Source organism: Nelumbo lutea, chromosome 1 (assembly GCF_056320005.1).
Source record: "Nelumbo lutea isolate HS-2025 chromosome 1, American lotus-T2T, whole genome shotgun sequence".
Taxonomy (NCBI): Eukaryota; Viridiplantae; Streptophyta; class Magnoliopsida; order Proteales; family Nelumbonaceae; genus Nelumbo; species Nelumbo lutea.
The window spans coordinates 98,255,683-98,399,861 of record NC_142684.1 but is presented as its reverse complement, the minus strand read 5'-3'; the positions used below and the strand labels follow the sequence as shown (position 1 = coordinate 98,399,861).

Sequence of the window (144,179 nt, the reverse complement as noted above, 5' to 3'; positions counted from 1 at the left end):
TCTTTTCTATATCTGATTTACATGGGGATTTGCTTTTACCATCTTAAATCCAAAGCATTTTTATAGTGCGAACTTATTATCTTATAGTGGTCTCATTCATGAACGTAACTCTAGATATCTAATTTAGAAAGTCAGGATTAGATCAAAAAATTGAGACGTAATAGCAATATCTCAAAAAAAACAAACAAGCAAAAAAGTTATATGGAATATCAATATTTTTCTTAAACTAATATACCACATAAACACACTTTATTCCCATAAATTCTTCTCATCAAATTCTAAGGAATGTAGAAGTTGAAACTTAGCGGGAAATCATGGCATGAGAAATTGAAATTTGGAAATTGAAGATTAGAAATATTAAACCCTAAACATGAAATCCAAAAAGAAATGAGCATTGGAGGTGGATTGTACCTGAACACAATGGTCATCGGTGAGTATTCCAAGCTTCCTATGAAAAAATAGCTCAGTTAGTAATTGTAAAGTTAAGAAGAAGAAGAAGAAGAAGAAGAAGAAGAAGAAGAAGAAGAAGAAGAAGAAGAAGAAGAAGAGGAATAAAGCATTGGAGACGGATTGTACTTGAACAAACCAGTTAATGGCAAGCATTCGCACTAAAAAACCCTCATCTAGTAATTGTACAATGAAGAAGAAGAAGAAGAAGAAGAAGGATGAGGAAGAGAAGGAAAGAATGAGAACACACCTCTCTAGCTTGACCTTGGGCTTGAGCCTTAGAATTAATCCATAGGGTTTGGCCTAGGTTGAGCACAAACTCAGCCCAACCTGCACAACTTACACCCTAACGACCCACTCATTTGGGTAAATTAGGTAAACCAATGATGTCATAATTAAATAATAAGAATAACATATAGATAGAATTACAAAAACAAAATTATATAATTTTATAAAAAAATTTGTCATATTTCAAGTACTATAAATTTGTCATGTTAAACAAAGATAAGTGCGATAAACAAGATTTGTTTTTATAATTAACTATGGAAATGTAACTAAAATTTTAAAAATTCCCAAAAATGAGATTGTTTTCTCTTTCAAGTCAAATAGGTCAATACATGGTGTCATAATTATATAATGAAATCAAAAATAGATAATAGTAAAAAAATACAAGAAATACATAAGTTTGTCAAAAAAATGTACACATCTCTAATATTATATGTTTATCATATTAAACATATGATAAATAAGTACTTTAATTAACATTGGAAATAAGATAAAAATTTTAAATCTACCATCATGTCATGCTTTAATTACTTATCTTTTTAATGGTTTCTAATAAGGATATTAAAATTATTTATTGTTGTTTGAAATTATTACATGCAACATACATGCACAATTTTGTTTTGGGTCTCATAAAGCAAAAGAAACATAGGAGATATATTTTTTATAATGGAAATTTTAATTTAATCTATTTATATGTACATCCTTTTTTAATACGATGGTGCTATAGAACAAGAAGTAGCCCATCCTCCAAACCCATGGCCTCTCAACCCTGGTGTCGGAAGATATAAGTCTTTGGTATCTACTTCAACCAGCCAAAGACCTCAACCTTGGTTAAACAGTTATAAAGGGGGCAACGAAGATCCATACCATGTCAAGGAACCAATTAACATAAAAGCTTAAGCTTTTTATATATCTTGTTGTAATGATGATGACTTTGATCTTCCAATCCATTGTGATGATGAAGTGTCCAAATCTCCCCACTTGTTGTAATGATGATGTCGCATACTGATGAGGATGGCATGATAATGTGGTAGTCAATCCTGTTATCTTGATGCTTCTTTAGGAAGTGAAATCCTTTGTAGGTAGATTCAAAAAACATGGCTAACATGGGCCAAATTTCAACACAAGGTATGGGTGATGAGGTTGTGCTTGTCCATGCTTCAAGCCCAATGGGCTTTGGCGTGAGGGGGCATGTTAGTTAGAGAATAAAAACTTGGCCAGGGACCTCATCTAACAGCTCAAGTTTTAAGGTTGATCAATTCCTTGATATGGTATTAGAACTTGTTTGACTGAGTGATTTAGTGTTCAATCCTTGTTCCCACTGCCTGTTATAATTAATTAAATCAGCACAAGGTCAAGGTATATGGGTGGGTCTATTCTTGTCCATGCTTCAAGCCTGATGGACTTTGAATGATTTTTTGAGAAAACACTCATATAATTGAGAGAAGGCTTAGATGTGGATGATAATGATCACCCATGTTCTACATCTAAAACAAGATTTATTTTCTTTATAAATACTATTAGCGTTGATTGCCTAAGTGCATGTACTTTTGCCATCCAAATCACAATAGAGTAACTCAAGAACTCATCCACTCGAAAAGGCCAAGTAAATATAAAATTATTTTTTATTGAAAGCAACATCATTTTTGTGATTGGCTTAATTTTCTTGATTCTAATTAAACCAACGGAATTCGTGGAACAGGGATCCTTATGCATATTTAAAAGTTTTAAGAAAAACTGGAATGTCTGGAATTGTGTGCCTTCATAATGGGTGAAAAACAAATTTCAACATCATAAATAAATAAACTCTTTTTACTACTTATAGCAAAGTGATGGATAGAGGACACCTTCACCTAAATACCATATCTCCAAGATAAATTATAAAAATATTAAAAAAGAAATAGCACTTTTATGGTTGTCTTGAATGAAAAGTGAAATTGTAACACCTAATATACATGATAGAAACATGGTTTTCAAAACCGAACTGGACAGAAAAAACTGGGAATCAGTCACCTGACGGGTTCCATTTGTTCCCAAAACCTTTGATTTTGGTAAGCAAACCACTGAACCGGCCAATTAACTGTTCTAATCATTCAAACGGTTTTGACCGTTTTTCAATTTTTTTAATTTTTTAATTTTTTTTGTCAGAATGGGTCGGCTGTTCGGGTCAAACAATCGGACCGTTCAAACCGATCACTGGACTCCTGACCAGTTTGTTCACCGGTTTGATTTTAAAAACCATAGATAGAAACATGGTAGGTTCAAACTTGATGACATGACCAAACGATTATGTAAAATTTTTCAATTTTTTTTCCAAACGATTCAGTAGAACTGACTCTCTATCATAGAATAAGAATACAAGGGATGAAACTATTGTTTCATGTGTGTGAGAGAGAGAATTCAAGGTTCATTTGTTGCTTCAAAAAATGATGAAATATTATTTTAATTTTTATTGATCTTATTTATTAATAATTTTTATTTTACTATTTCTTAATATTTTATTTTGTTATTATCTTAATAATAGGGCAAATTTCTTAAAGTATCTCTAAGTTTTTTGACAATTGACAAAGTCCTCTCTTGGTGTTTACATTCATTAGTGTTGATCACAATCTGTTCACATGTAACACCATGTGACGTATATAATTTTTTAAAACCCAATATTATCCTTTTGTGGTCAATTTTGCTCTCTATTCTTTAAATTTTCAAAATAAATCATTGGTCAATGAGTTCTCGATTGAACATTTTGCTTCAACTAAGATCATTGATCAATGGTTTCGTGTTTCAACAATTTACCAATATTAAGGAGATCTTTTTAGGTTCACCATATACATTTGCAAAAATTATGGTTGAATAGCTAAAACAGTAAACACCAAATCCAGATCTGAGCAAAAGCAAAGATCTCAATATTTGCATAGAATCGATGCATTCGATTGTGGAAAATTCAGTTTCATTAATAGATTATTATATTGGCAACAACTAGAATGCAACACACAGATCTCACATGGTGAAAGATAAAGCTCAGAGCTTTTCAAAAAAGAGAAATGAGAGAAGAAAACTCACCAAATGTGTCAATGTTGTTCACCTACTTTTATTTCTTTTTTTAGTGGAGCTTTTCAATTAGTTGTTAACGATTAGAAAGAAGAAATTGTGAGAGATTACATATTTCCTTGTTTGAGTTGGAGCAATTTATGAAAGAAAATATTACTCAGGTAAGCTCTTTATGCATGCTTCCATTTTCTGTTTCCTTGAGCAAGTAAACTTCTTTAATTTCATGTGCCTGAATCCTATCATATTTTTTCATAATCTCTAAATTGTTGGAATCTTGTTAGTTGCTTTTATATAAATGAAAATTTGCATCAATTGCTTTATGAGCATAGCATTTTTTTATATCAGCAGTGGGGGGCCTTCTGGAATTTTCAATAGGGCTGGATGAAGTGGCTAAGTGGAGTTACAATGCTCTCTGTTTCTACAGTCTCAAATCAGCTATGCCGGTGTTAGGTGGTGGTTGGCCTATTCACCCCTTATGAGAAATGGGATCAAAGAGGGATTATACCATGTCATTGTTTGTTGTTGGAAGTGGGAAGGTTGTTCTTGTTTTTTGGGTTCTCTTTTGAAAAGATGGAAAAGAGCATCAAGATGTTATTTAAATGTTTCATTTTGAAAATTTAAAGAAGTGTAAGAACGTTTTTATTTTTGGGGTTTTATCCTTTGAAAGTATGGAAAAGAACATCAAAGTGTTATTCAAATGTTTCATTTTGAAAATTTAAAGAAGAATGATAGGTAAAATAGTCTTCTCCATCTTTCTATTAACGAACGTTAATAACAGGGGAGGATTTAATCAATTGTCAAAAAACTTGAGGGTATTTTAAGCCAATAAGTAAACTATAGGGGTTGAGTTAGTCAATTTCCTAAAACTCAGGGATACTTTAAAAAATTTACCCTTTTATAATATTTTTCTATAATATCATAATATTTTAATCTCATCAGAGATTAAATCCAATGGGGTTTGATTGATCAATTACATGAAAAACATACATGCACACGTGTCTTAGAAAATAACTTTTTCTCTTACTAAAACCAATTTTCAACTTGTCCCACATTGGAAAATTACAAAACTTATTTACACTCCTTAAGAATAAAGAGGAGAGTATGGAGGCTTACTACAACTTGATGTTTCAATGGCCATGATTCAATCAGGTGTGATCAAGAGGCACTATTCAAAGTTAATAGTCATTAACTATTAACTACATTTTTAATAGTTACAATGTTTAAAACTGTGACTATTCAATTAGTCTTTTCTGAACTACCACCTTCCTCTCTCTCAATTCAGTCTGCTACTATCTGACATAAGGTTTTTTGGGAGACTTTTCAACTTTGCTGGTTGCAGATTCTTTGTTCAATGCCCTGTTGTATCCTGAGAATGGATTTGCTTGTAACCCAACAGCAAACTCAGGGGAACTGAATAAGGGAAAATAATGTTTTAAAGACTGTATTCAAACATGCCTATGAGCTTTTCCTCCAAGTTTCAATAACCTCAATTTTCCAACAACAATAATTATACCCTAAGTTTTTATAAATTGACTTAAATCTGCCCTATGTTTTTTAAAGTAAACTTAAAAAATACCTTAGAACCTGACCATTTGCACATAACCTCATATGATTTATTTAAAATTTTAAAAATCCCACTATGTCCTTCATGAAATGGATCATCCATAATTTACAAGAGATGCACCAAAATGCTGGAGACGTTGGTATGTTTCTGCCTCTACCATTTGTGCACCTGATTTCCTTTTCCAAATCCATCCCATCGGGCTGATGATTATTCTAACAAATATTGCCAGCAACCAGACATGTTCACAAGCTAGGCTTCAAGCTCAATTTTATACCATGTTAGCTCGAGTTTTAGGTCAAAACCGTTCAAATTTTGACAAAAGCCAAACTAGAGCCTAGCCAATGAACAAGTTTACCGGTGAGTTAGCTTCAACTATTCATGGTTTGCAAGTGTCTTCATTGTGTGTGGGTTGTCTCTCCCTATCCATGTGAGTTCAGGGTAATGATAGCTTTTGTGAATGGAGCCTCTAATCCCCACCAAGACACTGAAGGTAGTAGCACCAAAGGCCCTTCTCACCAAGCCTCCACTAAACGTTCAAATGTCGATGCATCTTATTTAATACAGGAAGAAACCTATTACCAAGAAGATTATCCTCTCTAAACGAAAGCCGCCTCCATGGAAAGGCGTTGCTAGGAGTGATCGTCCAGGTCCCAAAACTTTTGTCAAGCCCAATTCCGGTCCTGGGGTTCTTGAAAAGGATAGTGAGAAGGTTCATGCATAGCAGTCCTCTCTAATTTACGTTGGGCTACGGGAGAAATGTTTTCCATTGCAATTCTTCAAATTCTTTGTATGCTGATTTCTTTACTCTCTCATTTTGTTCTATGGGAAATAATCCATTTGCTATAGCAAAGAGAAAATACCAAAATTTTTGCTATTAAGGAGTTTGGAATCTCCTAAACTCAGCTTCATGTATGTTGGGGTGCACTTCCAATCAAAATGTTGTATGTTATACTTCATATGGCACCGCGACTCACTTGTATGAACTTTATTAAATAACTTGTTCCTTTCATTGTTTCCTCTTACCATCTTTTATAAATTTAAAATATAAAAAAGGATATTACTTGTATTGGTGCTTTTTTATGTTTTATTTATTTTTTTCAAAACCGGTTCAGAAGGGTCGGTTTAAGTTTTGGCTACCTCTGAACCATGGCCTGACCTGACTCCCATAGGGGCATATTGAGAAGACTTTGATACGATACGTATCGGTCGATACTTAATGATATTTTGAACATTGTTTTTACCATTTTAGTTCCAAAACAAAAACATGATTGAGAAAAATCTTGAAACAAAACAGCTCAATAGTTGTAGACTAAACCCTAGACGCCATTAAAAAACGATTTATAACAGAGACTAACAGAAGTCATCGTTCATCATTTCATTTGCAAATCATTTTTTTTTCTTCTTCTTCTTGAGGACCCTACAACTAGGGGTGTCAATCGACTGGTTTTGGTTTGGATCCAATCCGATCTGAACCTTATCAAATCAGATTTGGACGGTCCATTATAATTTTGGATTGGGTCAATCCAAAATAAATTGGTTCATATTCTTATTGGTTTGAATTAGATCTAAATCAAAATTTCAATAATTTGATCATGAGGCCAAACCCTTGTCCAATTTGAAATCAATCAAAACTGAAAACAGCATAAAATCACTTTTATGAAAATACTTTTACGAAAGCACTTTTACGAAAACATTTTTACAAAAGCACTTTTATAAAAGTATTTTTATGAAAAGTATTTTTATGAAAAGTATTTTTACGAAAACACTTTTATAAAAATAGTTTTATAAAAGCACTTTTACGAAAGCAATTTTACAAAAGTACTTCTATGAAAAAACTTTTATGAAATTACTTTTACAAAAAAAACTTTTACGAGAAGTACTTTTGTGAAAGCACTTTTATAGAAGTACTTTTATAAAAGCACTTTTAGAAAAGCACTATGAAAGTGCTTTTATGAAAGTACTTTTACAAAAGCACTTCTATAAAAGTCTATGAAAGTGCTTTTTGAAAAGTTCTTTTGTAAAAGCACTTTTATGAAAATATTTTTATCAAAGTACTTTTGCAAAAATGTTTTTATATAATTTTTTATATTTCATTCGGTTTGGATTGGATCCAATCCATTTACACTTTAATGGATTGGGTTGGATTTGGTTTGTATTGGGTCCAATCGATTTATAAGTGGACTCACATTGGACTGGATAGGGTTGGATCAAATCCGTGCACTTGACACCCCTAGGCTACAACAAAGAGTTGTTACGTGCACAATAGCCAAAGTCCAAAGTTAGCAAAATTTACCATTCATATGATTGGGGCCTTGAGAGTTGTCAAGAATTTCAGACTCCTAGAAGTTAGGCACAAGTACATTGAAGCCAACGATTTGACAATGAAGTGAGGAACTGCCCTCCAAGAAAGCTCTGCATCCATAACAAAAATTTTGAGTAGCATGCACTTTTCCTCTTGATCTAGTGGGATAGAAGTAGATTTTAGCTATCTTACAATAACTTAGAATCGGAGAAGACACCTGAAACGTTTGGGCTTTTGCTATTATGCGTGAGCATGGCTGCACTACTAACCAATATCGTTGTTTACACTAAACCACAATTACTTCACCTAAGAACCAACCGTAAACCTGTTTGCTGAAACAAAGAGCCCTGATGAAGTTGTAGTTATAGTATCTAGGTCAATGGAAGCTTTGCTAGAAGGTGTGAATCCTCGAGCACCAGTGAATGAAACAAATATGGTCTACAATCCTTGGTCCCCCTATCTTACAATTAGTTTTTTTTTTTTTTCTTACAATCTTATTTCCATCTTTGTTCTCCAATCATTCATTTATTAATGACTTGTTTTGCAACTATAAACTGTTGTTTCATCTATCCTATTCCTACCCGCCAGATGGTTAAAATATCATTTTTTTTTTCTTAACAAACTAAACCAGTCGTTTAACAAGGCTCACATATGAGCTGCAGTGCCAGGTGAAGCATGATGTACAACATTCTGATTGGAAATGCACCGTCTGCAGTCATGTAGTAACTGAGTCTGGCTTCAGTCAATGCAAGGGTGCACCATGCATCCTTCCGCGCATGCAATGTCTAAAGTCTAAACCCATGCGAGAGGAGAGTAAATGACGTCTAGCTCTCACAACCGCTGTTCATTATTTCCCTCTTACTGGCAGCGATGAAGAGCATCATCGGTGATTGTTATTGATTCTTTCCTTTTTATTTTCTTTCACAAATCAAATTAAAACCCATGTTCGTTCTCTCCCTCTCCTAGCGGCGGCGGTGGCAAAGCGCATCACCAGTGATCGTTAACACCGGCCAACGGGGATATCTGCTGATGAAGCTACACGAGTCCTGTCTACTAACACATTTAATTTTGATGTTTAACGGTGCCACTAATACTTAAACCGAAATCAACTGCACTTTCTCCATGCTGAAATGGTACATCGTCAAATTGCTCAAATACTTGGCTCAAAGTAAAACTTTACAGGGATGATTGTGACAAATAGCACAATAAAAGAGAGAAGAAAATGAAGAATGAGAGAGAGAGCGCTCAACCGCGGCAGCTCGATTCGGGAGAAAAAACGGTGAACAATGTTTTTAGATACCTTTTGATTTCGCATATGCATATCAATTAAGGGTAAAAATACTTTGAACCATAGGCACAGCAGCGGTTCAGTGATCTCTGCCTATTTCCACAGATGAACTCCAATACGAAAGATAAAACCAGAAGGGCTTTGACCAAGTAAAAAACTCCTGATCATGAATTTGGATAAATACCACTTGATTGATTAACACTCATGAAGTCATGATACCGGTTCATTGATCACATATAATTTACAGAAACACAAAGGGCAATGTATCAACACAAGAAAGAAAGAAGTGAAGAAAATCAGCACATAATAAAGAATGGAATGACTACTCCGTGAACCATTTAAAAATTTCATGTCGAATCCCTAATGTCGACAATCCTTGTTGTCGAATACGAAGACTCTGAACAATTGAAAACGAACCAACTAAGGTTGTTGTTTCTACGAGGGTTCCTTGGGCAGAACAAGGATGAGTAGATATACCGACCGGAGATCGCCTTTCATTCACGTACCCACGTTGGGAACAGATTCGAGGCAAAGAACCGACAACTCACAACCACAAAAGCTTTTGCTTGCAGGAACCTTCCCTCTTTTGTTCTGATTATTTTTTCGCTCACTTTCGGTTTCAGCACATTGCCTTGGATGTTTTCTTTTAGCAACGACCCACAAAGGCCATCAGGCCAAAAGGCCAGGAGCAGGACGGCCCAAAGGCCAAAAGGCCATAGGTTCCTGTCCCATGTACCCTACCATAAAAACCAAAAGGAGAAGATTCCTCATCAACGAGGCTATGGGCTAAAAGTCAGCGTTCAGTAATATTTACATTCATGGATATACGGGTTCGGCTTCCGGGAGTGCAACGCCCGTTCGAATAGCCTTTACAGCCTCCGTACAAACATGTTTTATTTCATGAGGAGATATTCCCAGCAATAGGCTGTTCGAAAATCGAAAGGTATGAAAATGGGCTTGCAGTGATCGAAGCCAAATTTGTATGCAACTCTCTTGGATGGATAGGGAACTGCTACCAACAAAATGCTTACAATACTGTTCCAACAGGCCATTATAGTATGAACATATCTTTTGTCATTCATGGGAGATGTTGTTAAATGTGCCACTGTTATGGATTGTTGGGACAGTGTTGGGAGTGTTTGTTGGGGGCAGATCTGAACTCTGGATGGATGTCTTTCCCTAGAGACATGGTGGACATATTTGTCTATAGGCTGTAGCTGTAGGGCAAGGCATCTAAGAGTTGTATAACCTTATAAGAATTATTGTCTCAATATCTATATCTATATTTATATTTATATCTATGCTTATAATTTATAATCTATAATGATATTAAAAGTATGAATAAACTTGTTTCAATTTTTTTTTTTACTAAAGTATCTCTACTTTTGAATTTTAACTATTATATAACTCTCGTCAAGTCATACATTTAAGATATTAACTCCAATTCTCTATCATATTGGTTGCAATAATGGTTGAGGAGAGATACAACCCACGATAATTCTCCATCTCTATCTTTGATAGTGGCATCATTCTCATGTGGTTTATTTGGAAAACGAGGAATAGAGCTATATTTGATGGCATCGCCTTCTCACCATATGGAGTTATTACTGGTTTTTGTCCACACATTGATGATATCTTGAGATTTAATAGCTTAAATGAAGCTATGGAGAAGCCTCACCTCCTTCATATCCCTCCTCAAGTAACTAGAGATAGATGAAACTGCAAACAAACTTTGTAAAGATTAATACAAATGGAGCTTGGACTAGGGGTACAATCGAATTGAGCTCTAATTGAATAATTCAAGCTTGATTCGAGTTTGACTCTAAATGAGTTTGAATCTTAGGGTAAGCTCAATTGGTTACCCTAGCTTGAGATTGGCCAATAAAAAGTTCAGTTTCAAAGTTCGCAAGACTCAAGCTCATTGAATATTTAATCGAAATTGAGCATTGATGTAGTAATATTTTAGTTCAGTAAAGCTAAGACATGCCAAAGTTAGAATCTGCTAGACTCAATTACACCCCTACTGGGGGGCATTATCTCGTGTCGCTATTGGTGCTGTTGCATACTTGCATATGATAAAATCGGTACCTTCATTGTGGGTTGGGCTATGGTAGTACAGAACTATTCATATCCTGAGGTAGTGGAAGTTCTTGCAATTTGGGAAAGCTTAAAGCTAGCCAAGGCATTGTCACTGAATCATATTTAGTATTTACCTAGAAAGTGATGCTAAGTCGAGATTTAAGCTCTTTCTTCTGCTTCAAATCCTATATGGCATATTCACACTTTAGTTCTTGAATGTCAGAAGTTAATTTCTAGGTTGTTATCTCCCATTCACAATTGAGTACTACTTTTCAATTCATTCTATTCCCTTTCATTAAGTCTCATGTTAAAGTAATTAACTTCCATTCTCTCTCAATGTTGAATATATATATATATAATTTTTAATTTCTTATCATTAAATCCCATATTTTTTATCATTAATTAAATCTGATGGAGGACGATTTGGCTCAACCCCATGAACCCAGGACACATGCGCATGACCTGGCTTGGTGAACAGTCCAGCCTAGCAGCACGATCCCGACTCGGCACGGAGAAAACGCCAAGTCAAAGACAGTCAACTCGCCGAGGGCAAATACCTCGGTGAGTCAGTCCCCCGCCTAGCTCGGAGAGCCCGGACTCTTCTCTAAGGGATGCCAAGCTTTTACCCACCTGGGAAGGAGCACCTTGGTGCTTCGAGGCAGGGACCCATCTGCCCTGAAGCACCCCAGTTTGTGACATCTCGGCGAGTCGCATGAGGGAAAGCAGGAAGATCTCCTGCCCGACTGCCGTACCAAACAAATCTGGTGACAGCAGCCATGTCCCTCGTCAGACAGTGTCATGCCTGCCACCTTTAGAAGGTGTCCTACACTTGACATACACGTACCCATCGGTGACGGCCCCGCGCGTGCCACCTCAGCCCTGCCAATAACGGCTGCGGCAGGTTGGCAGTGACGGTTATACCCGCCATGTCAGAGGCCGACGGGGAGAGGTAACATATTTCTGCTATAAGGAGTTTAGCATCAAGGCGAGAGGGGAATTCATATACGGTACCGCGCTATCTCCATTCTTAGTCTTCATCTTCCTCCTTGCTTCTCCTACCAAGTACTAACTTAATCATCGGAGTGTTCCCACCAGGTAACTCCCTCCGGGAATTTTCTTCTTCTCAGGTATCTTCCAAGAGCCACGTGAGCGCCAGCTAGGAGTGACCGGATTGCGCTACATCATTTGGCGTTGTTTGTGGGAAACGCTTTGGAAAGCCTTTCTCTAAACTTTCACATCTTTTTACTCTCCAAAAACTCAACGCTCATGGCGTCCTCAAGCAATATCGGACGAAGCATGGAGATGAATAACTCCAAGGAACAGCCCCAGATTCCTACTGTCTGCATCAGACAGTTCACCGTCCCCCTCTCAGCAGACGAGATCCCTAGTTTCAACGTGCCTCTTGCAGGGGCACCCGTCGTTGCTCCGCTCCCTACCACAGTTGGAACAACCTTCATTGAACCCTCGATTGTGCCCCCAGCGGCCAGCCCGAACCAGCTGGAAGATTTGGTGCAGTGCATGCGGACCATGTAGGCTCAAATGCAGCAGTTTCAACAGTTTCAGATCTATCAATAGCACGTGCTACACTAGGTCTCCCACTACCAATATCAGCAGCAATTCCCTCAGCTGCCCCAACCTCAGCATCAGCAACTGCAGCTCCCTCCTCGGCACCCGGCCTCACAGCAAGCCAAGTCTCGCCACCAGGAGGATCACCTTTCTCACCAAGGAGAGGCCCCTCAAAACCCTCCTAGGAGCCATGCCTCCTCCCACAGCAGACGCGGAAGAACAGCCACTCCGGCCTCACCGCGGGCAATCAGGTCGAGAGGACCTCAACTCGCCAGGTCCATGTCTCCTCAGCCCTCGAAGTCCGATACCCCGTTCCTAGAGAACCGGTTCGAGATCCTGTCCGCAGGCTCCAAGCAGGATCCCTCTGTCCATAGCCAGCACCAGCGGCCTGAGCTACTTCCGGCACACACCATTCCTGACAGCACGGAGGTGAGCAGCACCAACACCGAGCCCGCCAAGAAGCAGAGACGCCACCGCCGAGCTTGTCGATCTGCCACCCACGACCTGCCCGAGCTCGGGGGCAAAGAAGAGGTAAGCTCGGGCGAAGCTAAGGCACCCCTCCTTTCAGTCCAGTCTCCCCTATCTCCCGAGCTCCTGGTAGTCCCAATGCCTAAAGACTTCAAGCTCCCCCCTCTTGACAAGTACGACAGGTTGTTCGACCCAAACGATCACGTGAACGTTTTTTAGTCGCAGATGCACTTGGCGAGAGCTAGTGAGTCATGCATGTGCGTGGCCTTCTCCACCACTTTTAGAGGAGCAGCCCGTACATGGTAACAGAACTTGGCACCTGGATCGATAGGAAGTTGGGAGTAGTTTGCGCAAGCCTTCGCGTCCCACTTCGTTACTAGCAAGCGGTGACCGCGAACTGAAGAAAGTCTCCTCAGCATAGTGTAGAGAGAGGGAGAATCCATCCGAAGTTACATCAAGCGGTTTAATGATAGCTGTATGCAGATACCGCGCTTGGACCCTGTCGTGTGGCTTGCAGCAGCTAAGAAGGGCGTGACACACAAAGAATTTAAGTCGCACATGGTCGTCAACCAACCAGCGACCATAACCGAGTTCCTAAAGCTTGTAGACAGGTTCATAGCCACCGAAGAGGAAATCAACCAAAAGGGCGAGGGCGTGCCCGAAAAAAGAAAGAGGGAAGGAGAGCTTTTCAACCAAGGGGACAGCCGAAAGAAAAAGGACATAGCTCGGGGGGCAAAGCCGGGTCAATTTTTTTGACCTTCTGTAGCGGACCGAACTGATTACACCCCACTGAACGTGAAGCGGGCTGAAATTCTGATGGCGATCAAGGATGCCCCGTACGTGAAGTGGCCACCCCATCTGAGGGGTCATCCCACTGAAAGAAATAAGAATTTGTATTGCAGTTTTCACAAAGATCATGGTCGCAGCACCGAGAGTTGTAAAAACCTCCGCGACGAGATAGAGGAGCTCATCCGTTGCAGATATCTAAGAAACTTTGTACAGAATAATAATAATAGTAATAAAACAGGTCAGCAAGGGGAGCACGGAAAGGATGCCCTCGAGCCCAATAGCCGGCCGAGCAACCGCAGAGGCAGCCTCCGGAGGAGAGGCCAGTTTGGGGAACCATCCACATGATAGTGGGAGGTTCGATCATTGCGGGTTGCACTTCAGCGGCAGCTCGGACGTCAGTTCGTGAGGCCACCCGGGAGGAGCGGAACCCTCCAAAGCAGCTGAGAACAAAAGAGTCAATTTTCTTCACAGAAGATGATGCACGAGGAGTCCACTACCCCCACGATGACACGCTCGTAATAAAGCTAAGAATCAACGACTTCGAGGTCAGGCGCGTACTCGTCGAGTCAGGTAGCTCAGCCGACATCCTCTTCAAAGCCGCGTTTGACCAGCTCCAGTTGCAGAGAGGCGACCTGAAGCCCGCAGACACTCCTTTGGTAGGCTTTAGCGGAGAAGAAGTCCAGCCCCTTGGGAAAATAACAGTACCTGTGGAAGTCGGCACGTGGCTTTGTGTGGTCAGATTCAAGCATGACTTCCTGGTGGTCGCGACCACCTCCCCCTACAATGCCATAATAGGTCGACCAATCACCCATGTCCTACGGGCGGTAGTCTCCACTTACCATTTGGCTATGAAGTTTCCAACAGACTTCGGTGTGGGGGTAGCCCGGGGCGACCAGCTCGAATCCCGTAAGTGCTACGTCGCTGCCCTGAAAGGAAAAACCAAGGTAGCCGATGACCTCAAGCTGGAGCGACCAATGGAGCAAGAAGAAGAACGAGCCGCACCCACAGAAGAAACAGTCACAGTTCCGACCTCAGCAGGAAACCCAGCTCGGACGCTTCAAATCGGCGCTTCCAACTAGGAACCTCTACGATCTGAACTGGTAAGTTTCTTACTTCAAAATTTAGATATTTTTGCATGGTCCGCGGCAGAGATGCTCGGTATAGACCCCAAACTCATAACTCACAAGCTGAATATTGATCCTGTAGTTAGGCCCATTAGACAGAAGAAACGCAACCTAGCCCCGAAGTAATGGAAAGCGGTCGACGAGGAGGTCGAAAAGCTCATCGCAACTGACTTTATAAGAGAAGTCCACTACCCGAGTAGGGTAGCCAACCCCGTCCTGGTAAAGAAGGCTAATGGCAAGTGGCGCATGTGCGTCGACTACACTGACCTGAACCGGTCTTGCCCAAAAGACTGCTTCCTGCTCCCCAGAATCGACCGCTTGGTGGACGCAACCTCAGGGCACGAGTTGCTAAGTTTCTTGGACGCCTATTCAGGATTTAACCAAATCAAGATGGACCCGGCAGACGAAGAAAAGACTGCCTTCATCACGGAATTCGGCATATACTGTTACAAGGTTATGCCCTTCGGGTTGAAAAACGTAGGGGCAACCTTTCAAAGGCTTGTAAATAAGTTGTTTGCACCGTTAATCAGCAGAAAAGTAGAATGCTATGTAGACGACATGGTCGTCAAAACTCAACTCTCACAAGAATTAATACAAGATTTGCACTCTGTTTTTGAAATTCTATGTAAGTTTAATATTAGACTGAACCCAAACAAGTGTGTGTTTGGTGTGACCTCGGGCAAGTTCCTAGGATACATCGTTAACCGGCGCAGCATCGAAGCCAACACAGATAAGATTAAGTCCATTTTATATATGAAACCACCCCGAAAGCTGAAGGAGGTTCAGAGGTTGAATGGCCGCATAGCCGCCCTAAGCCGCTTCATGTCTAAATCAGCGGACCGCTGTCTGCCGTTCTTTAAGGCAATTAAGAGCAAAGGGTTCGAATGGACCCAAGACTGCCAGCTCGCATTTGACGAGCTCAAGAAATACCTCGTTACTGTGCCGACCTTAACCCGGCCCGAGGAGGGCGATGTTTTAGAACTATACCTCTTGACGAGCGATGAAGTGGTCAGTTCGGTACTAATAAAGGAAGTAAATCGGGTCAAATGACCCATCTATTATGTTAGTAAAGTATTGTAGGGAGCAGAAACGATATACCCGGAGATGGAAAAACAAACATACGCACTGATAATCGCAGCTCGGAAGCTCCGCCCGTACTTCCAAGCTCATACTGTTATCATCCTCACCGACAAACCTCTGAGGCAAGTATTGCTTAAGCTCGAGGTCTCTTGTCGGTTGACGAAGTGGGCCATTGAGCTCAGTGAGTATGACCTCCAGTATAAGTCGCGAACTGCCATTAAGGCCCAAGCCTTAGCAGATTTCATAGCCGAATGCACATTCAGCTCCAGAGTCCCCAGGCCGGTTGAGCACAAGGCTCCCAGCTCGGGTGAGCCTGAAGCTCCCAGGTCGGTCGAGTCCGAACCCCGTAAGGTAGCAGCCAGTGTGGCATCTCTCCTACCTCGGCCAACCACGAGCTGGGATGAGGAGCCCTGGATCCTTCACGTAGATGGCTCCTTGAACCATCAGGGCAGCGGAGCCGGAATAGTTCTACACGGCCCAAGCGACATGTGACAATGAAGCAGAGTACGAGGCGTTGATAGTTGGACTAGCCCTAGCCAGAGAAGTAAAAGCAAAGCACATTGTTATCTACAGCGACTCCCAGCTCATGGTTAACCAGGTCACCGGCGAGTATGAAGCTCGCGAGCCAACCATGATTGCCTACTTGACCAAAGTTAGAGAGGCCTTGCTTGACTTCCAGTCACACTTCATCAGACAGATCCCTAGGTCGGAGAATGCTGAGGCCGACGCCCTGTCCAAGTTAGCCAGCACTAGTGACATCACTGTGAGAACCATGTACATAGAGGACCTGTCTCGGCCTAGCATTCTTAGGGGGGCAGAGGAGGTCGCTCCCGTCGTTCAAGTAGAGCCGAACTGGATTGACCCGCTCGCGAGCTTCTTGCTACACGGGACCCTCCTTGTAGATCGCAATGCAGCCAGAAAGGTGCAGCGCCAGGCAACCAAATAGGTCATGATAGACGAGCAGCAGTACAGGAGATCCTACACACTCCCCTATCTGCGTTGCTTGTGGCCTACCGAAGCTAAACTCGTACTCCACGACACTCATGAGGGGTTGTGCGGCGGGCACTTGGGGGGCAGGGCCCTTGCCCAGAAAGCGCTTCGACAAGGGTATTATTGGCCAACAATGAAGGCAGATGCCATTCAACTCGTTAGAAAATGTGACAAATGCCAGAGACATGACAATATTCACCACCAACCTGCTATCGACCTCAAGTATCTCACCAGTCCGTGGCCCTTTGCACAGTGGGGCATCAATCTATTCGGGCTATTCCCACCAACAACGGGTAGAAGGAAGTTCTTAGTGGTAGCAGTGGACTATTTTACCAAGTGGGTAGAAGCCGAACCCCTTGTAACGATCACAACCTGAAATGTCCAAAACTTCTTTTGGAAAAACATCGTATGCTGCTTCGGATTACCTCGGGTATTGATTTCCAACAATGGCAAACAGTTCGAAGACATCAAATTCCAAGACTGGTGCCAAGACATGGGAATCCGACAGAACTTTACTTCAGTCGCACACCCTCAAGCAAACGGTTAGGTAGAAGTAACGAACAAAGCCATCCTCCGTGGAAAAGCACGGTTGGACCGAGCTAAAGGATTGTGGGCAGATGAACTACCCAGTGTTCAATGGGCATACCGGACCATGGAGAAGACCGCTACAGGAGAAACACCCTTCAATCTCACCTACGGCACCAAAGCAGTAATCCCTGCAGAGATCGAAGTGCCTACGCTGCGACTAGAAGCATATAGTGATCAAACGAATGAAGATGAGCTATGCACCAACATCGATCTACTCGACGAAGTAAGGGACCTCGCGTACATCAGGACCGCAACCTACCAACAGAGAGTAGCTCGGTACTATAATGCCAGGGTCAAGAGGTAGAACCTCCGCATTGGTGACCTGGTCCTTCGTAAAGTTATGGTACCTGAGCCTGGCGTTGGCAAGCTCGGGTCCAACTGGAAAGGTCCCTACTGAGTGAAGCAAGTGCTCGGGGAAGGAATGTACGAGCTCGAGACCCTTGAAGGTAAACAAGTACCTCGGGCATGGAATATTGTCAACTTAAGACAATACTATCTATAGCAACCGAGTAGGCCACGAGCCGCTCCCAAAGCCTAAGGGCAAAAATGTCGAGCTAACATGACCTTGGCATAATAAGACCCGGTCGCCTTTGAGTTATGGGCAAACCTCATAAATAGACTATAAGTCACCCCTAGAGCCTAAGGGCAAAGAACGCTGAGCTGACATGACCTCGGCACAATAGGACCCAACCGCCTCTATGGCATGGGTAGACTCCGAGAGTGGGCCACGATCCACTCCTCCAGCCTAAGGGCTAGAACGCCGAGATAATGAAAAGACCTCGGCAGCATACAATATCTAGTTGTCTCATCGGCATAGGCTAAATGCTTGCAATACCTAAGGCACAGGCACTTCGGCCAGGAACCCTGTGATGGATAGCCCGCCCTGGCATGCAACAAGTTAAACCCGTAAGAGACAACCAATGCCAACTTAACCCGGGTGCGGACAAGTCGAGCATGTACCCTACTATGTCACTCACCTCGGTGTACACAAGGCTACCCCTACTAAGTGTTGGAATACAGTTCGGGACCACGATGGTTGAGGAACCCACACTCCGGGTAATCAACCTAGTAGCCTAACAATTCAGAGTAAGATAACCATTTCAGAAAGTAAAAGAAAAATGCGCAAGTATTTGGCGAAAAATGTTCTTCATTATATAGGCTCCACTACACTACATAAATACATTCAATACAAAAGAGAGGGAAATCGAGCTTGCAGGCCCAGAATACAAGGAGCACCTGACTACTTGGGAGGCTCATCGACCTTACTCGGGGTTTCTTTAGGGGTTTCCTCAGAAGAATCAATTAGATCGGTGGCGTCAGCCTCCTCGTTGCCGCCATCGTCTTTAGAGTCTGGGTCATCCGCGGCCTGGCGTGCCATGTCATCTGTGATGTTGAAAGAAGTGAATTCACTTATATTCAGATCGGGGTAGGTATGCCTTATCCACCATCGGCCGAGCTTGAACCCCCTGCAGTAGGCCTTTGATATTATGTTGTCGAATCTCGAGGACTTGACGTAGTCGATGACGGACTGAACCTTGGTCTGTTCCAGACCATCGTGAAAGATTTTCATCTTCTCCTCGATATCGGCCTTGAGAGACTCCACCTCGCACTCTAGGGCCTCCTTGGTTCCCTTGAGGGCCTGCATCTCAAGCTGCGAAGCCTTCTGGGCCATTTTGAGGCTTTCCACCTCGAGCTTTAGGGCTTCTTGACCAACTCGGCGCCCATTCACCTCTGCCTTCAGTCTGTCTTGTTCCCGGGCCAGCTCCTCCCTCTCTAGTGCCAGGGTGTCGTTCAGATTTTATGGGAGGCAGCAACACTCTCCAATTGATGGACCTTGTCCTATGTTGCCTTCAGCTCGGCATGGGCCACATGGGATGACTCCTCGGTATCCAAAGCGCGCCTCAGGTGTTTATCAAATTGGAAATTTAAGGTGTGCACGACGGTGTTCGCCTAATAGAAGGTAACTAGTCAGCAAAAAAAAAAAAAAAGAAGAAGAAGAATGCAGAGAAGTGAGAAAAAGTGTTTGCTCACAAAAAACGAACTTACCACCATGATGTGGGTTGTCGCGCAACCTCCGAGCTGACCTGGGGAGAGTTTGGCCCAGCTCATGACTTCTGCATTGATGACGCCTCTCTTGCTTTGGTCGAGGCTGACCTCGGGATCCAAGATGGACTCCTCCTCTTCGGTCCCCTAGCTGGACACTACCGCGTCTGCAGTATGCTGAGCCGACCCCTCTGTAGCCTCAGCAGCCGCCCCAGCTGAGCTCGGGGCCTCAGCTGTAACCCCGGCTGGCTCATTCTCCAACCCCCTCACAGCCTCAGGTCTTTGGGGTGGAAAGTCACCCTCCAGATCTATCACCGGAGGGACACTGTTGAGTCCGGTCTTAGGGGCAAGAGCCCGGGAATGATCGGGTTTGGGGGAGGGAGCCCTCGGTGACTCTACACGAGCCCTTTTGGCGACCTTCTTTGTGGTCTGCTTCTTCCTCCTCTTCATTTGGTTAAAGAGTCAGGTAGCATGGTCCCGACTTCTCTTCGGTGATGTATTCCCGATGATCAAGCTCAGCCTGAGCACATGAGTGGAAGGCCTCCCACGTCTGCTGGTTGAGGGCGATGTTGGTTGCCTGGGTAGCCACCCTCCAGTTAGTAAGGAAGGGCCATCTTGTGTTGGCCCAGACCACAAAGTAGTCCCGCTTCCAAGTCGGGACCATGCTCAGGAACTTATGCAGTAGCTTAAAGCCTAGGCGAAGAGATAAGTAGTAGACCTGCCCGTGCTCAGGGGGAGTGCTAGAGGCACTCTTTTTTATCAGCAGTATGGAGCAAAGTATGTCCGTGTCCAAAGAGAACCGCTTTTCATGGCAGAGGGAAATGGTCCCCACTAAATTCCGAATGGAGTTGGGGTGGAGCTGATTCAGCATGATATTGAAACTATTATGAGCACCCGCACCACACGACAGCAGCAGAGGTAGCACCGCGCACACGACCGGCACCACACGACAGCGGCACCATGAGCCGCGTGCATGCACCGCACAGGGCCCACACAACAGCTCATAGGGGTGGGCCCACCCTTATCTAGACACGTCAAGAGAACTCGCCTCCAGCCTTCCTTATCTCTTATCCCTTATCTTATCTTATCCTTATCCCTATCTTAAGTAAGAATTGTGTTACCATTAGGAGTAGGTAATTAGTAGTTTGAGTTCAAGTTGGAGTTTGAGTTTAATTAGGAATTTCCTTCTGAAATCTCCTATTTAAGGAGCCGCGAATTAAAATAAAGGATTTAGTTTTCTAGTCAAGAAAAGAGTGAGGAGAGTTCGGATGGTCTCTTGAACAAATCACCCCCTCAGTTTGCCACCATAGGGTCAATTCGCAAAGGGAAGGGCAAGGGAAGCCAAGGAGTTTCCCCCACAAACCGCCCTGTGACAAGATCCTACGCCCGGGCCCATAACAGAAACGCCTTAACACCTCGGGGATAAGGGGGTGAAGAGGGGGACGAAGCCCGCCGACGAGCTATTCCCTAAAAATCACAACCTCATTCAGACCATGCTCCCAGGGGAAATTACCGGTGGGAAGGTTGTAGTCGTACTCAGAAGGAAGGTTGAACTGCTGGATGAGGTCTCAAAGCCTCTTCGGTGTCAGAGTAGAGGGACCGAACTTGTCCGGCACCCGACCTCGATTGGAGGTGGACGCCAACTTACCCGAAGCTGCCCATGCTTCGCGGGCAGGTCGGGCCGGGGAAGGGTCACCATGACCCAAAGTGCCCACCCCGGGCTCATCCGAGAAGCTACTCTCGCTAGACATATGGAGGACGGGCTAAGAAAAGAAGAAAGAAAAGGAAAGGAAAGACTCAGAGACTCACCTAAAATAGGCAAAAACGAGCTGAAAAGACCCGAGCTAGAGACTTCAGATGCGAGCTCAAAGCGAAAGCTACTTAGCAGCGAAAAGAATGCCAGAACCCCACTATTTATAGACGCGGGGCTTGGTGACCAATGATCAGGATTGGATCAATCCAACGGACCTCAAAGAAACCGGCTGCGGGGCTCCCGACGCGAATTTAATTTAGTGCATTTTTTGGCATCCGCGCAGCATAAAGTGCCTGACGTCCGCGCGTGAGTTGCACGAGACGTGGGTTTTTTCTCGTAAAGAACCAAATGCCCGGCCGGTCCAGCCATTGAACCGCCTAGCATGGCAGTGTGAGTAACCGAGCCAAATCTGTCGGCGAACCATGAACTCCCCGCATTGGGGCCCCCCGTCCCCAGCACGGGGAGTGGGGGGCAATTGATGGAGGACGATTTGGCTCAACCCCATGATCCCAAGACACGTGCACATGACCTGGCTTGGTGAACAGTCCAGCCTAGCAGCATGATCCCGACTCGGAACGAAGGAAACGCCAAGTCAAAGACAGTCAACTCACCGAGGGCCAATACCTCGGTGAGTCAGCCCCCCACCTAGCTCGGAGAGCCCGAACTCTCCTCTAAGGGATGCCAAGCTTTTACCCACCTAGGAAGGAGCACCTCGGTGCTTTGAGGTAGGGACCCATCTGCCCTGAAGCACCCCGGTTTGTGGCAGCTCGGCGAGCCGCATGAGGGAAGGCAGGAAGATCTCCTGCCCGACCGCCGTACCAGACAAATCTGGTGACAGCAGTCGTGTCCCTCGTCAAGCAGCGTCGTGCCTGCCACCCTTAGAAGGTGTCCTACACCTAACAGACACGTACCCTAGCGGTGATGGCCCCGTGCATGCCACCTTAGCTCTGCCAATAACGGTTGTGGCAGGTTGGCAGTGACGGTTATACCCGCCCTGTCAGAGGCTGACGGGGAGAGGTAACAGATTTTTGTTATAAGGAGTTTAGCATCAAGGCAAGAGGGGGATTCATCTACGGTACGCGTGCTATCTCCACTCTTAGTCTTCATCTTCCTGCATGCTTCTCCTACCAAGTACTAACTTAATCATCGGAGTGTTTCCGTCGGGTAACTCCCTCCGGGAATTTTCTTCTTCTCATGTATCTTCCAGGAGCCACATGAGCGTCAGTTAGGAGTGACCAGATCGCACTACATCAAAATCCATGAACATATTTTTAGGGTAAACTACAAAACCCCACTCTATACTTAGGGGTGTTAACACTTAGCCCCTCAAACTATGTTTTGCAAAAAAGACCCCCTTGAAACTTCTAGAGCCTTGCCCCTAACCTATTAAGAAGGGTTGATAGTGAAATAAAATTACTAAATTGCCCATTTGAGATTTTAAGGGTTGATAGTTGACACAAACAAATATCAAAATGATGAAAATGTTAATTTCAAGCACAAACTATTCTAAAGGTATCGATGAACCCATCATTCTCAAGGCATTTTCAAGATGAAATTTGTTGAAAGAATGTTGAGAGAAACAAGTGACAGATTGGATTTTAGAAAAACTAAGTCAAGAAGGGCGAAGTGATCTCATAAAATAATTAACATGAGGGTAGTTTGGGTTTTAGACATATTTAATGGATTATTTTTGAGATTATATGATAGAATTAATGTCATTACCCCTCAATATAGGGTGGTTGTTTGTAATTTACCATTAATTTTAATAGTATAGAAACCTATAATTTAAAAAGTGACCCATAAATAAAAGGGAGAATGACGGTTTAGCCCAGGGTTAGAATTTGTAGGCCAAAGTAATGCTGGAGTGTTGGGGTAGGTGCTAGCTCGGAATTGATGCCAATTCACGAGCAGGCATTGGTGCATAGAGTGTGGGTTGTTGACATTTTGAATGTTTATAGCTCTGTAGTGAAAATCAGAAATCTGCATTGGGTTTGTCTGTACTTTTCCATAAAACCAATTTATTTAAAATGGCAAGTAAGCAGTTCAATCATTTGGGTCAAACAAGTCAATCCATTATGTCATAATTAAACACTAAAAACTAAAACAGATAAATATATAAAAAGTAGAGAAATTTTGTAGAAAATTTTGGGAACATCTCTAATATTATTATTTTTCACATTAATAAAAAAATAAGTATAATATAAAAGAAGTATTTTTATTAATTAGGGGGAAATGGAATGTTAAGTTAAATTAGCACCAATATGGAAGTGAAATCATTTTCATGTTTGAATGGTCAGTGGCTCAACCATTCAGGTGATAAATACAAAAATACAAAAAAAATATAAAAATAGAGAACACATCTCTAATCTTATATATTAATCACATTAAATAAAAATAAGTGTGATAAATAAGAATTATTTTTAGTAATGATGTAAATGAAATACAAAACTTAAAAGCAATCTGAAAGTGAAATCATTTTCCTATATATCTAGCTGGAAGACCAATGATCCAATCCCATTGGTCAAATGGGCCAACCCATGATATCATAATTAAGTAATAAAGATTAAAAAAATAGACAAAAACATAATTTATTGCAAAAAAGATAGAAAGTTTGTAGAAAATTATTGACATATTTGTAATATTATAGTCTTCTTGTTAAAAAACTAAATGTGAAAATTAAAAATTATTTCATTGACGACAGAAATGAAAAACAAAAAATTATGAACAAAGGATAATGTCTAATATGTGACCCCACTAACTAAGTGGTTTGGTTGATTAAATCACCATGTTGTTGATCGAGTCGATGTTTTTTTATAACAAATAGTTTAGTGATAAATAAACCCAAAATCTTAGTTGTGTGACAAATTAGTCCAACTAGACATCATTTTGACTATGGGATAAAAAACACTAATAAAAAAATGATGCTCTAAAAATTGATCTACTACCATGGTTTTTGAACCGCCATTGACCCGGACGGTTGAAATATTCAGCCTGGGAACCATCTAGGCAACCGGTTTCATTTTACCCCAAACCCGGTCCTTAGCCAAAAACCGTTGAATCAGTCAATGACCTATTGACCTAGGCGGTCGAACCGTCGACCCGTTCAATGGTTTTTTGCCATTTTTTATTTTAATTATTTTTTAATTTTTTGTCAGAATGGGTCATTTGTTTGGACCGGACAGTCGAATTGTCAACCCGAAAAGGCGAAAACCGGTGGCCAGAACAGTTCCGATTTTGGATCATTTTTTAAAACATTATCTACCACATTTCCCTCTCAATGAAATAAGTTAACTTGTTATTCATAAATTAAATAATAAAATAAAATGTAAATAATATTATAAAATTTATAAAAAAATTGAGTATGCCATTAATATTTTAAGTTTCTCATATTAATCAAAATATATGTGAAAAAATGAGAATTACTATTATTAATTATGGAAATGGTTAAAATAAAAAGAAATAATGTCTTATCTATGCGCAAGTAGGTCAACGGTACAATTAATTAGATCATTTAATTATTGATTAAGTTGTTTTTTATTTTTTATTTTTTGCAACAAAGTAGTTTTAGTTGAAACATACACAAAAAATTGTGCAAGTAGTAAGTCAATATATCAAACTATCTAGTTCAATTGCAAATTTGATGACATTGATATAAATTACAAGCAAGAAAAATTAAAGGTTAAAAGACAATAAATCCATGAGTAAACCATTTCAATTACTTATCTTTATTATATGGATTTTTACAAAAACACTGGAATTATTATTATTATTATTATTATTTAATTTTTGCACATATATTATCATCATTTAAAATTGGTAAATGCAAATCACATGCCGCATGCAAATTTGCTAATAAAACAAGGTAGATAGGAGACTGATGCTAGGGATACAGTCTTGCAGTACAGGTTACGGGTTCCAGGTGTATGCCACATTCCCTATGGATGGTAGGTGAGAGTTAAAATGGTAGATAGGAGACTGATGCTAGGGATACAGTCTTGCGGTACAGGTTACGGGTTCCAGGTGTATGCCACATTCCCTATGGATGGCAGGTGAGAGTTAGAATGGTAGATAGGAGACTGATGCTAGGGATACAGTCTTGCGGTACAGGTTACGGGTTCCAGGTGTATGCCACATTCCCTATGGATGGTAGCTCGAAGCCCGTGTGACTAGCCCATGTTCCAGCTTCCAACCTTCTAGTCCAAGGATTACCAAAAATAACTTCCAGTCCAACCATTCCGGAAAATACTGTACACTCAGAGTTCCGATTAGCTCCCTACCTATCGCGCCCAACATACATTCCAACCGTTCGTTGGGAACATCTCTCCCATGATAAGTGCATCAATGCTGTTGCAGCGTTTCCAAGCTCCCTAAACCAACAGGGAACAGGACACCGCCTTACTTGCAAGAAAAACAAAGGAATAAAACGCATCCACGTTTCTATCTATTATTGGCTAAGCCTCGCGTATACACATTTCTTCTAAGCAATATATCTCGGAGAGCCCGACGACTGGTGGAGGCCAGAGTGGAGAGAAAAGTCCTTTTGCAGCCCCACCTGACCACCTCTTCCTCCTATCAATGGATCGTCGCTTCCTCTCCGTTCTCCTTCTCCTCCTCTCCTCTCTGATTCTTGCTTCAGCAACTGATTCTACTGTTTCTTCCAATGAACCGGAAGATCTCTTAATCCGCCAGGTCGTCGCTCATGACGACGATCTTCTCATGAACGCCGAGCACCATTTTACCAACTTCAAGAGTAAGTTTGGGAAGAGTTACGCTACTCGCGAGGAGCACGCTTACCGTTTGGGTGTCTTCAAGGCTAACTTACGCCGTGCAAGGCGTCACCAGAAACTTGATCCCTCTGCCGTTCACGGTATCACTCAGTTCTCCGATTTGACGCCGGCGGAGTTCCGCCGGACTTACCTCGGCTTGAAGCGTCTTAGGATCCCTGCCGATGCTCACAAGGCTCCGATACTCCCCACCAACGATCTTCCAACAGATTTTGACTGGAGAGATCATGGCGCCGTCACTGCGGTTAAGAACCAGGTACAGTTACTGCTATGTTCTTCCGTTAGTTTTATCGATGCCCTTGATCATCGATCGTGATAGTTTTATCGCTGGTTTGGAGTGAAGTTGTTTGGTAAAAATCTGATTTTGATGATACCAATAAAAAAATCCGACCTTGACATTGTTGTTGTTGTTGTTATTTTGAAAATTAGGGTTCTTGCGGATCCTGTTGGTCATTCAGCACTACTGGAGCCTTGGAAGGAGCTAATTTCCTGGCTACTGGAAAGCTAGTTAGCCTTAGCGAGCAACAACTCGTGGATTGTGATCACGAGGTTTGTATATCCCTTATTTTCTTGAATTTGGTTGGAGTATTTTCTTGTCGGCACGTCTGTTTTGTCGAATGTGGTGGATAGGATGATTATTTAGTTTGTTCCTTTCTTTTTTATCAACATCTGAATTCAGATAGTCTTCCTAAGAGCTTTTTGATTTAGATTGTATGTAGCGATAAGTTTTGCTAAGCATACGACGTATTAGAAGTATGTGTCATCCTCAACTAACATTTCATTCGAATAGTCCATGGTTTATAGTTGGATCATGTTCTGCATATTAACTGTATGATGATTTAGGTTGCTGATATTTTCCAGTAACCTATCAACAGATTTTTAGCATGTTTTCACAGCAATCGGATTATTTCATTTTCTTTATATCCAATGAATATCTACATCTAATAAGTTGCCAGAAATTTATTTCTATACTATCACTGCACGTCCCAATTTGCTTGATTTTTCCTTGTAATTCGGACGACAATGTTTGGCACACAAGGAATTATTCTTTCTGGCCTTGTGTTAAGTGATCCAGGTTATATACTGCATCTTGTACCTCCTCCATATACATCCCTCCTCGTTTTTAACTTCTTATTAATATAACCAGATTCCTTCTGAAAAACAAAAATAAAATAATTAATAGTGGAAATTAGAATTTAGCAGATATGCAAAGGTATTCCAAGGACCATGAATTTTTCCATACCATTTCCCTTTAAGACGAGCTTTACCAAATTTTGTCCGATTTCACTCTGCTGGAAGTGGTTGATATTTTAGTTCAACGATTTTGAGTTTTATAATGGCAGGAACTATCGCATCAAACTCCATCCTAATACCTTTTGGACCATAAATAGACTAGAGATGTTAAAGTTTAATGCCACTTAAGCTGCTATTTGTTGATACAAGCATTACTTGAAGCTGGTCTTCTGCTCTAGTTTACTGAGAAAGATCGTAATTTGAGATCTAATTTAATGGGGATTTTGACATGAGTTGTTGTTGGAGCAGAAATTATGAATTCATGACTTACCCAAAACCTTTGATGCCTCTGAGGTTTACGCCTCATGCATCTGAAGGTCTTAGCACTTTCAACAACTCACACCTCACTTTTAGGCTTTGGCAGTAGACCACAAGTTATAGGAGTTAAGGCTTCATTTAGTTGAATTGAGTTAATGCCAAACCTGGGTTATCTCTTTCTTTTGCCTTCTAGACTTGGTTCAAAAGAAGAAACATATAGGTGCACTTTATGGTATTACCTGTAACTCCTTTGTTAAAGATCACTTCTAAGTAACCTATGATGTTTTAACAGATTGTTGTTGAGAAATCGAAGCTGTGTTGCCAAGATTTCCTGTTAGGTGTGAAATGTGGATGAGAACCTCAACTGGTTTCTCTTGTATTGTTTTTTAACACCAGTTTGTGACATTCTTTTTATCTTGAACTTTTATAATGATATTGTCTCACCTTTTTTTGCTTCATGGCTACACAACAGGGGTAGCCCATCCCCCATCCCCTTAACCCCCCAAACCCTAGTGGCAGTGGGATTTGATCCCAGATGTCCACTACGAGTCAGATGTTGTCTCACCTTATGACTTCGTAATTGTTGATTTGGGACCTTTTTCTTTCAGTGTGATCCAGATGAACCAGGCTCATGTGACTCAGGATGCAATGGTGGGCTAATGACTAGTGCCTTCGAATACACTTTGAAAACTGGTGGACTTATGCAGGAGGAAGATTACCCTTATACTGGAACTGACCATGGTACCTGTAAATTTGACAAGTCCAAGATTGTTGCATCAGTTGCTAACTTCAGCGTTGTCTCTCTTGATGAAGATCAAATTGCTGCAAATTTAGTGAAAAATGGTCCTCTTGCAGGTTGGTTCTAATTGAAGATGCATCACTTGGGCATGACTGCACATATAAACATTGGATTCTGGATTTTTGATAATGCCAATGCAATGATAATGGTTATAGATGGCTGACTATAGATCATACTAACTTTTGCTTTTCATGGTTGCAGTGGGTATCAATGCAGTTTTCATGCAGACATACATAGGTGGAGTTTCATGCCCATACATTTGCTCAAGGCGATTGAATCATGGAGTACTTCTGGTGGGATATGGTTCTGAAGGTTATTCTCCCATCCGCATGAAGGACAAGCCATATTGGATCATAAAGAATTCCTGGGGGGAAAGCTGGGGAGAGAATGGGTACTACAAGATATGCAGGGGCCGTGATGTTTGTGGGGTGGATTCCATGGTCTCAACTGTGGCGGCCATTCACACCACCCCTAAGTAGATTATGGAGTTACTAAGATTCATCACACTGGCTCCGGTGTACATAAGTGTGATATGTATATTGCGACTATCTTGTACTTGGTCTCATGAATCCTTAGAACCTCGTTGATCATGAATTATGAATCCTGATTACATTCTTAAGCAGGAATTTATGTTTTTAGACGGCCTCAGATGCAATGCATGATATCATCTACTATCCCATGTTGATGTGAATGTTTTGGTACTTACATGAAATAAGACTGTCCGTGGAGGCACCTAAGAGAACTGAAATTTAGCTATTATATGATATGCTAAGAAGCTTCTCTGAATCGAATTGCTTTTTTACTTCCCTTCTTTTTACTCCTTTGAAGTAGCTGACGATTCTCCTTTGCATGCCCCAAAAAGACATTTAACGGATTTGAGGGAAGTCTCGTAGCCTTGGCAAATGTTTTTGCCCACAAATCCGATGTTAAAACACATTCAGAGTGTTTAAGAAATTAGGACTGGGAGTCTGGGACAGAAGTTCCAGGACTGACCTCTGAACAATCCTTGTTGATTAGTGGTTGAATATAAATAGAAGACCAGATATCGTGAACATTTAACAGGTTAGTGGGTTATCGCTTTTCTCTAGGCTGAGGCCAAGATTTTGCAATATAATGCTAGCTGATCTTATTATTGCCAGAGAATTCAACTCAACTCAGCTAAGGCTGCATTTGGCATTCGTTATTTTAAGGACTTATCTCATTTTTGTAGTTTTAACAGCAAAATGGAGACAAGTCCTTGAAATAAAGAATGTCAAATGCAGCCTAAGCCTTGTCCCAACATGGGTCGACAATTCGAATAGTAACCTTTGAACAAAAACATTTTGCTGTCCTGGGCTCCCAGCCCCATACCTAGTCACATGGTAAAAGCTGTGGCTGTTGGGAGCCAACAGACTTTCTTGTTGACAGAGTTTCTAGGTTGGGCACATACCATGAGAGTGTGCAAATTAGTAATTGCATTCTGATTTATTTTGAATAAAAATGAAAGCATACCTGTAAATTGGTGAACTGCCGTGAACATGCCCAATTCAGAAACTCTCTTAACAAGAAAGGCTGTTGTTCCCCAACAGCCAAAGTTAACCCAGTCACATGGTTGCCATGTTGAAATCATTTTGACTTACAGAATCGTTGGCGGGGCTGCACTCGGCAGCATCAAGTAGTTCCCTGCAACACAGAGGATAAAGAAAATCGTCAATACCGGTTAAGCAAATATAAAACTTGTGGAGTATTAGGAAACTGGCCAAGTACTATTGCTTCTGACTCTTATTGCAACCACCGTAGCAACAAATTCCAATTCTCTTTTGGCAAATTCATTAGGACTAGTGTTTGAGATCAATTATTTGGAGGCCCATACAACAATTTTTGTTGAATTAAAAGTACTCTCTCCTATTGTTAAACCATAATGGTTCAAAATATCAGTATTCCACCCCTGGAAAATGAGGACATCGATGATTAGTGGAGAAGAATTAAAAGAAAAAAATAAACAAATAATTACTCACTACCTGGAAAAAATCAGTACAATTTTGTGGTATATATGAAAAAATAGAAATATAGAATTTTTGAAAATAAATTCTACCCCTAAATAGTAAAGAAGATAATTAGAAGTTTGCCTAAAAAATATCTACAAGTGTACCACCAAAAAGAAGATTCCTGCGATAAACATGAGGATCTTCAATACACAAGATGAAAATCCCCACAAAAGGGGCTATTAAGATAAACTTTGATGCATGGAGAAAATATGATTTTCTTTTTTTGGGTAATAGGAGAAAAGATGATGAAAGGTGTGCATTTGGAGTAATTGCAATAAATACCTTGGGAGGGCTTTAACAAGGCAGAGAGGCCTTGGCAGCTTTGGAAGCTCACTTGGTTGCGGGGCAGTTCCAAAAACCAACCCAAAATCGCAACCATTCTGGCCATGTCAATGGTTCGATTAACCGGTTTAAATGAATTATCTTTTTTAATTTAAAAAATTAAAAATAATTAAAAATAAAAAAATGACCAAAACCGTTAAATTGATTGAATGGGTCAACAATTCAATTGTCTAAATCAATAAATCACTGATCAAATCAACGGTTTTTAATTAAAAACCAGGTTAAGGATGAAACGAAACTGATTGCCTAAATGATTTTTGGACCAAACGGTTCGACCGTCTAAATCAATGCCAGTTCATCGCCGAAAGAGATTCAAAGCTAGTTATGATAATTCAAGGTATCCTAGATCCCCCTTGGAACGTTGCACCCATTGTGTCAAAGAATGCTATCAAAACATGCAACAATTTCGAATTGATTAATACCTACAACTTTGGTCTCCTTGTTTCATATGTAATTCTTGAAGCTTACATTTGTTTTAGTGATGCGTGGGGTCAAGCTACCCCCAGGTGGTTTATAATCTTTTTCCTACCTATCAAATAAAGCTCAACAAACTGAAAGAAGAAAGATAGGATTCCAATGGAAATAAAAGATCACTAGGTCATCTGAGTTCACACTAATGTTGAATTGCGTACCCATTACGAGATCATAACGTAAGGATAGTTCAATGTACGAACCACTGAATTGATCTAACATGTTATCACATTGTGCAATTTGCAACAACACGAATGTTGACCGGAACATTGTCAACATACTAAGCAAGTTACATAGATCAAAGTTAATAAGATTGTTCGGTGAAGATCAAGGTAAATTGAGTTGACAATACTTATCTAAACCAAATTACTTATGCCGCTTCAGAGATAATTAAATATGTGAAACACAGAATTTATAGAACGCAAGGGTTTTGTAGCAGCGAAATACTGGGGAAAGTGAAAAGAAAGGAAGAATAATTACATCTTTGAAGTAAGAAATGATTAGATGGTCTTATTCTATAGGGATGATGAGCTGCACCAGTTGCATTTGCTCCAAGCGGAATATCTCCTTGGATGGACAGACAACACACGCCCTCCCCCATTCTGCTTCCAAGTTCCTACCCCTTTCCCACTTCTTCACACGTGATACTTCTCTTTTCTAAAACTAACAAACTAGATTTCTTCTTTGCTTTGGCCCCACACCATTTCCTGGTCCTCATTAATTTTAGAGGATCAGGGTTGTTTGGTTCGTAGGAATAGGGGTTTAGAATCAGAATGGTTTCAACCATTCGTTTGGGTAGAATCAGAATTCAATTCCTATTCCTACTGGAATGACATTATTTCATTTGAGGGAATGGCCATTTCTTCCTCTTCTCTTGGGAATGAGAATCTATTCCAGCCAATTCTAATTGTAATTTTGATTATAATCTGAACCAAATAAGTGAGAGAGTAGGCCATTCTGATTTCGAAAGATTATGATTCTAATTCCAACTACAAAGCAAACTGGCACTAAATCCAAACAAAAAAAAAACACCAAAACTACAAAACCAAAGCAACCAACCACACAAAAAACATGGATCTACTGCAACTACAAATGTGTGAACAAGGCTACGTAACTAATCACATATATATGGAACATTGTTATGTTACATAACCTAATTCATGAGTCCAAAATTTTTACCTACAAAAATCCATCACAACACACCAACATGATCTGCATGTTCATATTGTCGGATCCACCATAAAATTGGGATCCATCATGCATGTGATGTGTGGACATTGATCTTGTTAAGATGTGTAGGAAGGGGCTTTTGTCGGTAAAAGACCCTGCTTTCTAAATCCCTGATTCACACATCACATGCCAATGTTCATAGTTGATGCTGATTTCTTTTGGTGCTAGAGGATTAAACTGATTCATTAGATTGGGTTGGGGTTGAGAGTAATGCTTTTGGGGGATGGACTACTCCCGTTGTGTAGACCATTCCAATCATAGCCACGGGAATTAGAGAAAATCCACTCATCTCTCAAATAGGCCCATTGGGCCACAGCATGGGCCACCTAGTTTACCAACCTAGGCACATACTGAAAAATTGAACCACATCTGGAATTGGGGTTGTAGCCCCATGGACCATGGTTCCTCTTTGACCCGTTTGAGGAATGATCAGACTCGTCCACAGGCATGATGGAGAAAGTATGGACCCAACATATCCGGCTACAAATCCATATGATCCCGCGAGGCATGATAGAGGAGAGTCAAATATTCTATTTAGTCCAATATGTTGGGGAGCTAGTACCTAACCAAGAGAAGATGAAAATCAGTCATCTCCAATGTTGTCTCTTAGCAAAGAAGAAGATATCGTCAACCTCCAACAACCTTTGCTTCTTGGATGACTCATCTTCTAAGACTCCACAAAACCTTCCCTTGAAGATAAACTGATTATCTTTCCAGGTGAATGGTTATGAGCTGATCATCTCACAATGGATGATGGCCAAATAGTCAGCTATTTTCTTGAACTGGTCAATGATCTTCGCCCTTCTATTGTGCACTAGAATATACATGTAAACATTATTGACTGGCCAGGCTTTACATAATCAAGCATTTGGAGCACCCACTCAAAACAATATCACAGAATAATCATCATTGGATATGGCAAATCAGACCTGATCCAATACAACAAACTCTAGTTAGCCTTCCAATATTGACACCTTCATCTCTCCACCCAGGTACACCTTGTTCAATTAACCCTTGCTATACTGAATAATTTATATTTTCTCTTGTTGGATTATTTGCAATCTCTTCTCGTTCTGATATTACACTCCATGATTATTCTCTCATGGAATGCAAGAGGGGTGAACTAGGGGTGAGTATTATTTGGTTAAAATCGAAAAACCGAATTGAAAATTTTGATTTCGGTTTTTTTGGTTTTTGATTATTTTAATTTATAAAATTTCAGTTTCGATTTTATTTTTTATCAGGTTTAGAAATTCGGTTAATCAAAATAACGAAAAATCAAACTGAAATTTTCAGTTTTTCATTTAAAGCTTTGATTTTAAAAATTTCGATTTATTGAATTCAATTTTTAATCAAATAAACCGTTTATTCACCCCTAATATAAAGAACCTTAAGACGATGCCACATGTACTTAATTTATGTAGGACTGAAAAACTAGAACTCCTTTTTCTTTGTGAAATCCACCTAACCGAGGTTATATGTCAAGTGCTAGATAAGAAGATCAAATATCAACACTTCCACTTGCAAAGCCATGAGGAATTCAGGTGGCTGAAGTCTCTTCTACTACTAGAGTAGTAGTATCTCCGCTACAGTATGTCATGTACATCCCCATTTCTTCATGTAGACATAGAAGAAAAAGAACTTTGGACCTTATTACTCAAATATCAACTGACCCCAATCCAAACACTTTGGTTATTAATGGGTGACATGAACGATGTTCTTTTTCTACATGAACATAGGAATTATCGTATCATCACCCCAAAATTCTCAAATCGCATGAAGAATTTTATAATTTTTTGGGAAAAGTACAGAAATACATGATGCAGAATTCTGAATTCCAGCCCCCCCCCACCCCCCACAATTAGCCCTCTCCCCCTATAAACCACATTCTGCCCGTGAATTTAGCATCAATTCACGGTCAGGATGCATTCCCCCTGTACTTTGGGCCTAATAAATTTTGATCTGGGCTGATTGGTACTTCTCCCTAATTTTTTTTTTCAACTTGGGGATATTAACCATGTGGGGCCCTTATACAGGGACTAATGGGCAACATGGACCTTCTAGAGTGCTAGAAAGGTTAAATTGGTGGGTATTAGTATTGGCTCCACTTATATCCTCTGTCCACCATCTTTAACATGCGCACCCATTATTTCTTTAGATTTTGGACCAATTAAACTACTTACAAATCCAAGCACTCAGTGAAGGAAATCCTATTTCCATTTCCTCCCATTCTAGTCAGAGAATTTAGACTATGGAAGGATCATTGCTGGCTCTTGGCAATCATCACATCATTCTTACTGGTAGTTAGCAAGCTAAAGCAGTGTAAGGCACTACTATTAGCTTGGAATTGATAAAATTTTGGTTACATTCAAGACCATATTAGAACTATATCTGCTAGAATCTCAACTTTGCAAATGAACTCCCACACATTTATAGATACTCAGCTCCTCAAAACTTTACAAAATCAGTATTATTACTGGCCTAGAAAAGGGGAGCAACTATATAGGCTCCAATTGCAAGAATTATGGCTTCATGAAAGTGATAAAAATACATTTTTTCATCACATGACCAATTATAAAAAATGTTAGCCTCAGTTTGGTAGGAGTACAAATACAAATATGTACTGTGTAAATATATACAAAATAATACAAAATACAAGGTTTTGCACTCTATAAATTTGTATTTGTATTCCTTCCAAACTGAGCCTGAACAATGATATACCATGGATGAGAAAGTTATTTGGTGATTGGACCTTAAATAAGCAAAAGATGGTAGATATTTTCATATATAGGGGTATAGTGAAGCATTTGATCCAAATGTTATCTACCATTTTAACCCACCCCGAATAAATCAGCAACAATCCCAATCTCTACTACTTTCACCTATATTCAAAGAAATCACTGCAGTTGTATATAGTAAATGCACATCCCCATAAGGCACTGAGCTCTGATGGGTTTACTGCTTATTTTTTTTCAGCATTATTGGGATATTGTAAGAAATTATGTATTTGAGATGGTTCTGCATTTTTACCATTGATGCTTCCACAAGGTATAAATAATACCAACTTAGTATTTATACCAAAAACCCACTTCGCAATTGATGCTTCTATCTTTAGACCCATCAATTTATGTAATGTCATATATATATATATAATTATCTTGAAGAGGTTAATCTACAAAATCAGCCACTTTTTCAAGATACATTCTCCCCCTTCTAGTAAAGTTTCTTAAAAAACCATCAGATCACTGATAATATCTTATTGGTAAAAGATTCTTCATCATATGAAGAGTTAGAATAAAGGCAAGGGGTATCTGGCTCTGAAATTGGACATGCCCAAAGCATTTGACCGAATTGGTTGGAACTTTTCTAATTGCTACGCTCTCTGAAATGAACTTCCTTTCTAAATGATGCAACTTGATATATCAATGTATCTCCTTAGCATCATACTCAATCAAGTTGTGTGAAGAAGTACATGGGTATTTTCAATTCTACAGAGGACTATGGTAGGGTGATCCTCTCTCACCCTACCTCTTCATTATAGACATGGAAGTCTTCACTCAAATGCTTCTAACATTCTCCTCAAATATGATATAAGGTATACATCTCAACAGGGATGGCACTTTGATCACTAATCATGCTTTGATGATGATTGTATTTTCTCTATGTAGTTTTCTTTACTGATGAAGAAATTGCCAAGGTGTGTGAGTCTTTCAAATTTTCTCATTTCCAAGTGCTCGTACGGGAAACCCTTCATCCCTGAATTAAAGTCTTTACTCCTGGATCACTTCAAGTTACTCAAGGAGGTGGTTATCTCAGTTATTGATTTCACACACTTGCTCTTACGTTTCCAATGTGAGGAAGACTTTCTGAAAGTGTGGCTCAAAGAAGTGGATTTTCTCTTCAGATTCTTTAAATGGTCTCCTTTATTCAACCCAGATGAGCACCTAGTCATACTCCCGTTGTGGATTAATCTTCACAAGTTAATAGTGTATTTATTCGGTGAGGATTTCATTAGATCAATTGTTGGGTAGGTGGGGTGGGTCCTGAAAGTTCATATTGGATCAGCACTTACTAGCTCGTCGTCTTACGGGCCAAAAGAAGATATCTACTCCCTTCGCTGAGTTACTCTCAGCTCAGGAGTGGGGGGCAATTAATGGGGGCGGATTTGGCCCTCCAGTGAAATTGTGACACATGGCACCTCATGCAAACCAAGTGCAGCCTCTTAACAACTGGGCAGCTCGACACAGCTCAGGCAGCTCGGCATAGATCGGGGAGCTCAGTATAGTTAGGGGCAGCTCGGCATAGGCAGCTGGTCACAGGCAGCTGGCCACTCCGTAGGTAGCCTGGCGTCTTATGTAGACCTCGCCACTTAGGGGCAACTCGACACTTACAGGTAGCTCGGCATAGGCAGCTAACCACTCCGCAGGCAGCTTGGCATCTTAGGAAGAGCTCGCCAGTTAGGGGCAGCTCGGCACTTACAGGCAGCTGGCCACAGGCAGCTGGCCACTTCGCAGGCAGCCTGACGTCTTACGAAGAGCTCGCCACTTAGGGGCAGCTCGGAACTTACAGGCAACTCGGCATAGGCAGCTCGCCACAGGCAGCTGGCCACTCCGCAGGCATCCTGACGTCTTACGAAGAGCTCACCACTTAGGGGCAGCTCGGCATTCAGGCAGCTCGGCATAGGCAGCTGACCACTCCGCAGGCAGCCTGGCGTCTTATGAAGAGCTCACCACTTAGGGGCAGCCTGGCATCTTATGAAGAGCTTGCCACTTAGGGGCAGCTCGGCATAGGCAGTTGGCCACTCCACAGGCAGCCTGGCGTCTTACGAAGAGCTTGACACTTAGGGGCAGCTTGACACTTACAAGCAGCTCGGCATAGGCAGCTCACCACAGGCAACTGGCCACTCCACAAGCAGCCTGGCATCTTATGAAGAACTCGCCACTTAGGGGCAGCTCGGCACTTACAGGTAGCTCGGCATAGGCAGCACGCCACAGGCAGCTGGCCAATCCGTAGGCAGCCTGGTGTCTTACAAAGAGCTCGCCATTTAGGGGTAGCTCAGCACTTACAGGTAGCTTGGCATAGGTAGTTCGACACTTAGGGGCAGCTCGGCGTATCGTAGGGGGATCTCTTGCCTGACATCCGTACTTGACAGATCTGGAGGCCTGCGCCCACGTCTCTCGCTAGGCGGCACCGTGCCTGCCAGTCTTGAGAGCTATCCCTTGACTGGTAGAGCCATACTCTGCAGTAGTCGCCTGCACCCGCCACCTCAGCTCTGGCAATAATGGTTGCGGCAAAGAGACAAAGGCAGTTATGCCTGACTTGATAAAGGTTGTTACGTCTGATTTGACAGGACACCACTATATAAGGACTCCGACCCCCAAAGACAAGGGGGAGAGAATGGAAAAATGGAAGTAATCCCTGCTCTCTATCTCTCTCATTTCTCTCCAAGCTCTCAGCAATCAAAATGCTAACTTAGGCATCGGAGAGTCCCCACCGGGTAAATACCCCTGGGTCCTCTGATTCAGTTCTCATAGGTTCCTCAGCTCCCGCCGCCTACAAAGAGGAGGAAAAGATGGAGTTCTCGCAGGCTCTTCAGTTCCCGCTGCCTACAAAGGAGAGGAGATCACCTCATGCAGAGGGCAGTCGGGTTGCGCTACACCAGGAAGCTCGTCACCAGGTAGCTCACCACCAGGGAGCTCGTCACCAGGTATCTCACCACTAGGGAGCTTGTCACCAAGTAGCTCACCACCTGGGAGCTCGCCACCAGGGAGCTCATCACCAGGTAGCTCACCACCAGGGAGCTCATTACCAAGTAGCTCATTACCAAGTAGCTCACCACCAGGTAGCTCGCCACCAGGGAGCTCATCATCAGGTAGCTCACCACCAGGGAGCTCGTTACCAAGTAGCTCACCACCAGGGAGCTCGTTACCAAGTAGCTCACCACCAAGGAGCTCATTACCAGGGAGCTCACCACCAGGGAGCTCACCACCAGGTAGCTCACCACCAGGGAGCTCTCCACCAAGTAGCTCACCACCAGGGAGCTCGTCACCAAGTAGTTCACCACTAGGGAGCTCGTCACCAAGTAGCTCACAACCAGGGAGCTCGTCACCAAGTAGCTCACCACCAGGGAGCTCGTCACCAAGTAGCTCACCACCAGGGAGTTAGTCACCAGGGGGCTCCACCATCCTCTCCTGGGAGTAGGTCAAATGACGAGATACTTAGCCAAAAAAATTGATACGTCACAAAAAAATGGTACGTGACCAGAACCAGTTACATCAATGGTCTCTAGTAGAGATACAGTAGGAACATCTATCAGTAATAGGAAAGATCGCAATAAGGGAAAGGATGTATTGTCTATCTCTCAAACTATGTCCAACAAGGGTGATCGAAGTCAACAAGTAAGATAGAATGATGCCATGGACAAGGCATTGATTGAGCTACTTTCTGATCAAGTAGCATTGGGCAACAAAATTGATAAGGGGTTTTAGACATTTGCTTACACATCAGTATGCAAGGAGATGACTGCCCATTTCAATATTGAAATAAGAATACCCCATATTAAGAAAAGAATGAGAACATTAAAACCCATATATATACATGGAAGCCAAGAAGCTGCTCGGGACTAGTGGCTTTGGCTAGAATGAAACCAAAAATCAAATCATAGCTGACCTAGTTGTTTGGGATGATTACATCTAGGTAAATGTGGCTTATTTGGTTTTTTAATTAATATTTAAAATTGGCAACCGGTAATGATGTCATTTACATTGCAGGCCAATCCACTTGCACTATGTGTTAAAGGCAGGGTGATGGAGATGTTTGAGGAGATCCAAACAATTATGGAAAATGATCAACCTATAGGTGATAAGGCTATGGTAGGGTTTGAGTCAATGACTGAATGTAATGTTGATTTTGATGGTGCTAGAGAGGATGACCTTGAGATCAATGATGATGCAACAACCCCACTACTGTTGATGAATTCATTTGTGAAGATGGTACTCAATTAGTCTCCAACAACAACCGTAGGGGAGGTTCCTCAAACTCAAAAAAAAAAAAAAAAAGAGTGCATGGATCAAAACTGAAGCCCAACTAGGACTTTATTGATGCAATTGATAGAATGAATATTACAATGTCAAAAATTGCATCTGCACTTACACTGGAGATTGAGATGGATTTCTTGAACCGTTTATGGAAGGAAGTTATGGACTTGAAAGGGTATGACATTCAGGTCCAGAACACTATCTTTAGGTACCTAGGTGAACATGAGAAGGGAGCAAACATTTTCCTTGGGAGGGACAAGCCATTTAGGGCTTAGATGGTCCTATCCATCATATCTAAGATGACTGCTTTTGGTGGAATGTAGTAGTACCTCTTGTTTTGTTATAAAGTTTAGACAATGGAACTTATTAACACTTCTACCCCTTTTCGTTATAACCAAAATTAGGTTGATGCACTTGCTGATGAAACATATTAACTAATTGGTGGCAGCTATAGTAGTTTTTAACACTTCTTAGTACTTACTTCTATAATGATACTTTTGACTTACTAATATAATGAAACTTTCTTGTCATAACTTTTTGTTTGTAGTATGTCATCATATGTCTGTTGCTTGAAACATATGTATGTTTAATTACATTGTTGATGTCTTATATTCACATCAGTTTGTCCTAATGGTGAAGTGTGTAGGATGAAAAAATCCTATGTTGTGTTCAAGGGGACAAAGGTAGGTGTGTATGACTCATGGCTTGAGTGTCAAAAGCAAGTTGTTGGGTTCAAGGGGAATTCTTATTGTTCATATAACAGTCGAGAAGAAGCTGAACATGTATACTATAAGTATTGTGAAGTAGGGCTGGATATAACATATTCCTCTAAGAAGTTGGTTGTAGGGCCATCCACATCTACAATTAGGCCATATCTGGTAAGAGGCATCATTGAATTCTTTACTGGGATTGTGGCATGGGGGTTGTTTAATTAGCCAAATCATTTGGAAGGTTATATATATATATGTATATATATGAGAGAGAGAGAGAGAGAGAGAGAGAGAGAGAGAGAGATAGATATATTGATAAAGAGAGAGAGAGGGGGGGGGAAGTTGTGTGAGTGAGGGAAAGAGAGATTTTATATTTAGCGGGAACCACATTTTGGATCACTTATATCAGATCACTTATCATTATCATTATCATTATCAGATCAGATTTTATCATCTGTTTCGGATCACTTATAATAGGAACCACATTTTATCATTTGTTCTCATGAGTGAGGGAAAGAGAGATTTTATATTTAGCATGAACCGCATTTTGGATCACTTATATTAGATCACTTATCATTATCATTATCAGATCAGGTTTTATCATCTGTTTTGGATCACTATTTTATCATTTGTTTTCATGTATTTATCCTCTGTTATCATTATGGGACCGGATAAACTGATCTGATCTGATATATTTATATTTATCCTCCGTTATCAGGTCAATTATACTTATCCCTTATACTTTTCCATGATAAACTCATCCAATGAAATGTGAATGGATTGAATAGGAAATGTGAATGTCGACTGTTATCAGGTCTCATTGATTGAACTGTAAATGTGAATGCTGACTGTTATGTTGTCTCAATGTTTGAAGGCTGACAATACCTCCAATGATATGTGAATGGCTTGATTAGGAAATGCGAATGCTGACTGTTATCAGGTATCATTGTTTGAAGGCCGACAGTACCTTTAATGAAATGTGAATGGATTGTTTAGGGCGTGTTAGAATATCTCCTGTTCGAATGAAATGTGAATGGATTGAATAGAAAGGGGAAGGAGATCCAACAAATGAGCTGATATGGAGTGATATGGAGTGATCATTCTCATATTTGTGAACAGATGAGCAGATATGGAGTGATCTTCAACAAAATATGGGTCTCCCCATATAACCTGCATCATCTTCATCTGAGAGAGATCCAACCCAAGTTTTAGTGGCTTCTCTATCACAAATCACAATACTTTCGAAGGTAGGCAAAGTATGTTTCGTGAAAAGAAAATATCTCTTACAAAGCTTCCTGGAATACTAAAAACTAGGTTGGTTTTGAAAAATGCCTAGCTCTGTTTTCACCAAAGCTGCTGTTTTGATGAAAGAATGATAGGATTTATTAGGGTTTCTGGAAGCGTTATCATGTAAATTATCTTACTTGTTGTATTATGTAAGAAGTGAGAAAAAATAAATAAATATGTTACAAATTTACCTAAAGCCTGAACCAAAATGAATTATGGGTTGGAAATTTGTTGGTGTGGGTACCCGTTTCAAGACGTGTAGCTAGCAATCAGAAAAAAAAATTATAAATACAGGGGTTGTGAAAGGAATAGCTTCTACTAGTCAACTAAGGTTTGAAACATGTGTCAACAATGCAAGTTGGAAATGTTACCTTTGAGAAGATAGCCAAACTATCTCAAAGGATTTTAGATACTATTAAAAATGTTTACGTTATGGATATGTAGTGTGTGTTGGGACAGTTATAGACATTTTGGTTATTAAATGAACCGTTTGTTAAACACTGATTCTACTCTTTTGTTGGTCGGATTGAGTCAGATTAGATATCGATGTCAACCAAACGCCAGCAAATTCGTACCCTCATTTTATATCAATTCCAAGCAAACGAAAAGAGTACAAAAATCAGATTAACACGTGAACCGGCATTGCATTCATGAACCGGGATGAGGGCAAAAATGCAGGTACATTTGCATTTGCATTGGAAACAAACGCAGCCTTATGTAATTTATATCGGTTCGGTTCGGTTCGATTTATATATTTATGCGTCCTTTCGTCCCGACAATTGCAGAAGTACATCTTTCTGGGTTTTCTCCAACGATTTTGTTTCATCGCCGCGCTAATTTAGCAGAGAGAAACCTCACAATCCGCGCCGAATAATCGAACAGCAGGTAAACGAAGAAGCCGCAGTCGTGGCTCACAGTATCTGCATATGCAACTTATATGTGTTTCTTTTGTTTTGTCATTCTGAGTTACTGCGTTTTTTTCCCTCTTCAATGCAGTATCTGGATTCATGCATTTGAACCGGCAAACCTTAGCATATGTAAAAATGGGGAAGAAGAGAAAGAACCCCAAACCCTAAACATTGAATTCCTCGTTCTCATGTTTCAGAGCTATTGCTGAGATATGTTGCCAAAACAAGAAAAGGACCCTATTAATTCCATCGCCATCGATAGTAGCGATGACGAAAACGGCATCGGAAATGCGTGTAGAGAGCAGCCATTGCACGGGGAAGGAGTAGAATTGAACAGTCAGGTAATAGTCCCTCTTCCTAGTTCGAGCAATCAGAGCCAAACGTTCTTCTCGGGTAGTTTCTGGAAAGCAGGGGACTATGATGTCGGCCCTACGAAATCAACTCCTGGACCAGGTTTTCCTTCTTTTCCTTCAATATTTTTTTCTGTGTGTGTTTGTGTGTTTTAAATAAAACAAAGTTTTTAGAAATTCTTTGAGCAGTAAGTTGAGATATCTTCACTTGGAAGGTCAACTGGAGCATGCACGCATACACCCCAAGTTTCTCCATTCGAATGCAACATCACACAAGTGGGCTTTTGGAGGTTAGTCTAACTATTTTGCTTTTGGACGTCTATCGTGTGTTTCACAATGATATAATTGCAGGTAGGTTTCGAAGTTGTCGTTTGGAGATTCGACATTTTTTCATTACGTAGTTAACCCATTTTTTAGCGATGTATATAAAGATGACCCGTCAAAAGAAAAAAAATGGAAAGTTTTGAGTTGCTTCAAAGTTTCTTAAATACTTTTCATGAATTTCCAATTCTCGAACAGGCCCAGCTGGTGAAGGAGACTGTTTAAGGGCAGAAGTGGTGGCTCTGATAGAAGGGGTACAGAGGGCAGGAACTATAAACTTGAGGAAATTAATTATACAAGGGGACTCCAAGCTGGTTGTGGCATGGCTCAAGAGAGAGGAAGCTGGGATGTGGAGGTACAATAATGAGAAGAATAAATTTCGATTGGATCACTAGGAATCTGGATCTAAAGCTACAATGCGTGAAAAGAACGGCAAACTCTATGGCTGTGATGCACTAGCCAAACAAGGGGTGGGAAGAAATCAATTATTTTGGGCACAGCTGTAATTTTCATTTTACTTGGAGGGGAGAGATAAGAGAGCTTATCTCTCACCGTATTCTTTGTTTGTACCATAGTCCAATACTCTTTTAACTTTAGTGAAAAGTTACAGTTATTGATAAAAAAATCCAATTCTTGAAGAATAGTAATTTTCCTTCAATTTGAAGATTTTGACCTTGCTTTTGTGGATTGGTATGGATCACTTTTACAGCACCTTATTCCTAATTTGGAACCTGAAGTCTTCATATTGAGTTCCTTTAGTGGCTTGAGTGTGCACTTGTACTGAACCATTTCCCATTTTCAAAGCTGGGACTTCATGATGTGTTGTATTAATTTTACTAGTTTAGATGCTTGCCATTCAACATTATTTTTGATCCATAACAAAACAGAGATTATATTAAAGGATAGGATCAGAAAACCTTATTTCCACGGACATGGTTATAAGGACCTGAACAAAGTAACAACCCAAGGTTGCCCCATATAATAACCTTATTTTCCCAACTTTCTTACTAATTAAACCCCATCTTAGGGTCCCACATATAAAGTCTTCTCTAGCAGTCCCAGCTCTTGCTAAAGCATTTGTGAGGCTATTTGCAGATCAAGGGATCCATTTGAATGGGCAGTTCATGCTGGAAACCATGGACGTTTTCTCTCTTCAAAGGTCAATTGTCCAAGAGTCCAAGGGCTTGAATTTGTCAAACAGAACCACTTCGCTGTTGGCTTTAACCAGTGGTACAGCATTTTTATTTATGTTGTTAAAAGTATTTAATTAATTATGGATTTAAAGATGAACCATAAAAGGCCTGAAGCCTTTTGATATTTTTAGAGTACTACCACCTTCTATACTGAAAAATATTCCAATTAAATAAAAAAAATTTCTAATTAGAACTATCATAGTCTCTAAAATTCATAGTCTGATCTGTTATGAAGATGATTGCATCTGCTCACAGCCAAATTGAAGGTCCTTCCTTTCCTTCCAAATGCTCTATACCAAGTCTTACTATATGATCTTTAATGCCATCATGTGCATGTTCAGTCTTGTAGCCTCATTTTAGCAAATTGATATTGTGATCCTAGGACATACCATACCATTGACTATTGAAGGGGTCTTCTATGATTATAAAGGGCACTACTCAATGCTTGTCTGAATGGGTGGTGTCAAGGTGTTAGCAAAGTGGTTGAAAAATGTGTTTGCTGATAAAAAAAAGTGGTTGAAAAATGTGATGGACGGTGTCATTTTGGAGAGTCAAGGTGCATTTGTAGAGGGAAGGTTAATAGTGGACAGGGTGTTAATAGCAAATGAGCTGATTGATTCTAGATTTAGAAGTGGAAGAGCGGGCTTGATGTCTAAGGTAAATTTGAAGAAGGCCTACAATCGTGTTAATTGGAATTTCTTGGACTATGTTTTGAAGAGGACATCACCTAAAGAATTAGAATGGGATGGGCAAAATGGAGGGGTTCATCTGGACTTTTATGTGATAGGCGAAAACCATTTAGTATCTTCAAAAAAACCATTTAGATTAAAAAGGAAAATTCTATAGAACAGTTGTAAGGCCAGCTATGTTATATGGAGAAAGGTGTTGGGCAGTCAAGAAACATGTCAATAATGAAAAAAAGAGATTAAGGTATTAGAGTGGTTGCAAAAGGAAGATAAAGGTTTTTGGATTTTCAATAATGAAAAGAAGAGATTCAAGTGGATGACTCAAGATATCGAAGTGCAGTTCATCTGGATTAAGAGGGCAGCAAATGGTTTTTCTGATGTTTTAGCAAAGCAAGGGGTGGGGAGAAACCAGTTGTTTTGGGCTCAATTGTAATAGTTTTCTTGTTTGTGGAGAGTTAAGATAGTTTACCTCTCCATACCTTGTAATTCTTTTAAATATTTTTTAATGAAACTCCAGCAAATGGTTTTTCTGATGTTTTAACAAAGCAAGGGGTGGGGAGAAACCAGTTGTTTTGGGCTCAATTGTAATAGTTTTCTTGTTTGTGGAGAGTTAAGATAGTTTACCTCTCCATACCTTGTAATTCTTTTAAATATTTTTAATGAAACTCTGTTATTGATGAAAAAAAAGAACATGTCAAGAAAATGTATGTGGCAGAAATGTGAATGCGAGGATGGACGAGTGGAAAAACTAGAAAAGATAGGATTATAAATGAAGTCATCCATAGGAACCTAGGAGTAGCTCTAATAGGTGATAATGAGAGAGATTAGACTAAAATGGTTTGGGCATGTGTGTAGAATACCACCAATAGAACCAGTTAGAAGTGATTTGTTACACATTGAAGGGGCTAGAAGAGCTTGGGGTAGACCAAAAAGGACATGTGTAGAAGTAGTAAGAAATGATTTAATCTCTAATAATTTAATAGTGGATATAAACTTCATCCAGAGATGGAGAGTTTTTTGTTGGCGACAAGGTGGAGAAAGGTGCTGCTCATGGAAAAGAAAAGATTTCTCCTAGAAGAAATTGGTGGAGGTTCAGTAGTTAAAATCAAAGAAGAGAAGAGATTGTTGGTAGTTATAGGTAGGGAGGCAATAAGCTGGTCCAAAGGTTTCCTTGATGGTACAATTCTTTCCATTACCGAGTTCGGTTGGAAGGGAGAGTTGGTCATCCTTAAGAAAAGTTCTCGGCGGAGAAGAAGATAGTACAAACCTGCTAAATCAAAGATCTACAAAGAAAAGAAGAGTTTCTTGTGGAAGAAGAGAAAGAGAAGAGAAGAGAAGTTGAAAAAGAGAGAGTAAATCAGATTTGGCCGCCCTCTCCATTAGTATTTATACTTTAATTAAAAGAAGAGTACAATGACTAATATGCCCTTATAGGGTGGCTAACACATAAAATTGCATAAAAAACTTAAAAACATCACTCAAAGGGTCTCAACAAGAGTGTTGTAGTCCCCACATCCTATCTAAACAAATAATTAACAAAAATAACTAACAAATCTATACAAAATCCTCAACAGTCCCCCTCAAGTTGGAAGTAAATGTCACACATTCCCAACTTGCGTAGGTCTATAGTTGTCAAGGTGCCTAGGCGTTGTCTAGGCGATGGAATTTGAATGTATAAAATAAATATTCCTACCCCTCTTAAGCTACTTTATTGGTTTTTTATACTAATCAACATACATGTATGCTAGCTATTAGCAATAAAATCATTCGAATAAAACATAAAATGCCATGGATAGCATCCTAGCCAACAAAAATGGCGGAGTGCAGCTAAGAAAAGAGAGAAAAATAAGGGGGTGGAGCCCCTGTTTCATTCCCAACATAAGTTGTCCAAGAGGACGATGTGGATTGTGTTTAAGGGGGTGGAGACCCTATTTCAGGCTAAAATAATGGAGGAGGAGGATTGTTAAAAATAAGAAAGAAGGAATACCGGTGTGGTTTTAGGAAGGAGGAGGAAACGTACATGGAGGTCTTGGACTGAACAATGGAAACTTCTTAGTCCTCGCTTTCTCTTCTCAGCTCTCGGTTCAAAACTCAAAGTCTCAAACCCAAAGAAACTTTCTTAGTTTTAATGTAAAAGAGAATTACTTTAATAAAAAAATGGTAACATACATGGTGTATTCTAATAAAATAAAACAAACCAATAAAATGATATAATACATGTGCACATTCAATATATATATGTATATAGCGCCTAATACAAAAACACCTTGGTGTTGGGCGAGGCGACTTCTAAAAATCGCCTAGTCGCCTATGCGTAGGTCATGTTCAAGCTTGTTCTTTACAACTCCTTGGTAAAGACATCAACTAACTGTAATTCAGAGGAGATATAAGGTAGGTAGACTTTTCTGGTTGTCACCCTTTCTCTTATGAACTGTCTATCAGCCTCAATGTCTTTTGTCCTATCATGCTGAACTGGATTGTGGACAATATTGATTGTAGCTTGGTTGCCACAATATAACATCATTGGCTCCTTTTCATCTATCTTAATTTCACTTAGTAAGGATCTAACTCAAAGTAATTCGAAAACACCATGGGCCATAGATTTATATTTGGCCTCTGTACTTGACCTAGCAACCACTAACTGCTTTTTACTCTTCCATGAAACCAAATTTTCTCCCACAAAGGTGCATACCCTTGATGTGGATCTCCTGGCATTCAAACAATTTGCCCAATTTGCAGTTGTATAAGACTCCAATTATGATCTAAGAATAGAATTCCTCTGCCAGGGTGCTTCTTCAGACTTCTGGTATGCAAATATCCTATCAATGGCTTTCCAGTGCAGAACCCAAGGAACATGCATATACTGACTCACAATACTAACAACATAAGAAATGTTTGGACGTGTCATACATAAATATAGTAGCCGACCTACCACTGATATCTCCCAACATCCTTAGCTAACTCACCATCCAAAGCATTAATCATATGGTTCAGGTCAATAGAAGTATTAGTTGGTTTAACTCCTAGCTTCCTAGTTTCCTGTAGTAGGTCCAAGACATACTTCCTATGAGAGATGAATATACCATGCTTGGATCTTGCAACCTCAATCCCCAAAAAAATATTTTAGTTCACCTAAATCCTTAATCTCAAATTCTTACTGCAGTGACTTCTTGAGTGCACCAGTCTCCCTTAGATATTCCCTGTAACAATTATATCACCCACATGCACAATTAGCATTGACACAAGTGCTTCTCTAATCTTCACAAAGAGAGTGTGATCTGACTGGATCTGTGTATCCAAAATGGATCAATGCCCCCTAAACCTGTCAAACCATGCCTTTCTAGGTGATTGTTTCACACCATATAATGACTTTTTCAGCTTGCAAGCTTTTTCCTCACCAACATTCTCATAGAAACTGGCTGGAAGGTCTATGTATACCTCTTCCTACAATCTAAAGAAATGCATTGTTAACATAAGTTGGAAGAGTTGCCATGAATAAGTGGCTGTTAGAGACAAGAGGATCCGAGCTGAGTTCATCTTAACTACCATTGGTCTGTGTATACCCTTTTGCAACCAACCTGGCCTTGTACCTCTCTATGCTGCCTTCAACCTTGTTCTTTACAGTGAACACCCATCTACATCCAACTATCTTCTTTTCTATAGGAATATCAACTATCTCCCATGTTTGGTTCTTAATCAAAGCATCCATTTCTTCTATCATAGTTGTTCTCCAGTTGGGTTTGGAGAAAGCCTCACTAACATTCCTGGGTATAGACACAGAATCTAGAGAAGAAAGGAAGGCATGGTAGGAGGGTGATAGGGCATTATATGAGAGATGGTGTGAAATGCAATGGGCTGTATACTCTCTTTTCCTTGCGGAGTGCAATGGGAAGATTGAGATCAATTTCGACATCTGTGTTAACATCATCAATGGAAATAGCAGGTTCAAGGGAAGTACTTGGAATTGTATAAGCCGAACTTGGAATCTTGGAAGACCGACGAAAAGTGGCATAGGTTAGTGGAGCATGTGTGGGGTAAACCCTCTTGCATTGGTGCTGAAAGAAATGTGAAGCAGGTTGTAGTGGATCAAGCAGTGGGGCTAAATCTAATGGTGGAGTTGATGGACTAGGTGAAGGAACATGAAGAGGAACAGGTGTAACTGATGGTGGAGTTGATGGACTGGATGAAGGAACAAGAAGTGGAATAGACTTTGAGCACTCATCTCCAAAAAATATGTAGCCAAATCCTTCTCAAAATATTCTCTTGCATTGTCTGATTTAAAGACCTTAATCCTCATTCAAAACTGTGTGAGAACCATTTGGAGCAAAAGGGATTCATGTTTACTGTCTTTCAAACCCCTTCTGAAACCAAAGTTCCAACTTAAGCCATGTTTTGAGAGCAATCCAAATCTAGAAATAGGTTCGGCCTTAAGGTTTGATAAAGAGTAGAGTATAGGGAATTATAATTTAAGTGGCACATCCCCAAACTAGAGGTCTTCCTAGAATACAATTTTGTTCCCACAACCCACATCAAATTGGATAAAATTAAGAAAGGTATGCAATACCTCAAATATTGCTTTCCAAGGGGATGTGAGGCACAAGTTTTGCATCCCAACCATTGTTCTCTACACCATGAACAATGCGTGCACCTTTTTGAAGCAAGGTGCAAAAATACAAAAAATGCTAAAAATAAAAAATGTCAGAAAATTCAAAAAATGCAAAAAATAAAAAAATATTAAACATGATATTAATAAAAAATATGAACTTAAATTTTAAAATAAATGTTTTAAAAGACCTATTACTTAAAATTAAAATACATAAACTGTAAAGCATATTCAAATGGAAATTTAAAAATAAAATCAAACATATAAAACATTTTCAAGCATGTAAAACCCACTATCTCTTTTTTTCCTCAAATGCATTACTTCAAGTAGCTAATGTGATGTAAAACATTTTACATTCCTGATTCTACAAGCTGCCTTTTTGCCACACTGCTCGAGGCAAGGCCAAACAAGTCCATGTTAGGGTCTTAAATTCTTAGTTTTCACACAAAAATAATGATTTTATAATTTTAATTGCTTTTTAAGAAGATATTTTAGTAGGATGAATGAATGAACAACATTACCAAATAGGGGGTTCTTGGAGCTTCGGTGAACGAGTGAAGTGAGCGAAAAAAGCGTTAAACTTTCAAAAGGCGCACGCCTGGGCTGAGGTGCAAGGTGCATCAGGTGCACCAGGCGTGCGCCTTTTGAAAGGGCTGCACCTAGGACTTGGGCGAAGCACCTACCCTAAAGTGCACCTCGCCTGTGCGATTAGGGGCACCTTTTATATCACTAACCATGAATGCTTTCAAAAGCCTTGTGCCATAGTTTGTGTCCTTTTAAGGGAAATCTCCAAAACCACTTTCCTAGAAGAGCTGTATTCCTTTTTTATCACATTTCCAACACCCAATCCTCCTTGCTCCTTAGGTTTGCACACCTATTCCCACATCACCAAATGATATTTCCTTTCATCTCCTAGCTCCCACAAGTAGTCCCTTATCTGTGTTTTTTCCTAGCTGTTTAGCTATTTTAGCCGGGATCCTAAAGGATAGGTAGTAAGTGAGCTCTCACAAGAAGCCCCTCATCATTTTTTCGAGCTGTATAGCTATTTTAACTGGGATCCTAAAGGTGGATAGGTAGTAAGTGGGTAAGTTGGCTAGGGTGGATTTTATCAAGGCTATTCTTCCTCCCAAAGAATTATAGTTTCTCTTCCATAAGGCTAACTTTATACCTACCTTTCCACTATTGGTTTCCAGAAGCTATCTGCTCTTGGGTTTCCTCCCAAAAGCATACCAAGGTAAAATGGGGATTACATCATCTTGCTTCCTACCTCACTCCCAAACAAATAACTTTCCTTCTACCTCCACTCTCTTTCATATAAAGTGGGAACTGCTTCATTTTACTTCCTATTTCACTTCTCACAAACAAATAATATGAAGTCAAATCTGAAGCAACAATAAATCAGAATTTACATTCAACCTATTTGTAATCCAATATATTTACACCAGTGCAAATGAAATTCCTACAGCAAGCAAACTGAGCCTAAGGCTCCATTTGTTTGTAGTGCGATTTCATTTGTACTATGACAAATGCATGGGTATAAAATTTAAAAGAATGCTTTTGGTTCACTTTTTCTTTGGGTTTTAATGTACATCGCTGAAGGTTTCATTTTACTTCGTCTACAATGCAAACACACAAAATTAGGCATAAGCTGAAACACCAACAAACCAGAATATGCACTCAAATTGTTTGCACTGCCATACTTCGCATTGCAAACAAACCAGGCCTAAAGTTTTCCTTTCAAAGGTTCCATTAATGAGCTCTTTCAACCTTGTTACTGGATAAAAGAGGAGTACTGAACTACTGATGCAACACAAACAAATACAAAATCATTAACATAAATTGATTCTTAATGGAATGCATTCAAGGTTGGTTGTGGTAAAGGATTTGGGTTATAACATAATGCTTATTAGGACAAATATCCAAAAGAAACCAAAATAAATAAGAGAGGTGGAAATTTGATAGGGTTACATTTGTACCATTGATGTATCAGTTAGCCAACCCCTGTACTGCTTGCCACTATGTGTAGCCATGATGATAACAGCCTATAACCTTGGCTCTGATGCCAACTGATGTAAGACCAGCTCAGTCCTAGTCCTTAGAGAATGTTGAATGGTCTTATTGATTAGAGTTTTATGGCTGTCGATGGCTGTAATGGGGAGAGAAATTACCTGGAATCACTCACAGGGTGTCTAGAATCATTGAAGGAATAAGAGAGAAAATGGGGAGAGAAAGAAGAGAGAAAATTATCTGGAATCACTCACAGGGTGCCTAGAATCACTCTAGGGCATGGGAATCATTTATAGACTAAACTCATAATAATCCTAGGAGTCAAACTGTTAGACTCATAATAGTCGTAGGAGTCAAACTGTTAGACTCAATAATTCTAGTAGGACGCAAACTAAGCTGTCATATCCTATTTCAATTCAAATAAGACTCAATAACTCTAATCCTACTTATGCATTGACTCTGAAATTTTAATCATAAACAAACTATAACCAGACAAATTAAACCCTGTCCCCGGACTCCACAAAAAGTTGCAAAATGACAAAAATACCCTTGGCATTCAATTCAATCCAAATCCCAAGTATCATCACTATGCCATTTTTTTTTGATAATTATCATTTCCTATCAACCATAGAACTCAAATTCAAGACTGGAGTTGCAACAACTTTTCAGAGACCTAGGATTAGAAAAGTGTTGATGAATCATATTACGTAAAATGCATTGTGGCGAAATATAAAGGGAGAAAAGAAGAAAATTTTCTTTATTGATGATTAGAACATATTGAGCATACACTTAAATAAAAAAAGATGGGAAAGGCAAAACCCTAGAATCTCTCACAATCAGGGATAGACTACATCTTTCTCTTAATCCTAGGATATGACTTTCCTAAATTTATTCAAATATCTTAATCAATCAAATCATATCTTTCTTACTTTGCCGCAAATCCTATCTTTCTTAATTTGCCGACACTCCCCCTCAAGTTGGTGCAAAGATATCTATCATGCCCAACTTTCTAACTTGAAGCTCAAATGGCTGTCTCAACAAGCCCTTAGTTAGAACATCTGCAACTTGCTGCGTGGTTGGTACAAACGGAGTGCAAATTATTCTTTCTTCAAGCTTCTCCTTTATAAAGTGTCTGTCATTCTCAACATGTTTAGTCCTGTCATGTAGAACCGGATTATGAGCAATGCTGATAGCTGCCTTGTTATCACAATATAGTTTCATAGGAAAACTCACTGGTCTCTTAAGATTTGCTAGCACCCTCTTTAGCTAAAGAACTCACACAGTCCTTGAGCCATTGATCTGAATTCAGCCTCAACACTACTTCTAGCAACTACACTTTGCTTCTTGCTTCTCCAAGTAACTAAATTGCCCCAAAGAAATGTGCAGTACCCCGAAGTTGACCTTCTATCAGTGATCGAGCCTGCTCAATCCGCATCTGTATACACCTCAACCCCTCTCTTCTCATTTTTTCTAGAAGAAGAGTCATTTTCCTGGTGTGCCTTTTAGATACTTAAGAATTCGATACACAACTTCAAGATGTTCTCCGTACGGGGAGTGCATTAATTGACTCACCATGCTCACAGCGAAGGCAGTATCACGACGTGTATGTGACAAGTAAATCAATCTTCCTACCAGCCTTTGGTATCTACCCGTATCTACTGAAACCCCATCTTTAACTTCTCTAAGCTTAGCATTAACTTCTATCGGAGTGTCTGATGGTTTGCGTCCACTCATTCTAGTTTCAATCAAGAGATGTAGAATATATTTTCGTTGCAAAACCACAATGCCCTTCTTTGATCTTGCCATTTCCATTCCAAGAAAGTACCTTAGCTGGCCTAAGTCTTTAATCTTGAATTCCTTGGCTAAGCTCTGCTTCAGTTTGCTCATCTCTTCAATATCATCTCCAATCAAGATTATGTCATCAACATAGACAATCAGAACCAAAACCTTGTCTTTGGTGGATCTCTTTGTGAAAAGAGTATGATCAGATTGTCCTTGACTATATCCTTGACTTTTAACGAACCTTGTGAATCTTTCAAACCAGGCTCTGGGAGACTGTTTAAGTCCATATAGAGACTTATTTCTCAGTGAAACTAGGTGGAGGCTCCATATATACTTTTTCTTCCAAGTCTCCATTCAAAAAGGCATTCTTCACATCCAGTTGATTCAGTGGCCAGTCAAAATTAGCTACAATAGATAAGAGTACTTGAACTGTATTTAGCTTCGCCACTGGAGAAAAAGTCTCAGAGTAGTCCACTCCATATGTCTGAGTAAAGCCTTTAGCTACTAGGCGAGCCTTGTATCTCTCCAAGGATTCATTTGAGTTGTATTTCAGAGTAAACACCTATTTACAACCAACAACTGTCTTTCCATCCGACAGATCCACTTTCTCCCTAGTAGCATTCTTTTCCAAAGCTCTCATCTCCTAAAAAAAAAGCTTCTTTCCACTCGGGAACATTTAGAGTCTCCTGGATACTGTTAGGAATGGATACACTAGACACTTGTGAAATAAAGGCACAATATGAAGGTGAAATATTTTTGTAAGATACAAAATTTGACAAAGGATGTTTTGTACAAGACCTAACACCTTTCCTAAGAGCAATGGGAAGATCAAGCTGACTAGAAGAATCAGAATTACCTGGAGGAATGTTTTCAGGAATTTTTGGAGAATTATCATGAATTTCATGATCCAACCTCTGATCAAATTCTTGTTGATGCTGCGTAATAGTGCATCTCCTTTTCTGTGCTAGATACTCCCTTGAATATACAAGGCCTTTATACTATTTTGCACGTATCTCTGTTGTTTCAGTTTTTTCATTTTGAGATGGTATCGCCAAAGGTTGTTCATTGGTAGACTCAACATTTTCAATATTTAATTCATTTGTTTCCACTAATTTTGTATTTTCTGTCTCACTTTCTTTCGGTGACCGGTTGTGAGGAACATCATTATGGACAAATTCAAACATTAAATCACAACCATCTAAAAAACCATCTTTACTAGTGTTGCTCTCCCCCTGAAGATGGGAGTTGCTGTAGTACGAGGTTCCTTCAAAGAATGTGACATCCATAGACACAAACATTATTTTCAAAACTGGATCAAAGCATTTGTAACCTCTCTGATTAGTGGGATAGCCTACAAAAATACATTTATGTGCTTTTGGATCAAGTTTTGAACGTTTAGGATCATGGTTATGAACGAAGGCCACACTTCCAAAAATTTTTTAGGGAATGTTCGTCACTAGCCGAGTGTTTGGAAAATAGTCAGTGAAAACCTGTATGGGTGTTTTAAAACCCAAAATTCGTGTAGGCAATCTGTTAATCAAATAAGTGGCTGTTAAAATGGCTTCTCCCCAAGATACTTAGGAACCTTAGTTTTAAAACTTAGAGCTCTAACAACTTCAAGGAGATGTTTGTTTTTCCTTTCAGCCACCTCATTTTGTTGAGTTGTATTATTACACAAACTTTGGTGTACAATTCCTTTCTCAGCAAAAAAATTCCCTAACACATTGTTAAAAAATTCCTTTCCATTATTACTTCGAAAAATTTTAATCTGAGTCTGAAATTGTGTTTGAACCATGTTGTAGAAATTTTTGAACACAGTTTCAGCATCAGATTTCTCTTTTAAAACGAAAACCCAAGTGACCCTAGTATGATCATCAATAAAAGTAATGAACCAACGTTTTTCAGAAAGAGTTGTTACTCTAGAAGGACCCGAGACATCACTTTGAATCATGGTAAATGGTTTTGATTTTTTATATGGTTGAGACTGAAAAACAACACGATGATGTTTTGCTAATTCACAAGATTCACACTGGAAAACTGAATGATTTTTATTCATGTGTAACTTGGGAAATAGATGCTTTAAATATTGAAAGCTAGGATGTCCTAATCGATAATGCCATAACAAAACTTCACTGTCACTAGAAACAGAGAGAACTGAAACAAGTCTGGCGGTCTTGCCCTCCAAAGGTTGATCCTTTATTAAAGAGGTAGAGGCCATTATCCTGTTTAGCTCTTCCCTGAGGTTAAATCCTGAAATTCACAACGAGAATACCAAAAATTAACTCGACAATTATGATCAAGGGTTAGTTTACTGACAGACGAGATTGTATGATGGGTTAAGAACATGCAGAACATCTTTAAGGTTTAGAAAGGAGAAATAGACATGGTTCCTTTCCCAGCAACATTAGCAAAGGAACTATATGCAATTTTAACCTTTTGATTCCTTGCACAGGGTGTATATGAAGAAAAGAATTGCGAAGTGCCATCATATGATCAGTGGCACCTGAATCTAATATCCAGGAGCCATTAGATTTGGTACAAACAATGGCTGTAGTGAAAAAATTACCTGACTGAGCTAGAGAACAAGATGGGTTAGAGTTTCCTAACGATTGGGATTGAAACATTTTATATAAGTGCTCTATTTGTTCCTTTGTGAAAAGAAGAGACTCTGAGGATGATTGCTACCCTAGATCTGAATTGCTTACTTGAAGCGCGCAGACATCTCCCCCTGACTTGTTGTCACTGCCTGATTTTTTCTTCCAACCCTATGGTTTCCCGTGCAGCTTCCAATAGGTTTCTTGAGTATGCCATGGCTTTCTACAATGATCACACCAAAGCCTTTGATTTCCTCCTCGTCTATCTCCGTCTAAGTCTGCACCTCGGGCCACAAGAGCGGACCCTTCATTCTCTATTTTTGTTTTACTAACATTCTTCAACATCACTTGCCGCCATGCTTCTTCTCTACGCACTTCTGAAAAAACTTCTCTTATAGTAGGCAAGGGCTTTCGCCCTAAGATATGTCCCCGAACCTCATCGAGTCCTTTATTCTAACCAGCCAAGAAGACAAAAACCCGGCCTCTCTCTATCTTCTTTTTGTACCGAGCACTGTCACTTGGACTTTTCCATTCTTCTTCTTCAAATAAATCCAGCTCCTGCCAAACAGCCATCATCTCATTATAATAAGATGTTACTTCATGTTCACCTTGCTGCATCTTCCACATTCGGGTATTCAGTTTGAACAGTTGTGAATGATTGTCCAAATCTGAATAGGTTTCCCTAACAGCTTCTCACACATCGCGAGCCGTCGGTAGGAACATGAATGGTTTTCCAACCACTGGATCCATAGAGTTGATCAATTAGGCGGTAACCATCGAATTTTCAGAACGCCACTGCCTGTACTTTGGATCATCAGTGGCTGGTGGTTTTACTTCATCGTTCAAATAGCCGAGTTTCCCTTTGCCGTTGATCACCAACCGCACGGACTGAGTCCATTTAAGATAATTTTTTCCATTCAATTTGTGAATGGTAATTTGAAGAGAATTCTCAGAAAGAGAAATGGCCGCTGACTGAATACCTCCCTCCGAAGACGTCACACCGCTGGTAGCATCCAAAGAGGCTGAACCAGAGCCAACCATGGCGGCCTTAAAATTCATGATTGAATCCTAAAGCTCTGATACCATGTGGCGAAATATAGAGGGAGAAAAGAAGAAAATTTTCTTTATTGATGATTAAAACATATTGAGCATACAACTTAAATAAGAAAAGATGGGAAGGGCAAACCCCTAGAATCTCTCACAATCAGGGATAGACTAAATCTTTCCCTTAATCCTAGGATATGACTTTCTTAAATTTATTCAAATCTAATCCTTCCTAAATTTATTCAAACCTCTTAATCAATCAAATCATATCTTTCTTAATTTGCCGCAAATCCTATCTTTCTTAATTTGCCGACATGCACAAAAAGTTCTGCAAAATGTCTTAATCAGAAACAAACTAATACATGGTTTATACAGCAAAAGAATACTTGCTAATGAAGATAACTTATAGTTAATAACCATTCTTGTAGAAATTAATGATGCTTCTGATACAAATCAACTTAGAAGGACCTGCCTTTTATGTTTCCAATTTACTCTTTCACTTTCTTATGCCATTGACCACCATTTTGGTATTTCTTGTTTAAGAAAAACCTCTTAAGAAATTCTAACCCTTCTGGTTCCATATATTCCTTTAATGCTTAATGCTCTCATGTAACCATCCTTATTTGATGGTATATCCATGGTTCTTAGGCACAATTAGCTCCATGAGTTGTGGAATTAGATTTGGATATGGATGTTAACATATCAAATGAGAAAAGCTTTTTTGAAGCCCACAGATATTGCTTGACCTCTACTTTGGCCTCCATCAATTACTATCTTTTTCAAATCCTATCTTGTAAAAGAAATATCTTAAACTTGACTTTAAATCGAAGAGTTATTGAATGAACCTCTTGTTTATTAGTACTTTTATATGTTTTTCCCTTGTCATTATACTTTGATATTCATTTTGAAAACAATCCTCTAATTTGGCCATATTGTCTCTAATCTAGTTTTTGCTTGTAATTACTGATGTTACTGAAATCCTTTTTTCTTCTTTGATATACTGTCTTATGTATCTTTTATATATATATATATATCTTTTACATATAATCTTTTATATATATACACTGTTATATATATATCTTTGATATACTGTCTTATGTATCTTTTATATATATATATATATATATATTTTTAAATAACGAGTTGGGAACATGGTTGGATTTTTGTATCTTTTGGTTCTCTGAACACCAGAGATGGGTTATATCTTGGCTGTTCTTTACTTTGATAGCTTTGGGTATTTATGGTCAATAAGTTTATGGCATAGCTTTCATTTGTTTGTTTATCTCTAACCAATTTATTATATAATATCCAAATTTTGTTTCTATTGTTTTGCAGCAATAGCGGAACTTCTGGATAATGCAGTTGATGAGGTAAGCACTATATTGGTATTTTCACTTTTGTGTTGTTGTTAGATTTAATCTATCTAACAATAGATTAAATCTAATAGTAGCAATTTTTAGGGGTTTGTGGCTTGTATTGTAGGCATCTGAGTTGCTCATGATGCGAGATGGGGAGATGTCCTAGGGTATATGTGGTTGGTAAGGAAAGAATTCAGATTTGATATGGTAGAAAGAAGGGGGAAATGGAAGAGTTTCATATTTGAAGCATTGAACAAAATAGAGAAGGAAAAGAAAAAGATTATATGTATAGAGACAAAGAGATGGAGAAGAAAGAAAATGGGAAAAAAAAACTCCAAGAACACCAAATCTTGGCACCCCACAAACTTCAAATTTTCTTTCCATTATTTCTCTTCTAGAAGTTTAATTATGAGGACTATATTTATAAATTCAACATTACACCTTGGATGGTTGGATCTCCTTTTAGACACTCCATTTTAGACTTATAGCTAACCGGAAACAACTTATTGTACTAAAAGGTTAAGGTAAACCCTTATCCAACCTGAAAAGGTACTCGAATATAAGAACTTCTCTCTTTCTCTCTCTCAAAAGACTTGAAATCTTAAAACACTATGAATTCTCTGCAATTTTACAATTAAAGAAAAACAATAAACAACTCCAAGGTAAACTTAAAAATACGGTGATTCATCTCCCTTCACAGACTTATATTTACTAAAGTGGTAGCTAGGACATCTGGGGTTCATAAAGAAAGTCAAAGAGTGGTGGCTAGAAAGCAATCCAACAGTGAAATGGAGTGGAATGAGGTTTCATAAGAAGCTCCAGTATCTGAAAGGCAAAATCAAGGAGTAGAATCTGTTAGAGTTTGGGATATTAGAGGAAAGAAAGCAAATAGTGACTGCACAAATTGAGGATCTGGATGGCAAGGAAGAAAGGGGTTGTCTTACAGAAGAAGATAAGGAGCTAAGATGGAAATTGCGTAAAAAATTAGAGGATTATCTTCTTTAGGAGGAAATAAGTTGGAGACAAAAATCAAGGTGTAAATGGCTGAAGGAGGGGGATAGGAATACCAAATTTTTTCATGTGGAGGCAAGTGGAAGAAGAAGGAATTTTGTATCAAGTCTGGAGATTGAAGGGGTTACAATATCCAACTAAAGAGAAATAGCAGGGGCTTTTGCAAATCACTTTAGGTCTATCTTTAGAAAACCCCTAAATAGTAGGGTGTGGATTGAGGGTATGGAATGGCCAACTTTGCAGATAGAGGATAGGGATTGGTTGGAAAGGAAATTTGAAGTGGAAGAGATAAGGGAGGCGGTGTTCTCTATGGATAGATCAAAGGCACCAGGCCCAGATGGTTTTACGATGGCTTTTTATCAAGATTGCTAGGAGATATTAAAGGAAGATCTTTGGACTGTGTTCGACGAATTCCACTCTAGAGGGGTGATCAACCTATGGCTGAATTACACTTTTATTGCACTAGTTCCTAAGAAGAGGAATGCATGTCACCCAAATGATTTCAGGCCGATCAGCCTAGTCAATAGCCTTTATAAGATTATCACCAAGGTGTTGTCCATCAGAATAAGGAAAGTGCTCCCAACAATTATAGCGGAGGAGCTTTTGTGAAGGGGAGACAGATAACAGATCAGATTTTGATAGCAAATGAGAGCTTGGAGGAGTTTAAGAGATCCAAGAAAAAAGGGGTGATTTGTAAACTTGATTTAGAAAAGGCTTATGATTTGGTGGATTGGTCTTTCTTGATGGAGGTGATGACCAATTTTGGTTTTGGGGATAATTAGTGCAGATGGGTGTTGGGTTGTATCAGGAACTGCCATTACTCCATACTAGTAAATGGGACAGTGGTCGTCGATTTCTTCCCAGCCTTGAGAGGGATTAGGCAAGGAGACCCCCTCTTCCCCTTTTTATTTACCTTGGTAGCTGAAGTTCTGGGGAGACTAATTTATAGAGCAGATTCCAGGGGCTTAATCAGAGGTTGGAGAGTTGGGAGGGAGCTTGTGCCACTCACACATTTGCAATTTGCAGATGACATTATACTCTTTTGTGAAGCAGGGGACCCTAACAGGATTAGAAATTTGAAGCTCACTATACGACTTTTTGAGAAGAGTTGTATAGTTGGGGTAAATATGGGCGAGGGGGAGATCTCTGAGGCTGCTGACATCTTAGAATGTGCAATAGCAAATTGGCCCCTTAATTACCTTGGTTTGCCATTGGGTGATAGCCCTCAGAAATGTGAGTTTTGGGTGCCGGTTGTGGAGAGGTTTGAAAAGAAATTAGCAAGTTAGAAGAAAAATTATTTGTCTCTTGGAGGGAGAACCACTCTAATCAGGTCTATTTTAGCTAACATTCCTATTTACTTTTTGTCAATCTTCAAGATTCCGACAAAGGTGGCTGGTAGATTAGAAAAACTAATGAGAGACTTTCTCTGGGAGTCAGGGGAGGAGAAGAAGGACCATAGGGTGGGGTGGGAGATGGTTTGTAGGAGTAAGAGGGAGGGAGGTTTGGGTATCGGGAACATAAGGAATAGGAACTTGGCTCTTCTAGGGAAATGGCTTTGGAGGTTTTCATTGGAGAAGGACAAACTTTGGGTGAAGATAGTGGGAAGTATTCATGGGGTTGTAACAAATGGATGGGCCTCTAGGATTCTGGCAAGGAGTACAAGAGCATCTCCTTGTAAAGCTATTCAAGCTATTCTACCTTTGTTTTGTCTATGGATCAGGTATGACTTGCACTCAGGCAATATCATTAATTTTTGGGAACATGTTTGGATTGGGGACTCCACCCTAAAAGACCAATTCCTAAGCCTTTTTGCCCTTTCCACTTTTAAAAATGAACCAGTGTCTTCATTCATTATTCCTTTTAATTCTATTTTTGGGGTCGGTTGGAATTTGGGCCTGCAAAGAGATATCAGGGACAGAGCTTGATGGTATCTCATCACTGTTATCCATTCTTGAAAGGGTGTTTCTAGAGCCAACAAAGGCAAATAGTAGAATTTGGACTCTCACCCTGTTTGGTTCTTTCACTTGTGCCTCTTTATTTAGTGCTCTCACACATTCTTCTTCTGACTTGTCTTTCCTTGTTAAAGAGGTGGTGTCATCCAATACCTCCTAAGGTTGGGAGTTTCTGTTGGGAAGCCTTTCTGGAAAGAGTTAACATAGCAGATTTACTTCAAAGAAAAAGACCCAATAGTTGTTTTTGTCCTCACTGGTGTGTCCTCTGTAAAGCTGATGGTGAGTCTAGATACCACTTACTAATCTCATGTCGGTTCACTAACATAATTTGGGAGTGGTGTACTTCTTTGTTTGGGTGCAGGTGGAACCCCCCCCCTTCGAATGTGCAAAGCCTATTCACATTTATGCCGATTCGGCCAACAAAAAGGGCCAAGTTTATGTGGAGGTGTATGAGGGCTGTAGTCTGTTGGACTATTTGGGAGGAGAGAAATTCACGAATATTATTTACAGATAAGGAGAGAAGTTTGGAAGCAATGCTGGAGGTCATCCACATTAGGGTTATACATTGGCTGAAAACCTTGGCTCTGTTCGCAGAATTCTCAGTTGACGAGCTGCAAAGAAAGTGAAAGGTGATAGCAAACTTGCTTCAATGAGGAAGGCCTCAAATGTTTGTTGGATCCCCCACCCCATGACTTTGTTAAACTGAACTTTAATGGCACCAGCTTGGGCAATCCAGGGCCATCCGGAATAGGAGTAATAAGAGATGAACAAGGGAATCTGTTAGCTATGTATTCTAGACCAGTTGGGGTGGGAGATTCTTTGAGAGTTGAGATTCTTGTAGCTCTTGAAGGGGTACAAAGAATCAAGGATATGCATATTAACAAGCTGATCATAGAAGGAGCTTTTGAAGTGGTGGTAAACTGGCTAAAAGAGGATAGTCTTAGACTTTGGAATTACAGTAATGAAAAGAGGAAATTTAAGTGGCTGACTAAGGACATGGAAATCCAATACAAATGGGTAAAAAGAAGTGCGAACTCTTTGGCAGATGGTCTAGCTAAACAAGGAGTGAACAAACATTCTATTTTTTGGGCTGTCTTGTAATTTTTGTTCTTTTGATGTTTAATGGTTGTTCTTGGGAGCTAAGATTGTTTAGCCTCCTTGCCCTGTAATTTTCTCGTATTTTTAATATTAATTCAATCCATAGTTATTGATAAAAAACGGTCATAACTTTTCTAGATTTATTAAAGTGACAAGATGTTGATCTTATTTGGAGGGTAATTGAAAAACATTCTTAATAATGTCAAACTTAAGCAAAACAATAATTCTAGAAACTTTATGACAAAACTATTTAAACTACTGACCTTGTCAATGCACCAAAATTGTAGACCTATTAATCTGGACCTCCTTATAGATTGCTTAAACTTGTGGGACTCAGGAGCTTGTTAGGAGCCACCTAACTCGGAAGCTCTCTTTGAGGTGAAGCTCTTGCTCCTACAGAAAATTATGTAGAGAAAATGAAGGGCTAAGATCAGAACCATTCCATTTATTGGGCATTGATGACTTTTTATATTGAGCACAGGATTGAGCAACAGTTTTGATCTTATTGCTTTTGTTGTAACTAACTGCTGACATAGACTTCTAGAATGTACTTGCTTGTTAGGAGGCAACGGGTGCTTGGTGGTGGACTTAGGTGGAATTTTGGGGAATAGATTCATCGGACCCGGAAAAAACAGAATAGATTCAAAGAAGTTAACATCAAGGCACACAAAGGAATGTCGAGAACTGGGGTTATAACACTTGTACCCTTTTTGGGTTCGAGAATAGCTAAGGAAGATACACTTAGTGGATCATGCATCTAATTTGTCCACTCCTGGTCATTATGAACAAAACATACACACCCAAAAACCCTGAGAGTAAGGGGAAAAGGAGACAAGGTAGGAAGCAAAGTGGTGAAAGGAGAATGACCTTCAAGGATGGGTGTGGGCATCCGGTTAATGAGGAAACGCGGTGTAAGCACAACATCACTCCAAAAATGTTTGGGTACATTCATATGATGCAAAAGGGATCGAGTAGTTTCCGAAAGATGGCGGTTCTTTCTCTTAGCCACCTCATTTTGCTGAGGTGTATAGGTACATGAAGTTTGATTGATAATGCCATGTTTCAAATACTCTTGAAGCAGTGTATACAAGTATTCGTGACCATTATAAGAACGAAGAATCTTAATGTGTACACCAAATTTGTTGCGAATTTTAGCATAAAATTTTTGGAAAATGGAAAACAATTCACTCATTTCTTTCATTAGGTAAATCCACGCCATCCTTGAATAATCATCAACAAAAATAACAAAGTATTTGTAACCACTGTATGACACTATTTTGTTTGAACCCCAAATATCTGAATGAACTAGAGAAAAAAGGACTTGACATATGATTATCAACCCTAGGACTAAAGGGAACACAGTGATGTTTCCCCAACTGACATGACTCACAATCCAAAACAGAAAGATGACTCAATGACGGAATAAGTGACTTCAGTGCTTTAAGTGATGGATGACCAACTCTACATTGCCACTGAAGAGGAGAAAGAGATGTTTGAAGAGCTGTTGACGAACCACCACCACCATCAAGATAATACAGTCCGCCATGTTCATGCCCTCCACAAATCTTCATCCTTGTTTTGAGATCTTGAAAAGCACAAAAAGAGGGGTAAAAGGTAATAGAGCAATTGAGAGACTTGGTTAGCTTACTAACAGACATAAGATTAAAAGGGGATTTGGGAACATACAAAATTGAGAGTAGGGATAAAGGGTCTATGTCAACATTACCAACACCACAAATGGAGGATGTGGAACCATTAGCAAGGGTAACCGAATGTGGTGTGGAGCATTGTGAATGGGAGGAAAACACACCTGGAGTCCCATTCATATGATCGGAAGCTCCAAAGTTGATAATCCAGGAGGTGGGTTTGGATGCCAGGCAAGCCATACCTGAATGTGCGAGAGTAGTTGTATTCTGTTGAGAGGTGGCCTGGATAAACCGTTCATACTCATCACGTGGGACGCTCATCATCTCCTTCTCGGAGACATTCGTAGATGTAGAGGGCATCTGATCAACTTGTTGGATATTCTGTATTGAACTACCATCATTGGCCATTGCATGATTTGCCCAAGTTGAAGGTGGGCCATGCAAGTCATAACAAAAGTTAATGGTGTGCCCTTTCATACCACAATATGTACACCTCCTCGGACCATTACTACGCCCTTTGCCATGAGCTCCTGAATTTCGACCTTCAACACGTCCACCACCACACGATCATACATGGATCCACTACTACTCCTCGAGCTCTACCTCTAACACCACGGCCTCCCCTTCTCGTCATTGCAAAGATAGACCTGTCAAAGATATTAGAATTCTCTGTGGGCCCAACAAAAATCCTCCGAAGATGGACAAACACCTGTTCTAGAGATGGAAGGGCTGACCCTCCTAGTACCTATGCTCTCACTGTTCATATTCAGATTTCAGCCCTACTAAAAATCTATTCACATCTATTTTTTCTCTCTGTTGTTGCTGAATCTTAACATCAAAAGTGAGGGGATGGTATACATTCAACTCATTACAAAGGTTCCTCATGCTAGCATAGTACTCATCAAGACTCTGATTACCCTGTTGCAAATTAAAATATTCCTGATAAAGTTGATATACTCTAGTAATATTGTCTTGTTCTGAGTACAATTTCTTGGCATGGTCCCAAATCTCCTTGGTTGTATCTAGGAACATAAAATTCACATTAATCTTGGGTTCTATACTATTCCATAGCCATGTCATAATTTGTGCACCTTTTTGTTCTCAATCACTATACTCCTGAGAGTCAACGAGATGTTTTCTTCTCTTGAATGCTTCACTTCCTTCTTAGTTCTGAGAAAAGCCTAGATAGATTTCGCCCAAGGCACATAATTCTCCCCATTCAATTTGATAGAAGTCATCTGAACATTCAAGTAGTCGGTGGGAACCATAACACTAGATTTGTGTTCACTACTGTCTCCCATATCTGAATTCCTTTTTTTTTTCCATATATCAAACTTCTAAATCACTTTTCACCACACTGCACACTAGTGAAACCACCTACAGTCACAATTTTCAGCAATACCTGCCGCTGATTTCTTCACTTTCAGCACAAAGCTACCACACAACTACCTGAATACACACCATAGCACTAGAAACTCACCAACCACTCAATTCGCACTGAAACACACATATGTCCCACCTATTTGATCACCAAAAACCAACCTAACACTCGACTGTCCACTGCACCACCCGAAACAGCCCCCTTCGTACCATCAATTAGAGGGCTTCCCACAAACCACCACAAACACCCACTAAACTACTGACAGGAGGCATGAAAACCTCCAAAGGGAAAGGGCAATCACTCTTTTTCAGCCCTTTTCCCTATCTCCAATGGATGATGAAGAAAACTGTAAAACCCTAGGCTGAATGGCGATAGAACAGAATTCTGGGCAGATCTGATTTTGTCACAATCGCTCTGATACCATGATAAAGTTCAGACCTGCACTAGAATTCCGTTAGAACTAGAGGAAGATAAGAGGGGATAGAAGAGAGAAGAAGAGAAGAGAAGAAAGGAGAAGGAGAAAACTGGTTAGAACAAAAGAGGAAAAGTCTCTCTCTAGTCGGCCAGGTTATATTTATAGTTTTTTACTAATAAATAAAACAAAAGACTATTATGTCCCTACTTAAGTATGGGACACATCACTTAACATAAACATTACACATCATCTTAAACATAAATAGAAGGACTAAACTACCCCTATACAGTCGACACTAACATTAATATTATGTTTTTATCAGAGCCTTGTATGTCTCATAAAGTGAAAACACCCAATGCAGATGTGTAAAAAGGGAGAGGAGTCATTGAAGAAAAATGCGGTAATATGGCCAGAAAGGATTAATGAAAATGATGGGAAGAGGAAGTGTGTTAAGGTCATTCTTAATGCAGTTAAAAGATTTAGGTACCAGAAAAATTACCAAACTGTGTGAGTTTCAAAGGTTTTTGCTAGATTAAGGGGAGACCTATTTGGGGTTGGAATTAATAAAAGGGTGAAGAAGACAAGAAGAGCTATGAAGAGAAAAAATAGATTTATTTTTCTACAGATGAAGGTTTGAAGTGAAAGTTATTGTTATCTGCATGTGGTAAGGGGTTTTGATGGGTGGTTTTCTTGGTTGGGCTCTGGGAAAGATGGGAGGGGCTTTGGTTGCATAATTTTGGGTTCTGTATGTGGGAGATTTTAAGAGTTTAATTGGGTTTAATCTGTAATTGATGGTTGTTTGGGTGATGCCTTATCACCTATTGTAATCCTTGTTATTTTCTTCTTTATTTATCTTCAAAAAAAAATCATTGAAGAAGAAATCAAATTCTTTTAATTCCTAGACTGGTGGAAATTTGATAATTGTTTTGTTAATTTGAATTTGATTAGTTTGAGATTTTTTATTTATTTTTTCCTTTTAGTGTTAGAGGGTCATAATAACTTAATGTATCTTTTATAGATAGTTTTAGAATTTTGAAGTGTTATGGTAATAATCATGTCATTTTTCTAGGGGTCAGGACTTGCCTGTTCTATATGATTTTGATGTCATTATATAGGCTGTTGAATTATCTATTTATCTATTCCATGTCCTATCAAATTACGATCTTGTAAATCTGACATGTATTTGGGGGGTGGGGTCTACCTTAGATTTGTCTTTTGGGTATTTAGTTTTACTATGGTTACTAATGAGTATTTCAAGTTGTATTATGATTTTGATTCCATTTCATCTGTCCTTATGGGTCATTTATGTATAGATCCTATGTAATTAGGAGTCAATAAAAGGGAGATCCTTGCCCTTGTCTTGAGTCATTAAATAGTCATTTTTTTTATAGGAAACGGTAACTTTCATTAGATAAAAGCAGAAGAAACAATTGTCACCTTCCAAAGTAAAAAGTGACCCCTGAATAACAAATATCTTACAACACTGCACACAACAAAACCTCCCGATTCACCCCTTGTTTTGCTAGGTTGTCAGCTAAAGCATTTGCTGACCTCCTAGACCAATACACTTTTGCACCCAACTCCCTTGTAAGGCTCAATAATTAAAAACCAGAAGAATTGATTTGATGAATAGAAGTTTGGTGAATTTTGGTTGTAACCAGATACATATGTTTCTTTCCTCTAATTTCTTCTTGAGAAATCTTCACTTCACCTCACAAATTTTTATATGTTTGCTGATTTTAGTTAACAAAACCTCTACCTATGATACAGTACTTCCCCTTTGTATTGTGTCAAATTCTCCCATCTGTCACTATTCCCAACTGTACAAACAGATAGAAGAAAGGGGAATTTTGAGATTCCCCTATCTCAAATTCCCCCTTGTATATTCTAACAGCAAGGCTGCTTCTCTTTCTTCCTAATTTTTGAGTGTTTCATTGATGAAATCTAATTTTTCATTCTTTGGTGAGAGTGGGAAGTAAGCTCTCTACTTGCTTCTCAATCTTTATTCTTCATCCTTAATTACCCTAGTCACCTTCCTTCACCCTAGAGAGCCTGCTGTTAGATCTGAAAGTTGTAGGAACCCTATGTGTCTGCCATGAACCCTGCTTTTCCCTGGGAAGAGCCTGATGCAGGGAAACAGGCTCCATTGGGTGTCTCCATTGCGACCTGGGTGACCATGATTCAAATCTTGGAAACAGCCTCTCTGTATGTGCAGGGGTGGGTATGGCTGCAGACATCTGTCCTTTCCCAGGCCCTGCATTGGCGGGAGCCTTGTGCACTGGGATGCTCTTTTTTTTTTGATAGGTGATGGTAGGAAGGCCTCTTTTCTTCTTCACTCATATCACTTGTGTTCACAAAGGTTAACTGTGTAATATCATGTACTTTTTTTTCATATCATACTTATTGTTTGTTTTATAACACATCTCACAATTACTTAATGAGCTTAATGGTGATTTTTCCAAACTGATCAATGATCTTGATGTCTCTTTGAATTATGCTGCACTTAGTCAGTTAGTTGTACTGTACCTGTAGTGCACTAATCTCTTATGCATACACATGAATGCATGGGTTCCAGATTTGCCATGGTGCAACTTATTTGAAGGTGGATAAAATCAACAATGTAAAAGATAATTCTCCTGCTTTACTTTTCCAAGGTATGTGATATGGAATTCCATTCTTAGAGAATTGGTAGGTATATTTGATCTCATCTTATAAATAATAATAATAATATTTGCACTGTTCCTTGCAGATAATGGAGGGGGAATGGATCCTGAAAGCATGCGGAAATGTATGAGCTTGGGGTACTCTTCAAAGAAGTCAAAGGCAACTATTGGACAATGTAATTTTCTGGGGCATGTGGTGTCATTAACTTGCAATTAGGTTTGAAGAAGTAGTGGAACCTTCGATGAAAATTTGTCTACCCATGGTTTCATTTTCAAGGTTCTGGTTTTTGAGCCAACTTCTAATTTGACATGAATAAAGCACTGGCCTTTTGACTACCATTGGACAATGTAATTCTCTTGGGCATGTACTGTCATTAGCTTGCAGTTAGGTTTGATCTGATGTAGAAGTATTAGAACCTTTACTGAAATTTTGTCTACCCATATCTTCATTGTCAAGGTTCTGGTCTTAAACCAACTACTAACTTGACATGAATAATGTAGTGGCCTTTTTACCATGTAATAGATATCTAGCCAACAAATAAAATTTCAGCAACCACAGACCAAATACAACTAATATGTATCAAATGGAATTATTTGATTGTTTCTGGTAATGATAACTGTGCTATTATTTCATGGTAATTGATAAACTAGCTTGCAAAAACTAGTCTTAGAGAAGACCCTGGCTATCAATGTTTTCTTCAAATGGTGGGGTTAGGTGATAGAACAAAGCATTTAACAGGAAAGTTTATCTCTTCTATGTCATATGACCTCATTGACAAACTACTTTGTTTAAACTTGACGAGAATTACAAATAAATACATACAAGCAAAATAACAAAATTATTATGCTAATACTTTTTTTTTTATATTGTTTATAATTTCTTGTTTTGTCATATGTGCTTTTTATGGTAACTTATTGTTTTCTTGGTAAAATACCAGTAAAAAGTCAGAACAGAGAGAAGAGAGAGGAGAGAAAAAGATTTGGAGTCAAAAAACGTTGGCTGGCGGTGCCAGCTTCTATATATATTTTAGGGTGACCCAAGTATAATAAAAAGAAAGGAAAAATTACATATGTGCCCCTGCGGCACTAAACTGCTGAATTTTGTACAGTTTTAACACATTATGAAAGAGAGAGAAACAAAAGAAAAACAGCCTTTTGAAATGAAAGGACTGTTTAAAATATTGCAGAAATTGATTGAAAGTAGTAGAAATCAGGTTTCAAGAAGAGAGAAGAGGAAGAAGGTGGCGGCAATAAGGGTGCAGAGAGAGGTCGAACATAATCTCCTTTTACACCCTTAATCCCATTTCATTAACTTAATCTTTAGTAATTTATAGAGAGGCCCCTGGTTGGGCAGAAAATTAAAAAAACATAACATAAGAGAAATAAAGGCCCATTACAGCAAAGAACATAAAAAGATAAAAATGGACTAACAGCTTATGGGCCATTCGGCCCATCTTCTCTAAACTCCCCCTCAAGCTGAGCATAGATGTCAATCATGCCCAACTTGCCAGTGTCATGCTGAAGTTTAGCCTTGGGAATGCCCTTGGTGAGGAAATCAGCTAACTGTCCTTCAGAAGTGATGAAAGGTAGGCACACTTCTCCAGAAGCCACTCTTTCTCGAATGAAGTGTCTATCAACTTCAATATGTTTGGTTCTGTCATATTGCACTGGATTGTGAGCAATGTTGATGGCAGCCTGATTATCACAATATAACATCAATGGCTTATCATGCTCAATACCCAGTTCCTCCATCAAGGATTGAAGCCATAGTAGTTCAGAAACTCCATGAGCCATGGCTCTGTATTTAACTTCGGCTGAAGATCTGGCAACAACTGATTGTTTCTTGCTTCTCCAAGAGACAATATTACCTGCCACCAAGCTACAGTATCCAAAGGTAGATCTTCTATCATCAATACTTCTGGCCCAATCAGCATCATTATAGGCTTCAAGTTTCATATGACCATACTTAGCAAATAGAATTTCCTTTCTAGGAGAACCTTTCAAATAACACAGAATTTGCTCTACTACTGCCATGTTAGTGTCCCTGGGAGCATGCATGAACTGACTAATGCAACTTACAGTATATGCAATGTCTGGCCGAGTCATGCATAGATAGAGAAGTTTCCCAAGTAGCCTCTGGAAGACTCCCTTATCTTTCAACAATACTCCATCTGAGCTAGAAAGTTTATGACTCATATCAATAGGAGTAGCAACTGGTTTAACATCCATCTTCCCTGTTTCAGAGAGCAAGTCAAGTACATACTTTCGCTGAGAGATAAGGATCCCATTCTTAGATCAAGCAACTTCTATGCCAAGAAAGTATATTAATTCCCCTAGATCTTTGATACCAAATTCTGTATGACGGAAAGGTTTAAGATCATGAATCCCTGATACATCATTACCAGTTACAACAATATATCAACATACACAATCAGGTAAATTGCCAAAGATCCTCTCCTCTTCACAAAGAGGGTATGATTAGACGGAGTCTGTACATAGCCAAAGTTAACAAGGGCAGCCCTAAACCTTTCAAACCATGCCTTAGGGGACTGTTTAAGTCTATAAAGAATTTTTTTCAGCTTGCAGACTTTCCCTTTCATATTTGTTTCATACATTCCTGGAGGAAGAGACATATAGACCTCTTCATGTAATTCTCTATTCAGAAATGCATTCTTTACATTCAGCTGGTAAAGTGGCCAGTCTGAGTGAGCAGCCAGAGATGAAAGAACTCTCAAAGAACTCATCTTGGCAGTAGGAGCAAAGGTCTCTAGATAGTCAATCCCATAAGTCTGTGTATAACCTTTTGCAACCAGCCTAGCCTTATACCTTTCAATGGTGCCATTAGCATGATATTTGATGGAAAAAACCCAATTACAACCTACTAGTTCCTTCCTTTCGAGTAAATCAACCACTTCCCAAGTGTCATTCTTGTGTAGGGCATCAATTTCTATTCTCATAGCATCCCTCCATTCTAGAATAGTAAGAGCTTTTGACACAGACTTGGGTATTGGGTTAGAAGCAACAGAAGAAAGATAGCCAAAATATGAAGGAGAGAGCAAACTATAAGAAAGGTGTTTGGAAATGCAATGTGCAGTATACTTCCTTTTTCCTTTCTTGATAGCAATAGGGATATCAAGGTCTGGAAAGGATGGCTCCAAAGTAGGAATGGCAACGGGGCGGTGCGGGGACGAGGTGCCTTTCCCCATCCCTGTCCCTGCTAACGGGGACAAGGTTATCCCCATTCCCATCCCCACGAAGATCTCCATCCTCGCGGGGATCCCCATTCCTCGTGATTTTTTTATAATGTTAACCATTTTGTTTTTCTTTTTTATTTTATTAAAAAAATAAAATTAAAATAATTAAAATTTACAATCCTTTTAGAAAAGATTCAACCATAGTTTTAAAAATATTAATATATAGATGTATGTGTAATGCATACATTTATAAATATATATTAGTGGGGATTTATCCCACGGGTCGAGGATTGGGGTCCCTACGGGGGCGGGGAGTGCTCTCCTCATCCCCGCCCCGTCCCCGCTAACGGGGATGAAAATTTCCCCATCCCCGTCTCCGCGGGAGGGAAATCATCCCCACCCCATTCGGGGCGGATCCCTATGGGGATCGGGGAAATGGGGAAAGTTGCCATCCTTACTCCAAAGGGGCTGTATCACTACCTGGTGTCTCTTCTGTGATTGGAAGTGCAGGAGGCTCATGTTGTGTAGGGGAAATAATTTGCTCATTTCTAGTTCTCTGCCGTTAGTATAACTTGGGATTAAAAAGAGGACGGGGAGGTAATGGATGAGGGATAGGAACACTGGAATGAGAATGAGATTACTGATCTTCCCTTGACTCATTTGAAGGTGGACTCTCAAAAGAAGACTCAACTGGGATAGGAAGGGGGAGAGCAAACAACTGTGACAAATTCTCCCCCTTTGGACAATGCCTCTCCTGAGAAGAATCATAAAAAGAAGAAAGCTCATCAAAGGTGACATCTATTGAGACATACCGAGTTCTAGTCTTCAGATCAAAACAACAATAATCCTTTTGTGTGGGGGAATAACCAAGGAAAATACACTTATGAGCCTTTGGTTCAAATTTATGTCTCTAGACACTTGGGATATGTACATAACAAGTGTAGCCAAAGACACAGAGTGGAATAAGAAAAAGATCCTTGCCCAGATAAAGAAGACTGAAGGGAGACTTAAACCCCAAAACCCTGGATGACATATGGTTGATTAGGTAGGTTGTAGTGAGAACAACATCACCTCAAAATTTTGTAGGGACATGTGAGGCAAACACGATACTTCTTGCAACTTCAACAATATGCCAATTTTTTCTTTCCACAACTCCATTCTGTTTTGGGGTTCTAACATAGGAGCTTTGGTGAATAAACTCCAAATCAGTGAGATAACATGTTAGGTTTATCTCAAAATATTCTTTTGCATTGTCAGATCTGAAAATTTTAATTCTGGTATCAAACTGGGTTAGAACAAATTCATGGAATTGCCTCACAAGTCTGGGAAGTTCATCACGGGACTTTATAAAAAATATCCAAGTGAATTGTGAAAAATCATCAATGAACAAGATAAAATATTTGTAGCCACCCATATAAGGTAAGTGGTAAGGCCCCCACACATCAGAGTGCATAATATGGAATGGAGAAGAGGATCTTTCATTACTCAAATGATAACTGCTTCTACAAGGTTTTGACAACTCACAAAACTCACAATGAAGACTGGACAAATTAATTCCTTTAAACAGTTATGGGAATAAATGTCTTAATGCAGAAAAAGAAAGATGACCCAAACAAAAATGACATAACATGACTCGATTGACTGACTTTGAAGATGTAGACCCAAAAGCAGCATTTCCAGGTTGTCCATGGCTTTGTCCAAGAGTGTCCAGCAGATATATTCCATTCGCCTCATGGCCACTCCCAATCACTTTCTGAGACTCCAGATCCTGAAAAACACAGTAGGAACGAAAGAAAGTTACACAACAGTTCAACGACTTAGGCTGCTTACAGATAACACATTTGTATTTAGTTTGGGTACATGAAGAGCAGAAGGAAGGACCAAGGAATCTGCAGCCTTGATGATGAAGGGATGGGAGATCCATCATATGGATGGCCGAACCCTGCAGGAAGGTTGGACGAAATTTCAAAAATTCCTTTACTCCTATTCGAGAATCCTATTCCCAATTTAGAAAATTGCATTTTCAATGTTCATTCTTGTAACCAAACCGGACCAAATCTGAAACCAATTTTAGGGAGGGATATACCTGATACGGAATCCACACAAAAAGCTCCTTCCAACATAGGTTCACGCCCAAAGAGTGTATCAGATCCTCTCTCCACTGAAGATGACACAGCTTGGGATGATGTAGGATCAATAGGTAGTTCTTCACCAAGAACTTGTGATTCTTCAACAAGAATCGAATGGGGTAGTGAGCATAACTTCAAAATTGTTTCTTCTAGCAAGAAACAATATCAAGATCAAATCTTGATCCGATCCAAGATTGGAGACCAAACAGGGTAGGGCGGCAAGAGCAAGAAGAAAAAGAATTTGAAGGCAAGATCAGTCTAACTGAGTTGTCTTCTCTCTGTGTTGTGTGCCTTTTTCAAGTCCGCCTTGCTCTCTATTTATAGCCTTAAAGAGACAACCTCCTAATCTGATTAGGAGTTTCTTGATCCAAATCATTATTTAGATTTGAACTCTTTAAGTGATAAGGATAATCTCTTATCTTATCTCCAGTTCAAGATCAACTTATTCCTAATCAAATTAGGAGTTTCCTGATCCAAATCTTTATTTGGATCTGGACTCTTTAAGTGGATAAGAGTTATCCTCTTATCCTTCTCTGCTGATCCAAACCTAGATCCACTCTTATTTAATTAATCCAATTAACCCAGTTCGAAATGGGCTTTTAGGCCCATTAAGATTTCCGACTTACTTCATTTTTAGTGCTGGCTAGCTTGGCTCTCTTTGTATGGCGTGGGACCCTAACATTGATCTACACATCAGCCACATAGGTTTAGCCTAGCCTCTGTTACAAGGCCTGGCCGAATTCACTGCTGAATACAATGAACCCCTGAGTCCATCACTATGGGCTTTTAATGGGTTCAACATTTACATTAATTGGTCATTGGGTCCAGCCATCTTATGAAGGCCCTAGGACTGTGGGTAGATGCAAGATTAGCCCATCAGGTATAACCCTCAATGATCTTACACTTAACCTCTCAGCCCTTAATGATCAAACACTACCTGACAAGAGAGGACCTCTCTCTCAGCTGCAAGGTACAGTGCTGCACTCTCTACTCACATGGATCCCGGGAATTAAACTTTTTGCAAACATTTTGAAACCATAATATATATAAGTATATAAATATATTTTGCAAAACCAAATTTCAAACACATTTGAAATCCACTGCCGACAGTTTAAGTTTCCATCAGAGAGAGTGCATTTTCCCGACCATTCACTTTGTCCGACAAAGGGGCTGATCCTGCCACTATGATCACCCACTTAGATGAATTCCCAGACTGTCCCAACATACCCAGGTTTTGACCCCCTCTAAGGATCTCATTGATTGGCACATCAAAGACAGTCCAATCCTACACCTAGTGCAGTATCATAATCGAGTCTAGGGGTCAGGTGTAACTTTCCAGTTTTTCCCATCTATTTCCAAGGTCCAAGGCAATACTGGAATTTTGGTTCGGTTCAGGGTTTCAAGAAAACCCACACTGCATGTACCTCAGGTCTCACCCTGGCAGCTGAGACAAGCCACCCCAACCAACTTGGCAGTACACCAGTGTCAGCCTTGACAGGATAAATCTCCCCAGATCTATCCAATGGCTATGAAGATTCTAAACTAACACGAGTCTCATATGTGTCTAGTTTAAGGGTATTACACAGAAACACACCACAATAACATGAATCAAATATGTACTTTATTCATTTACAATAAATGTCATAATGTACATCATGCTGATTGGAGCTAAGAGCATGCATTGTCTAACAGATGGTTCCCTATAGGAGCAAAATCGCCATTGGCTAGGGTGATTTTGTCACGACCAGGGTGTAAATCATAAGCAACAAACAAAGTGGAAAGGCTGGTCATATGATCAGAAGCATCAAAATCAATAATCCAAGGGAACCTACGATTACCTGAGATAGTTGCATGATTGACAGAAGCCCGCATACCTGAATGAGCAAATGCAGAAGAGGTTGAATTTCTTGGAGGGTTGGAAGAATAGGCCACACCCTCTAGGTAACTGATCATCCTTCCAAACTTCTCATACTCTGCCTTCGTAGCTGCTATCTGCTCACTAGCAATCTTCTCTTCATTTAGACATTTGTCAGACTTCTTTTGAAAACGAAGGGGAAGAAGCTCCGGATGCAATTTCCAACACTTGTCTTTAGTGTGTTTTGGTTTCTTACTGTACTCACAAATGATTTTTTTTCTTCCCTGGGCCAACTGGATTTCCTGTAACTCCCTTAGGTTTCACTCCCATATTAGCAAAGTGATCATTTAGATCAGCCCCTTGAACTTGGAATAGTCTCCTACTTTCTTCACTACTTACCAAGGCATAGGCTTGAGACAGTGAAACACTATCCTTGGATAAGATTTTATGCTTTGTGATGTCATATTCTAGGTGCAGCCTTGTCAAAATTCAAACACCTTGTTTCTCTCAACAAGTTTCCTGTAGGTCTCGGCATCATTAGTGGTTTCCCAGGCTACAACTTCTATCAAATCAATTTCATGCCATAGAGACTTCAATATTGAGAAATAAACAACTAAAGGTTTCTCCCCCTGTTTCAAATTCTTTACATCACTCCTCAACGTGTATGCTCTGGCTACATTTAATTTTCGGGAATAGGTTTCAGCAACACTACCCCCAATTTCCTTTGCTGAATTCATCCACAAATAGCGTTGACTAATCCGAGGTTGCATTGGGTTCACAAGCCATCCAATTATAGTATAATTTGCTCGCATCCATTTTTCATAGGATGGGTCATCTTTTGGGGGAGCCTTTTTGCTCCCGGAGATAAAACCCCGTTTGCCTCTACTGCAGATATGAATTTTTACTGATTGTGACCAAGCCAGATAATTAGTTTCATCTAGCTTGACTGTGGTCACAGTCAGTAGAGAGTTAACAAAGGCTCCCAGAACCTGTTCGGATTCAACAACATGCTTGTTTTCAACTTCTGAAGGGTCCATCTTCTTAAAATACTTCAAAAATAACTTCTAATATCTTCGAATAACAATCCATGAAGACAGAAGAAAAACTGTGTTATGAGTCTACCTCTATGCAGCCTTACTTGTTAACTACGTCACACCCGGAACCCGGGAGAAATAGAGAAAACTCAGCTGCACCTTGTAGACTTCAAAGAACACCAAGCAACTTGAATCGATCTTCAAGATGAAGAATAAGAAGTTTTTTAGTCATTTAGTGCCCAGGTCAAACTCCTTGTGGGGCTCACAATCAGATTTCTCCATAAAATTAGGGTTTTGGGCAACACACTTGAAACTGTCAGGAGGACAACAAAAACAGTCCCTCCAGAAACCACTAACAATTGGGCTGAAATAGGTTTCTTTAACCATTCATCCGATTCAGTTCTCCATATACACTGTGTATGGGAAAAAAGAGGTGAAAAAGAGAAGAAGAAGAGCTTGCTTTGATACCAAGAAGAAAAACATCCTTTTGAAATGAAAGGACTGTTTGAAATATTGCAGAAAATTGATTGAAAGTAGCAGAAATCAGGTTTCAAGAAGAGAGAAGAGGAAGAAGAAGGTGGCGGCAATAAGGGTTCAGAGAGAGATCGAACATAATCTCCTCTTACACCCATAATCCCATTTCATTAACTTAAACTTTAGTAATTTACAGAGAGGCCCCTGGTTGGGCAGAAAATTTAAAAAACATAACATAAGAGAAATAAAGGCCCAAATAAGGCCCATTACAGCAAAGAAATAAAAAAGATAAAAAATGGGAAAACAGCCTATGGGCCATTCGGCCCATCTTCTCTACAAAAACAACGGTGATGGACATAAGTACATAAATAAGAGTGCTAAAAAATTAAGAAAACAGAAGAGGAACATGTATGGGCTTTGCTGTTTAGAGATTGCTGAAACATAGGAAAACAACAAATAGATAAAGGAAGATGGACAAAAAAATTGAAACGACAATTGTGGAATAAAAAAGATTAACCTAATATCCAACAGAGAAATAAAGATTGTTATAAATTATAGATGGGTCCTGGTGGAGTAATCCCTAATCCCTATTAGGTTTTTCTAGGAGTCAGTGCCTAGAGTTGGAGTTAGCACCTTTGTAAGTTTGGAGTCAGCACGAAACACATCTGTAGCGAAAACTCTTCATTCATTTAATCAATGGCTTGAACAAACTAATATCCCAATACATGGAGTGTTTATTAGAAAAATACAAAGGCCGATCTAAGATCGACAGAATTTTTTATTTTCCTGAATGTGAAAAGAACTAAAAAAACTTGCAATTAAAAATCCTATTTAAAACAACTAGAAGATCAAAGGTAAATCTTTGAGGGGATTATGGGAAGAGTGTTAAGTTCCATAGGAAGATCCAAAGGCTAATAGGCAAAATTAAAGAGTGGAATAGGGAACATTTTGGGAGAGTGGAGGAGAGGAAGTTAAATGTTACCTCCAAAAACATTTTGGGATCCCCTTTCTTCCTTCCTTTTTACCTTGATAACAGATGTGTTTAGTAGGCTTATTCTTGTGAGTTGATACTATGGATTTGATTAGAGGCTGGAGGGTAAGGTACAGAGGGCACTGTCCTAACACACTTATTGTTTGTAGATGATACAATCATTTTCTATGAGACAGAAGACCCACGGAAGGCAAGAAACTTGAAACAAGTGATAAAGCTGTTTGAATTCACTTCTAAGTTGAAGATTAATTTTGAAAAGAATTGTGTAGTGGGTCTGAAGTCAGCAGCTTGGAGGAGATTATATCTCCCTTTCTTCCTTCCTTTTCCCTCTCTTTTGGTTTCAGCTGGAATTTGGGTTTTAGGAGGGATTTGAGAGACTTTGAGCTTGATCAGGTTGCTTTGCTCCTCAACTTCTTGGATCTAGTTTGTTTGGATCTTTCCAAACCTGATGTTTGCATTTGGATTCCTAGTTCGTCGGGCTCCTTTACTTGTGCTTCCTTCTTTTCCTCCTTGTGACCAGTTCCTAATCCCCAGCCTTTTTTAGCAAGGAACTTTGGTCCAAACCTATCCCTCCAAGAGTGGGAGCTCTTTGTTTTTTTGATGAATGATAATAAATTTATTAATTCAGAAGCAGATTTAGAGTGAGTTCATACAACATCCCAGGGAGAGGCGCAAGCTGCAGCCCATCCTTGAATCTTACAAGTAAGAGTGGGAGCTCTTTGTTGGGAAGTGTCTCTTGATGTCTTGCAAGTTAAAAGACCTAATCTTTGTATCTCCCCTAACTGGTGTACCCTCTGCAAAGCAGATGGGGAAAGTTGCCACCATTTACTAATATCTTGCCCTGTTGTGGCTGGTCCTTGGGAGAAGCTCTTTGGTCTTTTTGGTTGCAGGTGGACTGAACCGGTGCTGATCAGTAGTCTTTTTGTCCCTTCAACCTTCTTTTGGCCGAAGAGAAGGGGTAGAGTCTTGTGGAGGTGCGCTAGAGCTGCCCTAATGTGGAATGTTTGGGAGGAAAGGAATGCTAGAATCTTCAATGACAAGGAAAAGGATGAGTCTAGTATTTGGGAAAGCACTCTAAATAGGACTATAAATTGGGTAGTCCTTGGACCTCTTTTCACCCTTCTCCTTTGATGACATCTGGAGAAATTGGGAGCAAGTTGCCAACAGTTCTGCTGCAAGAAACAAACCTTTGGTGGAGTGGAGACCTCCTGAAGAAGGTGTTATTAAGTTAAACATTGATGGCAGTAGTATTTGTTACCCAGGGCCATCTGGAGTGGGGGGAGTCTTCAGAAATGCTGAGGGCCAGGTTGTAGCCCTATTTTCTGGTCCTATAGGTGAGGGAGACTCAGTTAATGCAGAAGTTCAAGCTGTAGTTAAAGGGGCCGAGATTGCAAAGGATCTGGGTGTTGGAAACTTGTTAATTGAGAGCGACTCTGAATTGGTTATTGAATGGCTGAAAGAGCTGGAAACTATAGCTTGGTCCTATAGTGGGGCTATAAGAATGTTCAAATGCTTAACTACTAATATAACAGTCAGAGTTCAATGGGAAAGAAGATCGGCAAATTGGATGGCAGATTTTCTAGCCAAACAAGGGGCATATAGAAACCATTTCTTTTGGGATCAATTGTAAACTGTGTTGTAGTTTAGAGGCGGCAACTCACGCCTCTTTATGGGGAGCTTGCTCTATGTAACCTTTTACTTGTGATTTTTAATCAATAAAGTTATATTACTTATATAAAAAAGGTAAATCTTGAGGAATGACCCATTATTCAGTATTTATTGTGAATCCAATCAGTGATTTGATTGGGACAATCAAATCCAAATTATGTAGGCTAGGCTCCCTTGAGTTAGACAGGTATTATGCTTTCTGAAGTGAGTGAACTTTGTGAGCCTTGGCACTCAACTCAATGACTTATTAACTTTACTGCTGCAGCTTTTTGGGCCCATGGAATTAGAAATGACTTATGTGAATTTGTGATGTTTAAATGCTAGTCTGTAGTGACAGCCACATGAATATCCATATATACCATAGAGAAGTATGCATTTACCTTTTCCTAGATTTTCATAGAGAAGTCTGTTGTGACAGCCACATGGAATTAGACAGGACTTATGTTAAAGTTGGGGTCTGTTTTGAATTAAGCGACTATTATGTGTGTACATACCTTTTATTTTTAGTTTGTATTTCCATAGGGAATTTTGAGTGCTTTGTGTAGTCATTCATGCTTTATCTCCTCTATCTGGTTTAGTTTCCTTCTTTCTTTCTTTCCTTTTTTTTGGAAATCTGATCAGGCATCTTCATTTTTTTTCCTAGATGGCAATGGATTCAAGACAAGTACCATGCGTCTAGGTGCTGATGTTATTGTGTTTAGTCGAGCAACTAATGGAAGGTGGTTTCTGTCTATTGTTAAGTTGGATATAGTTTACATATTTTTTTGGTTGACAAATAGATTATCTTTTCTATTTCAATGAGATTCTTAAAATTGAATTGTGTGGGAAATCTGATGTTGTTTCTTTTTAAAAATATTTTCCTTTTATTTTCTTATTGGTAATAGTGTATAATTTATGCTAATAAAGAAAAACATATCGAGGATACAAAGGGAAAGAAAATCAAATAAAAGAGGAAAAATGTGAAAGCCCTTGGACCTAACACCATCAATAGTATACCATTCAAACTAAAAAAGCCCTAGAAGGATTCCCCCCCCCTCCCCTCTGTATATAAACAAGCAAATCCAGAAACTGGGTAGAAATAAGCAAGAAACAGAAAATGAAGGTTTGGTGAGGCAGGTTTTACGCAAATCTAAGGCCCCAGTGAATCCAAGAAAGTTAAAAGGGAACTAATAAAGTAATAATGGACAGCTGATTTAATGGAGGTAAGGAATTTGAAGGATTTAATAATTCACTTTGAGAGGGCCTCAAATTTGAAGGTAAATTTTGAGAAGAGCTTTGTTGTGGGAGTTCATTTGAACAGAGAGGAGATGGAGTCTATAGCAACCTTATTAGAATGCACTTGCTCTCAGTGGCCTCTATCCTACCTAGGACTTCCATTAGGTGCAAATCCAAAGGAAAGTAGGTTCTGGAACCCGGTGGTGGAAAAATTCGAAAAAGGATTGGAAGCTTGGAAGAGAAACTATATTTCCATGGGTGGTAGAGTTACTTTGATTAAAGCAACTTTAGCCAACTTGCCTTTATACTTCTTGTCAGTCTTTAGAATTCCTAAAAGGGAGGCAAAAAGGTTGGAAAAACTGATGAGGGACTTCTTATGGGAACCTGGAGAAGAGAAAAAGATCACTTGATTAGGTGGGAGGTGGTGAGTCGGAGCAAAAAAGGTCTAGGCTTAGGGAATGTGGTGAGTAAGAATGAGGCTCTTTTTGGTAAATGGCTTTGGAGGTGGCCCCTAGAGAGGGAGAGGTTGTGGCATGAAGTTGTGAAAAGTATCCATGTCTGTTTTGAATCAGATTGGGATGCAGGGGTATCATGAAGGGCTTTGCTCACAACAGCTTGGAAGGCTATCTCTGGCATTCTCCCTAAATTCCTCGATTTTGTTTGGTACAATGCTTGTTCTGGAAACTCCATTCTTTTTTGGGAAGATACTTGGTTGAGCACTTAACCCCTAAAAAACCGTTTCCCTTGTCTCTATTCCATCTCTCTCTTTAAAAAGAAACCCATTTCATGGTTCCTTTCCTCCCTGGTTTGCCCTTTGGCTTTAAACTGGGATTTTGGGTTTCGAAGAGGGTTAAGGGGTGAAGAGTTTCATTGTGTTTCAGAGCTTTTCTTGCTTCTAGATTTGGTGTGTCTGGACCCCACTAACCTGGATAAAAGAGTTTGGTTCCTAACCCCGGTTGGCTCTTTCACTTGTGCATCTTTTCTTTAAAGCCCTTTGCTCTAACCCTTCCTTTCAGGTCTTCCCTGTTAAAGAGGTTTGGTCAAAGCCAATACCCCCCAAAATAGCAGTGTTCTGTTGGGAAGCCTATTATGATAAGATCAATGCTGTGGAAAACTTGCAAAAGAAGAAACCTTTTTTGTGTCTGTCCCCAATTTGCTGATATCGTGCTCCTTTGCTGCCAATATTTGGAACTGGGTTGTTTCCTTATATGGGTGCAGGTGGAACTTTCCCTCTGAAGTAAAGCTGCTGTTCACTCCATCTACTCTTGGGAGATTGACAAAAAGAGGGAAGCTAATGTGGAAATGTATCAGAGCCGCTACCTTGTGGATTTTATGAGAGGAGAGAAATGCTAGAATATTTCAAGAAAAGGAAAGAAGTCTTGCTGAAATCAAGGAATGCATATTGACAAGGACAATCTCATGGTTGAAATCTTCACAATTGTTGGCAGATTTCTCCTTTGATGACTTAAGGAGAATCTGGGAAGCAGTGGTTTCTACAGTCTCCACCAAGAACAAATCACAAGTTGAATGGAAACACCCACCGGATGGACTGGTAAAATTGAATTTTGATGGCAGCTGCCAAGGTAACCCAGGGCCATCCAGAAATGGTGGGATTCTTAGAGACAAAGACAGCAATATGTTGTTGTCCCTTTTTTCAGGACCAGTGGCTGAAGGTGATTCTGTAAGTGCAGAGTTACTAGCAGCGGTACAAGGTATACAGATGGCTAGTCAAATTGGAGTGAACAATTAGTTAGGAAAAGGGGATTCCAAGGTAGTAGTGAGCTGGCTGAATAGCCCGGATTCAGCTTGTTGGGGCTACAGGGATCTGTTAAAGAAAGTTAAATGGATGACAAGAAATATGACTGTCAGGTTTCAGTGGGTCAGTAGATCAGCACATGCAATGGCTGATTCTCTGGCCAAGCAAGGGGTGTCAAGGGGAGATCTGTTTTGGGCTACTTTGTAATTTGTGTTTCAGGCTTGGGCATGTTTAGTGTATATGATTCAGTCCTCGGGGGAGGTAACATCTCGTGCCTCTTCCTAGGCTGGTTGTATTTCCATTATTTGAATTAATAAAATTAGTCTCATTTATCAAAAACAAAAAAGGACAGCTGATTCACATCACAAAGGTTTTTTCTAGGTTGAAAGATGGTCTTACTAGTGCAGGTCCAAGTAGTAAGTTCATGAGGGTCTACAGAAGGAAAAGAACAAAAGATAAAACCTGCTTGATTTGTGCAGAAGCCAGAGAGATTCCGTTGGTCCAGATTCCAGATTGTTGTAATGATGAATCTCTTTCTGATGCTCATACTGAAGAAGTGGTTTCTAGAAAGAGATTTGAAGCCAACTTCAGTGATTCAAATTCTATGGAAGAAAATATGGACAAAAGGGATTCAGAACCAACTTCAGGTTTTCAAAAAGAAGGTGGAGGGGAATAAGGACGATTTAGAGGAAAAGACTGCAAAAGGGGTTGAGAATGATGAGGAAGCGATTATTGATTGAATGAGGAAAAGAAAAGGAAATTTAGACTTGGAAAAAATAGTGGAAACTGAAGTCCAATTTAGCAAGATTTTAAGGTTATCGTTTTTGCAGGGTAGGAATTTGTGAGAAAATTGTTCCAGTAATTGGAAGAAATCTCTTTTGAACAAGGAAATCTTTAAGGGGAAGAGCTGATTGGTGAAAGTTGTTAGTTCTGTTTATCATGCAAAAAGCTTAAGAGTTGGAGCTTATCAGGAGTTTTAGGGTTGGCCGAGATGATATCTGTATCTCACACTTCCAGTATGCAGACAACACCATTTTCCTTCTTTAAGATAATGTATATTATGTCCAAAACCTCAGTAGGATACTTACATGCTTTGGAGCAATGACAGGACTGAGGACTAACCTTGATAAGAGCAATATAATTGGCATAAACACCTGCCCTCAAGTGTTGTGTGAGCTGCAGGAAGCTTTGGGTTGTAGGATTGAAACTTGGCCTATAACCTATTTGGGCCTTCCTCTAGGATGCAATCCCAAGGCCATGGGATTTTGGGACCCCCATTGTGGAGACTTGTGAGAAAACACTTGCAAATTGAAAAAGAAATTACATCTCAAAATTTGGTAGACTTACCTTGATTAGGTCCACCCTTTCTAACCTCCTTACCTACTATCTTTCTCTTCAGAATCCTGGCCAAGGTGAGGAAAGTCTTAGAAAAATTGCAATGGAACTTCTTGTGGGATGGAGGAGGTGAAAGGGGAGACCACTTGGTGAATTGGGATATAGTTTGCAGTCTTAAGGAAAAAGGAGGTTTCAGGCTGGGACATTTAGAGGAAATGAATATTGCTCTCCTTGGGAAATGGCTTTGGAGATTCAAGAAGGATCAGAACTCCCTATGGGCTTCAGTTATCTCCAGGAAGTATGGTTGGAGAAGTCTTGGAGGAGGCAACGACAGCTTCTACTTGAGGTTTCTGTGGCCAATCTCTGTAAACCCTAGATTCCTTTTCTCCCTGCTTCAAGTTCAGGCTAGGTACCGGTGACAATATCAGGTTCCAGCCTGATCTTTGGTAAGGAGATAAATCACTCGTGGAGGTCTTCCCATCCCTCTATAGGCTAGTCCAAAATAAACACACCCTAGTATCTTCTACTATGCTTCAAGAATGTAGTCTGTTCTATAACTTCCACTTTAGAAGAACCTTGAAATACTCTGAGATTGAAGAACTTTAACCCCTCATTTCCCAGCTCTCAGAGGTCTTCATTTCTAACTCTATCCTGGATACGCTAATCTGGTCCCTAACCCCAAATGGCACCCTTATTACTAAGTCTTTTTTCCACCAGCTTGTTGTCACCTCCAGCTCCACAACTCCTACTTTTCCAGCTAAAAGGATCTGGCTCTCTTAAATCTGCCTGAGGTTTTCCTTCTTCAGTTGGGAGGTGGCTTGGGGAAGGCTGAATACTTTTGACACCCTCCCAGAAAAGAAAAAAACAAAAAGAGAGAGCGGGTCTTCTTATCTCCCCATGTTTGTATTATCTATTGTGTAAGGAAGGCCCTTGTTAGATTTTGGCTGCTCTTTTTTGGGATACCCATGGGCTTGTATTTACCTTACTACTGACATGTTAATGTATCTTTTTTTTTTAGTTTATACCTTTAAAATATTGTATAATACCCACATCTTATTTATATTTTTTGAAATAGGTAGAAGCCCTTTGTATGTTTTCTTGTGGTCAACCTCACAATTAATACTAAAAGCTACATGTTTACTAAATTGATTCTCTTTATAACCACTGATTTGGTTTACTCTTTCATACAGTTAATATTTAGATGCTGGTTGTTTACTCCTAATGCTCGTTGTTGTCTAACTTTGTTTACAATTTTACATGCATGTTTTACTTCTAGCCATGCAACACAAAGTGTTGGTCTTCTCTCATACACCTTTTTGAGGAGAACTGGACAGGATGATGTGATTGTTCCAATGGTGATTTTTTTTTCTTTTGTTTCTTCCTCTTTGTTGTCTTTTTCTTTTTTCTTTTTAATGGGTAATGATTTCCAAATAATCTGTTCTGGATTGTATTATTTTTTTTCTTTCTCAAACTCCAAACTTGATCTTCAATGCAGGTTGATTTTGAACTTTCTGAGCATTGTGCAGAACCAATAATTTTCAGCTCACAAGATGATTGGGCTGCAAACTTGAAAATTATCTTGGGATGGTCTCCCTTTGGGTCAAAGGAGGAGCTTATGCTGCAGGTTCTTTTGAGTAAATGTTTTTCTTTCCTAAGTGGTGTTTGTGTTCTATTACTTGGTCTTGAACTCTTGATAGAATTCTACATTCTACCATATGTGTGCCTTCTTTCATGATGATAACTGCTCTTCTTCCCCAGCTGTATTGCCCTCACTGTTTTATCTTCTTTAATTTACAATCTTTTTTTTTTTAGAATTGCCCAAATTGTGTAGGCTTTGTTTTGTCCACCAAGCAGCTCTTGGGGTGTTCCCTTGTCAACTTATTCTTATATATTCTCCTTGTACTTTAAAGAGTTATCTTTAGTGCACTCTGTTAATTGGTTCTCACCACTTATATTGCAATCTGTTCAAGGCCCTACTTTTATTTTGTTATATATTTTACTTATTGGCCCTGTTACGTACCTTTTTTTTGGTATACCATGCTTTATTTTCATTGATTGAGTTTAACAATGAAATGAATGGTAAAATTGTGCTTGTTTGTTCTACTGACTTGCTTCATTTTCTCCAGAATTATTAATAGGATAGGTTTTGCATAAGGTTGTAGAATGTTATTTCACTGCACTTGAACTAATATATTTTTCCTCATTTCAGTTTGATGATATTGGACCTCATGGAACAAAAATTATAATATTCAACCTATGGCTTAATGATGATGGCTTGCTGGAATTGGATTTTGATAATGATGATGAGGTATGTTGGGTTCTATTTAATGATGCATTTGCTATTACTTTTATGTTTCTTCTTATACATGGTCCCTCTCTCTCTCTCTTTCTCTCTTGCATGAGCTAACTAACAGGAGACACGATGCTGGTCTAGTCCAGCAATTGCAAAACTTAGGCAACTCTTTGCGTAGGTGATTACTAGGTGTTGTCTATTAAATGTTGTGTAGTAAATGATGCTAAAGTTTTCCATACATATATCAGAAAACATTTCCCTTAGAAAAATAAAGATATTTCTATTTTTTGTCTCTATTATGGCCATATATGGATCAGATTTGGATTGGATCCAAGTATATTGAAAATTTAATTGATCCATATTTGCAATGTCTATATATATATATTCTGTCCTTAATAAAATATAAAATATCTTTCATAGTTTAATGTGCCTTGGACCTACATTTTTGTAGTTAGGAAATAGGAAGACAGTACTCAAACCAATGTTATTAACATAAGTACATTCTTATATGCATAAATGTACAAACTGATGTTATTAGTAGGTATACATACACTAAGATATACTCACAATACATACATACAGAGGAGTGGGATCTATCATATCACTTTAAATTCTTCTCCAGTATGCTATCCTATTTATACTTTGTCGAGAGAACTATCAGGACTGGCCATTAGACTGTGGGTTCTTTGTTTTAGCCAATGTTTTAGAAACCAACCTGGAAACAGTACCACTTTTTCTTCCAGGTCCCAGGCCAGTGGTTTAACCGCTGGGTCAAGTGGGTCAGTCTGTGATGTCATAAATATATTAATATTTAAATTCTAAAAAATAGATAAAATGAAGAAAATGTAAAAAGTGCCAAAACAGAAGTTAGAAGAATGATTGATAAGAGGAAAAAAGAGGGAGAAGTTAGAAGAAAAAAAACCCTCTTTTGTTCACTGATATTGCCTAAACAATCAAAGAAAAAAAGGAAGAGTATCATTTGTTATTGCCTAAACAACCAAAGAAATTAAGAGCACCTCTTTCTTTCACTGCTATTGCATAAACAACCAAAGAAGAAAGAAAGAGGATCATCTGCTATTGCCTAATGTCCCAAGAAATTAAGAACCCTGGTCCGTTCACTGCTATTACCGAAACAATCAAAAAACAAAAGGAAAAGGACCATCTTTTATTGTTAAGAACCCTTCTTCCTTTAGCTGCTATTGCCTAAGCAATCAATGAAAAAAATGCATAGGATCATCTTTTATTACATCCTCTAATTAACTCCAAAACTGTTCCCAGAAGACAACATTGTTCCCCAAAGCATTGTAAGACCAATGTCCATAGTTGATGAGAGAATTTATGGTGAATATAAAGGTGATTCGAAGATTGTGTATTCATTGCACAAGGAACGGGCATCATTGTCCAGAATCATTCCTCTTCTTACTATCAGAGTAGCAGGTCTTTTGTTAAGCATCTACCAAATGAAGTCATCCAAACCAAGAAAGCCACCTTTTGATGGGAAGCCAGAGTTCCATATTTTGGTTAGCCCCAGGAAAGTGATTACATTGTAATTTGCCCTTTTTGATCTCCACACCCTTTCATCTTCTTCCATTGGGTTTGACTTGATGAATTGCAAGTTTTCAACTGTCTTGTTAATTAAACCATTGAGTTTATTTCTCGAATCCCAATTGCTTATATTTCTTTTGAATGATGGTCCTCATATCGCTTCATTAGTCATCAGCTCAAATCAATCCTCCACATCAACTTTTCTGTGTTGGGCTATTTCATATAAGGTAGGAACTTGCTCTTCTTGCGTAGATTCTCTGCGTCACTTAACAGTCCAGAGTTTCACCCTTCTACCATCTCCAATCTTACATTTGATTCCTTTAGGAAAGCAGAGAGTATTTTCTGAATGCCACCCCAACCCTACACCCCAATGGAGAAAGAGAAGGTCCTGTATCCCATCAATTGTTGCTAAAGCCATAACCACTTACCAAGAAGTGCTTTGTTTATTTTCCTTATTTTTCCAAGTCCCAGCCTACCAAATTTTGTTGCCATGCAAACCTTGTTCCAATTCACAAAGTAGAATTTGGAGCTATCATTCCAGCCAACCCATAAAAAATCTCATTTTTTTTTATCCATTTGCTTTGCCACTGATGAGGAAATTTGAAATAGGGATAAATGATATATTGGGAAGGGTGAAAGTACACTTGTTAAAAGTTTGAGTTTGTCCCCTTTTGAGAGATATTTTGATTTACACATGGCTAGATTCTTGTCAAATCTTTCAACAACATCCCATATCTTCCTGGAATTGCATTTTGCACCAAGAGGTAGTACCAAGTATGAGGTTGGTAACTTTCCAATCTTGCATTATATTAAATTAGCCGACTATCTATCCAAGTTTTGCTCCCCTATTACTGTAAGCTTGGTCTTGGATAGGTTTATTTCCAAATTTAATGCTGTCTCAGACTCTCAATCCATATTAAGATATGCCCCAAGTAGATAATTTGGTCTAGAGATGCATCACAGAGGAATAGGGTATCATCTACAAACTGGGGTGATGGATATTTTCTCTGGGTTCTTACCCAACTTAAAGTCCTAAATGAAACCACTTTCAACTGCTATATATGTCAAGGTTCAAAAAATCGACATGTGTCGGTCGATACGTATCGTGTCAGGAGCACCCCGATACGCCCCTACAGAGGGTGTATCGGGGTTTTGACTGGTTCAGGAAGTGGAGGAACCTTAAACCACCCTCCCCCCCCGAACTGGATTTGAAAAAAAAGACAGTTAAAAAAAGTAAAAAAAGAAGTACTGATACTGCCCGATACGCCCCTACCGGCATATCATATATTTAGAACCTTGATTCTACATAATGTTTCCATCACATAGATAAAAAGAGAAGGTGAAATTGAGTTTCCTTGTCTCAATCCTCCTAAGTTTTTAAATCTTCCATATGAAGCAATATTGAATAGGATAGATAAGGCTAGTGTTGAAATGCATATCTTGAACTGGTTTCTTTGTTTGGATGGCAATTTCATTCTTGCCCAAGTGTAGTATAAGAAGCTCCAACTAACATGATCATAAGCTTTTCCTAAATTTGCCTTAAATAAGTTTCCATTTCTTCCTTCTCTTTGCTGTGAGTCAAATAAGCTCATTGGCAATAAGAGTGCCATTCAAAATTTGCCTTCCGCCCACAAAATCACCATGACGAGAGGAAATGATTTTGCACATTACCTTCTTCATTTTTAATGTCGAGGCTTTAGAGAGGATTTTATGAACACTTTGGGCCCAAAGTGATAAATGTGGAGAATCATAAAAAAAAGTGAATAATGTGGTGTTTAAACACCTTTAAAGAGTAGCTTTTGAGTGAAATTCTTCAAAAACTTTTAGTAGATCTTTTTGGAGGTAGTTTCAACCATTCTTATAAAATTTCATTGTGAAGCCAATATGTCCTAGTGCTTTATCTCCTTCCATTTATTTTATTGCTTCCCAAACTTCCTTGTCAGAGAAAAGCTTTTCCAATTCTAGTGCTTCCTCATTAGAGATGTTGTCTATGTGTAACCCATTTAGCCTAGGGTGAGTGGGTTAAACATAAATAGAATTTATGATGAGGAAGCACTTGAATTGGAAAAACCATTCGTTGAAGAGGAAATATGAACATGGAAGGTTTCAAGGCACCAAGCCTTCATGGGCTTTATAGAATTTTTTTTGAGATTGCTTGGCGGTTTCTCAAACAAGACATAATGATAGTATTTGAAGATTTTCATTCGAAGGCTGCTCATTTTTTTTTTTTTGATGAGCAACACAAAAACAGAATTTTATTAAGGATAATAACCAACCAGCAGAATACAACAAGAAGTTGTGAGAAAAAGCAAACCCATTACAGAATTAATCCCCCATCTGAACTACAAATATGCTCAAAACGTCTGTTCTCTGAGACCCCTGCTTAGTAAGACCATCTGCCAAGCTGTTGGCTGATCTTCTCACCAATCTAATTTGAACATTCATATCCTTATATCTTTTGAAAGCCATTTAAAGCGCCGGAACTCATTTATCAACTGCTAAGTTACTTCTACACCTTTTTTCAGCAATCTAACTACAATCTTTGAGTCTGTTATGGACGCCTTCCTCGGGAAGACGTACCATCGCCGCCGGCAGCAACAAGCACCTGACCCACCAGTAGCAGCAACAGTGATTCAGTGATGCTCATCCTACCCAGTTTGGCAACAACAGCCTTATCTAGATTAGATTAGCTCATTTTGCTTGTTCTTATCTTATTGTTCTTATCTCTTATCTTATCTTGTTAGTAGCTTATCAGATTAGGATTAGCTTATCTTATCCTTAGCAAGATAGAACTGGAAGTCTCCCTATTCAGCAAGGAGACTCCCTTTGATTAGGACTCTTGTAATCTCCTATTAAGGAGACCACATTATTGAATGAGATATCGAATATTCAGTTGAAGAAGTGAGTTAGGAGAGTTGGTGATCTCTTGAACAAATCACCAAAGGCGCCAAGATGGGTTCATCAAGAGCAGGAAGGAACAAGGGAAAATAGGAGATTTTCCCCGTGGACCGACCCATGACGAGATCCTATTCCCGGGCCCTCAACAACTTGGTATCAGAGCAAGGCGTCATGAGTGATCTGGAGCAGCTACCATCCAGGGTCCACGACCTCGAGCACCAACTCGTGGAGACCAGCTCCGAAGTCTGTGAGATCAAAGACGAGGGAGCTGCGACGCCTGATGGAGCTATTCCTTTCTAGCAAGGAAGGGAACTCCGAAGGAGGGACAACGGCCAATGGCCGCCGACCAGATCTGCCAGAGTCTTCCGGCGAGCAGCAGTCCGTTAGCCAAAGAACCGCTGTCGTCCCCAAGTATAGCAGGATGGAATTCCCGTCGCTGCGAGCAATTTTTTCGTAACCAATGGACAGATGACCGGGATAAGGTAAGTCTAGCCGCCTTTCACTTAACAGAGGAAGCACAACTTTGGTTTTATCGGTTAGAGCAAGGAAGGGAACTCTGAAGGAGCTATTCCTTTCTAGCAAGGAAGGGAACTCTGAAGGAGGGACAACGGCCGATGGCCGCCGACCAGATCTGCCAGAGTCTTCCAGTGAGCAGCAGTCCATTAGCTAAAGAACCGCTGTCGTCCCCAAGTATAGCAGGATGGAATTCCCGTCGCTGCGAGCAATTTTTTCGTTACCAATGGACAGATGACCGGGATAAGGTAAGTCTAGCCGCCTTTCACTTAACAGAGGAAGCACAACTTTGGTTTTATCGGTTAGAGCAAGAAGAACCCGAGCTCAGTTGGCCCCAGTTTAAGTCCTATTGCCTTCTTAGGTTCGGACCCCCACTGACCAGTAACCCACTGGGTGAGCTGATTAACCTTAAACAGACTGACACAGTGGCTGAATATCAGCGGCAGTTCCAAACCCTCCTCGCGAGGGCATCCTTCGTGCGACCCGACCAACAAGTGGATATGTTCACGGCAGGGCTATCAGAACACCTGCGGGTGGATGTTGAGATGCATAATCCCCCAAATTTGGTCATGGCCATGAACTTAGCCCGCGCGTTTGAGCGCAAATTGTAGCTTAGCCGCAGAATTTTTAATGTGGGTCGGCCACCAAACTCATGGGTACCCCCAAGATCAGCAGCAACGACCCCCTCTTCTGCTACCGGCCGAGAACTGAAATCTCCCACCACCACCACCTCTAGACCAACGACAAGTACATGTAGCAACATGGCCGCTCCACCCATTAAGCGTCTGACCAGGGTAGAAATGGCAGAACGCCGAGCAAGAGGCCAATGTTTCAACTGTGATGACCTCTACTCGGCAGGACATAGATGCAAGAGGCTTTTTTGCCTCCTCATCGATGAACAAGAGGAGGAAGAAGAACCAGTCATATTCGAGCCAGAGATCTCTCTACATGCGATCACCGACATTAAAACTTCTTAGACCATGCAGTTACAGGCACAAATAGCAGGCCAACCGGTGTGCATTCTTGTCGATTCAGGGAGTACACACAACTTCATAAGTGAACATGCCGCCCTTCAGTTAAAACTGCCAATGGAGCTTCGACCGCGACTACAGGTAGCCGTCGCAAATGGTGAGAGAGTTCACGAGAGTTCACAGCCCAGGAATTTGTAAGGACGTGCCGGTACAGGTCAGTTCTGAACTGTTTCTTGCTGATTTATTTGTACTTTCATTGGATGGGTTTGATATTGTTCTAGGGGTCAAGTGGCTAATTACCCTAGGCCCGATTTTGTGGGACTTCAGCGCACTCACCATGACCTTCTACCTAAATGGAAAGCAAGTTTCATGGCATGGTTGCAGGGTAAAGGAAGGAAACCATAGGTCCATACACTTTAGATAGAACCGGTAGTCATGGAAAAACTTCGCGCCAAGTTTTCAGATTTGTTCCAGGAACCCAAGGGCCTCCCCCCTTCCCGAGCTTGCGACCATCGTATTTCTTTGGTGGCGGGCTCAGCACCAGTCGTTGTCTGGCCTTATTGCTACCCTCACTTACAGAAGGACGAGATAGAGAAACAATGTACAGAGATGCTGAACCAAGGAATCATACGCAAAAGTCACTCCCCCTTCTCTTCGCCGGTTCTGTTGGTGGCGAAGCAGGATGGAACATGGAGGTTCTGTGTTGACTATAGAGAACTCAATGACCGGACAATCAAAGATAAGTTCCCTATTCCCGTTGTGGACGAATGTTGGACGAGTTGCATGGTGCCTAGTATTTCTCTAAGTTGGACCTCAGGTCCGGATACTTCCAAGTTAGCATGGCTCCCGGTGACGTGAAGAAGACTGCTTTTCGCACCCACCATGGCCACTTCGAATTTTTAGTCATGCCATTCGGACTCTCCAATGCCCCATCTACATTTCAGTCACTAATGAACGAGGTATTCCAGCCCCATCTGCGCAAATTTGTTTTTGTTTTCTTTGATGATATCCTCGTTTACAACAATTCATGGGTAGAGCATGTCCACCATCTGAGGACCGTTTTCGAGCTCCTACGCCAACACAAATTATCCCTGAAATGGTCCAAGTTCTCCTTCGGGGAGCGACAGGTTCTTTATCTCGGCCACGTCATCCATGGGCAGGGTGTGACAGTTGATAGTTCCAAGATTCATGCTATAAATGAATGGCCCAAACCTCAATTAGCCAAGGCCTTACGCGGGTTCCTCGGTTTAACGGGTTACTACCGCAAATTTGTACAGAACTATGGAGTGTTGGCAGCCCCGTTAACCAACCTGTTGAAGAAAAATTCCTTCCAGTGGGACGACGCAGCAGATGAAGCTTTCCTGGCATTGAGAAAAGTTCTGTCTTCCACCCCTGTCTTGCAATTACCTAATTTCGCCCTCGAATTTACAGTCGAGTGCGATGCTTCCGGAGTGGGTATTGGGGCCGTACTACAGTAGCAAGGGCACTCGATTGCTTTCTTCAGCCGCAGATTGGTCGACCAGCACCTGAAGCTTCTAGCCTATGAGCGCGAACTAATTGGCCTAGCCCGAGCCGTCCAGCACTGGAGGCCATATTTGTGGGGGTGGTCGTTCGTCGTCAAAACTGATCATTACAGCCTCAAATACCTGTTAGAGCAGCGTCTCACCACTTCCCCTCAACAGCATTGGGTTAGCAAACTGCTTGGGTTTGACTTCCAGGTGGAATATAAGGCGGGATCCTCAAATCACGCATCTGATGCCTTGTCTAGGCGAGATGAAGACGCGATGGTTCTGTGTAGCATTTCCCAACCTCGGATCTCTCTGTTTGACGACATTAAGAAGGCATCACCACAATCCCCGGAATGGTCGCTCTTGCTACAGAAGATCCAGTTCGGCACCGCCGACCCCAATTGGTCACTTCAAGACGAGTTGGTACTGTACAAGGGACGAGTCCATCTTCTACCAGATTGCCCGTTGATCCCCACCATCATCACCAGCATCCATAACTCCACCCATGAGGGCATTCAAAAAACACTACACCACGTCTGGACTGATTTCCATTGGCGAGGTATGAAGACTTCTATTCGAGATTTTGTCCAGAATTGCTCCACATGCCAACAGCACAATCGGGAAAACCTACACCCGGCAGGCCTCCTTCAGCCCCTTTCCATCCTGACACAGATATGGGCCAACATCTCCATGGACTTCATTGAGGGACTACCCAAGGTAGGTGCCAAATCAGTTCTCTTTGTGGTAGTCGACCCTTCTCTAAATACGCCCACTTCATTCCTCTATCACACCCGTATGGTGCCACTTTGGTTGCCCTCGCCTTCTTTACACATGTCTTTCGCTTACATGGGTTACCAGAATCCATAGTCAGCGATAGAGACCCGGTTTTCACTACTGCCTTCTGGAAAGAGTTATTTCGGCTACAAGGCACCACCCTGGCCTACTCATCAGCTTACCGGCCACAAACCGACGGCCAGACGGAAGTGGTTAACTGCATAATTGAGATGTATCTCAGCTGTTTCGTAGGCGATAAACCACGATGGTGGGTGGATTGGCTCCCTTGGGCCGAGTACTGCTACAACACAGCCTACCATTCTTCCCTCGGCATGACTCCCTTTTGCGTCGTTTATGGCAGGGATCCTCCCCGCTTGCTGTCCTACGAGCCGGGTTCTACTCGTTTGGAAGCAATTGATCACTCCTTACAAGAACGCGACACCCTCCTAGCCGACGTCCGCCTTCGCTTACAGCAGGCCCAACTCCGCATGAAGCTCCACTATGACAAGCACCACCGGGAACTGTCATTCGATCCAAGACAATTTGTTTGGTTGAAACTCCAGCCCTACTGGCAACGCTCCTTGCGCCACAAGGCTGCCCCGAAGCTGGCCCCTAAGTTCTATGGGCCCTACAAGGTTCTACGACGGATTGGCAGTGTGGCTTACCAACTGGAATTGCCTGAGACCAGCCGGATTCATGATGTCTTCCACATCTCCTTGCTGAAGCCATTTACGGGTGTTCCCCCGGACCAAGTTCCCTCCCTGCCACCCTTGAAAGATGGCAAGCTGGTCCCCCAACCTAAAGCTGTCACCCGCTCTCGTTTCAATCGTGGAATCCTTGAAGTCTTGGTGGAATGGTGTAATTTACCATCAACAGAAGCCACATGGATCCCATTGGAAAAGTTCCAAGCCACATATCCAGAGTTCGAGCTTGAGGACAAGCTCGTAGTCCAGGAGGGGAGTAATGTTATGGACGCCTTCCTCGGGAAGACGTACCATCGCCACCGGCAGCAACAGGCACCTGATTCACCACCAGCAGCAGTAGTGATTCAGTGATGCTCATCCTACCCAGTTGAATCTGACCAAGACCACCCAAATGCAATGACCTTCCCAGCCTCAACTTGGGGCTTCTTGGCTGCTATCAGATTCCTTCTTGAGAACAGTTTCAACATCTTTTGTTTCTGGATGTGAAAAGGAATAAACCAGCATTCAATCTTCTTACATCAATAAGACCCCCATCACACCACTCTGTTTTTTCCCAACCCAAAACATCAAGTTCTTCCTGATCAGAATTGATAAACCTAACCACTAGACATGACTCTAGCCATTTCAATCTTTCCTTCAATCTGTCAACCTCCTTTACAACAACTCCAACCAACACCATTGCAAGTTCTGCACAACCTAAGACGATTCAACAGCAGAGCATAGTTATCAAGGTGACGCCTTAGGTGAAGGTGTTCTTGGAGGGTCACCTTATCCAAACGCCTTAGGTGATAAAGTGTTTGTCCAAAGAAATGCTGCTGAAAGAAGGTCTTGATCTGCCAGATTGGAGGTGCTGTTTTTTCAATATACAAGTAGAACCTTCCGGGCATCTCTTCCTTCATTGCAAGTTTAGTTCTGCAGTTTGGTCACACTTCTTCAAATTCCTGAATCTAAGCTGGTGCATGTTGGCCTCAGTTAGAGCTCTTCTAGAGCTGTGGCATATTCAGGAGCTGTCGAAGAAGGAAAGTTATGCTGGACTTTCATCCCTCCGGCAGTGCTATGGGCTGTGTGGTCAGAAAGGAACAATAGGACTTTTGAGAAAAAAATCTGCTACTGAAGCCAAGGTCATTAACTTGGCAATAGAGATTTTGAGAAGTTGGATGCCTATACGTACTGTTTTTAGAGATAGTATATTTGATTATACTTTTTTGAGGATGGCTATTTTTTGAGGTCCTTCATTTTGTACAGATTCTCATTGTACACAGGACCTTATATTAATACAAGCATACTTTACCTTTTTCAAAAAAAAAAATGTAAGACACCATTCAATATTTTTATGTTTTTAATAGTAGTACAGTAGATACTATTAGACTAAATTATTCGTATTGTGGGTTTATAGTATAAATAATATTATTCTTATACTATTTTTTATTATTTTCTTATTTATTTGGGTTTAATCAACACATAAGTCTTGAACCCTTTAGGACTTCAAAAACAATCAATAGGACTTCTTGTTTTTCTTTCCTTATGCTTTGTATCTTTTCTTTCCTTCAGTATTTTTCTTCTCATAAATATGGGGTTGATACTTATTTCATGAGAATTATGGTAATTATTGTTAAAGATCACTACTTATTACTATGAACAAGGTTTAAAATGTCGATGTCGATGGAAATGTCGCTTACCAAAATATAGGACATATGTCGGAAATGTCAGAAATGCCGAGGGGAAATATTGTAAAAATTAGACATTGTGGAAATATTATGAAATATGTGGAAATATGCAATGATATTTTGTAAAATGGTAAAAGAAGCATTAATACATATTTCTAGACTATTATCTTATTCCCAACCATTATATAAAGCTAAGAAACTAAGATCAATAAAAAATTAGTAAATGAGGATCTACTGATTTATTATGCATTTTGATGTTTTTACATGGTTATCTGATATTTTCTTTTCTTATTTTTAATTCTGATTTATTATAAATTCTAATATATTTATTTCACACTAGTAAATAGAAATACATTTATTCTGACTATAATACATTATTTTTTACTATAAATTTAATAAACTGATTCTCCTTTTTGTAGTATTAAGATTATGATAAGTTCTGATTTCTTATAAAACTTAATGAATTTATTATGATTTTTAATACTAAACTTATAATAAATTTTGATTTAGTATAAAATTTAATAAATTTATTCTGATTTTTTATATTAAATGTAGAATATGATTTATTATAAAACTTAATAAACATTTTCTGATTTTAATAAATATTTTAAAAAATACTAACTAGTTAATATTTTATTACTTGAAAAATATTTTATGTTTTATATTATAAAGTAATTAATTTATTCTTTTGTTTTTATATTTTGTTAATTCTTTTTTATAAATATTTTATTTGAAATATAAATAGAAATTATTAATGGAATACTTTATATTAATATACTGTATTATAATAATATAATATACTAATATATTATATTATTGATGTACATTAGTCGACATAATAGAAAAACTGTATTTTTTTTTGTTATTTGGACTGATTTTGTCGACATTTCCGAAATATAGGAAATGTCAACCGAAATAATGTAATTTTTATATTACCATTCATTTTCATGTCGGCGAGCCTTGACATTGACATATGTCAGCCGACATTAGCTTCGCAACATTTGAAACCATGACTATGAAACCTAAGGATCTACCCTAGGCTTTATATATATATATATATATATATATATATTTGTTTTTTTTTATTTTAAAAAACTCATTGCTGGCAACCGCCTAGGTGACAAGGCACTCCCTATTGCCTAGCTTCATCTTGCAGAGGTTTAAGTTAAAAGGTTTAACTGGAATCTATGCAGTTAGAGGCCTCCATTCTATCAGAATCTTCCTTTCTTGCATTGAAGATGCAGAGGTTTAAAGTTAAAAGGTCTAAGTGGGGAGTATGATGTCTTATTTAGCAATAAGAATATGTTTTGGGAAGTACTTTGGTAGAGAATGGCCACTTTGTGCAAAAATGCCAAATGTTAGGACTGTATCCTGTTCAGTCTACCCCTTCCAAGACCTCAGATGTTTGGGATGAACATTGGGCAATGGCTTTCTTTAGTATTTTTTAGGGCTCAGTTGTAAAGTACTCTTGGGGAGAGATGTAATTTCTATGCTGTCTTGAAGGTTTTGTTTACTTGTACATATTTATTTACATAATTAATAAATTTAATATTTACTTATAAAAAATCTTAGCAATCTATTTTGGTGTTCTTTTCCAACACCTCTTGTTTGCAGGATATTCGTTTGAGGGATGAAACTGACCACGGGAGACCTTCTAGATCACGAAACAAATTAATTGAATCCCATATTTCTTATCGAATTCGTTATTCATTAAGGGTGAGCTTTTGTTCTAATGATTTATGTGCACTTTCTTCACTGACTATGCATTTATTTATCTAATTAACGCTAATATATAATTCTCTTCTGTTCAGGCATATATTTCCATTCTATATCTCAGGAAGTTTACAAATTTTCATATTTCCTTAAGGGGTAAACCAGTTGAGCAAATTAATATTGCTGACGAATTGAAGTTTCGGAAGGTCGTAACATACAGGCCACAACTTGGGATGACATCGAAAGAGGTGAGATGCTAGTGATATAAAAACTCCTCATGTTCCTTATCAGCTATGAAATTCACTACACAAGAAAATTTCCATTAGGTTCCTCACAGATTCTTGGTCTGCATATATCAATGGTCCATTGAAAAATCCTGTATCAAAGCATGTCCTGTTCCATCATATTTTCTTGGATTCTGAAAAATTAGCACTGATTAAGTCATTAAGATAAACCAAGTAGTAATTAATTACAGGGGGCCATTGCAAGTAAAAGGTCATTACCGAATGTTGGTCCCACCTATATGGTGTCTTGGGAGGAGTGGACTGGATAGAGACCTAACCTTTGGTGTTTCTTTCCCTGCACAATTGGCCTCTCTCAGGCTCAGACTTGCATGCTCATGTTTGTTAACCTGAGATGTTACCATTACACCACCAGGGCCATTGCTTGGCGAGTTCAAGTCTCAGACTGGCAAAAAATGCCAAAAGTTAGGTTGATATCCAATCTACCCCACTACATTCAAAACCCTAGATAGCTGCATCCATTATTTGGTAATGACCCAAACTAATAGTTTGGAAAAACTAACAAATGTAGAAACAAATCCAAATGTATCTATTGGAATTATTTCACTTCTGATGCAATTTATTATTAGTAGAAGGCTGTTCCAGGTGAATATGACTGAATGTGCAGCAACTATACCCTGAAAAAAGAGGTCATGAACTTAATCTTGATCAGGACAAGACAGATTTGGGTTACCATGGTTTTGGTGCTTAAGTACCTGTTTTGGATTACAATTTGAACCATTGGAAAAATGTTTTGTTATCTTCAATTTTAGAAATACAATTTGCTTGATAATTAGAAGTTAAGCGTATTTTATTTGATAATGATATAGATGACATCAGTGAGAAATGAACTCCACTTAGTGAGTAAAAGCTGCGTCAAGCTGACCCAGCCACCCTTGATTCTCTTGTCCTAAAATTTATGTAGGAGTAGAGTATAAATACAATTTAGCCCGTTTGACCCTTTCCTTGTCAATGAATCAGCCAACTTGTTTGCAGATCTTCCCAATTGAACAAGGCATTCATCCCATGGTCTACAGATCTCACTTCCTAGTGATTGATGAAACACCCATGGGCTGTCACGTCTGTAGTTGTCAAGCCACTAAAGCTAAACTAGATGACAAGGGAGCTCCTAGGGATTATATGATTCTTTTGTAAAGAAACTTGTTTTTTTAGCTTGTTCCCCCCACCCCCAAGCTAGCTTCCCTAGTTAAAATGGAAAATATCAAAGACTGAAAATTATCTAAAATGTACATCAAAAGTGGTATAAAAAAAATGCTATGAAAAAGAATGTTATGAAGCCCTTAGTAGTTTGTTAATACAAAGGGGGAGAAACAAGTTAACTGCAGAAATATACCTGTTGAATAAGCTAGTCTTACTTTAGTTTAGTGATGCAAGTTCACATATGTAATTTTACATTGTTTTATTATTTGAATGGTCGCCCTAATATAATTATCAAAAAGGCTGGCACTGCCAGCTGAGGTTTTTCTCTCCAAAACCATTTTTTCTCTTTTCTCTCTTCTCCCTTCTCTTCTCCCTCCTCTTCTCTCACTATTCTGAGATCCTGCTGCATGTTTACCAAGAAAACATGGTATCAGAGCGACAGATCAAGTCTTAGGAGCAGTGCGATCAGTCCTTTCTTTCTCCTGCTGCTTTCTTTGTCCATTGGTGATCGAATCAAAGAAAAGGGACTTCTGGTTGACGTGAGGAGGCTTGCTGTGTGATTCTTCCTCTCCCCTCTTGGTCGTGGGCCCAGAAAACACCAAGGGGAGGGAAGCCGAATGCTGTGAAAGGTTTTTTTATTTATTCTTTTCTCCTCAACTTTGTGGATCAAATTGATCCTTCTGCACCTAGGTGAGTGGGTTGTGTGGGTCTAATGACTGGTGGCTGTTGTGAGAGTGTTTCCTCTCAGCCTACGTGGATCGAGTGATCCTTCTTGTGCCCTGAAAGGTGGGCTGTTCAGGTCTGCATGTTCTGTAACTGCTGTGACAACAGTTTTTCTTTCCTTAGTTCCTATTGAAATTTCAGTGGTTGTGTGAAAAATTGATGAATTATTGTTTGGAGGGACTGGTCAGACCTGATTTTTGATAAGTTTTGTACATCTGAACTGGTTCAGTAGGGTTGTAATATGAGAACAAGTGATGTTGTGTGATCAGATTTGATTATGCTGTGTGAGAACAAGAATTTTTTTTGTGCCTAGAACTGTGTCTTGACTAAGGTTTTAAATTTTTTGACTGAACTGTGAGTCTGAACTGAACTGAGAACTAGTTCTTTGGCTCAATTGTGACTGAAATGAAATGAAGTACCATGTCTTCTGAGGATTCTGGTATGTCTGATGTGACCTCTCGTCAGAGTGGAATGAGTGGAGGCTTTGACATGAGTTTTCCCATGGATGTGGTTCCCTTTGATGGTCTCAATTCCCTTTGATAGGTGGGACCAGGAAAACAGCATGGTGATGTCATGGCTGTTACTGTCCATGCTGCCACAAGTGAGAAAGACCTTCATGTGGGCAGAAACAACTCATGAGATATGGTAGCAGGCTAAATCTACATATTCACAACAAGGACATTATGCCAATATATATCAATTGTAGGCTGCCCTCAACTTGTAAGTAGGGGGAGAGTAGTCTCTCCGTTTACTATTTAGACTTGATCTTCTAGTCTATGTTCTGACAATGATCTAGTTCTTTTTTTTTTTTTTTTAATTTTCAAAAATGAACTAGATCATTATTAGAACATAGAGTAGAAATGTGATACAGATGCTAAAGCATACAAGTCTCTGGTTTCCTAGCAACGGGTGTTTCCTTTCCTCTTAGGGCTGAATTCCACATATGAATCTATCAGGGTTTAGATATTGGGGAGTCCCATCGGTGCAAGAAGTGTATGCTCTAGTACAATCAGAAGAAAGCATACAGAATGTGATGAATAATTCTGAGGGGGAGCAGATTGTATTAGTAGCTAAAGGGAGTGTTGCTATGGGAGGTGGTAATTCCTTCAAGAAGTGTGGCTTCCAGAAGAAAGTTGATGACAAGGATAAACTATGGTGCACACATTGTCAGAAATCTAGACATATTCAGGATACATGTTGGGAACTTCATGGGAAGCCAAAGTAAGGTCCAAAAAATTGGCCCGTATCGTATCGGGAGCACCCCGATACGCCCCTACAGAGGGTGTATCGGGGTTTTGACCGGTTTAGGGGGTGGAGGAACCTTAAATTGGTCCCCTGAACTGGATTTGAAAAAAAAGTAAAAAAAAGTACCGATACTACCCGATATGCCCCTATCGGCATATTAGGCGTATTGATATTTAGAACCTTGAGCCAAAGTGGGCCCAAGAGCTGAGTAAAAAATCAAACCAGAATAAGAAGCCGGGAAAACAAGGTCAAAGGAAGTTTAATGCGACAAACTTAGCCTCTTAGGAGCCTTAATCATCTACCATTATAGCTGGTCAAGGAACCAACTCCCAGGGAAGATATCATTAATTCTTTTTGTGACCATTTGGAGCTATATGGGAGGGCAATCCGCCAGATGGATTTTGTTTCTCCCCCATCGACTTCCTTTGCTTCTGCCACAACTTTCCATTTGTCCTCACATCCCTCAGACTCTCCTTGGATAATAGATTTTGGAGCCTCGAACGGTCGAACCATGTGATGGGTAAGTCCAATTGTTTTCAATCTTATCATCTATTATCTAGTCGGGACAAGGTGATGCTTGCTGATGGTTCTTTCTCCACCATAGCTGGTCAAGGAACCATCTCCCTTCGTCTTGGACTCACCCTTTCTGATGTTCTACATGTTCCAAAATAACCTATAAACTTGTTCTCTGTTAGTAGTATAACAAATTTATTAAACTGCTTAGTAACCTTTTGAAGGGATGAGTGATCCATCGTATGGACGCCCAAATCTTGCAGAATAAAGGGGCGAATTTCAAAAATTTTTCTCTCTCTTCAACTGGGAATCGCATTCCCTATTTAGAAAATCATATTTTCAATGATCAATCTTGAACCATAAATTGAATCAGATTTGAACCAAAAGGAGTAGGAGAGGATTATACCTGATACGGAGAAATAATATCTCCCAACGAAGGTGTTCACGCCCAAGGAAGGATCCAAAAACTGCTCCCACTGAAGATGGCGCAGTGTAGGATGGAGCAGAATCAACAGTAATCTTCTCCAAGAATTCTGTCCTTTGCAAGGAACAACAGGATGGCACGTGAGCACAGCTTCCTATCAATTCTTTCTCAAAGAACTGATGTCAAGATCGAATCTTGACTTCTCCCACAATTGGAGATCGAACTGGATGTCTGGCGGTTGCAGGAAGGAGGCGGCAAGAAAGATCTTTGCAGGGATTGCAGAAATCTTTCTTCTATAATTTCAGCTCTGAAGAGGATGTGAGTATTTCTCTACTAAAGGCTGCCGCCCCCTCCTTATTTGTAATCCCAAAGGATCAACTCCTAATCCAATTAGGAGTTGCTGATCCAAATCTTATTTGGATCAAAACATCTCTTTAGGTGATAAGGATAAACCCTTATCTTATTTGCAGATTGGATCAACCTTCTCCTAATCTTATTAGGAGGTTTCCAGATCCAAATCATATTTAGATCTGGACTCTCTGAGTGGATAGGGTCAAGGCCCTATCCTATCTGCTGATCCATCTCTTATTTCGCCCATATTTAACTTATTAAATAAGTCTAGTTCGAAATGGGCTCTAGACCCATTAAGCTTATGTGCTCACTTAACCTTCCTAACTGCTGCCCAGTTGGGCTTCCTTGAATGGCGTGGGACCCAAGCATTGATTTACACATCAACCACATGGGTTCAGCCCAGCCTTTGTCACAAGGCCTGGCCGAATACACTGCTATGGATAGTGCACCCCCTGAAACCCATCAAATGGGCTCTATGGGCCCAGCACTTACCCTAAGTGGTCCCTGGGCCAAGCCACCTTGTAACACCTAGGGATTGTGGGCAGATGCAAGATTAGCCCATCAGGTATTACCCTCAATGGTCTTACACTTAACCTCTCAGCCCATAATGATCAAACACTGCCTGACAAGGGAGGACCTCTCCCTCGGCTGCAAGGAACAGTGTTGCACTCTCTGCTTATATGGATCCCGGGAATTAAAACCTTTTTGCAAACATTTTAGAAACCATAATATATATACTTTTATATCTCATAAAATATACTTTGCAAAACAAATGTCAACGATTGAAATCGGTTGCCGACAGTCTTGGTTTCCATCAGTGAGAGTGCATCCCCGATCATTACCTTTGTCTGACAAAGGGGCTGATCCTGTCACTATGATCACCCACTCAGATGAATTCTCAGACTGCCCCAACATACCTAGGTTTTGACCCCCGCTAAGGATCTCACTGATTGGTACATCAAAGACATCCCAATCCGACACTTAGTGTAGTATCAAAATCGAGTCTAGAGGTCGGGTGTAACTTTCTAGTTTTGCCCATCAATCTCCAAGGTCTAGGGCAATACTGGAAATTTGGTCCAGTTCATAGATTCAATTAATCCTACACTGTATGTGCCTAGGGTCTCACCCTGGCGGCTAAGACAGGCCACCCCAACCGACTTGGTGGCACAACAGTGTCAACCTTATCAGGATAGATCTCCCCAGACCGACCCACTGGCTATGAACATTCTAAACTAACACGAGTCTCATTAAGTGTCCAATTTAAGGGTATTACACAGAAACATACCAAGGGAACATAAAGTACATCATTCTGATTGAAGCTAAGGGCATACATAACTGTCCAACACTTTTTTCCCTTCCTCTTGTGTGATGGATTTGGCCCCGTGGAAGATGATTGGTACAGGTCGTATGGTGGATGGTCTTTACATGTTAGAGAATAAAGCTAGTCTTGTGGCTATTGGGTCTAAGAGTTTTCCTAGTAAGAGTCAAGTCTATTTATGGCATAGTCGTTTGGGTCATTTATCTTTTGAATCATTGAAAGTTTTGTTACCTGATTTATTTAAGTCGGTGTCACTGTTGGATTTGACATGTCAAACTTATCTTTTGAATCATTGAAAGTTTTGTTTATTCTGATGTTTGGGGCCCTGTTACTTTAACATTTGAGTCTGGCTATAAGTATTTCATTATGGTTATTGATGACTACTCTTGATATACATGGGTGTATCCTATGCAGTCTAGAGATGAAGTACCCAAAATCATTAAAGACTTCCAACGCTTGATATTCACTCAGTTTCAAACGGAGATCTAAATTTTCCGATTGGACAATGCCAAAGAGTACTTTCATAGCGATCTCACGGAGTTTTTTGATTCGTGTGAATCTATACATCACAGCTTTTGTGCTAGAACCCCCCAACAAAATGGTGTTGCCGAAAGAAAAAACCACCACCTCCTTGAAGTTGCTTGTGGGTTACTCATACACATGAATGTTCCTAAACACTTTTGGTTGGATGTTGTATTGCATGCTGCCTATCTTATCAACCGTATGCCATCTCGCTTGTTAGGGTACAAGGCCCCCCCATCAGCTCCTATTTCCCAAGGCTTCCCTCTTCTCTATCCCTATCCGTATGTTTGATTGTCGTTGTATTGTCCGAGACCTATCTCCTACTCGTGGAAAATTTGATCCTCATACCATTCCCTGTGTATTCTTGGGTTACCCTTCTTCTCAAAAGGGTTATCGATGTTTTGACCTTGTTTCCAAGAAATACTATGTGTCTATAGATGTGTCTTTCTTTGAGAGTGACCCTTTTTTCTTTGTTTCTCCTCAGGGGGAGAGTAAGGTAGAGGAGAAACGAGTTCAGGTTCTTCCCCCTCTTCTTGATCCTCCTTTGTTCTGTGTTTTTTCTCGTATCCGCAAGGGCTAGCTAAATTCAAGAGTAGTGGAGCAACTTGAAACTATACCACCAACATCATTAGATTCACTAGGGACAGATCCTATCCAACTAGGTACTCTCATTCCTATTGATGTTTCTGATCCTCTTGCTATTGATACTTCATCTGTTAATGACCTAGACATCCTTATTGCAAAAAGGAAGGGAGTTAGGACTTGTACCACCACACATCCTATTTCGCATTTTGTTTCCTATGAGAACATGTCACCCTCTTTTCATGCTTTCCTTTCTTCCATCGACATTGTCCCTATCCCTAATGTGGCAGAATCTCTCTTAGTACCTAAATGGACAAATGCAATGAAAGAAGAGATAAATGCCTTACATAAAAATGGTACGTTGGAGTTAGTGGATCTTCTTGAGGGTAAGGAACCAATAGGGTGCAGGTGGGTGTTCACAATGAAGCACAAGGCTGATGGCACATTAGAACGGTACAAGGCCAGGTTGGTGGCAAAAGGGTTTACCTAGGTATATGGAATAAATTATGTAGAGGCTTTTGCTCCAATAGCTAAGATGAACTCCATTAGAGTTCTTTTCTCTCTTGTTTCAAATCTTGATTGGGATCTTCATCAGCTAGACATTAAAAATGCCTTCTTGAATGGAGATTTTGAGGAAGAGGAGTACATGGTACAACCTCCTGGCTTTAGTGCCCAAGGCAAAGAGCAGAAAGTGTGCAGGTTAAAGAAGTCCTTATATTGTCTAAAAACAATCACCAAGAGCTTGGTTTAGCAAGTTTCATCTGGCTATGCAACAAATTGGCTACAAACAGTGTCAGACTGACCATATACTATTTGTGAAAAAGGGGGAAGGAAAGATTGCAGCCTTGATAGTGTATGTTGATGGTATAGTGATCACATGTGACTGGAAAGCTGAAATTCAGAGGCCAAAGGATCTCTTAGCCACTCAATTTGAGGTGAAGGGTCTAGGTTCCTTACGGTATTTCCTTGGAATTGAAGTGGCCCGCTCACAAAAGGAGATCTTCATTTCTCAAAGGAAATACATCCTAGATTTGTTATAGGATTCAGGAAAATTAGGGGTTAAGCCAGCTGACTCTCCCATTGATCTAAATCACAGACTGGGTGACTGTTGTGGTGAGGTTATCAAGGATGTAAAGCAATTCCAGAGACTTTTGGGAAGGCTCCTATATTTGTCTCTGACCCGACCAGACATTGCTTATGCCGTAGGTGTTCTTAGTTAGTTCATGCATGCTCCTAAGACCACACACTTAGAGGCAGCCGAGAGAATCCTCAAATATCTAACGAAGTTTCCAAGAGCTGGTTTGCTATTCCAAAAGAACGGGCGTTTGGAGATTTAAGTGTATACAAATGCTGATTGGGTTGGATCAGTTGATGGTAGAAAGTCCACTAGTGGATATTGTTCTTTTGTGAGAGGAAACCTAGTCACATGGAGAAGCAAGAAACAAAGTGTGGTGGCTAGGTCTAGTGCTGAAGCTGAGTATAGAGCAATGTCCCATGGAGTGGCTGAAGCCATGTGGATAAAGAATTTGTTGAGTGAACTGGGTTTTCTAGTTGATAGCCCCATGTCCTTATATTGTGATAACAAGGCTGCCATAAGCATTGCAGCCAGCCCAGTTCTTCATGATAACTAAACATATTGAGGTTGACAAACACTTTATCAGAGAGAAAATTGTTAATGGGGAAGTGTGCACCCCATATGTTAGTTCTAAGGAGCAACTTGCATATATATTTACAAAGGGCTTACATCACTTGTGGCACAATGACTTATGTGACAAGTTGGACATGATTGATATCTATGTCCCAACTTGAGGGGGGTGTTGAATAAGCTAGTCTTACTTTAGTTTAGTGCCACAAGGGCACATATGTAATTTTACATTATTTTATTAATTCAATAGTCGCCCTAATATAAATATCATAAAGGTTGGCAACACCGAGTTTTTTCTCTCCAAAACCTTTTTTCTCTTTCCTCTCTTCGTTCTTCTTTCTTCTCCCTCCTCTTCTCTCACTATTCTGAGATCCTGCTGCGTGTTTACCAAGAAAACAATACCCATCAATTATGGAGTGGTTGTTGGTGCATCCTGAATTTAAAAATATGAAAAAGAGAAGATTTCATTATTAGATCTTTGTAGTAAGGGTGATTAAACATTTGGGGTTGTTGTTTTATCTATTTCACTCTAACCTTTGATTTAGCAGAAAGAAAAAAAAAATCAAATTTTAACCTTTGTTTTTTTTATCATAGCTTCTGTAATTTCTTTTTCTAATAATGAAACTTCTCTTAATTATCAAAAAAATACAAGGGGGGAGAGATGCGAACCCTAGCGTGATTCAGAGTGGTGAATAAATTATCTTTGATTTTGTTTTGAAGACGTAGCTCCTCAACAAAGTCTTCTTGCAGAGTCCCGCAAAGGGCCTGCACCGTGTGATGAATCAAGAGGTGATCTTGCAGTTCTTCCCAGCGCTGGTGGGGGGAAGTATAACTGCTATTGGGGGAAAGCAAACAAGGCAAGGGAGCCCTTGTTGCATTGAATATGATAGAGATTTTGAGATCTGTGTGTTTCTGTGTCTGTGTCTGTGTTAAGAAGGATTAAGAACTAGGGCACGGTCAAGTTATTTGGAATATTGGCTACACATATAATGGGGCACCTAGACTCAACTAAAATTCCCAAATTAAAGATGTTTTTGGGTGGAAGTTTACCAACTGTTCAGCTTAGTTGCACATGACAACTATATTCCATATTCCATATTAAGTACTTGTGCCCCTTTTGGATATTCCATATTAAGTACTTTGTCAGGAAAAGACCAACTATATAAATGCTTCAACCAAGGATGGACCTGATTTCCTTAGATGCATCTAGATCCATCCTTATGACTTGGGCAAGAGCAATTTAGTAAAACCTAATTTTTTGAACTTTCCTTGAAGTTCCTCCCAAAAGATCTCATCCTTTGCATCTAGCGTGATAATAATATCTTTTAGCTCTTGCGCAAGGAAGGTTTCTGTAATATTTCTACTTGATAAGGATCTATAAAAAATGGGTTCCAAGTAATAGCCCTACCCCAAGATATACAGAACTAGGAGATATTTCTTCCTACTTGGCTTGAAACCTTGTATTGCCTTCTGCACAAATAACAGAGCTTGTCAACTTTACTCCAATCATCCTCCTAAGTTAAGTGGAATCATCTTATATTTTCAATTCTTTTTATTGAGTATGCTTATTCTGAACTTTCATAATCCCTTCCAAATAGTCAACTCCATATGTGATAATTTGGAGGTAACAAGTCTAAGGCTTGCCTTTTCGTAGATTCACTATATTTGAATGCTAGAAGGGGGCTTTGTTCATGGTGCCCACTCAGGCAGATGGAGGAAATAGCATAGTTAATGGAACACAATACTAATAAGCAGTTCTTTTTGGGGTCAAGCCCTAATCATAAGAATTTACTTGGTGGCAATTTGTTTATCTTTATTTTTGTAGACATTAAAGTTTTCATGGACTTTAAATGGGCCTTGTCTTTACAAATCCATTAGCATAAGAGGGGGAGCCCATGTGGGACTCACCTTGAATTCAAATTTAAATTTAAGTTCAAATCTCAAACCTAGTGATTTATGGAAATAAATCCAACCAAAGCCCATCTTATATCCTATGGATGAAAGTTTTGTCATTGTAGATGACTTGTTCAAGGATGCCTCTATAGATGACTTGACTAGAGGTTGGAGTATAGTAGTGGGGTTTTCTGCTTCATCTTCCACCATACAAGCAGTTTGGTCCCCTCCTTTGCAATGTATTGTGAAACTAAACTTTGATGGCAGCTCTGTTGGGAACACTGGACCCTCTGGAATTGGGGGTGTGTTTAGAGATGCAGGAGGAAGAGTCCTGGCTATGTATTCTGATCCAATAGGATTGGAGGACTCGCTTAGAGTAGAAGTAATGGCCCTCCTCCAAGGACTCAGATTGGCTAAGCAATCGGGCTTTCAACAACTAGAAGTGGAGAGAGAGTCAGAGTTAGTAGTAAGATGGTTGCAAACATGCAATTTCTCTTGCAATATCCTTCATAAGTCAGAATTATCTTGAACCTTTTATGGCCTGGATTTTTTTTTTTGTGTGTGTGTGTTGGTGATGGTTGTGGTTGTATGGTGGATGGAAAAATGTTTATTATGAAGATATGTTTTCTCATCCTGCCAATAGATTCTTTTGCTATTCATCTGAATGGTTATCCTGATCTGCATTTGATCTTATTTCCTATACTTGTGTGGATTAAAGACAGTTTCTGTAGAAACAACGATTGGATTTGTAAAAGAGGCTCCTTTTCTTCCAGTTTCTGGGTTCAATATTTACCACAAATGTCGCCTTATCAGGGTATGTTTCAAACTTTTGCTTTACCACTGAAGTAAATAGCTAATACTAATGTCTGATAATATGTTTTCATTGCTTCAGCCCTTCTGGAAAGTTGTTGACGAATATTCTTCTCGAGGGAATGGCGTAGTTGGTATTTATTCACTCCTGTCAATCTTTGTCAAGTAATTATGAGGAGTTTAGATTATTTATTTCATTATCTTATAAATTGCAGGGATTCTTGAAGCAAATTTTATTGAACCAGCACATGACAAGCAAGATTTTGAAAGGTCGTCTTTGTTTTTTCGACTTGAAATGAAGCTCAAACAAATGATGCTTGAATACTGGTTAGTTTGCTCTTTAAAGTCACTTTTGGTATGTCTGCGAGCTTTCCTACTTACAGTTGACATGAAGTTTTTTTTTTGTGGTAGATTTTGTATTTAGTTATTTCCTCAACTCTTACTTCTATACTAGATGTGGTACAACCAGTTATCTCATTAATAGATTAGTCCTTCTAAACGAGCTGGTTTTTAGTCTGGACTGTTTAACTTCTAAGGACACATTTCAATTCCCGCCTTGGTGTTATGTTTATTTCTCAACTGATTGGCTTCTTTTATTGTTCTCTAAAGAAGCAGAGGATTTGTATAGATGGAAATAACTTCAATTAGTAGCACTTTAACTTCTATTCCAGCAATCTGTTAACTAGTCATGTGATATCTTCCTGACTGGTTGGAATTTGTTCTGGGCAATGCAGGAAAGACCATGCTCATTTGATAGGTTTGCAGACTCCAGGTGTCAGGTCAAGTAGGAATGAATGTTCCACTGAGCAGCCTCCCGTTGCACTTGCAGCCAATTTACAGAGGGAACTGCCTACTGATCAACATGGCAGTGGCCTGTCAGCTAATTTGGAAAATGAAATGCATTTAAACCAACCTGTCATTGGCCTTGCTGCTAACTTGAGGCTGGAGTTGAGAAATGCACAACCTGGAAATGATGTCACTTCTTGTTTTCAGACAGAATCTCCAACTGCTGAGCATATTACTGGCCTAACATCTGTGAGTTATATTAAATCCCTTGTTTGTAATGGGTCTTCAAAGAGCATTATTACAGAGACAGTTTGGGAAGGTCTAATGCATGCAAGTACAATGAGCACAGTAGACCTAATAGGAAGAAATGGATACTTTTGGAGTTCTTTCTCTCTTTTTTTATTTCTTTTTTAGTTTGTCAAACTCGAATAAATACACATATATTGGGTTTACATCAATGTATGGGAATGCATGCATGTATGGCATGAATATCTGCATCTCCATTTTGTACTAATTGTTTTTCCCCTTTCAATTTTGTTCTAGCTTGTTACATACAATAGTTTGAGCACATTAATGTTATATAAACTATGAACCTGTGATTGATGGTAAATCATCCAGACATCCACATTAGTCATGTTTTATGCTTGTGCAGGACTCATCTAAAAAATTGGCTTCTGCTGATAATTTAGGATCTACATTAGTAGATCGGATATGTGAAGAGAACATACAATTATTTATGAGGTATGTAATATAAGTTTGATCCATCTAGCTGGATACAGTTGCGTTGCAAATTCTCAATTATGGGCATCTAGCACTAGTAATTTATAATGTTGGTTCCAGGGTATGTTCCAATACCTCAAGAATAGAGAAATTATAGAAAGTTGGAAAATTTGTGAAGTTATTTGAAAAATTCTTGGCTTTGAAATATGGCTCTATTAGTTGACATGCTTTATAACGACCCTATTGTGTAATCCACATGTTTTTACACAAACTAACTATATAGGCTGGATATATTTGGACGTGATGCAAACATTATTTTCACACTCTATTATGAGCTGCTTGAATTTCATTTAGATGGATATCTAAACTGTTAATCTTCTGGCTAATGGGCTCAGTAATAGCTGGGGATTTTACTTCATTTTGGTGTCTTTTTGTACCCTTTTCTCTATGGATTGATTGTCCTTTTTTCTTTTGCTGATTTCACCATGTCCTGCTAGGAAGTATCAGCATTTGCATCTTTCTTCTATTCTTCTTATTAATAATTACATTATTGATAAAAAAAAGAACTGTAGTTTTATTGTTTTGAAGCTATAGTTGCAAGTGCTATAATATGCTACTTTCCACAAATATTTTGTTTTAATTTTGTTCTGTAAAAAGAGGAATACTGATTTCTCAGGTAATTGCTTGGTGCGATGGTAAAATCTTGGCTGACATGCATGAGAATGTGGGTTCAGGTCTGAGCGAGGCTACTTTGTGCAAAAAATGCCAAAAGTTAGGCCTTTATCCAGTCCACCCCTCCCATGACCCCAGATAGCCAGGACTGAAATTGGGCAATGGCCTTATATTTTGTGAAAAGAAGTAATAAATGGAGTGATGACAGACTATGAACTCTCTCCCCCCATTCTTCTGCCTAGTCGTCCATTCTGTCTTCCGCATACTCTATTTACCATGTTTCTTCACTAGGCCATGCCATATGGGTTGGAAATGTGTGTCACGACCCTTGGTATGAGGTGTCTGACTTGGCAAGCCCAAAAAAGTAGGATTTAGAGAATTGACATATATACAGCTATTTTATTAAGTTTTTTATATGTAATTATATACTTTTGCGAATGATATAAAATGTTTTCTGGTAATATTGTATATACAATTACAATATGGGAATATGGGATAAAATGTAGTGCTGCAAACCAGTTGAATTGAATTCAAATAAAGTATCTTATTTCAATAATATAAAATCCTATTTCTGGATCTGATTCCATCGATTCAATTAGCCACAGTGTTGAGTTTACTGCTCAACACATAGGCCACTTCGAGAGTGACCTAACCTCGTAAGAAGAATAAAGGAAAAGATATGGGGAGGCCGTTGGCTGACATGGCTTCCTTTTGTAGACAAATCTGATAGGTAGTTGTCTGTGCTTTATAGGATAGGCCGTTGGCTGAACCCCATTAGTCTGATCACCTGTATGGATTTGGGCTTTGCCTCTGCTGTTTGATGGGCTGAGTCCTAACACACTGATCTGTAAAATTTAGCAAATTATTAACAGAAGAAGAGAGAGACAAATTAATCTATACAAAGAAAAACAAAAAGGAAAGCATTCTTTTTCAATTCACTTCATCTGCAGAACAAGTAGTTAAAAATAATGATACGCTAATTCACAAAAACAAAACAAGTATAGTTTGCTTGTTCTTAGGGGGAAAAAAATCTAACAGAATTGAGAGCTTGCTTATCTTATTGAGACAACAAGAAAAAAATATGCTACAGAATATAAGGTAAGAAAACACAGCTACAAGGCCCGCGACACAGTGAAAGATCTGAGAAAAGGTGGAGTCTAGGCAGCAAGCAGGGAACTCATCAGATCACTAGCTGCAACGATTGGGAATCTTCGGCAATGAATTCTCAGACACTAGGAGGACTTTTACTGTCAGGGCTCTAGCCTTTTCTCAGGGTTTACTCGGCTTTGCAAGGGCCTTGCTACAGTGCTTGTTGGTGGATATTCTCTAATCCAGTTTTTTCCTGGTGCTGTTACTTATCTTGCACATATTCCTGCAAGTTACCAAAGAAAAAATGGAGGAAGGAAACTTTGTGAAGCTAGCTACTTGGAAAAGGCTTGTGAAGATCGAATCAAAGCAGTTCCTTCTCGAGAGTATTGAGATGAGCAGGATAACAGCACTCAAGATAAAGGAGATGAAAAGGGCAATGGTGTTTTTGGTTGGGGAAGCAGTCATAAGATGGTTCAAGGATTTCACAGACAAAGCCATTAAGGTGAGTTGGAAGCAAGAGTGCAAGGGGATACTAGAAGAAGGTGACAGAAGGTATGTTGCAGAGAGAAGACAGAATGGGAAGGGAAGATTCTTGACACTTGTGGAGTTTTTTGGAGATGGAAAAAAAAAAAAAACAAATGGTATGTATCCCAGAAGGTAGGTCGGCAGCCGGATGGAAAGAAATCTTATATCTGATGGAGGACTTCATCGGTCAGCAAAAGGAAGGGCAAGAACCCTGGAGAGCTACAGAGGGTTTAGAGGAAAGAGGTATAGGGACAGTTGATCTAGAGCAGAGGCATTGTGAGGAAGTGGAAGGCTTGATGGCAATAGGACAGGCTGCAAATGATGGCAGAGTATTCTCTTGTGCCTCAGAGAAAGATTGGGAGAAGAAATTCATTCTGACTGTTAATGCACCACCCAGAGATTGGAGGATAGTAGCTGAGGAGGCCTTAAAGGAGCTGAATATGAAAAGCGCCATTATTGTTACACCTTTTGAAGACTGTAAGGCCCTATTGGAAGTGGATGGGAAGGTGGTTGGGTTAGATGCAGTGTGCTTGAAGTTGAACTCTGGAAAAGTTACTATTTCCAGGTGGTCTCCTGAGTCGAATTCCAAGAACTTTAGTGTGGAAGACAGAGTGCCGGTGCGGCTGCTAGGTCTACCCTTTCACTTATGGAAGTCAGAAGTGTTTTCCTCTATTGCCTCTCTTTGTATAGCCCGCTTAGATGGGTGTTTTGTGAGAGATCTGTGTTTGACAACTGTGTATCTGAGCAAATGTCTATCCTGAAAATATTCCCAGAATGGTGAAGATATGGTCACTTGGAGTTTTCTACCGTCTGGTTGGTTGAAGAAGAAGGATTACGTGCAACTCAGGGAATGGTTAATTCAAATTGGTCAGGAAAATTTACAAAAATGGGTGGGACAAGAGTAAGCAAAAGAAAAGAAAACAGAACTTGAGATAGAAAAGGAACAACCGACTGATGGAGAAGCTAGTGGTTAAGTCCTATGTACAGGTGCTGACAGGTGGTAGCCCTGGGCACAGCAGGCATTCATTAGGAAGGCAAGCAAAAAATCTTACAAGCGTGGGGGGACTGACTACAAACTCCGAAAAAGTAACGGCTAGTGGCAATTGGGTAATGGGTCATGTCGGCACCAGCAAAGAAGGTGCTCTTTTAAACGCCCAGGTTAATTGTGGTAGGATAAGTAATATTGACTTGGGCCTGTTGCCTGGCGTGGGCCCACTAGACCCAAAAGGTCTTGGATCAAATATAAACAAATTTTCAAAACAAGCAACTAATGGGCTGGGCCCGTTCTTAAGCCCAAAGGGTGGGACAGGTGAATTTAAAAGAAGTCACGTGCGAGACATTAAGGGGTAGATGATGGACGATTTGCGGGGTCTATCATTGTCCCCAGCTCGACCTTTGCGTCGGTCTAGAGACCAAGGGCGGGAAAATTCTCATCGTTGGGTGCCTAAGGTAGTTAACAGGGGTCTATCCCTAGATCATCGCAACCCAAGAAGCCAGAAGAAAAGCTCTGCTAGGCCTTTCTCAGATGAGGAAGGTGAATTTTCGATCAGTGAGGAGTGCGACTCAGATGACACTGAAACCTCAAGCTTGGGTAGTGTTTGTCTGGGAAGATCAGTAGATTTCCAAGAGAACGAAAGCTTTGACACTGAGAAAATCATTTTGGAAGAAGACGAGGAGGTCAGCCCTAAAAAATCTGTTCCATCTTTCTCTGAAGCCCCTACAGAGCTTGTAAGGGAAGAAGAACACCTGGTTGGTAGTGGCCTTGAATGCTGCCCTTGAGGTCACCTTCTTTTTCGGATGTGCAACAAGAACATGACATACAGGCGATGGTTTGTAGTCCTTCTCCTATGCAAGGCAAAGGAACTTCAGTTACAGGTACTTCGTTCAACCTGAAAGTTTCGGTTATGCCCCCCCAAGATTGCCATCCAACTCCCTGCCTGATGGAAATTGGTCTGGCTGGGTTGGTTGCCAAGGCAGGTGCTCAAAAGATAAGCAGCCATGTAGTGTCCTTATCTCCAGGTACGCATGTCAATAATTTTAAGGCTACTGATGAGTTTGTTGTGACTGTAACAGAGACAATCCAGCCCCAACCTTTAGATGAAAACGGACAAGAAGAGAGTGTGAGGGACGGGGAAATTAGAGTAGAAGAAGGGGAGGAGGAAGCCTTGGAGCACCAGGGAGAAAAGATTTGGGAATTAGTGTGTTGTTTCTTTGAGGACTTGCTCAAGAATGAAAAAACAGGGGAAGCATTTGAAAAGATATCGGACAAACAGGAAAATAGTCAGATGAAAAGGAACTTAATTGGGGAAATAAGAGAGCAGGGAGGGGAAGCCTTGGTGGAATTAGTTGGGGAGTTGGATCTCCAGGTTAAAGAGTTGAAGGACGTTAAAGTTTACTCCAAAAAGAAGGGTGAGAAGGATGCTCAAAGGAAGAGAAAGTTGACAGTGGTAGAAAGACTGAAATCTGATGTAGCAGAGGATCTAGAATTTAGTGCGAGGGAGGAAAGAAGGAAAGCCGAAAAGTAGGGGAAAAGGGTAAGGGGTGGTTTGGTATAAGCTGACATGAAGATAGTGAGTTGGAATGTTAAGGGGTTGGGCATTGCTAGGAAGAGGCGAGTAATAATGGATCTACTTAGAAAAGAGAACCTTGATATAGTGATGCTTCAGGAAATAAGTTGTGGATATGGATAGAAGATGGGCGAGAAGTGTGTGGGGCTCTAGAGATGTAGGATGGTCCTTTATTCCGTCACGGGGTGCTTCAGGGGGTGTGGTAACAATGTGGACTGAGATGGTGGTGCCACTGGAAGAGCTAATAGGTCGGTTCTCACTTTCCCTAAAATTCAAGAATGTGGACGATGGATTTATTTGGGTGTTGACGAATACCTGTGGACCCAATAGATATAGAGAAAGAGGAGAAATGTGGGAAGATCTTTTTGATGTTAGGGGTTTTTGGAGTGGACCTTGGTGTTTAGGGGGAGACTTTAATGTCGCCAGATTCACTAGTGAGACAAATAATACCAATCAGAGAGTCTCACCTAGTATGAGGAAGTTTAATGATTTCATAGAGGAGTGTGAGCTAAAGGAATTTCCTACTTCGCAGAGTTTGTTCACCTGGTCCAATTTACAAATCCCCTGTAGTTGCTCAAAGCTGGACAGATTTATTTTCACACTAGATTGGGAAGAGAATTGGAATGGGTTGATGACAAAAGCATTACTACGAGTTACTTCCGACCATTGCCCGATTAGTATTAGAACCAAAGACTTTTTGAGTGGCCCAAAACCTTTTAGGTTTGAGAACATGTGGCTTACACTCTCTAACTTTGTTTATAAGATAGAGGAATGGTAGGGAACTGAAGTGCAAGGCATATAATGGAAAGGCATAAAGTTCCATAGGAAGTTACAAAGGCTTAAATGTGAAATCAAAGAGTGGAATAGAGATCATTTTGGTAGAATAGAGGAGAGAAAACTAGTGGTAACTTCTCAAATCGAACATTTGGATGCTAAGGAAAGTCAAGCTTCATTAATTGAGGAGGATAAGTCTCTGAGATGGTCATTGAAAAAAGAATTGGAAGAAATTTTGTTGAGGGAAGAAATCAGTTGGAGGCAAAAATCAAGATAGTTGTGGGTCAAAGAGGGGGATGGGAATATTAAAATTTTCCATGCACTTGCTAATGGAAGAAGAAGAAGAAAAAAAATGTGGAGAAATTAGAAGTAAATGGAGAAACCTTGGTCAATCAAGAAGAGATTGCTAATTGTTTTGTGGCTCATTTCAAATCAGTTTATAAAAGACAAGAGGGTGTGGGTGTTACTCTGGAAGGACTAGATTGACCAAGACTGAGTCCAGATTTGGCAAGAGTGTTAGAAAGGGATTTTGAGTTAGAGATAAGAGGAGCTGTATTTTCAATGGGTAGATCTAAAGCTCCAGGACCGAACAGTTTCACTATGGCTTTTTATCAGGATTGTTGGAAGATAATTAAAGAGGACCTTTGGGCAGTCTTTGAGGATTTGCTAGGGAACATTTTATTAGTTCGGGAATAAATTCAACATTCTTAGCCTTGAACCCAAAGAAGGGAGGTGCGAATCAGCTGAGAGATTTCAGACCAATTAGCCTGGTAACAAGCATATATAAAATCTTGGCCAAAGTGTTGTCTTTAAGATTAAAGCTAGTCCTTCCTGATTTGATAAAGCTATTCGCAAGGGGCGTTCATTAAAGGTAGATAGATCACTGGTCAAATTTTGATAGCTAATGAATGTGTGGTGGACTTTAAGAAAAGAAAAAAAGAAAGGTTTTGTGTGTAAATTAGACTTGGAGAAAGCTTATGATATGGTTGATTGGTCCTTCCTCTTGGACACTTTGAAAATTTTTGGGTTTGAAGAGAGATGGTGTGGATGGATAAAAGGATGTCTAAAGACTTGTCATTGTTCAGTCCTAGTTAATGGAGTGGTCAGAGACTTTTTCCCAACAACTAGAGGTTTGAGGCAAGGGGATCCCCTTTATCCTTTCCTATTTACCTTGGTTGCTGAGGTGCTTAGTAGGGTTCAAGAGCTGATAGCATGGCACTTTTTAATGGATGGAGGGTTGAGAGAGAGAGCATGGTTGTCACACATTTGCAGTTTATTGATGATACAATTATTTTCTATGAGAGTGTTCATCCTCAGAAGGCAAGTATTTTGAAGCAAGTGATTAAATTGTTTGAATTTGTCTCCAAGTTAAAGATCAATTTTGAAAAGACTTGTGTAGTGGGATTGAACTTGGGAGAGTAAGAGATGGATAGGGTTACAATAGCCATAGGTTGCCCTACTACTAGGTGGCCCTTGAAATATCTAGGTTTGCCATTAGGAGCCAACCCACAAGAAGAAAGTTTTTGGAACCCAATTCTTGAAAGATGTGCAAAGAAACTGTCAAATTGGAAGAGGAACTATGTGTCTCTAGGGGGTTGTATTACTTTGGTTAATACCTTAGCGAGCCTTCTAGTTTTTGTCCTCTTAGTATTCAAGATGCCAAAAAGGGAGGTAGTGAAATTAGAGAAGATCATGAGGGACTTCTTGTGGGAGCCAGGTGAAGGAAGGAAAGATCACCTGGTGAGATGAGATTTAGTTTGTAGAAGCAAGAAGCAAGGGGGCTTGGGGTTAGGCAATATCGGCCACCAGGAGGAAAGATCACCTAGAAGTGGAAGGGTCAATCTTGACCCACTAGGAGGAGATAGCAGCAACTTTTATAGTTCACTAAGTCCATCTTTAGAAGACCTTTGAGTGAGAGAGTGTGGTTATAAGGGTTGGATTGGCCAAATCTAGGGGTAGAAAACAGGCAAAGGTTGGAAAGGAGATTTGAGGTGGAGGAATTAAAGGAGGTTGTTTCCTATAGACTGAATGAAAGCTCTAGGCCTGGATGGTTTCACAATGGCCTTTTATCAAAACTGTTGGGAAATCTTGGAAAGGGATCTAGTGCTAGTGTTTGATGAGTTTCATAGAAAGGGAGTAATTAGTTTGGGGTTGAATTCCACTTTTATTGCTTTGATCCCAAAAAAGGATGCCTCTCATCCAAAAGATTTTAGGCCAATCAACTTGGTAAATGGTCTGTACAAGATAATTGCAAAGGTGTTGTCTCTAAGGATAAAGCAAGTCTTGTCTGATATTAGTGCACCAAACTAAGGAACCTTTGTGAAGGGAAGATAGATAGTTGATCAGATTCTAATTGCCAATGAGAGTGTGGAGAACTTCAAAAAAGTAAAAAAGGAATTGTGTGTAAATTGGACCTAGAAAGGGCTTATGATTTGGTTGATTGGGTCTTTTTGAAGGAAGTGATGGTTAACTTTGGGTTCGGGGATAGATGGTGTAAATGAATAATGGGATGTGTTAGGAATTGTCATTACTTAGTACTGGTAAATGGGACAATGGTGGATTTCTTCCCAATTATTAAGGGAATAAGACAAGGAGATCCACTCTCTCCTTTCTTGTTCACCTTGATTGTAGATGTTCTGGGTAGATTGATTCATAGAGCATATTCAAGGGATTTACTAAGAGTGGAGGTTAGGAAGGGAAAAGATCCCACTTACTCACTTACAATTTGCAGATGATACGATTCTTTTCTATGAAGGTGGGAACTTGAATTGGATTAGATATTTGAAGAGGGCGATACAACTCTTTGAACAGATGTCCAACCTTAAAGTGAATTTTGAGAAGAGTTGTGTAGTGGGAGTGAATTTAGAGGAAGGGGAAATCAGGGAGTGTGCAGAGCTATTGGGATGTGCAGTTTCAAGTTGGCCCTTGAATTATCTAGGTCTACCCCTAGGAGACAACCCTAAGAAAGTAAGGTTTTGGAATCCAATGGTGGAAAGATTTTAGAAGAGACTTGCCTCTTGGAAAAAGAATTGCCTATCTCTTGGTGGGAGGATCACACTAATTAGGGAAACCTTAGCCAATTTACACATCTACTTCTTATCAGTGTTCAAGATTCCACCGGAGGTATCTAATAGATTGGAAAAGTTAATGAGAGACTTCCTGTGGGAACCAAGTGAGAAGAAGAGGGACCATAGAGTGGGGTGGGAGATGGTGATTAGGGATAAGAAGTCAGGAGGGTTGGGGGCTCGAGAACATTAGGAAGAGGAATATGGCTTTATTAGGGAAATGGCTATCTAGGTTTCGCTTTGTGTAGAAGTTGTGGGATAGAATAATGGCTAGCATTCACAGGCTAGAGGACAATGGATGGGATCCTGGAATCTTGGCAAGGACTACATGTGCCTCACCTTGGGAAGCAATCCATGACTTGTTACCAATTTTCTCCCCTCTAATCAGGTATGATTTAAACTTAGGCAACCTCATAATATTTTGGGAACAAACTTGGGTGGGGAATTCTCCTTTGAAGGATCAATTTCCATCCCTCTATGCTCTCTCTGAGTTGACAAATGAGCCCATTTCTTCCTTTATTGTCCCTTCATCTTCAAACACTGGGTTTGGTTGAAATTTGGGTCTAAGAAGGGTTGTTAGAGATATTGATCTTGACAACACCTTGTCTCTCTTGGCTATTCTTGAAAATGTCTTCCTGGACCCCACAAAAGAAAACACCAGAATTTGGACCCCCACCCCCTTGGGTTGTTAGAGATTTAGATCTTAACTTAGCCTTCCAACACTGTCGGTTTATCCTTCCCTGTTAAAGAGATTTGGTGTAAGCTAATTCTTCCTAGGGTTGGGAGTTTTTGTTGGGAAACTTTCCTGGAAAGAATCAACACTAGTGATCTGCTTCAAACAAAGAGACCCAAGATGTGTTTATCTCTTCATAGGTGTATTCTATGTAAAGCTGATGGGGAAATTGGTTATCACATGTTGGTTTCTTGCCAGCTTGCCAAAACTATTTGGGAATGGGCTTTTTCTCTTTTTGGGTGTAGGTGGAATCCCCACTTGAATGTGCAAAGTCTTTTTTCTTCCTCTTTTTTCAAGTGGCATCTAAAGAGGGGTAGGACCATGTGGCGGTGCCTAAGAGCTGTTGTATGTTGGACATTGTGGGAAGAAAGGAATTTAAGAATATTCTTTTAGAAAGAGAGAAACTTTGAAAGTCTAATTGACTTGATTCACTTCAAGGTGGTACATTGGTTGAAGTCCTCAGAGTTATTCACAGACTTTACAATGGATGATTTGCTGAGGAAGTGGAAAGAGATTGCTAGTTCTGCCCAGGTGAAAACGGGTCTTTGTCAGTCTTGGATTCCTCCCCCCATTGGTTTTTGTAAAGTTGAACTTCGATGGAAGTAGTAGAGGAAACCCTAGGCATTCAGGCATTGGGGGGTGTATTTAGGGATGAGAATGGAATTGTTTCAACCATGTTCTCAAGCCCAATTGGAGCTAGGAAATGAATATTAGGAGGCTTGTTTTTGAAGGGTACTCGGAGGTGGTAATAGGGTGGTTGAGAGAAGACAAGGTTGGGTTATGGAACTACACCAATGAATGGAAAAAGTTCAGGTGGTTGGCTAAGGACATGGAAATAAAGTACCGCTGGGTGAAGAGATCTGCTAATTTGTTTCTAGATGGGTTAGCAAAGCAAGGGGTGACTGGGGAATCTTTATTCTAGGTTCAGTTGTAATTTTGCTTGAGGGCTCTTGCCTTTGTTGGGGTAGTTAAGAAAGCTTATCTCCCCTCCTTTTGTAATTAATTATTTTGCTTGATTAATGAAATCTTTGTTATTGATCAAAAAAAAAAAAAAAGAAAAAAGGAATCGGTTAGAATCACATGATGATATTTTTGGGTTATTAAAAGATTTTGTATGAGTTTGTACGTAGCTTTGCCAAGAAGATACACCTCTTAGATGTATTGAGTTAGAAAGGGCAATGATACTTCGAAATATATTTAGTATGGAAGGGTCAGAAATTGAGAGGCATTAAAATTTTTAGGGATTATAACTGATAAGGGCAGCTTTTGAGCCCTAATATCAATAAAAATAATATTTTTAATATAATCTAAAATAGGTTAACTTTTTTAAAAAATATATAAAAAAAGAGCAAAAACACTGTTCATCTTCTTCCTCCAAATCGCCCCAACCCCGTGAATCTCAATGACCACCATCCACTAGCGCCGCCGCCGGCACCCCCCTCTGAGAATCACCGACAAGGGTCATCACACCATCAACAACGATGGTGACGTAGAACCCAGATTGGGGTTCAGGGCTAGAGGCGACAAACTTGGCTCTGGTGAGATCCCTATAGATTTCAACCTTCTTCATCAGACCATTGACGTGGAGTCTCTTTGAACCATATTTCCTCTAGAAGAAAAATGGTTTCATGTAGAGGCGGTAGGAGGGGAAGAGATCTTCATCTTCTTGGTCATCGAAGCGGAGGTCGATCTATAGATCTCGACCAATGACATTGCGACACCAGGTTAGGGCGAATACCCCAAGGTTGGTGTAGTAGAGGATATTGGTGTTGCCGGAGGTGGCGGCACTGGTGGATGGTGGTCATTGAAGTTCGTGGGGCTGGGGCGGTTTGGAGGAGGAAGAAGATGAACAATGTTTTTGCCCTTTTTGATATATATATATTTTTTAAATTAAGCTATTTTAGAAATTATATTTAAAATATTATTTTTGTTGATATTAGGGCTCAAAAGTTGCCCTTATCACCTATAATCCCAAATTTTTAAATGGTTATGAAGTACTTGGTCTAAAAGGGTTTATTTGGCCCTTTTGGAGGTGTGATGGCAGATGGCTAAAGAAGATGCATGGATGATGTTTAGAAGATTTTTTGAATCAGGTTTAATGGAGAGAAGTTCTAAAACTACTTGTTATCACATTAACTCCTATAAAAACTGGTGTTTTTAAATTGAAGGGTTTATGTCCTATTAATCTTGTTTCTAGCCCTTATAAGATAATTGCTAAGGTGTTATAGCATTCGTAGGCTTGAAGGAACAATTTGGGAGACGTTGGGTAACTCACCCTTGAAGGAACAATTTCCATCCTTGTTTAACCTCTCCAGCCTTAGATAAGCCTGTTTCTTCATTCTTGGTTCCTTCTATCTCAATCTCTAGGTTTGACTGGAATTTGGGCTTTAAGGAGGGATCTCAGAGACTCTGAATAAATAGTGCCTTGGCCTTACTTCAACTTCTAGAAGGGGTTTTCTTGGACCCTTCTAAGCTGGATAGCCGGATTTGGATTCTTTCTTGCCCTGGGTCCTTCTCTTGTGCTTCTTTTCTGCTTTAACCCAACCCTTTGATAGTGTTGGGTTACCTTTCCCGGTTATGGAGGTTTGGAGCAAGCCAATTCCTCCCAGGGTTGGTGGCATATGTTGGGAAGCTCTCTTAGAAAGAATTAACACTTATGGTTTACTCCAAAGAAGGAGACAAAATTGGTGTCTTTTCCCCTCGTTGGTGCATTCTCTGTAAGGCTAATGGTAAGACTTGCTATCACTTATTGATCTCAAAAGGAAAAATTTTGTAGAGGTGCCCAAGAACAGCTGTTTGCTGGATAGTTTTGGAAGAAAGGAATCAAAGTCAGATAAGGAGAGAAGTAGAGAAGCACTCATTGAAACCATTACCAGTTTCTTCCATTGGGTGAAGTCCTTGAAATGTTTTGGGGACATTGCTACAGTTGATTTGCTCAGAAAGTGGAATGGAGTGGCTGGTTCTGCACCTTCTAAAGAAGTCATTAAACCTTCTTGATCCCTGTCTACTTGTGGTTTCATCAAGCTGAACTTCAATGGTAGTAGTGAAGGGAACCTGGGTGCTTCAAACATTGGAGGTGTGTTTTGAAATGAGGAAGAATCATTGCTTTCTATTCAGGTCCATTTGGTCTTGGGATTTGTTAAGCGATGAAATCATGGCTGCAGTGGAAAGTTGTAAAGAGCAAAGGAGTTGAACATTAGGAGGTTAATCATTGAAGGTGATCCAAAGTTAGTGATGGGATGGCTGCGAAAGGAGGCTGGTTGGTGGAGCTATATAAGAAAAAGAGGGTTTAAGTGGGTGAGACAAGGCATGGAAGTTTAGTTTCAGTGGGTGAAGAGAAATGTTAAATTCTTTTATTGATGCTTTAGCAAAACAAGGGGTGGGAAGAGATCAACTTTTGTGGGATTTGTTGTAATGAATGTAATTAGTGATATTCCCCAAGGGGAGAGCTAAGAGAGTTTACCTCTCTCCTTGGTATTCACTTCTACCTCTTTTCTGATTTTAATGGATTGATGCAGTTATTGATAAAAAAAAATGCTAAGGTGATGAACTTTTGATGGAGTATTGATTGCTAGTATGTGTGTGGACACAAGGCTAAGAAGCAATTTTTCAGGCCTGATTTGTAAAATAGATATTGAAAAGGCATATGAGAATGTGGAATAGGATGTTTTGAATAATCTGATGAGGATTATAGGGTTTGGTGAAAATGGAGTGGTTTTTTTTCTTTCTCTTGCATTTAATCATCGTCTTTCTCTATATTGGTTAGGGCTGCAACATTGGCTGGGTTAGCCTGAATCCAACCCAAAAGAGTTGGGTTAGGGTTGAGGGCCTTTGCCAACCCAATAACCCGAACCTAAACCCTACATTGCTTAATATTTTCCATGTATAAGTATTATATAAACATTTTTATGTACATGTGCAAATGCATCATGGGTGTGTGTATGTATTTATGTACGTACTATGTATTTATCTATATGTATGCATGTACATATGTCAACAATTTTAAGTTTGAAGGCAATGATTTTCGGAAGCACGATAACTATGTCCTTTTACATATCATAATGCTAAGAGTTAATTGAACTCAAGCCTTGTGTTTGGGAAATAACAACGTTTGGCAAAATTAGAGTAGTTTGGCCAACCCAAACCTAACTGGAGCCCAACTCAATAATATCAGGTCGGGGGTTCCACAGCTTGAGTTGGGACAGCATTTACCTCAACCCAACCTAATCCGGCCCGGCTTGCATCCCTAGTTGCATCCCTAGTAGTGCTGTACTGGTCAATGATTCATCTACAGAGTTTTTTCAAACATCACTAGGAATTAGACAAGGGAATCATTTATCTCCATTTTTCTATTTATGTTGGTAGCAGAGATTCAAGTGCATATGTTGAAATTGGGTGGAAAGCAAAAATTCATCAGAAGTTTTGAAGTTCAGGGAGATGGAATGTCAATAACACATCTAGAATATGCAGACAACACTTCGATTATTCAACATGCTTCAGTGGGGAAAGCACTTTATTTAAGAGTAATTCTAAAGGATTTTAAAGGAATTTCTGGTTTGAAGGTGAATTTACATGAAAGGGTGATGATTGGAGTTGGAGATTTAGATGGTGAATTTCTTGAAGATTGTGCTGGTGCTTTGGGTTGCCAATCCTATTTGGGTTTTCCTATTGGTTATAAGGCTTTATCACTTTCAACTTGCCATTCACTCATAGATAGATTAGAGAAGAGGCTGGCAGCTTAAATGTGTAGATATTTATCTTCCGGTGGCAGGATCAATCTTATTAAGAGTTTTCTTGCTATATTACCTGTTTATAATCTTTTAATCCTATTAAGTACCAACTTGGAAACCAGTTTGCAGATTAAATTGGGAAAAATGTGAAGAGATTTCCTCTGGGAGTGAGGGGGGAGGGGAAGGAAGATGGTGGAAGCTGTTTCTAAATGGAAAATGTTTTGTTAAATTCTTTTCTGAAGCTGTTTTCGGAAATTAGGTTGACACATCCATAGTTCATAGTAGAGTTTAGGGTAATCCAATTCCTCCTCAGGTTGAAGCTTTTGCATGGCTTCATGCTTTGGATGGCATTGAATGGTTGAAAACCTGAAATCAAGAGGTTTTTTGATGCCAAGCAGGTGTATTTTGTGCTTGGAGCTGGAGGAGAGCATAGTGATTTATACACTGCTGTTCTTCAGACTTATATGAGATTTCTTTATTCACTATTTTTGGAAGTTCCATCTGAAAATACTGGAAATATTTTAGGGAGGGATAAGATAGTTGTGATAATATGAAGGCATCATTCCATTTGCTCTTTCTTTTTGATCAATAAGGCATTTCATTAATTAATCACAGAAAAAATTACAAAGGGGAAGATAAACTTTCTTATCTTTCAACTGAAACTCAAGCCCCCAAGAAAGGAGAAAAGAAAAATATAAAAAAATTTTACACCTGAGCCCAAAACACTTGACTCCCTCTCCACCCCTTGTTTAGCTAACCCATCAGCAAAAGAGTTAGCAGATCTTTTCACCCAACTGATCTTAACTTCCATCTCTTGAACCATCCACCTAAATTTCCTCCTCATATTACTGTAATTCCATAATCCATTGTTGTCTTTGTTCAGCCACCCTACCACCACCTCCGAGTCCCACTCAATTATGAGTTCTTATATTCATCTCCTTAGCTCTCTGGGCTCCTTCCATTTGCTCTTTGTTGGTGTATATGAAGAAAAAGAAACAGGTATATTTTTAAAGAAATGTATCATCATTGGAGAAAACTGGATGCTGATATCTGCACCTTGGTAGATCCATCAAAAAAAAAAAAAAGGATATCTGCACCTTGGTAGGAGGTGGCTGAACTACCCACAGAACAAAGTGAAAGTACAAAAAAGACATTGCTCCAAAAAAGAAAAAAGAAAAAACAGAAGAAACACAACTAAAATTTTAAGTTGATTTCTAAAGCACTACAGTGGCTTCTGACATTATTGGCCAAGTATATCATATCTTTTTATTTTATCTACCCAAGGCCTGTATGAAACTTAAATGGTCATGTTGACTGTTCAGATAACCCCAATATTTCTTCTCCAGTAGTCCCTTCCCAGAAAAAATGAACAAGACAGAAATAGAAAGTGGAAAGGCAAAATTTTCTAAGGTGGTTTGCAATAAATTTCCAAAAACTCTGAAAATGGCATGTTGCTGAACAAACCCAGATGATGGACATCTTGTCAAGTTGCTGCATTAGTGTAAAAGGAAAAATAGGTGAAATTTTGATAGTAAGCATCCATCTGATTTGTGCACCTTCAGTTCGAATCTTTTAGTAAATGTGTCAATTCTTGAATTGTCATTAGCTTCAAAAGCGTACCCATGCAAGCTTTTCACTGTGGATGATAAGGATCACCTAGGTGAGGATTTTCCACTTGATTAACTGCCCACTGCTAACTACTAAAGGCCAATTTATTGGTGTTGTCCACCCGAACTTTGAGGTTAAATGGTTATCATTGTAAACGTACCAAAGGAAATTGATTGTGCATGATCAAGGAACTAATTGGATGACTAGGGTGAGGTGATAGATACTTATTTGACATGGAACATCAATTTGATAGTCCAGATTGGTAATATAGATATTGCTTGCATGATAGTTTGTATCCACTTTACCATTACTCAGTGGATTGTACTGGTTAGAATTCATCCAACTGTAAATTTCATGATTGTATTCATTGCCAGGAACTATTTTTATACTTATCGAGCCTTTGGTTTAATGGTGAATCTGTAACTTTTTTCACTATAAATTGAGCAAAAGTCCTGTCTGGATGTACGGAACTTGTCATAATCTAGTTTGTTATTATATCTCACTTTTGTATTCTTAACATTAACATGTCATTCTGTCCTTTTGTACAGATGTGAGGAGTACATACAGAAGGAGAATAGTTTGAAACAGACGGTATGTTATATATATCTGCAAGCCTGTTCTCATATTTGGTTTGCAATTTTATCAACTTTCCTTATGAAAAGCAAGGATTCTGGTAATTTGTGACAATGTTTTCTTTTTGCTGGACAAACAGATTGAACAACTAGAGAGGGATTTGGAGGAAGCCAAAAGAAAATGTTCTCAACTTTCGTCACGCCTAGAAAACCAAAGAAGGCAGAAGATCATAGAATGAGATAAAAATGGATGACGGGACACTGATTAATCTTCTTTGACAGCATCAGTTAGTATAATTGTTGCCCACAGAAGAAGGTAAAAAGAGAAAATGATAATCATATCGGCCATGGTTGTCTCTTGTACTTGCAGTGAATACTCGAGGAATTTTAGGATGAATGATGAGTGCTCAGGAAGACATTTCTTGTTCTGTTATCTTTTATTGTCTCCATAAATTTTGATATGCTAATGTTTTTAGAAATTGCCAACAAAATGACTGTTAGGTTATGTTGCATGGAGTCCACATGAACTAAGTTTCACACAAGAACCCTACGGACAGCACGGGTTGTCGAATGTAGACATCTGCTACCCAGCAGACGTTACCCACACAGCTTCCAACGTGATCTACAGCCGGGCATCTCAAACATGCTTCGTACTGTTTACTTTTGAGATGAGCGGGATGTAGATCATATTGGAAGCTGTGTAGGTAGCTTCTTATGGGTAGCAGATTTGGATTCATAATTAAGTGCTCTTCTAACATGGCCTGAAACTTATCAAAAAAATGCAACATAGCTTGTAAGCAATCAAGACATAAAATGAGTCTAACGAAATGGTGTTCAGATTGAAGTAGCATTCATGAATGATATCAAATTTCGGTGGTAAAGGAGTCGTATTTAATTTTATTGTTACAGAGATCAAGATCAAGATTTCAAGATTCAAGGTAGATGACAGCTGGAGACAATTGGTTTCTAACAGTCTATCAAGTTAGCATGTGGCCTTAATGTCTTAATACTGCTCCTCAAGTTGGAGCAAGAGGAGGTTGAACGTCCAACTTGGATAAGAAACAAATTGATCAAGCCTCAAGGCTTTGGTGAACAAATCAGTTGACTGCAACTTGGAGGCAATGTGATTTGTAGTAATGGTATGAGCTTCAAGCTGAGAGTGGACAAAGTGGCAATCAATCTCTATGTGCTTGGGTTGGCGGTAATATGCAATTTAGCCTAGCTGTCACAAGAGCTGCATGGGTTGTGGGTGTTGTAGTCTAAGATCAGTAAATAAACATTTAAGCCAAAGAAAGTCACTTGTTGCCGCTATTGATTTGCATCCAGTTTCGGTAGAAGAGCAAGGACAGTCACATATTTCATGGATTTTCATGACAAAGGGGAGGAACCCAAAGTAGTAAAGTAACCGATTGTTGAGCGTCTTGTGGATGGATAGCTTGCCCAATCAGAGTCACAATATCATTGTATGAGAATTATCAGATCTAAAAGAGAAAAATATCTCATGATCAGGTGATAACTTGAGATACCATAGAACATGCATAGTAGCATTCAAGTGTCGTTGTCATTGATCACTCATGAATTGGCTGAGAATGTGCACTATATAGGTGATTACTAGTTTGGCGATGGTTAAATATATTAGGTGCCCAATTGTATATATTGATTTTGTTGTACTATAGGTGGGCCAAAATCTTGGCCAAGATTATGTTGCTTCTCTATAGGAAAAGAACTTGGACGGCGCTTGAGCATGTCTATCTCTTTGAGAATGTTGAATGTGTATTTATACTGGCTTAGGAAGATGCTAGAAGGAGATCGAGGCATCTCAATGCCAAAAAAATATTGGAGTGGCCCCAAGTCCTTGATGCGAAAGCAGTGACTGAGGTAATGTTTAAGTGAATCAATATCGATCGAATCATTCCTAGCTATGATTAAATCATCCACACAAGCTAACACAATAGGAGTGCCTCCGACTTGTGAAGATTAAGAGAGTATGATCTGTAAAAGATTGAAAAAACCCTATTTGCTTAAGTGAATGAATTAGAGCCTTAAACCATTTTGTGATGCTTGCATGAACCCATAGATTGACTTGTTCAATTTACAAACATGGTTGTCACCTATAGGAAGGATGTCGCATATAAACTTCTTCATGGAGAATACCATGAAGGAAAGCATTGTTTACATCCATTTGATGCAAATGCCAATCCCACGCAGCTACTAAAGCCAATAAGAAATGAATAGTGATGAGTTTAGCAACAGGTGCATAGGTCTCGGTGTAGTTCACACCCTTAATCTGAGTGTAACTCTTGGCAACAAGACACGTTTTATAGTGCTCTATACTACCATCATGATTAGTTTAATCTTGTAGATTCATTTAAAACCAATGGGCTTTTTTCCAAGAGAAATACTTATTAAAGACCAGGTTTTAGTGACTTCAAGAGTGGCAAGTTCAACTGTCATGGCATTGCGCCAACATGCATGTTGGTTGGCTTGATGATAAGTAGTGGGTTTAGGAGGTAGGATATGCGAAGTAGAGTCCAAATTAGAACTAGTAAGATAGTTGCAAATTGGATGACTTGTACTACATGCAAAGTTGGTACCTTGTAGGGGTGGATTTTAGCCAAGCCGAACCGAATACTTAGATATTCGAGTTCAACTCATTGAAATAATGTTAGGCTCGAGCTCAATTCAAACTAGAGACTTTACCTCAATCTCGACTATTGCCAAGCTTTTTTAAAAAGTAAAAATTATACATATAAAAATATATATTTTTTATTTTATATACAAAAAATAAGAATTATAAAAATTATTTACTATTATACACATAAAAAATAAAAATATTATATATGTATATGTATATGTATATGTATATGTATGTACATGTGTACGTGTGTGTATATAATATTTATTTATTATACTAGGCTCGATTAACAAACGAGCCTATATATCGGGCTCGAGCTCAATTTGAAGCTCTATTTAAACCAAGCCAAGCCGAGCACTTCATGAGCCGAGCTTGAATAACTCATGAAAAGCTCGACTTGTGGCCACTCCTAGTACCTTGTGAACCATGTTTAATGGTGGAGCAAATAAAGTCATCCAGTTTGGTGGGTGCACGACATATTCTAGTGGGTCTAGAATTGGATTGGACATTCTCAATGATGTGAATGGACCCAACAAGTCCATCATTTTGTCGTGATTGTGGCGGCTCTGCATCATTATGATTTGTGGAGTCAATATACAATTCTTGTGATGAGATGAAGCTTGTATCAACATTTTGATGAAGTTGTTGGCTCTGAGACAAGTCCATATTGGAATCAATAGTTGCTACACAAGCACCATTGTTATTGGTTGTTTCCAATGGAGAGAGCATCATTTGTGATCGGAAGTAGAACCACCACTATAGAAGAAGCATCAGCATTAAGGGAGTGATCAACAAGTTTGGTGGGTGCACGACATATTCTAGTGGGTCTAGAATTGGATTGGACATTCTCAATGATGTGAATGGACCCAACAAGTCCATCATTTTGTTGTGATTGTGGCGGCTCTGCATCATTATGATTTGTGGAGTCAATATACAATTCTTGTGATGAGATGAAGCTTGTATCAACATTTTGATGAAGTTGTTGGCTTTGAGACAAATCCATATTGGAATCAATAGTTGCTACACAAGCATCATTGTTATTGGTTGTTTCCAATGGAGAGAGCATCATTTGTGATCGGAAGTAGAACCACCACTATAGAAGAAGCATCAGCATTAAGGGAGTGATCAACAAGTTTGAACGGAAATTGATCTTCACAAAATACCACATCCTAAGAGACTAATATTTGTTGTCAAGATTGGAAACACGATAACCCTTCTGGCCATGAGGGTATCTAATGAACACGCATTGTTGTGAATGTGGACTAAAGTTATCCCTACCACATATTTTTGTTGTAGCATAACAAAAGTAGCCAAATGTGTGAAGATGATCATAAAAAGGTGGCCTTTGAAACATCTCATACGGGGTTTTACTGGAAAGGTTAGGAGTGGGTAAATAATTGATCAAATATGCTGTTGTAAAAACACATTACCTCTAAAACTGAACTGATAAACTTGCTTGGAATCATAGGGCTCTAGCCATCTCAAGAAGATGACGGTGCTTTCATTTCACCACTCTGTTTTGTTGTGAAGTTTTAACACAAGAATGTTGGTGGATTATACCATTCTCACAAAGTATGTCTGCATGGGCCCGGACAAAAATTTCAACCCATTGTCGGATCAGATTTGAACCATAACAAAGAGCATATGTATCTACAATAGTAAGGAAGTATTATGCCTTATAAGTGAAGGAGTACGATATCCACCCCAGATATCTATATGTATTAAGTCAAAGCATTTAGCAGCATGTCTTACTAATGGGAAAACAAAGTTGAACTTGTCTTGCTTGCATGCAAATGCCACAACAAGAATTATTAGGTGCAGTGATATGTAAATTAGGAATCAATGCAAGATTATGATAAGAAGTATGCCCAAGTTTTGGATGCCACAATTTGGAGTCAGCATCATGTACTGTGTGAAGAGCCAAGGATGGTGAAGCAAGTAGAAGATGATATAGATCATCATGCATTAGATCGAGCCCAATCACCTTCTTAGAGCTCGTGTCATGTATCTAGTAGAAACTCAAAAAGAACAAGACAACACAATTAAGTTGTGAAGTTATTTTGTTAATGGATAATAATTTGCATTTGAATTCTAGCACAAATAAAACATCTTGTATGAACAAATCAAAGGGATAGTGCCAAATCAACTTGTAATTGTATTGGCATTACAAAGCCATTTGGCAAGTGAATTGGCTTGTTGGGTGGAGGAAGTGTGTAAGTGTTTGGACTCATGGTAGAGGGTATGATATGGTCTGACACAGAATTGTCCAAACCAAGGTCCTGAGTCTAATGGCCAGTGTAAGATAGAGGCCTTATTGGAAAATTTTGAGGAAATCACTAGATTATTAGATTTGAGAAGATTTAAAAGTTGTTGGTACTACTACATTATGAGGCTAGCTATCGAAGAAGAGTCAGAGGCAATTCAAGCTTGTGAGCTTGACTTTGAAGTGTTGGCATTATTCTTTTCTTGAGAAATGCTTTTGTTTATGCTCCTTTCGCATCCTGGCTTGGAGGATAACCGAGTTTGTAGTAGCAATCCTTGTTGTGTTCTGTCTTTTTGCAGTGATCACAATGGAGTTTTGGTTGATCTTTGGCGTTCTTGGAACCACCTTTGTCCTGATCAGTTACATGAAAGGTTGTTACTTCAATTGTTGGAGTCCGTTGTTTAACAACTAATTGGTGTTTATCCTCTTGTGTAATTAAGACATATACCTTGCTTATAGATGGAAGAGGCTCCATTCCAATTCTTGTTTCAAATGAAAGACACGAGGTGCATTTTCCTGTGAAAATCTCTCCTCCAGATCTAACCCGATTGCACGAGCCTCATCCATGTAGGCAACGTTGCCATGTAATTCTTTGGCAAAGGCATTGCAAATCCATGATATGACCATTGAATTGCATTTTTTCCAAACAAAAAGCTCTGCTTGTTTTGTCTAGTTTGATTTCAAGGTTGTGCAAGGATTTTCAGGTCGAATAATAGTCACCATTCAGAGGAGTGGTGACCATTGACCAGCACGATGCCAAGATTGACTGAGGTGTCAAGATAGTATGGAGACGTAGGATAAGAGTAGTATGCAGTTTTGATGTCTATGTTTCTACCTGTGTTAGATCTAATAGCCACCTTCTTGCAATCTGAAGAATAGAATCGTCGGTGTTGCAGAGGACTAATATAAAATTAGAGTGGGCAAGAAAGAAAAATCATCTATTAATGCATTGGAATGCCTTATTTATAGTTATAGAGTACAAAGATTCTAGTTGTAATTTGCACATCAATAACCGACCTAAGTAAATAAACACATGTGTAAATCATTCTTGGACATGTGGGAGTCACCAAGGGGAGGCAAACTGACACCCAACTTGGGAAATAAAATAGTGAATTGATCTTTCCCTAAAGATTTGGTAAGAAGATCAATTGGTTGTGATGTAGTATGTATGTGGGAAGGAGCAATTGCTTTAGCTTGAAGGTGATGTCAGACAAAGTGATAGTCAATTTCCACGTGCTTTGTCTGTTCATGAAAAACTAGATTAGTGGCAATGTGTAAAGAAACCTTATTATCACAAAAAATAGGCATGGGTTGACGATGAAAAAGTCCAAGATCCTAAAATAATTGTTTGATCCATAGAAGTTCACTTGTGAAAGCCGCCATGGACTGGTACTCGACTTTAGCTGATGACCGATAGACAATGTGTTGTTTCTTGGCTTTCCAAGAAAGTGGAGCATGCCCCAACATGGTAATATATCTAGAGATTGATCGCCTAGTTAGAGGGCACCTAGCCCAATCGGAATCACAAAAACCACAAATTACTAGACCGGAGGTAGAAGGAAGCAAGATCCCATGGCTTGGTGTGGACTTTAAGCATCAAAGAATATGCATGGTAGCGTCAAAGTGGGTCTGGCATGGCGTGCATGTTAGACAGTGTATGCCCTTAACTCCAATCAGAATGATGTACACTATGACATTTATTGTAAATGAATAAAGTACATATTTGATTAATGTTATTGTGATGTGTTTCTGTGTAATACCCTTAAACTGGACATATATGAAATTCGTGTTAGTTTAGAATGTTCACAGTCGTTGGGTATGTCTGGGGAGATTTATCCTACCAAGATTGATACTGATGTGCCGTGAATTTGGTTGGGGTGGCTTGTCTCAGCTGTCAAGGTGAGACCCGAGGTACATGCAGTGTAGGTTTACTTGAAACCTTGAATCGAACCAGACTAGTATTGCCTTGGACCTTGGTGATTGGTGGGCAAAACTGGAATGTTACACCTGACCCCTAGACTCGATTATGATACTGCACTAGGTGTTGGATTGGGTTGTCTTTGATATGCTAATCAGTGAGATCCTTTGTCGGACAAAGGTAATAATCGGGGATGCACTCTCTCTAATGGAAACCTAAACTGCCGGCAATTGATTTCAATCGTTGAAATTTATTTTGCAAAATATATTTATATAGAGATATGCATATATATATATTTATGGTTTTAAAATGTTTGCAAAATGTTTTAATTCCTGGGATCCATGTGAGTAGAGAGTGCAGCACTGTTCCTTGCAGCCGATGGAGATGTCCTCTCTTGTCGGGTAGTGTTTGATCATTATGGGTTGAGAGGTTAAGTGTAAGACCATTGAGGGTAATACCTGATGGGTTAAGAAAAAGAGGAAGGCAAAGAAGAAGCCCCAGAATAAAGCCACCAAGTCCAAGAAGCAGAAGAAGGACAGAGCATCGAATGCTTGTCACTTCTACAAACAGACCGGCCACTGGAATAGGAACTGTCTTCAATACTTGGAATCCAAGAAAGGTAATTTCAAATCCTGTGTCATAAAAACCAATTTGTTGATAACTTCTGCTTCCTGGTGTATTGACTCCGGGGCTTCGACTCATGCGTGTAACTCACTGCAGGGGTTCAAGGTAAGCAGAAGGCTGAGTGACGGAGAAGTAACTCTTTACTTGGGGACTTCTGCAAGTGTTGCAACTGTGGCAATAGGAACCGTAGAGTTAGTTTTTAGAGAATGAATTATTGTACTGATTGATTGTCTTTATGTACAGAATTTGAGAATAAATTTGATTTTTGTTTCAAAATTGTGTCCGGATGGATATTCTATTCTTTTTGGTAATACGATTACTGTTAAAAGAAATAACAAATTCATCGCATACGAAGAACTTGAGAATGATCTTTATGTTCTCCATCATTCTCTGTAAACTAACATAGTCGAAACTACGTTGGTTGATATCCCCAAGAAAAGAAGCCATGATATGTTAGACAGTTTTGTATGCCCTTAGCTTCAATCTGATTTGATGTACTTTTGTTATTTAGTGGAAATAAATAAAATGCATATTTGATTCATGTTGTTTGGTTTAATTCTGTGTAAAACCCTAAAACTGGACATTTATAGAGACTCATGTTAGTTTTAAATGTTCACAGCCGTTGGATAAGTCTGGGGAGATTTATCCTGCCAAGGCTGATACTGGTGTGCCACCAAGTGTTGGGATGGCCTGTCTCAGCCACCAGGGTAAGACCCGAGGCACATGCAGTATGGGATTACTTGAATCCTTGAACCGGACCAGATTTCCAGTATTGCCCTGGACTTTGGATATAGATGGGCAAAACTGGAAAGTTACACCTGACCCCTAGACTCGATTATGACATTTCACTAGGTGTTGGATCAGGCTGCCTTTGATATGCCATTCAGTGAGATCCTTAGCGGGGATCAAAACCTGGGTATGTTGGGGCAGTTTGAGAATTCATCTGAGTGGGTGATCATAGTGACAGAATCAGCCACTTTGTCGGACAAAGGGTAATGATCGGGAATGCACTCTCTCTGATGGAAACCAAACTGCCGGCAGTTGATTTCAATCGTTGGAATTTTGTTTTGCAAAATTAATATATTTATATATATATATGTACGGTTTCGAATTGTTTGCAAATGGTTTTAATTCCCGGGATCCATGTGAGAGGAGAGTGCGGCACTGTACCTTGCAGCCGAGGGAGAGGTCCTCTCTTGTCGGGCAGTGCTTGATCATTAAGGGCTGAGAGGTTAAGTGTAAGACCGTTGAGGATAATACCTGATGGGCTAATCTTGCACCTGCCCACAGTCCCTGGGTTTTTATAGGATGGCTTGGCCCAGGGACCACTTAATGTAAGTGTTGGGCCCATAGGGTCCATATGATGGACTCAAGTGGTTCATTGAGTTTTTCAGTGAATTCGGCTGGGCCTTGTATTAAAGGCTGGGCCGAACCCATGTGGCTGGTGTGTAGATCAATGCTTGGGTCCCACGCCATACAAAGAAGCCCAACTGGACAGCAGATTGGAAAGTAATTAGACACTAAACATTTAATGGGCCAAAAGCCCATTTCGAGGTGGGCTGATATGATCACCCATCCTTGGGGCGAATTTGAGATTAAAGTTAGTAAAAGGATTGGGCCTTTAGCCTTATCCACTCTTAGAGACCAAATTCAAATTAGATTTGAATCTGGTAACCTCCTGATAAGATCAGGAGTAAGCTAACTCTATCTGCAAAAGGGATTAAGATTATCCCCTATCCAAATACTGATTTGGATTGGGATAACTCCTAAAAAGGAGGTTTCTTAATCAAGAAGAAAGGAGGAGATTTCAAACCACCTTGAAGAGGTATAGGATACCTCCTGCGAATTTAGATCTGATCTGATTCATACTCTCCAGAAAAGAGAAAAGCAGTTCAACCTTTTTCGATTTTGGAGATCTCCTCCTGCCGCCGCCATCTGCCATTGCAAGATTAGATCTTTGCAGAAAAGAAAGTCAAGAAATCTGTTCTTGACATCAGTCTTGCAAGAAAGACTGAAAATGATTCAGTGTTTAGTACGTCCAGAGGATTCTTGTGAAGGATCCAGTGTGTAGGACGCACTCTGCTGGTTCTGTTCCATTCACAGCTGTGTCATCTTCAGCAGGAACGGATCTTGGAGCATTCTTTGGGCGTGAACACCAACTTTGGGAGATACTGCTTCTCCGGATCAGGTATATTCCTCCCATTTATCTTTTGGTACAGATCTGGTTTGATTATGGTTCAAGTAGGATCCTTGAATATTGTATTCTAAATTTAGGGAATATGATTCCCAGTTGGGAGAAGGTAGGAAATTTTTGAAATTCGCCCACCCATTCCGCAACCTTTATGGCGTTCATTAGATGGATCCTACCCTTCTTTCAGTGGTATCAGAGCCACATGTTCGAATCTTGAACCAAAAGAAAATCAGATCTGACCCTGCGCAGATGGATAGAAGGTGTTCTTTCAGGATTTGCGCAGCTTGTTTTCTTTTTCAAAAAACTGTTTCTTGTTAAGGGCGAATAATCTGAAATTAATTTTATTAAATCCAAAATTTATTTAGAATTGTTCTTTATTTAATTTTGATTTAATGGACTGTTCGAACCTGGAGATCACAGTGCAGATTTGGCGCAGATAGTCTGCGCACCATTTTACTTTCCTTTTATTTATATTCAGTTTGAAAATAATTTTTTTTTATTTTAGACTGAATGTATAGGATTTGATCAAGAATGTAATTAATAGAAATAGGATTTTTGTTATTTTTCTTGATTAAAGAAGGAAAAAGAAGGCGGCGCTGGAGATTTGCAGTTGGAGAAATCGCTTTCTGCGATTTGCAGTTTGTGAAACTGCAACCCTTGTGATTAACCTCTGTTTTGCAGGTGGTGCGAACAGTCCATAGTTTGATTTGTGATTGTTTGACATCAAAATTATTAATTTCAGATCTTTCATGAATTAATTCTTGAATTGAAAATCAGTTTTGGATCCTCTCGGACTAGATTGGACCAAAACTGTTTGGACCGAATCTGGGGTTCGATAGGGACTGTTTTTCAGTCTGTATTTCTCACACTTACTGTTCCAAATCTGATGTTCAATTACAAGGATTAATTCGGCCCACCTGTAAAGCCCAGTTTTAAAGGGTTAAAACTGCAAAAGGCCCATTACTGTGAGATAAGCTGTATGGGCCGAACTGCTATCTGCGATTCAGCCCATACACCTAGTAGTCATTAATTGTTAATGACTTAGTTTTTAAATGGGCTGTTCAATGGGCTTTACAGCAGTTAATTGATTGGATCAATTCCTCCTTTACATGTGATGTTTGGATGTTTGATGTGTTGCGAGCATGGGCCATAAGTACTTGGCCCATGAAGACTCGTTAGTGGCTCTTACGCACACCATGGCTGAATGCACATCATTGCCATGATGTCCTTCAAGGTCATCGGATGACCCTTCTTTGCTTGGTGGGCCCCACAACCCTGAAAAGGGATGCGTACGGAACCCCTAGCCGATTAAGGCCCACCAGAAATCTGACTTTATGAAAGTCAGTGGGAGCCACTCTGGTTTGACCTAAATTAAAACTAGGGCGTTTTTGTTCCCTCCAGCAAATATGAATGCATGTGATAGGGAGACCCATATGATGGACTCTCTAAAGGCCTTCCGTCATTAGCACAATGATGGGTCCTTCAGTAATGAGGAAACGCACCATAAAATTGGGCTATCCATTTGCTGTTGGATTTATTAGAGTATTTCATAAGATGATAGGGGTGTCATAGACCGATGTGGGAGGGGCTTCACCAGAAAATGGGAACTCTCTCACGGTACCTTGGCGTAACCTGAATATGATGGGTAAGCACTCACTGGACAGAAAGGTTTACCTAAAAACGGCTCTGAACCTTGTTTGACAAAGGCCAAAGGGAAACTCATTTGATGAGTGGATATGATCCGTCACAGAAAGGTGGTGAGGGTATGCAGCTGAAACAGTTGGCTTCACGCACCCCATGTGATTTCCCACATTTCCAGAGACATTTCGTCGTCTCCGTCACTAAGAAAGGAGAGAAATCTCAGAGATGAACAAATGGGAATGGAACATAGATTAAAAGCCATATCTATGTAGGTAACATGAATCAAACTAAGGTTGTGGACTAATGATTTTGCTATTTTATCAGATAATGGCAAATAGTCAATTTGCAAAGCTTCTAGACGATAACAAGCTAGAGGGACCAAACTATGCCGACTGGTACAGAAATCTTATGCTGGTCTTAACTTTCGAAAAGTTAGACAAGGTAGTGAAAAATCCTGCCCCAGAACGTCCGGGTGATAGGGCTTCTGAGGCCCGTAGAAGGGACTACCAAGAGTGGGAGGATAAGAACTCCCTAGCCCGCTGCTTTGTCGTTGCCTCATTAGACAACTCAATACAGAGGCAGTTTGATCAGATCGAACTAGCCAAGGACATATTGGACAGTCTAAGAACAATGTATGAAGAGCAGAACCGTTCTACTCGACAGAAGGTCCTGAAATTGTTCATGACCGCGCAGATGACCAAAGGGCAGAATGCTCATGACCATTGTCTTCGGATGATGGGTTACATTAACGAACTTGAAGCTCTTGGATCCGGGCTAGATCTTGGCACACAAGTGGATGCCATCCTCAATTCTTTGCCCTCTTCCTTCAATGCGTTCACAATGATCTACAATATGAATAAGCTGAATGTCAGCGTCCAGGAACTCAGCAATATGTTGCAAAGAGCCGAGGATCTACTCAAGAAGGATGAGCCTGTAGTTATGCTTGCTGAAGCTAACAAATCGGGCAAGAAAAAGATAAAGGCAAAGAAGCCCCAGAAGAAAACTACCAATCCTAAGAAGCAGAAGAAGAACAAGGCATCTGATGTCTGTCACTTCTGCAAGCAGACCGGCCACTGGAAGAGGAATTGTCATGCTTACCTGGAATCTAAGAAAGGTAACATCGAAACTTGTGTCATAGAAACTAACATGTTAGTTACTTCTGTGTCCTGGTGTGTTGACTCCGGGGCTTCAACTCATGCGTGTAACTCACTGCGGGGGTTCAAAGTTAGCAGAAGGTTGAGTGAAGGTGAAGTGACATTATTCTTGGGAACAACTGCAAGTGTTGCAGCAGCGGCAATAGGAACCGTAGAATTAGTTTTTAAAGAAGGAATGCATGTACTTAAAGATTGTCTTTATGTACAGAACTTGAGAAGAAATTTAATTTATGTTTCAAAATTGTGTGCTGATGGATATACTGTTTATTTTAGTAATATGATTATTGTTAAACGGAATAATAAATTCATCGCATGCGGGGAACTAGAGAACGGTCTCTATGTTCTACATCATTCTCTGGAAACTAACTTAACCGAAACTACGTCGGTCAAAATTCCCAAGAAAAGGAATCGTGATATAGTGAGTCCCACGTGCCTCTGGCATTACCGACTTGGCCATATCGGTATTGACCGAATCAGAAGGTTGGTAAAGGATGGTCCTTTGGATTTTCTAACTGTAGAAAATCTTCCCACTTGTGAACCTTGCCTTCAAGGTAAGATGTCTAAGCGGCCATTTGACGGTAAGCCTGAAAGATCTGAAGGCACACTTGACCTGATACATACTGATGTATGTGGTCCCCTGAGTGTTAGGACACGGAATCAACACGTGTACTTCATCACCTTTACAGATGATTTTTCACGATATGGTTACGTGTACCTAATGAGACATAAGTCTGAATCATTTGAAAAGTTCAAAGAGTTCAGACAGGAAGTCGAGAAACAGTTAGGGAGAGAAATTAAGGCCCTTCGATCAGATCGAGGTGGCAAGTATCTCTCTGACGAATTCAGGGACTACTTAAAGGCCAATGGGATAGTGTCACAATTAGCTCCTCCTGCTACACCTCAACTCAACGGTGTTTCAGAGAGGAGGAATAGGACCTTGTTGGACATGGTCCGATCACTTCTCGTACGCTCACAATTACCCACATCCTTTTGGGGATACGCATTAGAGACTGCTATCTACGTGCTGAATCGGGTTCCAACCAAATCAGTTCCTAAAACTCCATATGAACTTTGGACCGGAAGGAAGCCAAGTGTAAGACACTTGAAGATTTGGGGTTGTCCTACACATGTTAAAAGAACAAGTGCGGACAAGTTGGAATCTAAAACCAGTCGTTGCCTGTTTATAGGCTACCCAAAGGATTCGGTGGGTTATCTATTCTATGACCCGAGTGAGCAGAAAGTGTTCTGCAGTCGAAACGCCCAGTTCTTAGAATCTGATTACATCCTGGACACCCATCGTCAGGAAATAGTTCTTGATGAGGAAAGCTCAGGAGCAGTGGGAGATGTCCCACAAATTCCATGTAATTACCAACCTAGAAGAACCATGCGGGTATCCAGACCACCAGTCCGATATGGTTATGACCAGGATAGTTACCTGGTGGAAACCTTGTTTAGTGAAGAGCATTCCGTGACTTACGCGGAAGCTATGTTAGACATAGACTCCCAGAAGTGGGTGGAGGCCATGAGGGCTGAAATGGACTCAATGGAGACCAATGGAGTCTGGACTCTAGTGGATCCGCCCCCCGGGGTAAAAGCAATTGGTTGCAAATGGATCTACAAGAGGAAGAAGGGCCCCGATGGAAGGATTGAGACCTTTAAAGCTCGCTTGGTGGCGAAAGGGTATACTCAGAAAGAAGGCATCGACTATGACTATGAGATTTGGCAAATGGATGTCAAAACTGCGTTCCTGAATGGAGATCTTAGTGAAGATATCTACATGCAGCAGCCGCAAGGCTTCATTGCTGCTGGTCAGGAACACATGGTATGTAAACTTAATAGATCCATATATGGACTTAAGCAGGTTTCTAGGAGTTGGAACATCCGTTTTGATTCTGCAGTCAAAACGTTTGACTTTGAGCAGAATCCGGATGAGCCCTGTGTTTACAGGAAGTCCAGTGGGGATAAGATCACCTTTTTGGTGTTGTACGTGGACGATATCCTACTCATTGGGAATGATGTAGGAATGTTGACTTCGGTCAAGGTATGGCTATCACAGCAGTTCTCCATGAAAGATCTTGGAGAAGCTTCATACATAGTGGGTCTTCGACTCTATAGAGATAGATCGAAGCGGATAATTGGATTATCCTAGGCTGCTTATATTGACAAAATTGTCAAGAGGTACAGCATGGAGAACTCCAAGAAAGGAAACGTTCCTTTCAGGCACGGAGTCACTCTCTCCAAGAAGATGTCTCCCAAGACTTCTGAGGAGATTGAGAGCATGAGAGACATTCCCTATGCCTCAGCCGTAGGGAGCATCATGTATGCCATGCTGTGCACTCGCCCTGACATTGCTCAGGCGGTGAGTGTGGTAAGCAGATTCCAGGCAAACCCAGGGCAGGGGTATTGGACTGCTGTGAAGAACATACTCAAATACCTTCGAAGGACAAAAGAGTTTTGTCTGGTATTCGATGGTAGTTCACTGCAAGTTCTAGGGTATACCGATGCCGATTTCCAGTCGGATCCAGATGATAGAAAGTCTACATCCGGGTATGTTGTCATGATAGGATCGTGTGCTGTTTGCTGGAAAAGCAGCAAACAGGGGTCCACTGCAGACTCCACAACCGAGGCCGAGTACATTGCCGCAAGTGAAGCTACCAAGGAAGCCGTGTGGATGAAGAAGTTCATACACGAATTGGGAGTGATTCATCCAGCACATCTCCCATCCCGTTGTTGTGTGACAACAATGGAGCGATCGCCCAGGCTAAAGAGCCTCGGGCTCACTCGAAGTCGAAGCACATCGAGAGAAAGTACCATGTACTATGGGAGATCGTTGGTAGAGGGGACGTCCTGATTCAGAAGGTAGCATCAGCGGATAATGTGGCAGACCCATTGACTAAGCCACTGACACAGAAGGTGTTTGAGAAACATGTGGAAAGTATGGGACTCTGGCTTGTACCAGATTGGACCTAAGTGCACGTGGGAGCTGTTAGACAGTTTTGTATGCCCTTAGCTTCAATCTGATTTGATGTACTTTTGTTATTTAGTGGAAATAAATAAAATGCATATTTGATTCATGTTGTTTGGTTTAATTCTGTGTAAAACCCTAAAACTGGACATTTATAGAGACTCATGTTAGTTTTAAATGTTCACAGCCGTTGGATAAGTCTGGGGAGATTTATCCTGCCAAGGCTGATACTGGTGTGCCACAAAGTGTTGGGATGGCCTGTCTCAGCCACCAGGGTAAGACCCGAGGCACATGCAGTATGGGATTACTTGAATCCTTGAACCGGACCAGATTTCCAGTATTGCCCTGGACTTTGGAGATAGATGGGCAAAACTGGAAAGTTACACCTGACCCCTAGACTCGATTATGACATTTCACTAGGTGTTGGATCAGGCTGCCTTTGATATGCCATTCAGTGAGATCCTTAGCGGGGATCAAAACCTGGGTATGTTGGGGCAGTTTGAGAATTCATCTGAGTGGGTGATCATAGTGACAGAATCAGCCACTTTGTCGGACAAAGGGTAATGATCGGGAATGCA

General features: G+C 39.9%; 2 protein-coding genes and 1 long non-coding RNA gene across 4 annotated transcripts; 2 read left to right on the top strand and 1 right to left on the bottom strand.

Annotated features, from left to right (window-relative positions):
• The first annotated feature begins 25,921 nt into the window (after positions 1-25,921).
• Positions 25,922-29,225, top strand: LOC148876341 (putative cysteine protease RD19B). The gene is made up of 4 exons (XM_088966643.1): positions 25,922-26,454; positions 26,628-26,747; positions 28,358-28,604; positions 28,750-29,225. The coding sequence occupies exons 1-4, from the start codon at positions 25,990-25,992 to the stop codon at positions 29,025-29,027; spliced, it is 1,110 nt and encodes a 369-aa protein (XP_088822769.1). The 5' UTR covers positions 25,922-25,989; the 3' UTR covers positions 29,028-29,225.
• A 12,953-nt stretch (positions 29,226-42,178) lies between these two features.
• On the top strand, positions 42,179-128,701 carry LOC148876339 (protein MICRORCHIDIA 2-like). 2 transcript variants are annotated; one of them, XM_088966642.1, is made up of 20 exons: positions 42,179-42,330; positions 42,438-42,537; positions 42,758-43,013; positions 43,126-43,200; positions 58,476-58,510; positions 68,577-68,655; positions 68,751-68,840; positions 80,653-80,728; positions 85,592-85,670; positions 85,811-85,939; positions 86,525-86,623; positions 98,803-98,904; positions 99,000-99,149; positions 110,278-110,373; positions 110,452-110,503; positions 110,585-110,696; positions 111,104-111,404; positions 111,808-111,896; positions 128,187-128,229; positions 128,351-128,701. In XM_088966642.1, the coding sequence occupies exons 3-20, from the start codon at positions 42,773-42,775 to the stop codon at positions 128,447-128,449; spliced, it is 1,947 nt and encodes a 648-aa protein (XP_088822768.1). In that variant the 5' UTR covers positions 42,179-42,330; positions 42,438-42,537; positions 42,758-42,772; the 3' UTR covers positions 128,450-128,701. The 2 variants fall into 2 exon arrangements, with proteins under 2 accessions (XP_088822768.1, XP_088822767.1); XM_088966641.1 differs by lacking the exon at positions 42,179-42,330 and having other exon boundaries at positions 42,649-43,013.
• On the bottom strand, positions 113,067-114,988 carry LOC148876340 (uncharacterized). The gene is made up of 2 exons (XR_016105839.1): positions 114,627-114,988; positions 113,067-113,392 (listed from the first exon to the last, which is right to left on the bottom strand). It is a non-coding gene; the product is annotated as an uncharacterized LOC148876340 (long non-coding RNA).
• Positions 128,702-144,179: the final 15,478 nt, after the last annotated feature.

Coding starts and splice junctions, on each gene's coding strand:
- LOC148876341 (XM_088966643.1), top strand. CDS start 25,990: ATGGATCGTCGCTTCCTCTCCGTTCTCCTTCTCCTCCTCTCCTCTCTG. Junction 26,455..26,627: donor TCACTGCGGTTAAGAACCAG/GTACAGTTACTG, acceptor TTTGAAAATTAG/GGTTCTTGCGGATCCTGTTG. Junction 28,605..28,749: donor GAAAAATGGTCCTCTTGCAG/GTTGGTTCTAAT, acceptor TCATGGTTGCAG/TGGGTATCAATGCAGTTTTC.
- LOC148876339 (XM_088966642.1), top strand. CDS start 42,773: ATGTTGCCAAAACAAGAAAAGGACCCTATTAATTCCATCGCCATCGAT. Junction 43,014..43,125: donor GAAATCAACTCCTGGACCAG/GTTTTCCTTCTT, acceptor TTCACTTGGAAG/GTCAACTGGAGCATGCACGC. Junction 85,671..85,810: donor ATGATGTGATTGTTCCAATG/GTGATTTTTTTT, acceptor TCTTCAATGCAG/GTTGATTTTGAACTTTCTGA.